This window comes from Xyrauchen texanus, chromosome 32, assembly GCF_025860055.1.
Source record: "Xyrauchen texanus isolate HMW12.3.18 chromosome 32, RBS_HiC_50CHRs, whole genome shotgun sequence".
NCBI classification, from domain to species: Eukaryota; Metazoa; Chordata; class Actinopteri; order Cypriniformes; family Catostomidae; genus Xyrauchen; species Xyrauchen texanus.
In genome coordinates, this window is record NC_068307.1 from 31,796,263 (window position 1) to 31,907,914 (window position 111,652).

At 38.0% G+C, this 111,652-nt stretch overlaps 1 protein-coding gene across 2 annotated transcripts; it reads left to right on the forward strand.

The window, feature by feature from the left end:
- Positions 1 to 2,739: 2,739 nt before the first annotated feature.
- Positions 2,740 to 102,528, forward strand: LOC127625795 (filamin-B-like). Of its 2 annotated transcripts, XM_052101149.1 has the most exons (45): positions 2,740 to 3,129; positions 39,144 to 39,392; positions 40,311 to 40,408; positions 44,006 to 44,153; positions 47,811 to 48,004; positions 48,186 to 48,348; positions 48,915 to 49,115; positions 53,602 to 53,739; positions 54,023 to 54,149; positions 58,221 to 58,357; positions 58,464 to 58,657; positions 58,942 to 59,055; positions 59,720 to 59,863; positions 62,505 to 62,628; positions 62,719 to 62,879; positions 62,961 to 63,051; positions 63,578 to 63,747; positions 63,864 to 63,981; positions 64,401 to 64,663; positions 64,758 to 65,355; positions 65,525 to 65,698; positions 66,462 to 66,624; positions 66,902 to 67,062; positions 69,028 to 69,195; positions 69,383 to 69,506; positions 69,605 to 69,758; positions 72,259 to 72,448; positions 73,688 to 73,935; positions 75,628 to 75,708; positions 77,443 to 77,545; positions 79,359 to 79,499; positions 81,896 to 82,024; positions 82,115 to 82,288; positions 83,575 to 83,733; positions 83,815 to 84,018; positions 85,009 to 85,161; positions 86,586 to 86,708; positions 92,881 to 93,147; positions 93,750 to 93,887; positions 93,990 to 94,105; positions 97,177 to 97,309; positions 97,474 to 97,650; positions 99,553 to 99,771; positions 99,879 to 100,082; positions 101,455 to 102,528. In XM_052101149.1, exons 1-45 carry the CDS (start codon positions 2,838 to 2,840, stop codon positions 101,640 to 101,642), a joined length of 7,815 nt encoding a protein of 2,604 aa, XP_051957109.1. In that variant the 5' UTR covers positions 2,740 to 2,837; the 3' UTR covers positions 101,643 to 102,528. The 2 variants fall into 2 exon arrangements, with proteins under 2 accessions (XP_051957109.1, XP_051957110.1); XM_052101150.1 differs by lacking the exon at positions 75,628 to 75,708.
- Positions 102,529 to 111,652: the final 9,124 nt, after the last annotated feature.

Consider the following 111,652-nt stretch of genomic DNA (forward strand, 5'->3'; position numbering starts at 1 on the left):
TGGTCCAATCACAGTCGTTTATGATTACTGGATGCGGATTTTAATAGTGCCTTTATAGATAATGCTAAGGTGGATTTCCATTGACTGGTATGAATCCTTGCTGTTATCAGTTTTATTAAAAGTTAAAAGCATGGAAGATTTGGTTTCAGAGCGTCAAGCGCCCCCTGCAGGAATAAAACTGTATTTCGCAAGACCCAATCAGTGGCTGACAACATGTGCAGTTTCGGTCTGAAGTTCTTTTACCCACAACTTTCAAATGAATTTAGAAAACTTAAAATATATCACATGTGGAGTCAGTAAACATGTTAAATGTGTCCATAGAAATGATCAGTTGTTATAATGCACACTGTAATGTGTTGAAATGAGCTCCCCAACCTCAAACAAAATCTTCGAGTGGAAACAATAAAATACTACAAATAAAGTAGTACAGAGAAGCCAAGAAATGTGTAATTCTTAAAAGTATGTTGATTGGCTAAGAAATGTCACTTGATGGCTAATTGCAATGTACTGTACAGCACTGTGCAAAAGTTTTAGGCACTGAAGATGTTTCACAAAAACATTGTCTTAAGATGGTTATTTATATCTGCTACTTTTGTGTTTAAATTGGAAATATGCATTTTAGACTCTCAAACATTCCTCTTGCAAATAGAATAGAATAGAAGAACAGGGAACATTGCAACAGATGACATAGCCCTCACAGTGATGCCAGAATCGGTTTGATCATCAAGACACATTACAGACAATGAGCTGGTCCATTCTTGCTGGGCTTGGTTTGGTGTAGCTCATTGGTTTTTCAAAGGAATATATGGCCAGACAGACAGAAGCAGACAGCATTCAGAGTCTGTAATCTGCGGCTGAGATGCATTACTCAGCACAGAAAGGTGGGACATTGTGATATTGTGATGAAAATCCCATTGCCTGTCATAACTGGCCTCCCAAGCCAATTTATGTGTCATCACAATCTCGGAGGTAGCTAGTTTTTTTTTTTTTAATCTCTATGGAGACATTAAAGAGTTTAGCTTTGTTTAGAACGGTTTTATTTTATGTTGCATACAAAATAGCCAAGGGACATGTGATATCACAGGTGTGTGTGTGTATGTGTGTCTTTTTGTTTCTAAGAGTTTCTGTGATGCAATGTTGATCCACCCCAATGATGACTAATGCAGATCATATACTGTATTGCATGACCAACATCCAGTACAGGAAAATATGGCAGTGTTACATGGAATAATAACTGCTGTTTATACTGGAGTAAATATTAAGACTCCTGTCAGCGAAGGTGGGAAGCTGTGCAGAATATGATGTCAAGAGGGAACGCACATGTATAAGTAGGTTTTCCCAGAATATACAAAGTCAGACTCCACATTATTGTTAAATGGTACTGACACCTTTCTAAAAACAAAGTCATTAGTGTGAACTTCAAGAGCTCGTTGTACTTGCCAAATGTGTGGGAAACATTTGTTTGGTGAATCATAAAAGATTGCGTCCATTACAGAAATGCATCTGAAATCTGTTAAACTGTCCTGTGCTGGTTTTAGCCAAAGAAACAAACAAGGTTTCCTTGTTTTTGTTTTCCTTAAGAGTTTATTGCACAGGATTACACTCTGGTCTAAATCACAACAAATATCTCACGAGAACATAAAAACCACACAAAAGAAAGTTCCGAGTGAATTTCAGAACATGTCAAAAATAAAACAAAATAATTTCAAATGACAGTAAAAAGTAAATGCAGTTTTTAGTTATTTATTTACAATTATATTAAAAATATAACTGCATCCATAGCAAAGTACAAATAAATGTTTAGGAGTTAAGCATGGTATTGGATCTACTTTGCATGTAAAACAGTAGCTCTAGATTTATTTATTATTTCATTGTTTATTATTTACTATTTTATCTTGTGTATTAATATTATTATTTGTCTTATTATAGATGACAACACAAGTGTTATTCCCAGAGTAAATAAAAGAATGCAGGTTATTATAATTATAATGCAAGCATTAAACACAAGCAACACCATAGCAAAATTCAGTTATAAATATTCTGTACGTTTCGTGTCAAATCAATTCATATTTATTTATTATGTACTATTTTGTTATCTTGTTTATCATCATTATTTGCTTTATTATAGTTGACAACTAAGGTTTTTATCTTAGACTTGAAAATAAAAGAATGACTGCAGATTATTATTATTATTATTATTATTTACACTTAAAATGAACACTTAAAGCAACATGCATAGCAAAGTACAGAGAAATGTATAGGAGTTAGAATATATATACATAAACTACTTATAATAAAAATATTTTAACATGCCTTATAATGTAGGTCTATTTATTTTGAAGCATTTATATGCTTTATTTGCTTGTATATACTTAATATAAAAATAAATAAAACGATATATTCATAATGTATATATATTGCTTAATATTTATTATTTGTTTTTTCTTTATTTTATAGATATTGCTCAAGTAATATTCATCTTATTTATTTTAAAGTACTTATTTTTTATATAAATAAATCAAACTATAAATACAAATTTCTTCATATTTAGCCTATTATTGTTTGTCTTTTCTCAATTGCTCTTTAATATTATTCTTGTAATTTTCCTCGTGTTATTTATTGACAGACTCAAAGTCTGCTGTTGAAACGCTCGTGCGATTTGCTGTTGCGCAGGTGGCGTCATTGCGCTCCATATAAAACAGCGCGCAGGCGCGTCCACAGGAAGGAAAGTCTCTGGGATACAGGAGAGCACTGACGCTGAGCACACACACCTCAACGGAGACGCACCAGACATATCGGGAGTTATTAGACACAGTATATCAGAGTATTAAAGCATCATGCCGGCCACAGAGAAAGACCTGGCGGAGGACGCGCCGTGGAAAAAGATCCAGCAAAACACCTTCACGCGCTGGTGTAACGAGCACCTGAAGAGCGCCAACAAACGCATCGCGGACCTGCAGCTGGACCTGAGCGACGGACTGCGCCTCATCTCACTGCTGGAGGTGCTCAGCCAGAAGAAGATGTACAGAAAATACCACCAGAGACCCACATTCAGACAGATGAAGCTGGAGAACGTGTCCGTGGCTCTGGAGTTTCTGGACAAAGAGAACATCAAGCTCGTCTCCATCGGTGAGTTTCACGACCTGCTTGTCTGTCATCTCATATACTTCGAGGGAAAGTTTATTAGTATCATGATCAAACTTTTCCCCACTTATAAACGGAGTGTAATGTGCTGGCATGCACCTGTAAACGCACTCTTACTTGTTATTAATACTCCATAGTATTTACAGGATACTTCCATGGACCTTTCACTTTCAAAATAATACATGGAGGTACCATGTTACAGTGCGATTGTGTAAAATGGTACACTTAAAAAAAGTTCAGTGGTAATACCATGGGGTTTTAGCATTCTTTGGAGTACCATGTAAATACCATTTTGTTCTGGACTGTGACATATCAATGTACCATCATGGTACTGCCACAGTACTTTTTATTGTCAGGTTTACTGCTGTAGTTCCAACAACTGTCATAGCAATGGTACTTTCCCCAAAAAACATAGTATTGTACCGTTATATCATGTTTATCTTCTAAAAAATAAAAACTGCTGTGGTGGGACAATGGTCCAGTTTTGGTGCTGAATGGTCAACATATGTATGTACCATTGTACTCCAATATAATGCATGGATGTATATGGTAGTACCATGATGCATTTTGGTATTTGAAGAAAGTTTCAAATTCTGAAATAAGAAAACCATGTTTGTATGTTGACAACTATCATAAATGGTCTATTTTTTTTTTCCATTTCCCACAATACCCCCTGAAACTTCTGGTGCCCATCAAGAGTACCAATCGAAGGTACCAACCCAAATGAAATTATCAAGGAGGAGCACCCCCGGGTCTGACAAAGCGATAAATAGTTGCCCTCCCTAAAAGTCAAAATATCACATCCTAGTTTCACCCCCGTTTGAATGTTTAAAGGAAAGTGTCTTTGGTCCTGTAACAATTTTTCACCATTTTAAACCTGTTTTGTGTTTTAATGGTCCTGCAATGTAACAAAGAAAAATCTGTTCTTCCACCATTTTTTTTTCCTTCACAATATCATCTTTATAGCTTGTTTGTGAAGTTGCAACATGAGTGTCTCTCTCATGTCAAACCTGAGAGAATGATGCATTCTCACCAGAGATAAGAGATAATGTCTTTTCATTGTCTGCTGAGTCTTGGATTCTTAGTCATCGTCTTATCTGTTAACATTTCAACATGACTTCTCATACCAGTCCAGATAAGGAAAATCTGTCCATTAATTTCTTTGTTATTAAGAATCCAAAGAATTCAGGATTCTGGTGGTTTATAATGGAAGTTTAGTTTCACAACTGTGTATTTGCTTCCAAACACTCTTTAATGGCTAACAACATTCTTGGAGCCAATCCATACTCATTAACCTGGATTGCTTGTGGCTTTCACTCAGTTTCTCACGCTGTTTTTCTGGTTTCTTTAAGCGGTAAGTATTGTGCAAACATTTTTAATTATTTGGATCCCAGGTACGGATTCTTCAGGGACGTTTATGCGATTAGAACTTCGAACAGGTGCTTATCTTCAGGTGATTGGGTCACAGGAAGACTGATAAATCGCCCCCATATTTGGAAATAGTTTACTCTGTGCAGCAAAACACAGGCAAACATTGCCTTGGCAACGCCCTATAGCACGCAACCCGATTTCCTTGGTGTGTTCACACCAGGTGACGTGTTTTCATGAGCAAATAAATTGCCTGGGATTGTAAATCTGTTGTTTCTGCAGAGGTGGGTAGAGAAGCCAAAAACTGCCCTCAAGTAGAAGTAAAAGTACTTCCATAAATAATAACTTGAGTAAGAATGTATCCAACTAAAAGAGTACTCATGTAGTGAGTAACTCATTACTTTCACAAATGATATAATGGACATTAACGCCCCTATATTCCAGTACATGATACACATTGAACATGTATTACAGAATTATTATTATTATTATTATTATTATTATTATTATTAATAATGTAAATTCTATCATCATTCACCATCGTGTTGTTCCAAACCCGTTTCTCTTTCTTTCTTCCATGCAACACAATGAGATATTAGACAGAATGTTAGCACGAGTCACCATTTACTTTCAGTGAATGTGTTTTTTTCTTAATAGTTTGAAAGTGAATGGTGACCAAGACTCTCAGTTCTTAACATTCTGTCGAACATCTTTTGTGTTCCACAGAATAGAGAAGGTCACATGGGTTTGAAACAACTAGAGGTTTGGGAAATTGTTTAGATGTATTGGGGCAGTGGTGGCTCAGTGGTTGAGGCTCCGTGTTTCTGACCAGAAGGTTCAAGCCCCAGCACCACCAAGATGCCACTGTTGGGCCCTTGAGAAAGGCCCTTAACTCTACCTGCTCCAGGGTGCCGTATCATTGTGTTACTACACACCTCTGTGTTTCTGATGAAGTTGAAGGTATGTTGGCTTATGCCAACTTCTGAGAATGTGTCGTTGTGGACTTCCTGATTGTGTATTTTTGTTTGTCATTGTCATTCTTCAGCCTCTCCCAGAAAGAGGACAAGCTTTGGGTTGTTTGTCTTCAGTTGCAAGGAGAGATTTTTTTTTTCCCATGCTTAACACCTTCCATGTAACGCTGCTTTTAAACCCTTTAACAACAGTGACCATTACTCGTATTAACACAGGAAGTGCATGTAGAACCTCTATAGTTTTGGATTTACACAGACACTTCCTTTATGATGGTATCTTCCTGTCCAGAAACCACCCATGGAGTGCTTCATTGGATCTAAATAGTGATATATATATATATATATATGAGAGCCTGGCTTGAAAATGGTGAATGTTATCATGACCGTCAGTGCCCAGACTTTCCACTCACCCAATGATATCATAGGACAGATGGGTGACAATTCATAGCTAAATAAACATGCAATGATCACACTGTCTGGTATTTTGAAAGTAAATCTCACAGGATTACTTTTGCAATAATAATAAAAAAAAAATTACATTTTTTCACTCTAGTGTAAAATATGAGGGAAATTATAAATGAAAAGGTAATTTGATGAACTTTATGGCTTGGTCAGTGGATGAAGTTTGTCTTGTATGTACATGGGCAGTTTGGCCTGAAGGTTGCAGTCATAAATAATGGCCGTTCTTATCGTTGACTGCCAACATTGCGTTCACTGACTGTCTAATCTACTGTTCCGATCTGATTGGCTGAATTCTGTGCAGCTTCCATGATTCAGGGTGGACTGGTTTATATCAGTCCCAATGGGCCAATGTGTGTTGTCATGTAAACGGGTTTCCTTTATCGGAGTAAGGTCATAAACAGTTTAAGCAAAAACTGATCGACAAAGGATGGATTTTTGCCCATTTCACCAATTTTACATTGCATGTCAACCCTTTTACCGACGTTCTTATCAGCTTATCCAATGTGTGCAAGTGTTGTGAGCCTTGCTGATTGCATTTTGACTTCAAAAGTAGGACTGCAACTAACGATATTGTTTTATAATCGACCAATCGAATGATTATTCGGGTGACGATTGCAACAATAATCATTAGCTATTAACCGACTAGTCAGCCTGTGCTTGACTTAACAGGTTCTATTAAATGTGCTTATTAACAATAAAGAGGACAAAATCATCTTTTAAAAACACTTCTAAATGACATTCAATTAATTAAATGTGGAAAAAATACTTTTAAGTTTCATTCAGTAAAACATTCATTGCAACAAATTAAAAAAAAAAAAATATATATATATATTATATATAGCTGATAAAAAATTTTGTTTAAAGAGTTTTATTTATTTATATTGGGAAAACAAGCCAAAACATATCATAAACGTATATTGTTGCCGTGTGTAAGTGGACAAAGACTACCGTCTCTCCCCTTTCTGTTCAGTTCAATCCATCTTTAACTCCCTAAAATACTCTCTGATCAATAAAGCTGCATATTGCCAAAAGGCACAGTGACATGTATTATGATTCAATAAGTCACGAGTCATCATGTTATAATCTAGCTGCAGCAAGTGCTCGAGGGATGAGTGTCCCGTGACGGAGTGCGCATCAGCCGGGTGCAGTTTCAATCTCTCCCCCTTAGAACGGGACATTCACACAACTCATAGAAGAGGTGCTGACTGCACAGAGAAATGCCAGTTTCGGAGTTTGTAGTTGTTTACATGTTCTGCTTCCTTATTATTTGAACTTTAGCGAAGCTATAACGCATTGAATATAACTGCATTTAAGATGTAACGTTGGGGTGTTCCCTTTAAAGACAATTGACATGCAAGTTTTGCTTCAGTGGAGTGGCAGATCCAGCTCCACTTATTCCACAACGAGTGTGCTTATGTATTCATTTACTTTGTATTATTCCCTCATACTTTGATCTACATCACCCGAAGCTGTGAAAGTTTAGAGTGCATCTGGAGTGTGATCTGTATAATTCTTCCTCAGTCGTGAACTGCTGTGCTGCTCTCACATGCCATCATTAGTTTCATATGATCTCATGTTACATTTGAATGAGATCAAACGTCTATTCGACAATGAAAATATTTGTTGACATTTTTGTTGTTGTTGACAGTCAACAACAGTCAATAACATCGACTAATCATTTGAGCCCTAGTCAAAAGCAATCTAATGATTTCAAATCTCATGTAAACCGTTTTCTTGCTCTATCAGACAACCTAGTTTTTGACAGTTATTGGGCGGACACTCACTGTTGTTTACAATGTACCAACAGGCACTCCTGAGGAAAAAATAGTTGCTATATAGCATTCGAGTATCGTACATAATGGTTATGCAAAGCGGCTTATGTTGAAGAATGCATGTTCTAATTTAAAAAGTCATTATTTTAAATGAATTAATTATCGCACATGTTTATCCAGCAAAAATTAACAACTGTTGCGTACATTTGTTTTTTGCTTGTATTGTCAACCCATATTGCTGCATCTGCCAAAGTTGGCCAGGTTAGGTAGCATAGAAGACTCAACATTTTTGCAGCACATCCACACAACTATATTTTCATTTAAAAATGCCTTTATTTTGCTACGTTTGCGCCTCTCATCTACCCTAGAATGCCATTTTCCTTTACTGAAAAGGGAACGTTTTGAGGACGCTCTTTAGTGATGCAAATCATACAATGACCGTCAGGAAACTAAAATGCATTATTTTGGGTGTGGCCTTGGTAGCACTTCAACTAGATATCCACAAGCAGAACTGTATGTTGTTCTTTGTTTTCTGAGTTAGATCTATGAAATGATTGATGCTCATCATCTTTATGTATAGAAATTAGTTTGAAGGCTACTCACGGTTCTACTATTTGTTTATCTGTACAATTGTACACAGACTGACGCTGCTGTAAAAAAAAAAAAAAAAAAAAAAAAAATATATATATATATATATATATATATATATATATTTTAATATTATTGTGCTGGTCTAATTATTATTTTCTAGTTTATTTGAGGTAAACCCACCCCTAAATGACAAACAAAAAATGTAAAACAATATGTGTTGCTTTTCTGGTCGGTCAGAATCTGTCTCCGCCACTAGCACCACCAAACGAATTTGCAATAATAAACATTGTTTTCAAAGCAGCTTTCTGAATACGCCCCCCTTCTGAAGTTGTTTGAACAAACCGATTGTCCCGGCCCCAATTCACGCCATTGGTCGAGTCAATGCTATTGTGTCTCTGAAGACTGGTCGCTCAAAGCAGAGAGGAATTTTCATAGGGCCAAAAATGCAGTGTTTACAGTTCAAGAACTTTTCCTATTAATGGCTTACTGTATGACTGTCTCTGCATATTAAGTTTTGATAGGTGAAAGTATTTTAACAACAAAAAGGTTTCATACCTCCGCTTTAAGGGTAGGGTATATATAGTTTTTCTGCGTGCTATTTCATCTTGGGAATAGTTGAGTCTTCAGCTTCTCAACGTTTACTCTTGAGCGCACCCACATACAAATGCATTTGCAAAAAAAACTTTGCTTCACTCGGACAGTCTGGTTGTTTTTTTACTGATGATGAAATTTGCGTCGAGCACACTGCTTGAGATGTAGCGGGAAAAACAAAGCATACATTTGCCTTAATGTCGTAGTTGCATGTTTGCACTAATTTCACAATCCATAGTCATTTCTAGCCAGTTGCCACATTTCAGTCTTCCCATGTGTCTTTTCCTTTCTCTCTTTAATTTCACTATTGCCCCCAAGTGTGGTTTTGATCGCTCCATATCAGTTTCGATCCAAAATATATGGCTTTGATTATGTGGTCTACAACCACCCCAGAAATAGTCACAGTGGTTCTATTGATGTTCTGAGGTTGGTTCCTGCTGAGTCACTGAATTAACTATGATTCCATCCTGACGTCTTGATTTTTCCACCGTTGCAAGGAAGTGATGCCCATTAGTGCTTGAAGACATACTTGCAGCCATGCAGATGGTGAATTAATGAGTCTTGAGTGATGTGCACTATTAGCTTTCTTTTAGAGACACATTACTGTTGCCATTCAGCTAAGTGAGGTGTGGGGAATACTTCAATCTTTAGTCTGATTTCAAATGGTTCTATGACGTCATATGACCTCACTAGGTGGCGTGCGCTGAAATATAAATGGCTAAAGTGGTCTTCGGTTTTCCACGTACCACTAAATCTGATGCTAATCTCGTTATCAACATTGTACGCTTTCAGCGCAGTTTTTGTAGACACAATTATGTGACTATTGCACATTGTCGCCACATGTACCTCAGGTTGTCCGTACCAAAGAGTATCACAAAGCAGTCGCAGTCTGCATGAGTTGAACGCATCCACATGGGCTTGCAGTCATACTTGTATGGGCAAACAGTATAGTTGGAAAAGCCGAGCACTCCAATGGTGTGAGATGAAATGGCACATGGGAAAATAAAGCTTTGTCATCAACCCATAAGATTGGAACTTAAGTTTGATTTAGTGTTTAAAGACAATGTGAAACAAATTTCGCAAATCATTTTACTCCTGCCTTTACAGCAGCGGGCTCCTCCGCCTCCTGGCAAACCGCTCCAGTACCACCAGATCATGTATCCTTGGCATTGCAATCCTCCGTCATCGGCGAGTGCTCATTGACTACACCTCTTCCTCCAATCCCGGGTTTCGGCACCACTGTGGCAGACAGAGGCTTCGTGTGTGTCTCTCTCTCTCTCCATCTCTGGTGTCTACTGCTCCTCATTATCTCTCTCTCCCGCTGATTGGGGCAACTCGGCGCCAGGCGTGCACCCTCATGGCCCGGCCATGCCCCCCTCTTCGTCTCAGTGCGCAATAAGACCAGGAGCGTGTGTTAAGATTGTAAATGTGGTTAATTTTCATGTTGACTTGGGTAAAACAAATTTCCATGTTTTCAACCAGCATGTTTTATGTCCGTCTTTAGAGACACCTCATAATCAACACTTCTAAAAACTGAATGTTAGCCGTCTAGAAATCAGCTCCCTGCTTGATCAAAACTATCATTCTCCTGCCAAACCTAGCAACTCAGCGATGGCTCGTTAGAGAAGCATGACCCTGGAAGATGTTGAAAGCATTCCCCTCTCCATGCATCTTCCCCTCTCAACCCAAACAAATAGGATTCTCCAGGCAGAGTGGTCATGCTCATTGAATTCACTGTTATTTAATATCCTTTAATCACAACAGAAACCACAAGCCACCCCGGGCCTCCCTCCGAAATCAACCCCACCAGACGCTGAGACGTTTCAGACTTGAATATCCATAGAAAAGCTCTATAGAGTGAGCGAAAGATGGATCACTTGTACTTTCTCAGTTTGCCGCGTTTTGGAACTCGTTTTGCTTTGTATTGTGATTGTATCTTAACACTTTTTCTGTGGGTTGATGTCAAATTTGCATAGATATTTTCGTGATGCTGTTGTAAACCATTTTTAAACCAATTTTCCCAATTTTACATTACAACTTTAAAGGTAATATCAAATAGACTTGTGGGGTGGGCTATTTTGACCAGTAAGTAACCACCTACAGGGCTGCCGTTAGGAATTCTTGGGCCGGAATTTTTTTTTTTTCAGAGCCACGTTGTCTTCAGAAAATATAGAAATGTAGTTGCGTCCATGTGTAATGTTTGTTTGTTTGTTGCCTGTAAGACTAGAGGATTTTTGGAGTGCATTTGTGAAGGACTTGGTCTCACATGAGCGGAGATCCAAAGCCAAAGTGGCTTGCGACATTTTCTCAAGATTTAAAACTTCCCTGCTGAGAAATTCAGAACAAATTAAGATGTCAAAAGTGTTACTAAAGCAAAGCCTGATGGGAAAATGTCTTCTTAAAAACCCAGTTTCGACTGTGGTCCTTGCGTACTCCAACTACACTAACCAGAAAGTTGAATAAAATTAGTTTGATCTCTTATGGAGTAGTGTTAAATTATGCTTTCGTTTCTTATTATGCATTTTCTTTGGCATATATGGCATAAGTATCATGGTAAACCCTTCAGTTTTTTTGTTAAATCCATTGTAGATCTAGAGAACAGACACCATGAAACATAATTAAGTCAGTTCTTGTGGTTGTATTGCCTCCATTGAAACGTCTGTTTCGTTCAAGTCCATATGTCTCTGAATGATCTTTTGGTTTTTGGACCGGCCAATGGAATAGCATCAGTTGTTTCTCTACGTGACTGCTGTGGTTACCATCTTGTCTGTATTTCCATTGGCTTCTCTTGCCCCTCCCATCTCTCCTGATGCCCAGAACAGATCACGCCTGTGATTCCTGTGGTCAGAGGTTTGCTGTCAGATGCCATATCTTCATGCTATGCAAACAGTAGCAAGAATCGTGCGGGTGAGCCAAAGGTTCTCAGATTTTCCTCGTTTATTTAAACAAGTGGCTCTAAATTGGTGGGTTACAATCCAAAAATGGTTCTTGCTAGTCTGTTTTGATATGGCCATTGTCGGCTTGAAAAATCCAATGCTAAATACAAATAATAAAATGCAACCAACCATATAATCTTGCATTGTTAGTATGGCAAAATAAAGCTTGGAGAGCTTTACATTTGACCTTGAATGACTTAAGGTTGCTATATAGTTTTATTTGCTTCTCCGTGTGAATATATCTAAGAATATGCCGCAAGTCTTCCTGCCTTTTTTAATGTGGATTAGCAGAAAATGGCATTGCCTAGTCTTGTTTTGCAACGCATCATTTAAGATGAATTTGACAGTAGACGCTGAATAACTGTTGTGTATCTTGGCTTTCATTGTGCTGAACGTAAGTGTTCATTCACCTCCTGTTCTTATTCCAAAGATTACGCAAGATTTCTCGAACATGCCGTAAAGCTGTTGAGTTTATGCAGTTCTGACTGACACGACTAAAATAAAAAGGATCAGGGGTTGAATTACTTTGAAAGGGTTTTAATTATAGTAAGAACCGGATGAATTGCAGCCATATCATTTAATTGTGCAACATGTATTTGTTTAGTTTACTATGTTAATGATAGTTCTCAGAGTTGTTCTGACAAGCAGTTATGAAAACACATCTACTGTAGTCGGCCTGTGAGCACGTTGTCAGGGTGTGGACGAGATCACATCAGTATTTGCTACAACAACAGTCAATTATGTCGCCCTAAAACTATTTTTTATTTTATCGTGATGCACTAATGTTTGCTCGTCTTTGCATTGGGTAACCGCACTAAGAAATGTCACCCATGTAAAACAGGTAACCTCACTCATCTACCCAAAGTTATCTGACCCGCTCTCAGACATGGCACTGATTTGTTCACAAAGCCAAATTCTCTGAACTTGTTGTACTGAATCGGTGTAGAGCTGCTGGTGGCCTTCGTTTGCCCTTTAACACACATGCATGCAGAGAGAGCTTTTTTTTTAATCCTTATTTTTGGCTTTATCCTTCGCCTAGGGCGGGTTGCAGTGAATCTCAAATCTCTGGTGTTCTCATTGAAATGTTACACACTTCAGATTCAGAGACTGTGTTTCTCTGAGAGGTTTATTGTGTCATGAGAAGTTGTATTAAATTGTACGAGATGGCAAAATGGTAAGAAATCGTATGACTTATGCAAAAAAAAATTTTTACATTTTTTTTTTTTATTTTTTTTTTTATTATTATTTGCTTTGAGACCAAGGAGTCCACAAAAAGATTTTCAAATCAAAATCAACACAGGCATCACGTTTTAGCTGGACTCAATACATATAAAAAAATAAATAAAAAAAATCTGTGAACAAATTTGGATACTCATTCCATATTTATGCAGAACCCTTCCGAATTACCTGCATTTATGTATACATTTGTCTTAAAGTCTGGTTTACAATGATAAACCAACTCAATCTATTTTAACTAATAACACACATTATTGTATTGTTCTTGTACACATTGGTTACATCATTAAAACATTTACAGGGTAGGTTTGAAAAAGTATGTGCACCCCTAGGCTAATGACTTCAACTATAGAAGCATCTGCTTTAGTGGACCATGCCTCGCAAAAAAAAGAGATCTTGAAAACCTACAATCAATTTGCTGATTTGTATTAAGCTGGAAAGGGGTACAGAGTTCTATAGAAGAGCTTAGATATTCATCAGCCCACAGTGATACAAATTGTCTATAAATGGAGATGTTTTAGTACTGTGGCTACTCTCCCTAGAAGTGGGCGTCTATACAAGATAACTCAAAGGGCACACAGCAGAATGTTCAAAGAGGTAAAAAAAGAACCCAAGAGTGACCGCTAAAGACTTGAAGGAATTGGTTAATTTCTGTGTTCATGAGTCTACTCTACGGTAAACATTTAACTGGTATGGTGTTCATGGCAGGAGACCACGAAGGAAGCCACGGTCTTGTGACTGATGAAGAAATCATATTTTAAGGCCAATTAATGCAGAAAACCAGCAAATTCCAAAGGGTTCACATACTTTTTCTTGCAACTGTATGTCAGTAACCTGCAATACGCCATCATCTCAGTCAGGTTTGGACTGGTCATCTGGCATATCAGGCATTTTCCCGGTGGGCAGACGCACTTAGGGGCCAATCTGGGGCGGACTGGCCATCGGGAGAACAGAACTGGCGGGTGGGTCGGCCGCAAAATGGGCTTAATGGGTCGCGATAAGCTAAAATGAGTCACCGCGATATGCAGAAAAGGACAGCGACTAGGAATTTTTAAAGTGTAAATTCATCCCGTTTAAACATTGCTGCGAAAAGACGCATACAATTGTAAAATGTAATAGGCAACCTCACTAAATGTCTAATCGGTTGTTTTGTTAAAAGTCGAGAGTCAACATCAGCAACACGTACAACGTTTTGTAGAAGTTGACCTTTTGATACATTTCTATGTCCATGTGGCATAGAGTTACAGACTTTATTTGATGCGATGAACATTTTTTGGGGCAAACTGACAAGCCACACCTGATTGGGTCTTTGACAGGATGTCCACACTGTTTGGGTGGAACTAAAGAAGGAAGCCCTCTTCAATATGAACCTGGAAATCTTTGCGTTGTTTTCAGACATTGCTAATTCTTTGAATGGATTTGTGTGGTGCATCGTTTAGTCCCGAAAGAGGAAAATGAAAACGAAAAGTGCAAAAAAGTTGAAATAAAGCAGATTGATATCTTCAACAGAGGCATATGCCATTTGATAAACTCAGAGCTCACGGTAAGTCTGTCTTTCAATGTTTATCATTTAAAAATCTATTTGCCTATGGAGAAAAATAATGGAATTTTTACTTTAAGAATCAGACTGTTGCGCTCAAATATTCACATCAGTGTCATGATGTGTTCAAAATTTCACAGGGTTTTCTGAAGTTGCCTTAGAAAACCACTTTCCTCTCTACCACCTGCTTCGGACGTCTGAACCGGTTTCTTCTGTGGTCTAAATTTTATCCATACTCATCGTTTACTTTTCCTTCCCCGGCCCTTTGCATTTGTTAATGTCTTCCATTACGTGAGGTCTGACCACATGCTCTGGTCAGATTTTGCCAGACTAGAGGGTTTTGTCCTCTGTTCCTGGCCTCGCAGAGTCTAAACCTGTCAGAAAGGCAAAGAGGAATGTTCTTAGGTCAACGCAGGAAATTCTTCCCCCGTTTGCATGGTAACAAAGGTCGGATTGCATTGTTTGCTAAGCACAGTGACCTTAGAGGGACTCGGACCAGCGCAACAAGCAGAGGAAACGGAAAAATGAAGTTGACGTCAGTCTGAAAGACTAAGCGGTTTCACTTGCTTAACAGCTAAACTGCATTTGGCCCAAGTCTTGAGACCGAACTATTTATCTGGATTAAATTAACACTTCTATCAACATATTGTTTTTCAAGGCTCCCTCATGTTCTCACACCCTGTTCTATCAGCATTTTTCTCCATATCAACAGAGTAATCCGTCCTGCTGTTCTTTTGACCCATTCAGTAGGTCAGAATGTGGTTTTAAAGTTAATGTTTTACTCTCCAAACATGCTGTCTGGGCTGAGACTGTGGCTGAGAAGTGTTGAGTGCATCCGATGACCTCATCGAGAATTAGTGCTTACACAATCCTGCTCCGCTGATGTTTGAACCTCTCCGCCATACATTCCTCAGATGTTTTGATTCTGATGCCAAAAAGGGCCTCATCTTTTTAACTCAAAACATTACTTCCATCCTCATACACCTGAAAGTTCTGATTTTGGTGCTATGCAGTTCTAATCTCTCTCTTTCAAAGACCTTGGTAGTTTTTATGTAATTGAGCAATGATCCGCTCAGGAATTCTGTTTAGGTAGTCAACTTGTTGAAAAGGTCAAAAGGGGGTAGCAAGACTTGACTTGGGCCTTGATTTAATGAGTAACGCAGGCCGTCTTTTATAATACAATGGCGATTGATGGTGCCTCACTTTAAAGCTTAAAAAAAGGACCCAAAATTTTCACTAATATAGTCCATGCGGCTTGTGTATCATATTATGAAGGCAACCTGAATTAAGTAATTATTAGTGAAAATATTGACTCTTGAGTCAAGCTTGCTTGAGAACTAACATGATTACACAAAATGTTTGCTTCTGAAAGTTCCCATTCCCTGATATCAACCCCGTTCTGTTGAATTAAGCATAAGCGCCATCCCCCATCAGACGTGATCCCTTTTCCCTGACAAGGGTGATACGGGTTCTGGTCTGGTGGCAACCAGGAAGTAATCCCGTTTACATAATGGTAATAATGAATTGCATTTTTCTTGACTGATGGTTAGGTTTAGGGTTGTGGTTTGGGTAATGGGGTAGAGTTGATTAAAACATTAACTGACTAGTTAATGTTTTTAATTAGTTGACTGTCAACATTTTCATGTCATTTCTTTTCATTTTAGTCAGTTTTATTCTGGTTTAGAATTTTAGTTGATTAAAAATAACATTTTAGTTCATGTGCAAAATGACAACTTATATCAAACATTATACGTTGTTACATGTTGGGGAGTGAATTATGACACACTTTAATTTTAGGGTGAATTATTTATTTAAAATGGATTGATTAAAACGTTCCGAGGAGTAAAATCACGCAGTACAATCCTTCAAAGCTTTGAGTCTCCACCCTTGGGCTGAAGCCAATGTTTCTGCGCTTATTCAGGGATCATATCCTAGCTCGGAATGCCTGTGGAAGGTAATAGAGCTGGTCTTTGATTTACAGTTCAGACGTGTCTGTCAGATTAGGGAGCGGTGGGGATTTTTATGAGAGCATATAAAATGCAAAACAAAGGATTTTATAGAAATGCAATCTGATTGTTTGGAAAGTTGACCAAAAGGGCAATCATTTTTTGTTGTTGTGTGTTTTCAGTGCTGTTTGTCACCAAGTAATAACTCAAACAATTTGTGAACAGTTAGAGATTTCCAGTCTACTGTGTTATTTACTTTGGCTAAGCTGAGATGACTTCACTTGTGTAAAAAAGCTTCAAAGGCTTTTTGTGTGCACAGAAGCAAGTTTAGACGTTGGGTTTTTACAAAGGATGTGTTCATTTGGACGTTATTGTATTAAGTCTTTTTCCTTTTTTACTCTTAAAGGAATAGACCGATATATTGGTTTTTCCAATATAGATGTATTTCAGTTGAAGTCAGAAGATAACATACTCCTTAGCCAAATACATTTAAACTCAGTATTTCACAATTCCTGACATTTAATAATAGAAATCATTCCATGTCTTAGGTCAGTTTGGATCTCTACTTTATTTTAAGAATGTGAAATGTCAGAATAATAGTAGAGAATGATTTATTTCAGCTTTTATTTCTTTCATCACATTCCCAGTGGGCCAGAAGTTTACATACACTTTGTTAGTATTTGTTATCATTGCCTTTAAATTGTTTAACTTGGGACAAATGTTTTGGGTATCCTTCCACAAGCTTCTCGCATTAAGTTGCTGGAATTTTGTCCCATTCCTCCAGACAGAACTGGTGTACCTGAGTCAGGTTTGTAGGCCTCCTTACTCGCACACGCTTTTTCAGTTCTTCCCACAAATTTGACTAAGGTCAAGGCTTTGTGATGGCCACTCCAATACATCGACTTTGTGATCCTTAATTTATTTTGCCACAACTTTGGAGGTATGTTTGGAGTCATTGTCCATTTGGAAGAGCCATTTGCGTTTAACTTCCTGGCTGATGTCTTGATGTTGCTTCAATATACCCACATACGTTTCCTTCCTCATGATGCCATCTATTTTGTGAAGTGCACCAGTCCCTCCTGCAGCAAAGTACCCCAACATGATGTTGCCACCCCCATGCTTCACGGTTGGGATGGTGTTCTTCACCTTGTAAGCCTCAACCTTTTTCCTCCAAACATAACGATGGTCATTTACTCATGGCCAAAAAGTTCAATTTTTGTTTCCTCAGACCAGAGGAAATTTCTCCAAAAGTAAGATCTTTGTCTCCATGTGCACTTGCAAATTGTAGTCTGTCTTTTTATGGCAGCTTTGGAGCAGTGACTTCTTCCTTACTGAGCAGCCTTTCAGGTTATGTCGAAATAGGACACATTTTGCTGTGGATATAGATACTTGTTTACCCATTCTCCTCCAGCATCTTCACAAGGTCCTTCACTGTTTTTCTGGGATTAAATTGCCCTTTTCGCACACCAAACTACAATCTCTAGGAGACAGAATGTGTCTCCTTCCTGAGAAGTATGATTGCTGCTTTGTCCAATGGTGTTTATACTTGCATACTATTGTTTGTTCAGATGAACGTGGTACCTTCAAGCATTTGGAAATTGCTCCCAAGGATGAACCAGACTCGTGGAGGTCCACAATTTTGGCTGATGTCCTTTTTATTTTCCCATTATATCAAGCAGAGAGGCATTGAGTTTAAAGGTAGTCCTTAAAATACATCCACAGGTACACCTCCAATTGATGTGGTACACCACATTTTCTGGAATTTTCTAAGCTCCTTTTAAGGCACAGTTAACTTGGTGTATGTAAACTTGTGACCCACTGGAACTGTGATTTTTATAGTCAATTAAAAAGTTTGTAAACAATTTTTGGAAACATTACTTTTATCGTGTACAAAGTAGATGTCCTAAACTTATATATCTCGGTCAGCCACCACATTAAAACCACCTGCCTAATATTGTGTAGGTCCCCCCTCATGCCACAAAAACAGGCCCAACCCTTCTCAGCAACATTGTACAGAGCGGTTATTTGAGTTACCGTAGACTTTGTCAATTTGAACCAGTCTGGCCATTCTCTGACCTCTCATCAAGACATTTCTGCACACAGAACTGCCGCTCACTGGATGTTTTTGGCACCATTCGGAGTAAATTCTAAACACTGTTGTGTGTGAAAATCCCAGAAATACTCAAACCAGCCCATCTGGTACCAACAAACATCCATGTGATTTATCTTATCAGCCAATCTTGTGGCAGCAGTGCATAAAATTGTGCAGTGCATAAAATCATTCAGATATGGGTCAGGAGCTTCAGTTAATGTTTACATTAACCATCAGAATGGGGAAAATACAATAAGTTATTTCAATCTTTGGGATTTTGGTTGCACAATAAACTGCTTTTGGGATTTGATTCATTTTGGACTTGTAGCCTCAACGTCTGTGCCCTTCCTAGTAAGGAAAGACGTAGACATTTTATTGCAAACCTTCGGACCATAACTGATTCCACAATGCCCTGGTTTTGAGTTATGTTTCTGATCTTCAGGTGAAAAAGACCCCTTTTATGGCAATGAGAAATGTCAGTCAATTGCTCACACAACCCTTTCTCAGAGTGTCATGGAGAGTTCTGCTCGTTTCTACCTCCTTGTCTTTTATTCCCTGCCCTCAGCTCCTACAAAAGGCACTTTCTGAGGTTACACTGGGCTTCATACATGAGCTATTGTGTCCCGCTCAAAGCAGTTAATCTGAGACCACACCCTGTTGGTTCTGCTTTTGCAGGCTCTCTTGTGCTGCTATTTGCATGGTGAGCCAATGGCCTGCTAGTATTAGACACTGAATGCTCCGTATGTTTACAGAGTCCAGAGAGTGTTTTAACTGGCTTCTTTGTCATGCAATTGTTTAGAAGTTATTGATCTTGAAGCTGACCTGAAAGGTGATTTCAGCTGAGATATCGAATTCCATTTTTCTTATTTATATGGAAGCAACCTTAAAAACATGTTTAAAAGTAGACATGATTGTGAAGTCTACATTTGAGAGGCTAAATGGGCGATTTTCTGCGGCCATAGACTGTCTAATTGGAAATACACGACTTACTGAGGCAACATTACCCACCGCAACTGCTGGCAATTTGACAACGTTGAACATAGTTACAGTTCATGCAAATGTGAAGCAATGCACATTGACGACTTCTATAGGAGTGCAGACGGTCATCCGCCTCCTGATAAAGTTGGGTACTGTAGTCGAGTTGGAACGGCTCATTTTGGCGAACAGACGGCTTGCTTCTTGAATGCTTGTAGTGATTTAATCGTACACACGTGTGGTTATAACGAGCCACAGTGGGTTTTGCATTAGTAAATCTGTCTGTCCAAGTGTTCGTGATGTAATACATACTCAAATATTTTAAGGAAGTACGTCAGCATGTAAATGCACATCACACGTCACTTCTGTCGAGCAACGCGTGCTATGAAACGCTGATCAACGGCAAGGCTGGTTGTGGTTAGATTAACTTTATTACACATGCTGGATGAAGTATGTTAGTCCGACTTTGCATAAATCAGACTGGTACCATTTTAATCTGGAATAAAGCATTAACATGACATTTAAAAAAAAAAACCAAATAAACAATTGGGTTAGTCCATCTGAGATCACACTTTTAAAGTGCATGTTAACATGCTGACTGTGAATGTACCTAGCCCCACCCAATGTAGATAAAGACGTTATTGAGTCTAGACAGGATTGATCACGACTTACAGGCTGCACTTTTCTCCACAAAACACTGCTATGATTTAATAAGAAGCCTCATAGACCATCTTTGGTCTTTATTAAATCCCTTTAATTATACGCCACTCTTATTAAACCACTGTTTATTGTGCAGTGCACAGCAGAGTACATTATATATCAGATACTAGCTTATAGTTTAGACTTGGTTTATCAAGTGACCTAGAAGTGCGCTTGTGATGTCTTGGGAATGGTTTTTGTTTTTGTAAGTTTATTTTCGAAGCAACTGTTACATTTTAAAAGTGTTTAATAGAGCAGTGTTTACTGTCTATTTCAAGTATTGTAGCTGTGCCATTGGCGTATTAATTAGATTTGGGTTGGCAGTAAAACAGGCTTGCAGGATGCACTGAGCAGAAGTCTATTGCTTTAACAGCCGAGTCTGCATGTCTTGAGTAGAATCACCAATTAAAGAGCATTTAGTGTCGGCTGTTATGTATCCCATCTGCGGTTACCTGTTAGAAGAAATGGTCAGTCAAGTTGCATTGTTGACCAGTTATTTCTGGTAGTCATTTGGGAAAATTGGATTTTCAAGAGAAAGTTTAAAATGGTACATTTTCTGCAAACAGTTTTTCTTGCCTTTCTATAGACCGGCTTCTCCTGTGCTTCCAATGGCCAGTGAATTAATATGTACAAGCCATAAATCTGTAGTTTGTATTCCGTATGACAATGATTCATGTTTTTGTGATCGGGTCATGAGCCTGTCTGTCACTCGTTGAAGTCATTATTTATTATACAGTATGTTATTCATTAGAATCTTTATTTTGTTCCTTAACAATTGTGTTTTGGTGGTTTAATGTGAGGAATATTCCACATATGTGCCGCCATATGGAGTCTGAAGGATTGTTTTCCACTTGAGGTTTAAGTTGCTGGTATACGCGCAAGTTGCGGCATTTAGTAAGCGGTTTGTATGTCTTTTGATTTGAGTCACTTTGTTCAATGACCTGCAATGAATGCTGCTTTTCCAAATAAAGTAATTGGCCTGGTGTGGAACAATTTCTCATTTCTTGCAAAACCTGTCAAGAAAATATACTGATTCTATTTTACTCCAAAATCAAAAGATACAAATTAGAAGTTATATTTTGCTTAGAGAAAAGCGTATTTTAGGGCAATTAGGATTGGTAATCCACTGGTGTATCTGATTTACCGATTTATCGGGTCAATAAATCTACTCTGATAGTTTCTGTTTTCTCCGTGGCCGGCACTGGATGGTCAGTCTGAACTCTAAGGTTCAAGAATATAACTGCGCCCTCTAGAGGTTAAATAAAAACTATCACATTTATAGAGACGGACGCTTCAAAAGTGGGTATAAAATATCGTTAGAGAACCAAGGTATGAATAAAATATTTATTATTATTATTATTGTCATGGTACAATAAATCAGTCATTTAAGACAACCAAAGGTGGGCTGATGATTAATTTAACTAATCACTGCACTGGAGAATTGCATTGCCGACAAGGTGGAGAGGATGCTAAATTTGAAGCTAACATTTGCTGTTTGAATTGTTGGAACATTGTTACAAGTCAAGATCAATACACTGTTTTGAATTTTAAAAAGTCACTTATGAATTTGTGCTGATCCTTTTTTTTTTTTTTTTTCTTTTTTTTTGAGGGGTGTCCAATATGTTCCAGCCAGGTTATAAACAGGAGTGCTCCGAAGACGTTTTGTTTCTAAGTGAATTTATAAGTTAACAATCAGTAGTAAATCATTAATTAATGGCAACCTTATATGAATTAATATTCTCATTAATTTCAGATGACAAACGCTTTGAAGAAGATATCCGTTTGGGAGAAATGTGTAAAGTATTGCCATTTGAAAGTGATGATTTCTAAAGATCAGCACTATTTTACATTGAGTGGAAAGTTTTCATTCATATTATACATGTTAAAAACTTTTGGCCAATTAATCGTCTATTGGCCTGTTTTCCCACCAAAGTTATCGTTATCGGCAAAACCCACTATCGGTTGACCTGTAACTACGATTATTTATATTTTCATGACAATTATGCTTATTCTACCCCCCAATTCTCATTACTGCAACATGAAAAATAAGTAAATTTTTAAATTGTGAAGTATTTATACATCGTAATACTACAGTAAACACATGACCATTACGGTGATGAGAATCATCATTTTAAAAGGAAAAAAAAAAAAGAGAGATAATGAGGATCATCATTAAAAACAAGGGGAATTGTGTAAATAAAAGGTCCAAATGTGTTACGGTAATGAGAATTGGGGAGTAAAAGGGCCTAATTTTCTTAATGGTCCTAATGTAAGCTGCTTTGTCTTTCTGCCAAGTATTATTTAATTTTTCTTTTTTTATTGATATGGGGTGAAACATGACCAGGGCACTGTAGAAATTTGATGAGAATCACCCAAGTGTTAACTTTGGATCCTGATTGTTATATTAAGAGAACCACTTAGAAGTCAATATGACATTGTTTTTAAAGATGTACTTCAAACCTACATCACAAGAGACTCCTGTTTGTATTTTGTTGGCTGCTTTTGGCCATGAACGAAATCCTCAAAGCACCTCCAGCAACCCTGCAAACGCAGTCTTCCTCTTTACGACCCCCTGCGCACTTGGGTTAGTGGGTGAGATTAAAACAATACATTGTATAAACCATATGCTCGCCTCGCAGCACTTAAGTACAAACATCATCTGCATGGCCTGTAGGAGGGTGAGCTCATGGCTTTGGAATAACTGTAATAAATGAGGGGTTCAAACTCCAGAGAGCCGCTCCGTAACCCTACACACGTGAAAAGGAAACTTGAGTGTTTCATGAATATGCAAGAAACGAGGGGCAGAATTATGAACGTGTGTGGGTGGTGGCCAGAGAATCCGGGCTGGCTGTCTGTTGTTTAAAATCTGTTGCTGTGTGTCCAGAATGTAAAACAGTTTTATTATTGTTGTGAAATCAATTTTTTTACATCTACATAGTACATCCATCTCTATTTCAAATAGAAAAACCTGTTTTTGTATTGCTGCGATTTTTTTTTTTTTTTTTTTTGGCTTTTTCTGTTTGTAGATTCCCAATCCCCTCATTTCAAATCCCCCACACTACAAAAACATGGTCATTTGAGATAAACGCTTTAACGTAGTGACTTAATTGCAGGTTATTTTATGCTGTTATTGAGTTCTGGTATTCCACACACTGTTGAACTATTTACTGATCGGTCCAGATCTCCGAGCTACACAGACCAGTCCCGCATAGTGTTTAATCATGTACCACAGACACAAACAGAGCCTTTTAAAGATGACATGAACACATTTTGCCCTGTTTACTTAATAAATGGTGCATCAGTGCATGTTACTCAAGAAAAAAACATGTTCATTTACCACTTTCTCCACCTCTGAAATGACCGGCTGAATCACAGAAAACCTGTCAGGAACACGTCCGGGTCATATTTCACCCCAAAATCAAAAGAAACAAAAATATAATTTACCTTAAAGAAAATATATATTTTTTTTTTGTAACTTCTCATTGTTATACTAAAAAAAGATCCTGTTTATTTTACTGTTAGGTATATATTACACGCACACACGCACACACACACACACACACTATTAAAACAATTCTTTTATTTATGGTTTTGTTTTATCTACACAAAAAAAAATCCTGTTCAATTTTGTTAAAAGAGAATATATCTACACTTAAAATGTGTTAGATTTATGGTAAATAATATTAGATTATTAAATATGCGATGGGTCATGCAGAGACTTCTGGGATGGCTCAATTATTGTTTTTCACCATAATTTTAACTGTATGCATTTTCACCATTAAATGTAAGGTAAAAAAAGTAAATCATACTTATTTCTAAAAGGGGTATTTTTTTTTTTTACTGAAAAATAACGTTGTCTTCGTTTTTCACGGTATATGGCAACTACCAGTTAAGTAACAATATTTTTTTTTATTTTTTTTTATTTACTAAAGCATTTACATAATTTCATTTTCCATTTGCTAACATCTTTTACAATGTACTTTATCAAGTATTATACTTCGTGGTAGTATTTGTTGTACTGAGACAAATTTTTGCTTTTTGCTTATGAAAAGTTAAAAAAAATCATTGTACAGTAATGAGAATTTTTCGGGACTGGGACAGGCTAATTTATGCTGATTTTATTACACATAATGAGAATAATTATTGAAAATCCATTTGGAAATAAAATTAGTTTCATGTCTTCCTTGAACTTCAGTCTGTTCCTGACCCAAAGTAATTGCATGATATCAGAAAACTTGGAAGATGGTGCATAAGTCATATGGATGATTTTATTTCATGTTTAAAGAGTTTGAAAGACCCAGAAAGCCAAAATTGTGTGGTTTTGGAACGACATGAGGCAGCATAAATAAAGTTTTAATTACTGCTATTCTTTTTAACAAGCCCCTTTAGCCACATTGATTTCCCCATATATATATATATATATATATTTTACCACTGTCAGTTTAGCTAAGCAAAAAACGGTTCATAATTTAGTGCACTTGTGCAAAGTCCTAATTTAATGCAGGACTTTAAGGGGCACCATTATGAAAGCCCATGACACAATAGTTGGTGAGGACTTGAGTAGTTTGGATGCAGTTCAGTGCTTTGGGTGACCTGACTGGATTGTTAATGGAGCGTCTGTGGTGGTTGGTCTTTGTATCCCTGCTATCTCTGATTGGCTGACCCCTCCAAGGGGATGGTCATGATCTCATGGGAATGGAATGCCCTCCTGTAGGTAAAGCCCCATGTGTCCCGTCACGGGCGTCTGCAGATGATGTCATTTCTAGGACACATGGTGACCGAGGGCAGAGATGCCGGACTGTTCGCTGCTTCCAGACTGAGAATTTTCGAGCTTATGTGGTTTTCACTTTATACTTTTTTATAGCAAAGAACACTGGTTAAAAAAGGCCCATTAGTGAAGTTTGCATAGGAAAGAAACTGAATTCAAGTTTTTCTCCTAAACATGACTAAAATGAATTCTATTCAAATTTTAAAGACTGAAATGTTTTCAAAGTTTTCTCCTAAGTCCTCAAAGCAGTACTCAAGCTTCAAAATACCAGCAGTACCAGTGTTTTTGATCATTACTGTTGTAGAAACGTTAGTAATATTCCCAGAGAGTAGTATTCAGTTGAACTCTGTTGTGATGCAGCATTTCGAGACCCACTTCTCGAACAGATTAGATGAAGCCGTTTGAGTCTCTTTCGTTAGCACACTCATTTACAGAAATGCTGGTTTTCTTAGAGACAGAACTGCTTTTTAACATGTATTCAACGAATCAATGTAAATACCTGTAAATGGCACAAATTATGTTATTTATACAATAAGCGTATAAATGCATTATATAATCCTAATGATTGATTGAAAGCATTGATTTGTATTTTTGCCATGACGCCTCAAATTGTGCAGATTGTTGAGGAGAGGTGTACAACTACTTTTCGAAGTAATCAAACTTGAAATGTTCACATGGCGAGTGATAAAAGAGGTGATCAAAAACTTGCATTGAAGCAGATAGTCAAGCCATAACTAGAAACCAGAATAATACAGAGACTTGGGTTTGACTCTTGACCACCTCAGCAACCATCCAGTACACCCTGGCACCCATGTAGCAATGGCCTGGCGATCACCCACAACATCCTAGAATTGAAGCACCGTATTTTGCCAGTGCAGTCGCCACACCTGTTTACTTCAGAAAGGGTAAAAATCCAGTGAGTTAATTTGTAGCTCATTTGTGATTTAAAGCAGAGACATTTTCACCCCAAATGAGTGCCTGGCTCAAACTAAATATTACAATCTGTGTAAAAGCACTAGGACTTTGCTCTGTCTAGTAAAGCAATAGTTGCGTTGCCTGTAAGATCCTGTTTCATGATGTTCTTGTATGTCAGCACTTTTAGATTAGAGTCCTGACTGCTTTTAACAAGCTTTTTGAAGACTGTGAGCATTATTTTGCAATATTTACTAGTTTTCTCATCTGTTCCTTTTCTGTCAATGCACTTGTTTACGAAAAATGGCATGTTATAAACATGAAGATGTAACACATGTGATGTCAAGCAATTATTATGCTTGCGTTGTGTAAAGAGGCCCACTGGTACAAGCATGTGTGCCATTTCCAACCAATGCATCATGATTATTACTGGGTCTGAACTAATTAATCTGTTTGTTTTTCCACTTTTATCAGTTCCTCACCCTCATGTCGTTCCAAACCCACTTGGGCTTTCTTCAAAACTTATTATTATTTGCTTCTTTTTTGGGGGGTTTGTAATGATATGAGGGTGAGTAAATTATGACCAAATTCTGGTTGAACTATCACCTTTAACTCCAACATTGTCCGCCTAATTGACCAATCATAGCACGTTTAGTGAAAGGATTGTAATACTTTCCAGAATAACATAAAATGATCATTTTGTGTATCGTATTTTGGGCTCTTTCCCATCTGTGGCTCATGACATCATCACCCATGAGGTAATGAGCAACAGCACAGGAAATGAGTAATCTTAATCTTCATGTAGATTGATAAAGCTCTGTTTTGGATCCAAATTAAGAACCGGAGTTGAGGCAGTCTTTCAGGTGTCTTTTGAGAAATGGTGTGTCCGCTATAAGCCACGGACAGTATTTTGCACATAATGAGCTTTTTTTTTTTTTTTGTGCCACCCCCATCCCCTCCTGCACCCCGTCGGAATCCAGCGACTGACAAAAGAAGCTGTCCGCTTTATTTATGGGTCTACTTTAAGAGTGCTGTGAAACAAGCGCGCCTCTGTTTCTAAAGTTGCCCCGTGGTGGCTCCGTGATAATACATTCAACACCCTCTGACAGAAAATCACACTGTTTTCGCAGTTTAGAAAACTCCCAGATTCCTGTGGACATGTTTATCTGGGGAGGTGGGGTGGAGGGATTGCTCGGGAGCTGGGCTTCTGTTGATGGACATTTTCATATCTAGAGACCAGAATATCATAGAGACTTGGGGGTGGAGGTGGATCAACACTCTTGACTCTTTCAGTCCTCTACATTCCAAGTAAATCACTCACATTTGCACTATGCCACTAAAAAATGTCTTATCAGCCACTGGCTAGTAAATATTTTGATATCACTCGCTAGTGATTGAGCTGTTTCTTAGAGAAGAACTTTGACCTTGGAATTTCCCTTATTTGGTCGTGATCATGCTGTCACCATAGCATTTGTTGAGCCATGTTATGCCAGTGTTAGTGTTACAGTTTCGTTGCATTTAACTGACATCAACTGATTTTGTGTTAACTTTATTTCCATGGACTGTTTTCACAACATTCCCTGCATCACAGCATGGCTACAGAGCAGTGAACCGCACCTGTTGGATGGTAAAAAGTGTTGCCAATCTCGAGGGCTTGTATATTTGAATTTGATAACTTGTTCAATAATCGTTATACATGCAAGTCAATACACATTCTGTGAGCAAAGTTCACTTTGACTCGCTCTGTGCAATCAATGCCCAAAGATGAGATCCACACATTCCAGTTTTATTTCATAATGTCTTAATATCCTCCCTGTTATTTACAATCAGTTGTTGGTCATGAAGTATTAAGATGAGTTCATTTAATTGTAATCACATATTGCACCAATGATGTAAAACAACTGTGCAACTTCTCTCATTAATGTGCAATGCACTGATTCATCCGTAAACACTTCCTCAACTGCTGGTACACTTTAAGAGATGATGTACCATTTTAACACTTGTTATATTGTAAATATCAATGTAAATATTTGTAGAAATTATGCTTGTATACAAACATGCAACAAAAAGTTGTAATGTATTAAGTTAATTTTATTTTCATTGAACGGTTCCAACCTTGTGAATATTGTTAAAAATGTTTATGAAATTTCAAACAGGGACAATAGCTTGTATCGTTATTATAAATGAAATTTCATGACTTCATATAAATTGATACAATGTGAAATTTGTTTTATTTTTAAAAGGCTAAAATGTGAATATAATGATAAAGCTAAATATGAAATAAAATATGTATTTTTGCATTCTACAGCATGTGAAGTCATATATTAATTCTATAAATATGTAAAGATGTACCCTTCCCAGTTTGCATTACGCATACGTGTCATCAAAAATTTACTAGCCAATGACGATTCGTTCTCCAGCGTGTCCATGGAGGGTTGTCTTTTGACTTTATGGTTTAATTTCCGTTTTATAGGTACAGTAGCTACACTTTCCATGCAAAAACAAACATAATTTGATTCAAAAACCTTGTGAATTGGAAACTCTAAAGAATACACCAACGCCGTTAGACATCAGGTGAAATCAGTTTTATTTTTTTTCCAAATTTTTTGGTTTCCATTTTATTTTCTCTGAATTCCAGGTTTTACAATTTATCATTTAAAAAAAAAACTGTCTAATCAAATTAATTAATAGAATTTTAATAAAATGAAAATGGAAAAATTGCTTTTAACACATTGCATTATTTTTATTAAACGAAGAGCATTTCTACTGATCTTTACAGCACAATCCAAAACCCAAATTCTTTTTTGTTGTTGTTGTCAAATACAGTGTCTCACAGTATTAATGAAAGCAGTGATGAAACTCTTAAGATATTGCTTAAATATGATGCTATTGTTGTTGTTGTTGTTGTTGTTATTATTATTACTACTACAACTACATTGCATATTACATTATACAGAAATAAAACATTTGTCACATTTATTCAATTTCACGGGTCTAGTTAAATGGAGCTTTTATTTTGGATGTTTTTGACGGCTTCTCACATCCAGAAAGCAGTACGCTAAATGGGCTAATGTGATTGTTAAACTGCAGAAGGCTATGATTTAATTATATAAATATATATGTGTAGTCTATATGTGGTCACATTGAATTGATCTGCTCTTTGTCATTAATACACACGTGATGTTGATCATGAGGTTAGTGTGTGTGCAGTGACTTCTCACATTCACTTTCTGTGGAAGCTAGTTGTTTTATTAAATCTCAGCCTTTTGTGGTTTAATCATCACTTTAGGACATATCATGATTTTAATTTGATTGTGCATTTATACATTAATTTCATTCCTAATGTGTCAAATTCCACGACATTCCGCATTTTGTTAATTCCGATTTCAATGGATTTTGCGATTCCGTCCCTGTTTTCATAGTCATAGGGCCCATGTTTTCCTTCTCTGACTCAAAGGTCAGTCATAATGTCTCCTTTTGTTTTAAACTTGGCAAAGTCATGAGTTACATCCTGTTTTTATTGTCCAGGTGCATTCAGGCCCACTTTACCACATATTTGACTTGTAAGACTGGTTTAAAACCTCAGAAAAAAAGAAAACGTATACAGTTGCCCAAAAAAGTATTTGGTCACTTTAGGCATATTTAAAAAAATATCTGAATGTAATTTCATCAAACTCATAACTAGTGGCACTTGCAAACAAATGCTTCTCATGCTTTTCTCAAAACAAACTTCGCTATTCTGAGCCATTTGTGCTCATTGAGTTTTAATCAACTGGTATCGAGGTGATGTTAGTAGATGTTAAGTGTATGATGTCAGTTCCTCTCAGCACTTAAGTATGGACATGTTCCATTAATGTTTGACAATAGTAACATTTTTGTATTTTTTTTTTTTTTTGTGTTTAAAAGCTAACAAACCTCCTTTTTATACTAAATGTTCTGCTAATATTTATTGAACATTTGATATTTAGTTAAATAATACAAAAAATGAAAATAAAAAATAACAAAATACGGCCTCTAATCATTCGTGTTGAAAATTAGCACCCCTAGAGGTAATGGGGTAGAAATATTTATATGAGAATAAAAATCTTTCACATTTACATTTACATTTATGCATTTGGCAGACTTTGCCAAAAAAAGATTTTCAAAAGTATCCCAAAAGTGAAATGCGGTGTCTGTAAATCATCAAATATAAACGTCTCTTTTATGCTCCGATCACTGCTGCTGTAAACCAAAGTAGAAAAGTAGTTTTTTTTTTTTTTTTTTTTAGCCACTTTCTACTCGTCTGTGAGCTTGTTTATTTGAATAATCAAATGTTAAATCTTAGATGTATAGAACAAAATATGCCATCCAGAAGGAAAAGCACGTTTGACTATTGATTCTAAAATGTTATACATCTAGATTGAGCTTGTAGTCCACTCAGAGGCCGAGATATTCAATGAAACAATGAGGGTGTTGCTTGCACTGAAAATTAGACTGAACGTCTATGGACGAGCACGTCTGTGAGGGCTAAAATGCGTTAGAGCGCCACCTACATTTCAGATCTGTATATTGTGATGGAATGTGATAGAGAGAGAATATATATTTCTAGTCATTGTTGCCATCTAGTGGAATAAAATGGCATCTCACTTTTCAAAGTTGGGTAGAGTGAACAGAACGAGTTACATGTCTACAAAGTTAGAATTCTTTTTTACTTTGTTTATCATAAGATTATAAATGCACAATATTATTTATGATTAATTGGAGTATTTTTTTATTTTGGGGGTTCTCTGTTTTTTTGCATTAGTCCACAGTATGTGTGGATGGTGATCTTTTAAATTTGATTGTATAAAATTGTGTGCGGCTGCCCAACAATGCACCAGTGTGTAAGGGGTGAAATACTTTCTTGATGTTTTGGTACAAAATTAACGGCTTTATTTCAGAATTAAGACTGCTTGGAAAATAAGTCATATTTAAATGAAAGAAATTCTCAAGTGATTTCAGTTGTGATTATGCTGAGAAGAAATGGAGGAGAATGTTTTGTGAGTATTTAGTTTCACTTTCTGAGGTATTTGATTACTCTCAGTTGTTATTTAACTTCATACTGGATCTACAGGCACCACATTTGTACACATGTTTTGGGGACATTTTTTTTTTTTAATGTTCTTCGGGTTTTCGGTTTGGCCATGTTCCACTTTATGCAATGCAAACTGCACGCTTTGTGCATGTAAAGATTGATGAGATGGTGAGATATTGCTTTATGTCCTGTTCTTAGAAGAAGAACGCTTTGGAGAATTTGTTCACCCACAAATAAAAAAATCTATCATCTACTGATGTCAAAAATACCCGTGTAATTTATTCAATTTCAGAGGGTCCATGACCTTGTGTTCTTTACTACATTGTTTTTTTCATCTTGGTTGAGTGACTGAGTTTATCATGACTGATTATTACTTGGTGTCTGTCTGGTAGTAAACGCAGTGTAATAACACACAACAGGTGCTTGTTCCTCTTGTTGAAATGCAAATGTCTCTTCCTTGGTTGTCTCATTCATGGTTATTCTCTTTGTGAAAAGTGTTTCATTCGGGTCCTGCGGCACAGGTGTGGCTCACTAGTTTCTGAAGGGGGCAGGAAAGCCCTGTAGGCACCGCTTTACAACACACAAATCCACTCTGATGTACTCCAAAAACATCCGGTGTCTTGAGAAATGGCAAACTTCAATGCTCAATTAAGCTGTACCAATGTAAAACAACAGATACATCATAGAATCAAGTCCTTATTTTTGCAGAATGTCATCAATAGGGCTGCATGTAGGCACATTATTAAACCTTCACAATAAATGCACGCAGAGACAGACAACAAAGTTGTTTATTTGAATAGTCAAATGTTACATCTTAGATGTCTAGAACAAAATTCTGGGATTTTCACACACAACAGTCTCTAGAATTTACTCCGAATGGTGCCAAAAACAAAAAACATCCATTTGAGGGGCAGTTCAGTGATTTGAAATGTCTTGTTGATGAGAGGTCAACAGAGAATGGCCAGACTGATTTGAACTGATAAAGTCTACAGTAACTAACTCAGATAACCGCTCTGTACAATTGATTTGGTGCACGAGGGGAATATACACAATATTAGGCGGTGGTTTTAATGTTGTGGCTGATTGGTGTCCTAATTTTTAGCTGTTTCCCAACCCTTTAGTTTGCAGTCAGTCGCCTCGTGGCCTTCAAGAGGTTTGCTGGTGTCGTAATCACGACTGCATGGTAATAAGAGACTAATTGTCTGGAAACCGGTCCTGCCTCCCTCCCTCTTCCTCAAGTATTGTTGTTTTTCTGTTTGCTTTGTCTCCATAGTGACCAGCATAAGCAATGAACTTTATTCCTGAATCATTTATCTCTATGAATATATTGCTGGATCTTGGTCAATGACTGCTACTTTCATTTTTACTTCAATACGAGTGATCATCTGGATTCCCGGTTAGATAACCGGTGCTTTTTAAACAAAAATGTATTACTTGTATTTTTAGTTTCACTGATACCAGCGTTTGATTGACAGACCGACACATACTTAAATACTCATGATTGTTACTTCATGATTTAATGTATTAAAAATGTCATTTTTCACTCCAAAATCAAAACAAAAGAACCAATTATATGTTGTATATTGACAAAGCACATTTTAGGACCAATATTTTTTTTAACTCTTATTTTCAAAGATGATTCTAATTTGATTCATTTGTCCTGTATTGTAGTAATAAAAATACTGTAATTTTGGCTGAATTAAATAATGGTTTTAAAGGCATTACAAAAAATAATACCATGAGGTACAAATGTTTTTCAACTAAAATATCATGAAACTACACATCACAATAATTATATACATGCATGCATGCATACATACAACAATCGTTTCTTTGGATTTGGGAGTGAAATATGACCTGGATTTCTTCGTGATGTGATTCACCCACCCCGCATATCTGCTTCAAAAGTAATTAATTTCTTTATCTGGATTGTTTTACTTTTCCCAAACATCTTTCTAATGATAAGTTTGGGCTGTGCAATAAATGGGTGCATTGAGGATACTGTACGACTGCTTTATGGGTGGGGTCTTTGTAGGTTACTCCACTCCTGCAGAAACACATTTCCAGATGGCGTTCTTGCATACATGCCTGTTGTCAAACAGCTTAACTCTGACAGGTTCAACTCATCTCATTCCTTTTCAAAGTTCCTTTTGGAACATAAATTTCCCGTTTTGGCCTGCAAGCTTGACTGTTCAATTTGGTCAGTAAAGCTTATTTTCATATACACTGGCAACAAAAAGTTTGGAATAATGTACAGATTTTGCTCTCAGTAAAAAGAAATCATGACTTATTCATTAACATGGAATTCAACTGATCACAATGTAAAGTCAGGACATAAATAACATGAAAAATGACTATTTGAAAAGATATGTTCAGAACTTCTTAAACTACTTCAAAGAGTTCTCATCAAAAAATCCAACACATGCAGCAATGACAGCTTTACAGATCCTTGTTATTCTAGTGGTCAGTTTGTCCAGATTCTCTGGTGACATTTCACCCCACACTTCCTGTAGCACTTGCCATAGATGTGACTGTCTTATCGGGTGCTTCTCACACACCTTACAGTCTAACTGATCCCACAAAAGCTCAATGGGGTTAAGATCCGTAACACTCTTTTCCAATTATCTGTTGTCCAATGTCTGTGTTTCTTTACCCACTCGAACATTTTCTTTTTGTTTTTCTGTTTCAAAAGTGTCTTTTTCTTTGCAGTTCTTCCCATAATGTAGGTGATCCTTTAATGCAAGCATTAAAATGTATAATTTTTCAAATGATGTGTTATAGTACAAGTGTTTCGATCATCATAACATGTGCTGGATTTATAATGCAATTTTAATAAGTGTTTAAGACAGAATCAGCCTGTAGTCGTGATTTGTTTGGTATTGAATAAAACGCTCCCGTGTTGCGCCTCTAGTGTTAATTTCACCAGGAAACTGCTGCAAAACGAAGAATGCCTCACGTACAACTGAGTTTGCAATAATGTTATTATAGTAACATTCATTCTATGAGAATAGTTTGTTTAAAATCTGCCTGGTCTCAAAATAGCATTGCTATACCCACATTTTTGCTACTCATTAGAAAGACGCTTGGTTACTGTTACGCTATAGTGCAGACTGTTTATTTAATTAAATTATAGGGTTTATGGTTTATAATCGCACTACATTATGATACAATTTCGATTTTATTTCGATTAATCGCTCAGCCCAATGCCATGCTATTTAAAATGTACTTTTAAGGTGAATTTTATCATTTCTTCATGACCACTTTCTCCAAACGGAACAGTTTTTAAATGAATTTATTGAAGTCTTCGCCTTGTCTTACATTGGTCGACAAAAAAGTTGGTACCGCCCCAATCTTGCGTTGTTGGTTGAACCACTGTTGGACTTGGTACTCAAACAATGTTTTGAAAACATGAGTGTTTACACTTTTCGTGAGCATTAACCTACAAATAACTTGTTTACCAAATAATTAGACTTCGTAGCGCCTCTACTTTTAGTTCTGGTTGCAGAACTAAACATTGATTCGTGAATGTTAAAAGTCCTTTTGTAGAGCTGGTGACATTTATATTTACCAGAACCTTCTGTCCACAGTATGGAAAGATTTGAGAAGGTAAATCTGCCAACTGGAGATCCCTGCAGCCCACATGCTCTCATGGTTTGTGGGTAAACCCCTATTATATCTCTCAGGCATGAGAAAGCTGTTGGTGTAATGCTCTGAGTTAAAGAGACCCGCCCTGAGAAAATTCTGCAGTCGTGCCTCTTTCACACCTAATCTCTTGACAGAGCCATGGGAGACACGCCAGTGAGGGGAAAGAATGAAATAATGGGGTAATTATTTACACCACATGGGTATGTTCCCACCTTATTAATGCTCTGCGGTTAGGATGATGTTAAGATGATACTTCCACCCATTTTATTTGTCTTTTTGAATCTTTAATCTTTTATTCACTCTCCTTTTTGTTCCAATCTTGAATGGCCTAGATTTCTTCTGAACATTTAGTTTAAGGAAGGTTTAAAGAACATTCAAGTTGCCCTTCCATGCAGTGAAGGCATACAGTGACTGGGGGCTGTCAAGCTTCAAAAGGACAAAAAGAAAGTCTAACAGGTTTGGAACATCTTGAGGATGGAGTAAATTATAGAATTGTAATTTTTGGGTGAACTATCGCTTTTAAAATAGTTGCTGTTAATTTTAACATTATCACACAGGAAATTGATGCTTTGCAGTTCATGTACCTTGAAAGCAATCCCATACTGCCAAAATACTGACAAGCGCCATCCACCATCAGACATTTTTGCATCGTTTCAACCTTGGGCACATAACGTGTTGCTCGAGCACTAGTTCTGGTCCTGTTGAGTGTTATTTGAAGGATTTTAATACACTGTTAGGTTTAGGGTTGAGATTTGGGTTAGGGAGTAGAATTAATCAAATATGCATTCCTGTTGACTGTATTACGGCATTTACAACTAAAAGTAAAACTCTTGCACCAACCTTTTGGACATTTCACCCAGAAAAAAAGGGGCGGTCGATCCAAACTGCCAGCAAAGATATAGGGATCCCCTAATCTAACCTAAGCTTACCTGTAGCTGAAAGTGACTCACCAATTCCAAATGGGGCGAACCCACTATTGGAGTTACTGCGCCCTCTTCTGGAGATTCTACCCCCATTTCGAGATCTCTGGCCTGCAGCTGTACCTACTTGTACACGTTCAACAACACTTCCAGATTCGGGCCACTGGGGGCAGTGATTCGAATTTTGGTAAACCGACCAACTTCAGCTGAAGAACATTTGAACCACTGTTGCACAGTATGGCCAGTGTGTTTAATTTGGCTTATTTGCCAATTTAAAACCATAATTTCAACATGTGCTGTGAAAGGGTCCGCTAATTGATTTTTTTTGGAGAATTTTGAAACGTAGAAAGCCAATTGAGGTTTTAAATGGCTATTAGTCTATTCTTTACCACTATTTGAGAACTAGAAAGTGTCACTGCGTGGCTTTTGGCTTTTATGGCCCATTCTGAATGCAGTAGATTGATTGAACACACAACTCATTTGATTCTCCGTCAACTGCAATGATTTTGATGTTCAGAATTGCATCATATTTGTTGGCCACCCTCCATGATGGCACGTAATGTTAGGGTGGAACAAGCTACAGCTGGTCAGATGATAACTGTTCAGTTTAATAAACATTTGTTGATCTATGTAGGGCCGTTCCCTAGGAGATATGAATATTAAAGCTACATGCACCAGGAGAATGAGAGCTCATGCATACTTCCGCAACCAAGACGACTGAAAAGTGGTTGAGCCCCAGGGATGGATTACCAACCGACTAACAGGGGGCCCTTGACTGCCTGGGGGTCTCTGGGCTTTAAGGTTGCACGATCTAGTTTGGTGATAACCCCCCACCCGCTCTAACCATTTTGGGCATAAACTACGAACATAAGGGGGCCCTTAATGTATTCTTTTTATTGAGCCAAGATGTCAATGTGTGTGTTTCGATCTTCTATTGGTCACATGTCTTTGCATCAATTTGCATGTCAGAGTTCACCAGATTTCACAAGACTGGAACTTTTGTGCACAATGGAATGCAAAATTCTTCACATGGGCGAGCATTTCCGGTCTCCCACGATAGAAAGGCATTCCATAGCTTATTTTGAGTTTGATTTTTGGTCAAATACAACACTGACCTAATGCAGAATACATTTCGGTTTCTCATACACTTGCTCCAAATCCCATTTCCAAAGATTACCGTTCAATATAATTAAGGCCATGTCCACGACAATAACGTTTTTGTTTGAAAATGCATCGATTTCAGTATGTTTAGGCCGCCTCTCATCCACTCTGGAAAGGCTTTGCGTTTCGAACTAAATTTCAAATTATTTGGTATACTGCTATATATAAGCAATTGTGAAATGAGCAATAGCTTGAAGTGTCAACCTCACCACCAAATCGGTCTCATCCTCCTCAACTTTTATAGTTTTTGGCTTTGCTTTTTACTAAACCCTCCCCATTTTTAGTTGCCACGTACTGACTCATTTTAGGGTGTTTTATGCCGCTGATCATTTGCATATTTTTTAGAATTGGATAATGGCAGTTTTTGGACGTCTTCGTAATCACTGTTTTAGATGTCTGTTTGGATTTATCCTCCCCTCCTGTGATATCATCCAGTTGGAATGTGTGTCTCTGATTTGGAGAATTTTCAACCGTTTTACTTTATTTTTCAACTTTCCTCCCTTCTTAGCAATGTTCTCTTAGCATAAACATTTAAACACAACCTTTGCGTGCATTGTATTTGCAACTTTCCAAAACTCGCTGGTATTTATCATTATTCATGAAGGTAGCCAGTTTGATTAAACTCCTGCTGTCAACCTTCATTCAGTAGTTCCTTGAATGTGAACAATCGGCGGTAGTGTTGTTCTATTGTAGAGCTGTTCCCCTCTCACAAGGGGCGTATGGAGATCTCATTAAATGGGATCCTCTGCTTTATCCCTAGAGTCCAATTCTAATGAATTATGCTCGGCCATGGCATGCAGTCCAGAGATTCACTAAACCATCCTGCCTTTTCCAAGCGCTGCCAGGACATTCCTCCCGTCTGGCTCGTTGAACCGATAAAGGCATCAGGCTGATAAGCATGACCCTGAAGAGAGTGTACCAGGGTCACTAGGTCAATTTTACATTTCAAGCACATACATTCAGCTTTTACTAAAGCTTACAAGTTAAAATTCGAACATGCTTCAAACTTAAGATAAATGCACATAGAAATGCTTAAACGAGCATTACAATTTTTGATATGTGCCAAGCATTGATGGTGACTTCCGTTCTTGGGCTAAAACATGCACAGTGCAACACATACAGTAGTAGGCGGATGTTTCGTGTCACTTTACATTTGTATTTTTTATTAACTTCTAAATTGACACGGCATCTAAAAAGGCATCCTTACTGCAAGAGATTCTGATAAAACAACACAAAGAAACCCATCTAGCGCATACTTGCATAGAAAAAGACGGATGCGTTCAGAGTGAGCGGCCACCAGAGGTGGCGGTCTTTGGTGGATGTCATGCTGCAGAAGCACTGGGTACGTACATACAATTATTTAATGAAAAACACTGATGCCGCCAGTATTATAAAGAAAGAGTGTATTGGAGTACTATGGCACCGGTATAGGCTACCGTGCAACATTAACATGGATCAGTCTATTAAAGTGCGTCTTTTCTCGTTTTACTTAATATTTGAGAATATAAACTGGCTAAATCTTTTGAATTTATCATTTGTTAAAAGCAAGATACAATTTGTTCTTTTGCAGTAAACAATCACTACAACACTAATAGGCTTATATTGATTTGTTACATACCCTCCCTTGGGTACGTAAGAGACCACGTCGATGTAAAAATCAGATGTCTTGTAGAACATCAACACTTCTAGCTCAAAATCTTGATTTTTCTTCATTACATTCTGGAATGTGTTATTAGCCAATTTCTTAATGCAAAACAAATATGCGTTCCATTCAAACTAACCATTTGTGTACAATACAATGATACAAAATAAGTGGCACTGCTTTGTCACGCTACACTGCTCCATGTTGGAAAAAATGGCTAGTTACTGGAAAAACTATGCTATTTTTAAAACCAGCAAGTCTGAGGCCACAATTGTACACTGTGAATGATATAAACCGAATTCAGGCATGTTAAGTCGTGTTTCGGTCATCTTCATCTGATTCTTGCAATGTGCTAAAGTTCATCTCGTATTATTGTTCTACTGTGAGCAGAGAGGGTGTTTGCAGAAGAGCGCTGATAGTATGGGACACTGAGCATGAGTGCGTTTGTCTAACGCACCCTCAAATACGCCTGCAGTTTTAAAAACTCAACCAGAGGGGCGAGGTCTGGACCGGCCGCTTACAGCTGTTTTGTGAACATGTTCCGTGACAGTGATGTCTCTCGTACTTTTAACAATCCCTAACAGCTGTGCAAACTCCTGGAAATATTTCAAGTGTACTAAACCAAATGCTCATTTATCTCATTTTCCTATTAAATGTAATCTTAAAGAGATAATTCACCCTAATTTCACACTCTTATTTAACTTCCTTGTATCCAACAGACAGCAAAGCCATTGTGGACGGCAATCTGAAGTTGATTCTGGGTCTGGTATGGACACTCATTCTCCATTACTCCATCTCCATGCCTGTATGGGAGGATGAAGATGACGAAGAAGCCAAGAAACAGACTCCCAAGCAGAGACTCCTGGGCTGGATCCAGAACAAAGTGCCTGACCTCCCCATCACCAACTTCAGTCAGGACTGGAGGAATGGCATGGTGTTGGGAGCTCTGGTGGACAGCTGTGCTCCAGGTGAGGGTTTGGAGGTGCTGGCGATTCAGTTACAGGTGAAAGTGTTGGGATGCAAACATCTGTGTTTTTTCAACAGCTAGGTTTGTTAGGTCCATTTTTGTGCAGAGAACCTTACACTGCAGAACTGTTTGAAACAACATTAAAGTATCATTGTTTCTGATTCAAATGTAATATTTGAGGATTGGCCCTAACAACCATTCAGAAGACCTAAGTAACCACTTAGCAATGCCTTACCAATGACCCAGAACACCATAGCAACTGTTTAGCAACTGCTTGGAACACCTTAGCAACCACATTGTTATACCCTAGCAACCATTTAGAAGTCCTTAGCAACCACTCAAGATCTAACAAACCACTTGGTTATGGCCTAGCATCTGCGTAGTTATGTCCTAGGAACAACCCTGAACACCTTAGCAACCATTCAGCGACTGCCTAGCAACCACTTAGCAATGGCTTCACAACAACCCCAAACACCATATCGACCACCTATAAAATAATCAGAACACATTAGCAACCACATTGTTATATCCTAGCAACCATGTAGAAGACCTTAGCAACAACTAAGACCTTAGCAACCACTTGGTAATGGCTTCACAACAACGCCCACTCAGACCATCTTAGCAACCGCATAGTTGTGCCCTAGCGACCATCCAGCATACCATAGCAAATGTCTAGTAACCACACAGAACACTTTGTCAACAAATACTGCCGACCACTCAAACTCAGACCTAGAAAATACTGGGAAAGTTGGTGACAATTATTCGATCTACAACATAATTACGGCACCCTCGTGAATGTATACTTCTATTATAAATGTATACTTGTTTAGTTATAAAATAACAGTTCCATTTTTGTCATTCTTTTGTTTATCTTTACGCATGAACTGTTCTGAAGTGTTTTGCCATTTGTGTTTTTAAGGCCTGTGTCCTGATTGGGAGATCTGGGACTCCCAGAAGCCCGTGGAAAACGCCACAGAGGCCATGCAGCTCGCTGACGACTGGCTCGGAATTCCACAGGTGAGCCAGAGATCTTTGACCCCCTCATTGGCCACGTTTACATGCAACCAAATAATCCATTTAGAATCCGACTTGTAGCTCAATTTTATTGAAAAGCCTTCATGTAAACACAAATGATCCGATTGAGCTCGATCCAAATAACATTTTCATCCGATTGAAGGGGGTAGTGTAGACCTAAAATAATCAGATTAAAATATTAGCCATGTAAACTTTTGAATCTGACTACATTCTCAATCGTATTCAAAATACCTTGCGCTCATGCGCAGAGATGTGGTGCATATGTATGTTTATACATGATATTCTTTGCATGAACCTACAAGGCAATGACAAAAGTCTGTCTGTGTCTGTGTCTGTGTCTGTGTCTGTGTCTGTGTCTGTGTCTGTGTCTGTGTCTGTGTGTCTGTGTGTCTGTGTGTCTGTGTCTGTGTCTGTGTCTGTGTCTGTGTGTCTGTCTGTGTGTCTGTGTGTCTGTGTCTGTGTCTGTGTCTGTGTCTGTGTCTGTGTCTGTGTCTGTGTCTGTGTGTCTGTGTGTCTGTGTGTCTGTGTGTCTGTGTGTCTGTGTGTCTGTGTGTCTGTGTGTCTGTGTGTCTGTGTGTCTGTGTGTCTGTGTGTCTGTGTGTCTGTGTGTCTGTGTGTCTGTGTGTCTGTGTGTCTGTGTCTCTGTGTGTCTGTCACTTTGTGGGGACCAAATGTCCCCATAAGGATAGTAAAACCTGAAATTTTTGACCTTGTGGGGACATTTTGTCAGTCCCCATGAGGAAAACAGCTTATAAATCATACTAAATTATGTTTATTGAAAATGTAAAAATGCAGAAAGTTTTCTGTGAGGGTTAGGGGATAGAATATAAAGTTTGTACAGTATAAAAACCATTATGTCTATGGAAAGTCCCCATTAAACATGGAAAGTGTGTGTGTGTCACTTTGTGGGGACCAAATGTCCCCATAAGGATAGTAAAACCCGAAATTTTTGACCTTGTGGGGACATTTTGTCGGTCCCCATGAGGAAAACAGCTTATAAATCATACTAAATTATGTTTATTGAAAATGTAAAAATGCAGAAGGTTTTCTGTGAGGGTTAGGGTTAGGGGATAGAATATAAAGTTTGTACAGTATAAAAACCATTATGTCTATGGAAAGTCCCCATAAAACATGGAAACACAACGTGTGTGTGTGTTTTAAAGTTCCTAGTATTTTGTTTTCATTCCACTGTAAAATCCTTTCAAGGACAACTCTCACCCACCTGTCTTTACTTCGTACTCTCATCCAGAGATGCCTGCGGTTAGATTGGAGGAGGAATGGGCATGAGGCAAATGCATGGTAAAGTCAGTATATGGTATATTAGATGCTGCTTCTAATTCTTCGTTTGACAAGTAGAGTGAGTAACATTAGAAGAAATCTTTTCTAATATTTAGATCTCTCAACAAAGCAAAAACACCTTTTACAGAAAGACGAAAATTTGCGCATGTAAACATTAGCATTAGGTTCCCATTAAACACCATATAGGCACCACAGATCTGTCAAGAGTGTTTAAAGGTTCCCCGTACACTTAAAGGGGTTTATGCCTTTTCCTTTTTTTCCCATTCATGCAAATATCAATGGTAGATAAGAATAAGGGTGGGATCTTTATGAAGTAATAATGTTAATGTGTTTATTGTCTGCTAGGTGTGGACTCTGTATGCACAGAGTGGGAAAATCTGCCAGTAAAGGCCACACTGTTTGCCAAAGAGGAGGTAGTCAAATTTCGAAAAGTTAATACAATACTCACCACACCTTAATCACTCCTCAGCAAACACACGTGTGTTCTGTCCCAATCAACAGAAATATAATCCGATTAATCTCCTGCATAGTTTTTCACAATTTAATCAAGCTCCGTTTGGACACCTGTGACTCAATAAATATATTTTAGTGTTAGATCTAAGTGAAGTAGATTCAAAGTCTAAACCTTCATGGGATTGTGGTTCCCATTATGCTTTTCTCTGAAATGTCAAATACTTTTTTGCTTCTAATCAAAGTTTTTAACTGTTGTTATTGGAAAAAGGGCACCTCCCTTTGGTATTCATGATCATTTTTGACCAGAAGGGTCAGACTTGTAACAGACATGCACATTTCTTCTTCCCTGAAGTAATAACAATAAAATTCTGCATTTCTTTTGGGATTTTATGCTATTTTGATCTTATTTACATGTACATTTCCATTACCATTCATTTGGAGAATAAATTCAGAACCTACACTTCAGGTTGAAACATGAAGAAAATATGAACATTTGACAAATTTGAGCGATTGCTGCTATCTGGTGAACAAAATATAAATAACATGACTTGAACACCATGCCAGGGACAGCCAGTAGATGACTGTAGCCACTTATTGTGCAGTCTGATGACTTGTAACATAATTTGATATTTTATCACAAGAAATGCATTTGGATACATATAGACATTTATCAAACTATTATTTGTCAAAGTTAAGCATTTTTAAATAGATTTTGAAGTGTCAGTTTTTGCAGTTAATGTCATTATGCTGCAATCAAACCTGACCATGGTGTTACAATGAGAAGACACAGAATAAGCATTTTTCTAGGAATAATTTATTTCAAACATTAATATTCAATATTAACTCAAAAGTAAATGCATATTAACATCAGGAACCCGAAAGTATAAATCAGAAGAACCAGAATAAACATTTGATTCTGAAAACAACATATGACTTGTAATGCCAACAATGACCAAAAGGTAGGTGGGTGTGTGTGTGAGATCGTCTCACACCTTCTTTTGTGTGTGTGTGTGTGTGTGTGTGTGTGTGTGTGTGTGTGTGTGTGTGTGTGTGTGTGTGTGTGTGTGTGTGTGTGTGTGTGTGTGTGTGTGTGTAAATGTAAAAAAAAGCTTTGTTTTATAGTCTCACCAGTAAAAAAAAAAAAACATTTGTGAGTGGGTGTGTATGTTTTGCACTGAGAATGTTTTAGAGTCTCACCCTGTAATTTCTCTTTTTTTTTTTTTTTTTTTTCCATTTGTGGCTGATTTATTGATTCTGTTCGAGAGATTTAAAACAAAAAATGCTTTTTTTGCAAATACTTTATTTATTAATTTTTTTTTTATGACCACTTGGACTTATCAAATCAAGCCCAATTGGCAAATGGAGGAAAAGTCACCAAGTCTTGCACTGTACAGATTAAAGAAACCATTTTTATTAAATGAGGAACATTTTAAAAAAAATTGGTAAAAAAAAACAGCCGAATACAATAGGAGGGTTAATGTTGTGATTCACCTTGCAGCTCGTTGGTTTGGTTCATGGCTAGAACTCCTGTACAAAGGTTTTTATGAAATATGAACGGGGGAAAATACTTCCAGAACCAAGGCACTGTTGTGCTCTATTACACAGCACTTCATTCTGATTGGTCGGTAGCAGAATTCTGCTGTGAATTATCTCTGAATAATGACCGTTGTCCTTGTCAACACTGTATAACTGTCCACTTATTCATACCATAGCTTTGATCTCTCCACTAAAAGCAAGCTAATAAAATAATGATTTAAAAAGTTATTTTCTGGGCTAGGCAGACTGCAGTTGTATGGAATCGCCATAACACATTGTCTCTCATTCTAGGTCATCGCTCCTGAGGAAATCATTGACCCCAGTGTGGATGAACAGTCTGTTATGACATATCTGTCACAGTTCCCCAAATCCAAACTGAAGCCTGGCGCACCACTAAAACCCAAACTCAACCCCAAGAAGGCTCGCGCCTACGGTCCAGGTGAGAGATGCTTTCTCTGCTTTCAGTGTCATCTTAATATGAGTTTTATAAAGGAATCTGTCACTTTCAGCGAAACTGATCAACAGTAACTGTGTACAGTAACTGTGTAGTCAAGTTGTTTGTTTACATGGAAACGAGACGATATCACACGAGACTTTTTTTTGAAGTGCCCTATCAATAAATCACTCAAATATTTGTGATTCACGACTCGTTGGAAGTGTCACTCTGGTTTCAGAATATCCTAATTCTCTTGAACCTTGTCTGATTTTTATCGTTTCGACAAAAGCAACTGGCCATAACAATCAGAGACTTTCTCTTTTACCTGACACGTGAAGGACATATGTGGGGCAGTGTTGTTATTGTAAAGGAAAACTAAATGCAAACATTTTTATGAACTGAAATAAAAGTAAAACTTAATTGGAAAAACTGAAACCAATTTGTGGTGACTTTATGAAATAAATAATGACCACAAATACATTTTAGGATTTGTTTTTAATACAAGATTTTTTAATAAAATTTGAAACCGCAACAGTTATTAATGTAAGTTGGATAAATGTGATTTACTGCATTAAATCTATCAGGATCAAACAAATCTGAATATCTCAGTTAACATTTAACTTTGATAGCTATAAAAATACGACTAATTACAACTCATTTGAAATATGTATAATATTTTGAAAAACTAAACTTAAACAAAAACTAACAATCACAGTGAATTGAACTAAAGGACACTAAACTAACTTGAAAGTGCTCATGATGTCTTCTGCTTTGTAGGAAGGGGCAAATGTACTCCAAATTAAACAATTAATAAATATTGAAACAAAACATTAAATGCATAATGAAATCATTAATGGCAGATTATTGGTTTGACCAATATTTTTAACTGATATTTACACTTCCCCACTGATAAGTTAGACACAAAAGACTTTACATTTTCAATATTAAGTGAGGGGCTTTGAACAAGTTTATATTTAAACTAGGGCTGTCGATTGAACAGGTTAATTCAGTGCGATTTATTATGTACAAATGAATGCGTTAAAAAAAAATGTACGCAATTAATCATAAGGAATATTCTTCCATCTGAGCAACTCTTGAATGGAGTACCACCTGATTTCTTTAGGGGGCAGTAAGCGAGACTCTATAGGAAATGCGCAATCCTATACAGACGGAGAACAAACCACACTTACCTACAACAGACAAATTCAGTTGCAAAATGGATTGCTGTGAACTGAAGGCCAATGATAGATTTATGTTCAATAATATGGAAATAAACAATATATTGCATTCTAAAGCCACTTTTTGTATTGTGTTCTTTAATGCATCACTTGTATGCCAAAATAATGTAATGCATTTTAATATCTGTATTTGTATTTTTGTAATGCTGTTTACTGTGTGTGTATATATACATTTTTATAATTAATTAAATATAACTATCCATAATTAATTGTTATTTGAGGGGCTTTCTCAGCAAATATTTATGCATGCGATTAATTGCGACAGCATACCACATAATTCGATTAAACATTTAATTGATTGACAGCCCTAATTTAAACTAAAACTAGTTCAATTAATTCTTTGTAGACTGTATGCAAAGTTAGTTTTGTTAAGCACTTCACTTTAGAGGTTAGTGACAAACGAGTATGTTGTTATTTAGCCTAAAAGCAAAAATAAAAGGAGTATTAAAAATCAGTAATACATATCGAGTATTGGACAAATAATCAGTATTCTATTGATCCTTAAAAAACAATATTGGTCCATCTCTAATTGTTAATCTATTAAAATCATTAAATCACTAAATGTACCATGTATTTAATTTTAGCATTCATTTTGCTCCCATTTTATTTTAGGATCATCAGAATTTCCCTAGGTTAAGGATTGATGTATGGTGTGAAAAATGTGTCTGTTACCTGTTATAAATTTGGCTAAACCAGTAAAACCATTAGCTATTGAGTTTATGACTCCCACTGCAGAAGTGACCTGTGCCAAATGTGCCATGACTAAATATTATAATTAACAGCAATGCCTGGTTGGATTGTGATGTCTGCCCTCTTTGGGAAATCTTCACCAGTGTTTTTAAACATCAAGGGTGCCAACTCTATAAAGCCGAAAGTCAGGGTAATTTATGGTTCAGAATAAAAGCGCCAAATTATGTTCCCATTTAAGGGATTATCTCCCCTCTTAAAGTACTATTTAAATTACAAAAAAAAATCACCCTTGTTTCCTCAATCATGTGCGTTCCTGATGTACTGTGTAGAGTTTTGTTTTCAGTAGCAAATTGAATAACTGGTTGGAAATAATGTGTTTTATGAGTCCGGAGGTTTGCATGTGGTTTTGTGGCTTGTTGTTTGTGGGTTTCTATGTGCATGTACAATTTGCCTCAGTTGTAGAACAAAGGGGAATGTCTTTCCACTGCTAGGTTTACCCAATTCCACATGCTTGTGCTGCTGTTCAGGTTACCTTGTTTTATGAAAATGCAATTTTGTGATGGCCACTTTAGTGATGACAGACGCCCTACTGTTGCATTTTGTTTTACCCTTAAGTTATCCAATCATGTTTGACCGATTGCTGATGCCATTATTTAGACCACAGGGTGGCTGATGGCCAGTGTATATATAATACAGTGGGGGTTAAAAGTCTGAATTCTGAAATTCAATCTTTAAATTAAACCTTGAAATAAAGATTTAGATTTAGAAAAATGTGATTTAAATTAGAAAATGAAACAAAAGCAAGCATTTTCACAAGTCAACTTAATTTTGTACCCCCACTACATACAATTGAATGTAACAAGAACACCAAAAGAAAAGACCCAAAAATTAAACTTTTATTAGCTGATAATCTTAACATGGCTAATGATCATCCGATTAATCTCTCTGACCAGTAAAATTAACATTCTACAAGATGAACTCTTGAGCACAGCCATCGTTGCTTTTCTGAGCGTTTTTCCTTGCTGGCAATGCTACGTTTTACCAGCGCTCTTGCGTGCAGCACTTAAAACAAGGGGCCCTTAAGTGGTGACCAAATTCGAGATTTATTGCTCAGTTTTTTAAGAGGCCGAAGTTGTTTGTTCAGTGCATGGAAAGGGATTGCTTCTTGCTTATAGTTTCCTGAGCTTAGTATTTATTTTATATATACTTGCCCTGTCCATAGCATACATCTAAAGTACTGCAATAAATACATAGTTTTACATCAGTCTTATAAACATTGGGTTTTTTTGAGTCTGGACGAGACACACAGATTTTGGAGGCAGAGTTTAAAAAAAATGTTGGCAATATTCTCAAGTCCATGGAGTCATTTTTTGTTTTAAAACCTGTCGGATCTGTTTGGGGCTAAAATTAAAACAATCCCATTTTTTACATGGGATACCTGTGACAACATACTGTACTTTTTAGTGTTACTGTGCAAAGTCTGACTTTAAATTTAGTGGGCTTTATTCTTAAAAATGAAAAAATATCTATATTGTTTAATAGTTTATATGTATACATGTTTAAGGATTTTTGGATATTTTTAATGGAAAATTAAACCCAAATGTGATTTTTATTTTTGTTGCTGTGCTGTCGGGGATTTACAATGGCCATGTTTCTTTAATCACATTCCAAGAGTTATGGAAAAGCAGTTTTCTGAGGCTGTTCTTTTATCTTTCATCCATCGTGTTTGCAGGTATTGAGCCAACGGGTAACCGAGTGAGGCGTCCCGCTGTGTTTACGGTGGACACCTTCAGTGCAGGTCAAGGGCAGGTCACAGTCTACGTTGAAGACCCTGAGGGTCTCAGAGAAGAGATCAAACCTGTGTTGAACGAAGGCAAGAAGACCTACAGCGTGACCTACATCCCTCAGGTCATGGGACCTCACAAGGTCAGGATGAATCCCTATCGGTCATTGGAACCTGAAATATACAGCATTTAATTATAATAGTCATATAAATGTAAATACGATGGGTGTATTATGTGTAAACCCAATAAGACTGTTTTTCCATGATTTTTTTATATATAATTTTTGAAATATAGGGTTATGGTGTTTTGTGTGCATTCTGCAGGTGACCATACTTTTTGCTGGACAACAAATCCCAAAGAGTCCATTTGAAGTGAATGTGGACAAAGCGCAGGGAGATCCCACTAAAGTCACAGCTAAAGGACCTGGACTGGAACCACTGGGCAACATTGCCAACAAACCAACCTTCTTTGACATCTACACAGCAGGTGTGAACCAATTTAAACACTCTCAAAGCTTGCCTGATTATAACAAGATGGTTTTGAAATCCATTGTTTCATAGTTTCTGATGTGTCTAAAAGTCCCCTAGAGTTTGAAGGACCCTCAAAGTTCTTCAAAGGCCCATATTTTTTAAGGTCCCCAGAGTTTGAAGGACCCCAAAGTGTCTTGAAGACCCCCATTGGTTTTTAAGGTCCCCAGAGTTTTGAAAGCCCCTAAAGTCTCAAATTCCTCAAGTGTCTCAAAGATTCCCCAAAGTTTCTTAAATTCCCCCGAATGTTTTGATGGCTCCCCAAAGTGTCTCAAAGTTTCAAAGGTCCACAGAGTCTCAAAGTCCCCCATTTCTAAGGCCTCTAAAATCTCAATGGCCCAAAGTGTCCTGAAGGCCCCCATTTTTTATTTTTTTTAAAGGCCCCCAAAGTGTCTCAAAGGCTTTTTAAAGTGTCTCAAATTCCCCTAGTGTTTTGAAGGCTCCCCAAAGTGTCTCAAAGTTTCGAAGTCCCCCAGAGTTTTGAAGGCCTCAAGTTTTGAAATTTCTTCACTCTTCATTATACAGGAGCTGGAGTGGGTGAAGTGACGGCCGTCATTAAAGACCCTCAGGGTAAGAACAACACTGTAGAGGTCATCATTGAGGATAAGGGGGAAAACGTCTACCATTGCACCTACAAACCTGTGCAGGCAGGTCCCCACAACATCAACATAATGTTTGGAGGAATTGCCATACCCAAGAGCCCCTTCACCGTCAACATCGGCCCAGGTACCTAACCCAATGAAATTTAGAATGTTCTCATTAATAAGAGTCCTCTTTCTAAGCTTGCAATTAGATAAATTAGTTGTGGCGGCTGTAACTCAGGTGGTAGAATGGGTTGTCCAGTAATCACAGGGTTGGTGGTTGGCTTCCCGGCCCACACGACTCCACATGCCAAAGTCTCCTTGGGCAAGATACTGAACCCCAAGTTGCTCCCAATGGCAGGCTAGCGCCTTGCATGGAAGCTCTGCCGTCATTGGTGTGTGAATGTGACAGTGTAAAGGTTAAAAAGGCGCTATATAAGTGCAGACCATTTACTATTTAAATGTAGAATTAGTAGCAGTAAATGGAACACTTTATCAAGTCTTTGTTTTGTCTTGATTAATGTGCTCTGGTTAGAATTGGAACTATCAACATGAAAATGCAACATTACCAAAAAAATACAAATAAAACCCCACAAAAAATTGGGATATCCCTAATTGGAAAGTTATTTAATTATTGTGTTAAGTCAGCAGATTTGATCAGAGAATGGACAGCCGCTTGTGTGTGGATTGCCTCATACAACTGGATTGTTATTTTTCTTTGTGGACTAAGAGAAAGACTTCGGTAATTGCATGTAGTTATTGGGTCTGCAGTGCTTTTACACTTGCTATAAAAGCTGTGCAAATGTAGCCACTGTTCGCCAGCATGCTCGGTTGTGGCATGTGTGGTGCTGCCAGCTCCTTTAAATCTGGCCTGTGGTATCATTAAGGTCAGGCTTCCCCCTATTTTCTAATCCTGTTAAATCTGCCATTTGTGTTTGGTGCACGTGAATGGCACGAAGCTCAACTAACACTCAAATGAAGGGTTTTTATACACCGAATGTATCTTGTTTGCTTTTGTGTTTTGGTAAGAGAGGAGTTGTATGGTAGTTGAAATGGATTAAAAAATTCTAGTTCTCATTCTGATTCATGTTCCACCTAATGATTCTTTTTACACTTTTGAAGTACTAGAATTGATCATTTAGAGTTGGAAATTTACTCTGATTCAAACCAATAAGTTCATGATTTAGACTGTTTTTGTGTACGACCAATTTATTAATGGTGCAACCAGCGAGGACAATACAATTGAAAGAGAACCCATTGAGTCCTTGCGTGTGTGCGCGTGCGTGAACGTGTTGTACCACTGAACAGATTTAAAAAAAAAAAAAAAAAAGCTTGTAAAACACCAAATTCCTTTTCTGTGATGCAACTTTCCCCAACCAGGTAGCATGCAACAATTCTGTTTTAACATTTGGAATTGAATTTATTTTCCTGTGTAGTCAAACACATGCTGGTAATTTTAACAGGTTTGCTTTTACAATCTGACGTATTTTTACTGTTCAAAATGAAAAGGTGAACATTGATTAATCTTCTGAACTGGATTACATCATTTTTCCCAGTGGTTTAAAACTAACTACATGATTTGCATTGACACACGGTCTCCTGCATTTTAAATAAATGCATGCGAGTAGTCCTAGATGGAAAATGATCTCAACCGAAAAGGTATTGGGGCGAGTACTGGAGTCATGCGATTTCATAGCGACAACTTGCCCCATCACACTGTATGTTGACACACAAAGTATCTTTCTTTCCTGGTCCGTAACAGTGAAGAGGTTTAATAGCTTTTTTTGTATTGAAGACTTAAGTCTATACGGAGATTGACTTGTAAAAATGAATCTACACTGAGAACTTTTCACTGGAATAAAAAGTGTGACAACTAGCCCCAGTCGCCTCATATAAATTTCTTCTTTCCTCTTAAACTAACAGGTTGTGGTTTGTAAGGCCAGTAGTTTTAGTGCTCACATTGGATTCATATTTATCACCATTGCTGTTCATTTTTTATTTTTAAAGCAAATATGGTGGGTAAGTTTTGATGAGCGCAACCTCAGAAATCAACCACATGTGCCATTAAACCAGAATGAGACCCAAAGGAAAACGACTTATGCGTTTTAACTGCTATTTTTAACTTTTACAGCATGAAGTAGATTTATGTCAGGACGTTTCACAAACAAAGAGCTTCATAAATCGTTATATCTTTTAAATAAAGATATTTCCTCAAAAATGGCATTCAGAATTTGCAAGTGCTCCTACACGTTGAGCTGCGGTGCTCATCAGAAGAGACAAGTTCGAATCCGGCTCACAATATTTTCCAATCTTTTAGAACTCAACTGTGCTCAAGGGGGTAAAAAGGCCCAAAATAAAATTGAAATACAAAAACTAGGCACCAAGGTAGATGCATCTTTTGCAGCGTCTTTGGAAGAACAATTCTGTCCTACTTTTTCAGTTAATTTGAACAAATGGCTATTGATCCCCACTTGCGTGTATTTTTAGAGTTTGGTGTGTGATGTCATCATACAGGAGGTTATATTTGTGTCTCAGACGGTTCATTTGATGGAAAGTCATTCTGTTAATATTCCAGGCATTTCGTTATGCTCCAGGTGAATGAAGTTCTGTGTGCTGAATGGCGCAGGGCCACAAAACTCCACCCTGATGGGCCCCGCACTTCTGAACCTAATGAGAGTTCCTCTCTGTCAGGGATGCTATTACGTTAGATGTGGGTTTTGGCTTGTGCACTGTGGACATAATTCTGATGTTCTTGAAATATTGGAGCCCTCTGTAGCATAATAGTAGGACAATAATAGAGCGTTTAATTGCAGGTGTGGTGTTTGTAATGAAAATTACACATTTGAGGGAGGATTTTATTTGGTTAAACCACACCATTGTTAAATTCTTAATTCCGATTGACTGACAGATTTGAAGAGTTACATTTATTTATTCGGCAGATGACTGATGCAAGGTGTTTGATTCGTTGTCTGTTACTTCACAGCTATGAACTAGTTCTAGGTTTGTTGGCTGCATTACATGTCATTTCAACATGTTCTAGTAATGCCAGTGTAGGCTATTTTTATTTACTGTAATCCATGGTTTTAGAAAGTATTTCTAAAAACTAAAGATTTCTTTGAATAAAAACACTGTATACATGTACATGTGTAACACTGTAAAAGCAGAATTTTAGCCGTGTTTCCACTATCGGGCCAAATGAGGGCGTGCTAGTACGTGCCAGGGCCAGTTGCGTTCTAATGGCGCTCTTCCACTGCACGTAATGGTTCGACTCAACTCGACTCTTTCTGCGCTTGCATTTCCTCTGCAGTTTAGTGCCCCTCAACGTGGGTGGGATTATAGGCTGATTGTCATAGTTGCGCCGCCTCTACTGCCGTGACATCATCTTAAACACGACACAAACTGACCAAAACAATAACACGACCGTCAACTGTTAGCTACTAGCTCATTGTGCTGCATAAAGCTGTTGTTGTATGGTGATTTTTACACATTTGTAACAGTTAAATTGGCCAAGATTCCAGTAGCTGGTCTACTAAATAAAGTGAAGCTTGAAAACGTACCATCCTCCATCGTGGCTGAGTCCACGGCACTCTCCCTCCCATTGCTCGCTGGTTTAGATGGTGTCCGTTTGGTCGAATCCACTTTTCCTTGATGGTTCTGTAGTCACTTTCCCTACACTGTTGGTAGGTCCGGTGGTAGCCATGTGCGGCCAACAGCTGAGACACTTCCTGAGAGACTTTTTCGTTCATTGCTAACGAGTGGACCATTTGCACCTCGTTTATTGACCGTGGCATGGTTTTGCGCACAGCCATTTCTTTGTTCACAATTTGAAAGTTGAACAAATTTGTTCACGTGAACAAATTATACTGTTATCTCTGTTGCTAACATTAAAACTAGCAGGTAGATATCGTGTGTCGGAAATCCAGTGACGCTGGTAGTGACGATTCTCCCTGACCAATCAGTGATCTGCAGGATTTTGACGTCACATTTAGTATCAGCTCGGCTCGCTTGGAACCTCGACGGAGGTGGTACTAAAAAAAGTATCAGGTTCCAGGTACTATCCACAGTGGAATACCCCCCAAAAAGCAAGCAGAGTTGAGTCGAGTTGTACTGTGCAGTGGAAAGGCCCATAAGGCTTCAACATACCATTCTGGGGCTTTCTCTGGGCCAATGGCCTTTGGCCCACCGATTACCCTTGGGCCAAATAAGGACAACTGGGGAGTGAGGTGCAGTCAAGATGGAGTTTCGCCGAACTTGCCAGTTTGTGTATCCAGCGGTACCGCTGTATAAATGAGAATTAACATACTCTTTAGCTCCTATTTAGTTTTGACATTATGCTTCTGATAATGGACATGTTCTCACCATGGGAACCAGAAACAAGTTTTAAGACTGAAAATGGATATGTACTTTCCCTTTTGTCACATGAGCAGCTGAATATTACTCATGTCAATGGATGCTTTCACTCTTAGTACATTTTGCCTTGTCTGCGAATAGCGCATTTTTACAATGACCTCTAACTTCTGTTTTTGGGTGATGCTGCAACACAGCAAAATGTAATTTATGCGCATGATTTGCATTAATTGTCAATGAATCAATAATGTCTTACTGTGTGTGTTTGTGTGTGTGTATTTCAGCATCTGTGCCCAGTGCATGTCGTGCCACTGGACGAGGTTTGCAGCCCAAAGGCGTTAGGGTACAACAGGTGGCTGATTTTAAAGTTGACACTCGTAATGCTGGCAGTGGCGATCTAAAGGTCACAGTTAAGGGACCCAGTAAGTAACTTTAAACCAAATAAGGCAAAAAACTCACTTCATTTAACACACACATTCTCTCCTGTTATACTGAAGCACTTGCTAACATCTACAAAGCCATAAAACATACATTTTCCTCTTTTGGAAACTTTCCAGATGTCTCGTTTTCCTAAACCATAGAAGCCCTCTTCACTGTAATTCTGTGCAGACTTTCCTTTTAAAAGAAGTGCAGTGGTGGTACTTCAATTATACAATGATAAATTCATTTAAAAGCAGTTTCTCTTGAAACTTTTCTCACTTGTAGAAGGTCTAGAGGAGCCTATAAAACAGAAGGACATGTCAGACGGTGTGTATTCTTATGAGTACTATCCACACACACCTGGAAAGTACACAGTCACCATCACCTGGGGCGGTCAGCACATTCCCAAGAGGTGAGTTTCCTCAATCACATCTCTCAGATCGTCCCAAACTCTGTAAAAAATGATGAACTTTTATCCAAATCAGAGGTCGACCGATTGTGCATTTTACCGATAATCAAGGTGGTGGAAAATGCAGATAACTATTAAATCGGCTGATAGTTGTAATTTATAGAGTGATAAAACATTTCTTAGTCTTTCCTTACTGTGACAGGCACAGACATTGAGGCTACAAGAGTCCAAAATGAATAGAATCCCAGATGCAGTTTATTGTGCTTCCAAAATCTGAATAGCGTGGGATTTTTAGCTATAAATAAGCCCCAAATACACTGGGGACTTGGCTCCGTTACAATACTCTATATATAAAGTATTTACCAAATTAAGCTTTTTATAGCCTATATATTCACCAGATGAAAAGTGTTGTATATCGGTAGATAACCGATAGTTCCAAAAAGCAGCTATCGGCACCGATTAATCTGTAAAACCGATATATTGGTCTACCCGTTAGTCCAAACCAGGGTTATAATAGTTTTATCGGTTTCATTTAGTTTCAAATTTTGTTTTAATAGATTTTAATCATTAATCATAAATATTTATTTTGTTAGTGTGGACGTAGCCTAAAATTAATTAATAAAACTATATATACACACAAAGATGTTTTCTTTTGGAAACTCATTGTGTTTGCTGTGTTTACGCCTCTCATCCACACTGGAGTGCATTTTCCTCTAACGAAACTGGAGTGTTTTGAAAACTCCTTTACTGCACTCTTTGGAAAATGATGACGTTAGGGAATGAGAGTGGATGTGGCGTTAGTTTTTCCTCCATTTATAACTCTTGTTCATCGATGGTGCATGCTTCTGTTGATGCCTTCAGTCTGCACTATTTCAACTTCATGTTTAATAGTGGAGTTCCTGATGAAGAACTACATTTCCTATGATCCTGGAGAGAAACTAACCTCCAATCAGAGCAGTGCAAAAAGTGCACCAAAAGAGCTCTGCGGCGAACGCCCACTCGAATGACGCAAACTGCTTGAATATTTGTGTATGACTGAATGTTATAAACATGTATTATTTCTATAGTTATAATCAGCAACTTGAAATCAATATTTTAATAGATTTCCATCTTTTTTTTTTTCCATCTTTTTTTTTAAGTACCGACTTTTCGTCATCGCAATAGTTTTTGTTAACAACAATAACTTTGATCCAAACAAATTTGTTCTAGTGCTACCAATAATGGCGTGCAGGTTGAAACAAATCTTCTGTTTATCACTTCCAGATGTGTTTTCCCTTCATCAATGTTCAGTATTTTGGATTTCAGGACTGCCAGAGATATACATTTGGTCCGGATTTGTTTTGGTACAACAGCTTAGTCAAATGTAAACAGGCCAGGCATGCAAATTTACACCAATCCTCTAGATCAGATCGTGTTGTAGATGCTGCGATTGAATAATACAGTGTTGAAAAGCTTGCGTTTATTGTATTCAGTTTGTTCGCCACCATTAAGAATCATGTCCAGAATTTAGCTGATTGGAAAAGCTTATTTGTCCATCTGAAACTGTTTAACGTCAAGGATGATACAGTATGTAGGTCGTTTCCACTGCCAAGCAGACTCAATAGAGTTCAACCCTTTACATGGAAAGTAACATGACATCATGCGCTCTGGTCAGAACGTTTGGAGGAGTTCTGGAATCGCATCGCAACCCAGGACCACCAGGAAACAGACGTAGCGTGCATTAATCCATGTACACATTCAATTAAATTCACAAGTGACCTGATGGATGTGAACACCGTTGGATAAACATCTAATTTAATGGACTGCAGAACGGAAACGACTGCTGTGTTTTCGTTTTGATTCGTTTTCTCGTAGCGTGTGGAACTGCAGTCATGCAGAAATGCTCTCAATGCAATTAAAAAATAAAAATTCTATCATTTCAAACCTGTATGATTTGCTTTCTTCTGTGGAACACAAAAGGAGATGTCAGGCAGAATGTTGACGCTGCTCTTTTCCATACAATGAAATTGAATGGTGACTAGTGGCTATTAGGCCCCAAAAATGACAAAAGCACAATAAAATTACCATAAGAGTAGTCCATACACTATATTCCAAGTCTTCTGAAGTCATATGATAGCTTTCAATGCTAGTCATAATTTACTAAAAATCTTGCGCATTTTCAAATTTTGTGCATCATGAATTGTTACAAGAAACGCGCTAACTCAAATGAGATTTGAGAGTTGTGGTACAAAAAAAGAGAGAGAGAGCGAGAGATTGTGTGTGTGTGCCCCCCTGGTTACCTTACTCTTACATTGTACAGAAAAGAGCAGCATGGACATTCTGCTTTTAAGTTCCATGTAAGAAAGACAATCATACAGGTTTGGAATGGAATTAGGGTGAGTAAATGAAGTTGGAATTTTCATGTAAACTAATTCGTTTTATACCAAAGAAACTCTCCTCACATTGCCTTTTTTATACATCAAGGTGTTTTTTGCATTTCTTCGAAGTTTTGATAAGATGGCGTGGTGTGTGGCCTGAGGCTGCATGCTGGTATTAATGTGCATACAGACCAGTTTCTGGTCATCACATGCATGGTGGAGCATCAGCCAATCAGATTGCTGCTCTGAAGGAAACGAAGCGCTTGAATGAAAGAGACAAGCCTGAGTTAACACAATCGTCCTCCTGTTCACCTGGAAAATAGGCGCACACACACACAGGAAAACTGAGCCGTGACCCCTATTAAAGTCAAATATTCACCCGCTGTGGTTTCTCCTATTAACACAAACTCTATTAGATGGGAGATTTCCTTTAACGTAGAGTCCGAGCCGAGAGTTCTGACACTTAGAATGTTAGAAATGGAACATTCTGACAAACTAGAGCGGGCAGCGCTGTAGGAGGTGCTTAAGCTGCCAGTTCAGAGACATTTCTATAGTTTAGCAGTGCACTTATTTGACACGCAGTGGACATTTTGAGATTTAAAATTTCAAATAAATTATTTTAAAGAAATTGTTTTTTTAATTAATTTTTTTTTATAAATTCAAAATAATGCATTATTTAATAATTTCATATATAACTAAGATTTGTGAAAGTGTGTGTGTGTGTGTGTGTGTGTGTGTGTGTGTGTGTGTGTGTGTGTGTGTGTGTGTGTGTGTGTGTGTGTGTGTGTGTGTGTGTGTGTGTGTGTGTGTGTGTGTGTGTACACATATACGGACATTTACAGTGTCCTTATTATACATAGTACATGTATTGACTAATAATACATTATGTATAATTACAAGCAGCTAAGCCTATATTAAATTAATGTTAATATTACTACCGTATTTACTGTAAATTAAAACAAATTCTCTAAATGTCCTTTTTTTCACATTTAACAGTAATGAGATGATTATTTTGCATCAATTATATTTCATTTTGGGTTGAAAATTACTTAATTGTTATAATAATGCAAAAAATATAATGATATAATATCTTATGTCTTTTGATTTGGGCCTAAAATATGACCTAGATATGTTCTTGACAGGTTTCATGAGAATATTTTTTTGTATAATATATCAAATGGTATTTATAATGAATTGTCTGATTATTTAATAATTTAAGATTTAACACTAATCCTTAGCAGTTGTCAGGGTGAATCTTATAAAAACATGTCCTGGTCATATTTCACCCCAAATTCAAATGGAAATTATATTTGGCATAAATTAAAGCCTATTTTTTGACCATTATGATTTGACAATTTAAAATTTTTCCTCACCAGTTTCAACTGATTTGTTCACATTCTCCCCCATATGATTTATCATTTTTTATATATATATATATATATATATATATATATATATATATATATATATATATATATATATATATATATATATAGTTTTTTTACATTACAGTTGTTGTATTACAATAATATTTAATTCTGTGGTGGAATGTGCTTAATTGTCATTAAAAAAATATTGTCACTATGCAAAACATCTGAATCGTGAAAACAACAAGCTTTATTTCCTTTATACAAAATGTAATTTTGTTTTGAAATATGAAATACCCAAAATGAACTGTACAGATATCTGACATTTAGTGTCGTTTTCTCGTGGTCAGTCCTTTCGAGGTTCAGGTGGGCTCTGAAGCAGGAGCGCAGAAGATCCGAGCATGGGGTCCTGGTCTTGAGGGAGGCGTAGTGGGCAAGTCTGCAGACTTTGTGGCCGAATCCATCGGGACTGATGTTGGCGTTCTTGGTAAGATCACATGCTTGGTGGAACCGTAGTTTAGAGAGTTAATGCCACTGACTAACTAATCTCTCAATACATTATTATAAGTGCATGTTTTTTGATGGTACTGTAGGCTTCGCGATCGAGGGTCCGTCTCAGGCCCGGATTGAGTGTGAGGATCAGAATGACGGCTCGTGTAACGTGAGGTACTGGCCCACAGAATCGGGCGAGTACGCAGTCCACGTCATGTGTGACGATGAGGATATTGAAGACAGTCCCTTCATGGCGTACATCATCCCTGACAACAAATCCAACAACCCCAACCAGGTAAACTCCGCAGAAATGACCCTCAAATACTTTCATTTAATTCTTGGTTGATCCTAATAGGTCTCCAAAAATGTAAATGCTGTCATCATTTACTCACCTTCATGTTGTTCCAAACCTCTATGACTTTCTATCTTTCTAACACAGAAGGATGTTTAATGAAATCGTGGTTTGAGACTCACTTTAAAGCTTGAAAGGAGTCTGAAAGTATCATAAAAGTTGTAGATGTTAATGTTAATTAATACCACGTTTAAACGGGGGTTAAATATATTTGACTGGTTTTGCAGGTCAAGGCGTATGGGCCAGGATTGGAGAAGACTGGCTGCATCATAAACAAACCTGCCGAATTCACCATTGAGGCCAAAGACGCTGGAAATGGGCCTCTGAAAATCATCGCACAGGTTTGATTTAACATCAAACTAAATATAACAAAGTTAATTTTTAACATCACTCCATCTTTGAGCTATGAATTTTCTCTTCGTTTTCTAACTTAGCAGCGCAAGATCTGTTCAAAATTTAGCGAGCTGCCGACAGAATCGTAAGGCATCATAGGTGTGAAGATTTTTCACAAACTAACATTTTTAGAAGAATTTTTCAGCTCTGTAGGTCCATACAATGCAAGTGAATGGTGACCAGAAATTTGAAACTCCAAAAATCACATAAAAGAACATTACAAGTAATCCATAAGACTCCTGTGGTTTAATCCATGTCTTCAGAAGTGATATGATAGGTGTGGGTGAGGACAATCAATATTTAAGTTCTTTTTTTACTCTAAAGTGTCCTCCGTGCCCAGTAGCTGGCGATATGTGTGAAGAATGTGAATCGCCAATAACAAAAGAACTCAAGAGTGCTTAGAAGGGGTGTTTTTTTTATTTGAGATGTATTTGTATTTATTGTTTAATACTTGTGAGAACAAAAAGCTTTTATTTTATTGTCAGTTTTTTTTGCCTTGCACCTGATTAGGACACGTTAGAAGGCAGCTGCCTATGTAGACATCGAGGCAGCTCACTAGGTTTTTGGAACAGAGCCATGTTCTATTTAAATTCATCATGTCTGTTTTCTCAGGATGCTAATGGCGTCCCTATTGACGTGAAAGTGAAGAACAAAGGAGATGACGTCTATTCCTGCTCGTACACGCCGACCTCAGCCATCAAACACACACTGGCTGTGACCTGGGGAGGGGTCAGTGTGCCGAACAGCCCCTTCAGGGTAAGACCAACAGAGTCAGGGGTCATAACTGTTCAAACAAACATACAGGAGACTTCTGCAGTCCGTACTAATACAGTAAAGTCACAGGTGAACGAGGAACTAATCACACTAACTAAAGCTGATAGTCTTAACACTGACAACACTCCAAAATATAAAGCCATCATTATAGTGATCACAAACACTCTGGAGCGCCGCTGCTCTTCTGTGAAGTAATTACAGGAGTTGAGTTTGATAGAAATGCTTTGTGCCATGCAAAAAAATACAGTAAGAATGGCGCTCATCTCATTGCAGTTTTTTTTATTCTAAAGCCGATCAACATATAATCAAATGATTTATGCTGTTTTACAATGTTTATTGTTGTTGATTTACTTTGATTTTGTAATCATCATATTTCTTAGCATTAGAAGGATGATAAAGCACTTTTTTTAATCATGATAATATCATTGTATGTTTTTGTAATCAGTCATTCAGATCAAATGATTTTATATGCCTTTTTTGTTTTTATATTTTGGAAAATTATTTTGGCTATTAATTTAATTGATTTTGTTCTGCTGTATGTCTTATTTATAAATTGATCCTTCCTTTCTTGACAAACTATTTCAACAAACTAGTCAATATTTAAAAAAAAAAAAAATCTGATGATTCAATTTATTTCAAATGTAAAATGAAACATTTTGAATATAAAAAATACTATAAAAAAAAAAAAAAAAAAAAAAAAAAATGCTATTCACATAAAAACAATTACTTGAACACACCCAGAGATTATTTATCAGAGATGGGCCAACCAATAATCTCGGAGCACCCAACGGTCAATGGATGTAGAAAGGAAGTCCCGCCTTACATGTAAAAGAGCCAATCACCTTTTAGAATCAACTCGAAAGTGTGAATGCGAGAGCCTGACTTGCTAGAAAGACTGATACACCTAAAATATTTTTTAATACACCTTGAATACTATGATGAGCATTTTTTCCATTTCGGAGTTCAAAGTTATTAGATATTTTTTTTCTGTGTTAAAGTAAGTGTTATAACCGTCCAGAGACGAAAAAAAGAAACCATAAAAGTTTTGACATAACTAGTTTGGAATAATCTTTTATTATTATTTCTTAAAAGAAAAAGTGAAGAAAAAAAAAAATATTAATATTTGAAAAACTTTTGTCTGGCAAATCTAATTCAGGTGGTGTAACCAACATGCATGTAACCATTCTGTTGGCATTTGACTTAAAAGGTCTAAAGGGGTCCTCTTTTATTTGTTTTTATATGAGTTGTAAAAAACAAATCTGGTATTTTCACCTTTTGAATGAATAGGCACATTTATTTTGGGTCAAATGGAGTAACCCAAAGCAAACTTCTTAATATTTGTGACTCAAAAATTCATGGTATTTGTAAAAAATACCTTTTACCTTGAAAATTACGTTTGAATTTCTTTTTTAAATTAACGATTATGTTGTGAAAACTAAAATGTATTCAAGGTGCAAGGGAAGTATTGTAATACCTTTTTACTTGGTTGAACCACTTGATATTTTCATTAAGTCATTTAGATTTTCTTTCTTCTAGAAAGTGCTGTTTTTCAAAAAACAATTATTAAATGCAACATGGACACAAATATTACACTTCTATGAACAAATGTGTTTTACACTAGATTTCCATTTATTTATTTGATTTACAACCTTATGTCAATGATCCATACAGTCCATCAGCCACCTTGACATGTCAAGGTATCAACATTAGCCATTTAAATAGTGCATCAGCTGACGACTATGGGTTGTATCTCAAAGCACTAAACAGTCAGAGGCCATGTTGTATATCATCACTTTTGATGTCAGAAGTAAGAACTTGGTCATTTTGCACAGTATGAAATTGTATAAAATGCCGGATTATGGTGGCAGTTACTATTTTCCAGAATGAAGCTGAAAAGTGTCCTGCTTGATTGAATATTAATATATCATTTATTATTTGTATTACCGGTATTACAAAAATCAAGCTTGATGTACATGCGTAGATATCATATGTTCAAAAATCAAAGAAACACATGTCTAATACCATTTAAATATAAAAATATGGTCCTACAAAGATGTATTTCTGTTTTCTGAGTCCATTTCACAGTGCAAAGACACTTAATTGTCTCAAAGAATGTAACTGTCTTTTACTTGACTGAACGTTCAAACTTTATATTTTACAATGTTAGCTATTACAATGCTACAATGCAGTTTTCTGAACAATGACCCATTCAAACATGTTTACATTTGAAAAATGAAGAGATTTGAAATGCATTTCAATGTCATGACTGAATAAATACAGTATGTTATTTTAAAATGTCACATTCAATAAATTCTAATAAGTTGTATGTTTTTAATGCTTGTCATTGTGTGATTTGTGTGTTCGCGTCTGTTTTTGTATGCTATGCTATATGTTGGAATATTCCCTGTCGAATGAAGTGGAAACATTTTAACTACTAATTTACTAATATTAATACTAATTATTTCACCTTTCAAATGCATCCGATGTTCCAAATTTTGAAATGTAATGTGATTCATTTTTATCTCACAATGTAAAATGAAGTTATTTTAGTTAGTTTGAAGAGTGTTTTCAATTTCTCATAATACTATTCTAATTAACATTCAAGAGACCTTTTTCCTTTTAGGTGAATGTTGGAAAGGGAAGCCACCCACACAAAGTGAAAGTGTTTGGTCCAGGAGTAGAGAAATCTGGACTGAAAGCTCATGAGCCCACACACTTCACCGTCGACTGCACAGAGGCTGGAGAAGGTAGAACATGTAACTTGGTTATTTATGTCATTCACCAACATTGAGTTAAAATGACTTTTTTAAAACTGGGTTTTGTTTTTGGTCACTAAGGTGATATCAGTGTTGGAATCAAGTGTGATGCAAATGTCATCAGTGAACAGGAAGAGGATGTTGATTTTGACATAATTACCAATGCCAACGACACCATCACCGTCAAATATATTCCCCCCGGAGCTGGACGGCTCACCATTAAAGTGCTTTTCGCTGATCAAGTGAGTGACTAAAGGGATTGTAGATAGTGTCTGTTAATTTCTCAGTCCTTATTATGGGGGTATAACTTGAAATCCTTTCAGGAAATTCCAGTGAGTCCATTCCGTGTTAAAGTGGATCCATCACATGACTCCTCCAAAGTCAAAGCGGAGGGACCAGGGCTCGCTCGAGCAGGTTTGTGGTCAGGATCTACTTGGTTTTAATGACTAAGGGTTTGATTCAGGATTGAATTGAATGACCAGCCTAAACTGGTTTGCTGGTCTTAGATGGTCTCTAAACCTGTCCAAGTGTGTCTGTTTGCTGGTTTGAGGGGTTTTGGGCAGTTGTCCACTGGTCAGGCTGGAAATCCAGCTGGAGACCACCTTGGTCAGGCAAGGAGACCATCTGAAACCAGCTAAAACCAGTAAACCAGCCTAGGCTGGTTTAAGATGGGTTTTTTCAGAAGGGGAGGACAAAAGACATTTCCATTAAACCCCAAATCCATCTTAAGACTGCCTAAGCTGGTTTGCTGGGGTGGGCTTGTTTGGGGCACTTATCAGCTGGTCAGGGTGAGGGACCAGCTAAAAAAACAGTCTTGCCAGGCTGGGAGACCAGCTTGAACCAGCTACAAACCCAGCAACCCTTATTAAAGGCTACATTGAGCTGTTGTTTTTAGCGTTGTCATTTTTCACTTTCACATTTGATAACTTTGTATCTTCAGGCGTGGAGAGTGGAAAGCCAACTCACTTCACCATTTACACCAAAGGAGCCGGCAAGGCACCTATAGATGTGCAGTTTTCCGGGCCTAATAAAGGACAACCTGTCCAAGACTTTGAGATCATTGACAACTATGACTATTCCTACACTGTCAAATATATACCAGTCCAACAGGTAGGGTTTTACTGGGTTGTATGGAGTTGCTACGATTTGAAAATGCCTTCAAGCTGTTGAAATCTTTTAGCATTTATCTTCTGGTCTTATGTTTCTGGTTGGCTGTACCAATGTAGGGAGAGATGGTGATAATGGTGACCTTTGGTGGTGACCCCATTTCTAAAAGTCCCTTCGCTGTGGGTGTTGCGGCTCCATTGGACCTCAGCAAGATCCAAGTGGATGGCTTGGAATGTCGTAAGTCCTCTTGCAATTGAAGAGCTCCACAAATTTATGGGATGTACTTGTCTATGGTGCTGTTCACACCAAAAATGTCTGCACTGTTTTTTTTAAATGGTTTTCTATGTTAAAATGTGCCAGATGGACATCTCTTACCGGCAGCGTCTTGCATAGCAGTGCCGTGATTTTAAGACTCCAATTTATATTTTTTATCTTTTAAAAAGGCATCTCAAACACCTGCTTTCTGTCCTGTGTTGTGATGCTTCTAGCCTTTTGAGTTTAATCTGAGAATGCTTTCAATCTGAATAGCCCCTTATAGAGCATCAGATTGCCATTTTAACTTTTAAACCTCATTGTCCCATATAGCTGTTTTTGATGATATTCTAAAGTTTATAGGTTGCCAGGACCTAATGAAGCCTAATTTTACTCTGCTGTAGGAGTGCAAGTAGGTGAAGACCAGGAGTTTGCCATTGGTACAAAAGGAGCTGGTGGTCAAGGTAAACTAGAAGTCAAGATCACCAGTCCATCAGGCAAGTCCGTGCCTTGTGTTGTGGAACCTCAATCAGGTAAAGGAGACAGCCTTGTGAAGTACATCCCCAAAGAAGAAGGCATTTACGTTGTGGAGGTTGTCTATGATGGCAGCCCGGTGCCAGGAAGCCCATTCAATGTTGAAGCCATGTTGCCCCCTGATCCAAGCAAGGTGTGTTTTGATTGCTCCGTATGTGAAAAACCTTGTTACAACAACTTCCTCTTTACTAAAGCAAGTGTAACAAGTGCCAACCTTTTCTCTTCAGGTCAAAGCCTTTGGCCCAGGTTTGAAGGGGGGCCTAGTAGCGAGCCCTGGAGAATTCACCATCGACACTAAAGGTGCTGGCACCGGTGGGCTCGGCCTTACCGTTGAGGGTCCCACTGAAGCCAAAATTGAGTGTTCTGACAATGGTGATGGCACCTGTTCCGTGTCGTACCTCCCCACTGAGCCTGGAGAGTACCTGATCAACATTCTCTTCGAGGACGTCCATATTCCTGGTTCCCCCTTCCATGCCGACATCCAGTATCCATTTGATCCCACCAAGGTAGTTGCATCTGGCTCTGGGTTGAAGAAGGGTAAGGTAGGTGAGACAAGCGTAGTTAACGTTGACTGCGCCAAAGCTGGACCAGGAAAATTGACACTGGAAGCGGAGTCTGATTCTGGAGCTAAAGCAAGAACAGAAGTTCTAGACAACAAGGATGGTACCTACACGGTCACCTACATCCCGTTGACTGCGGGCATGTACACTCTACTACTGAAGTATGGAGGGAAGACCGTTCCCAACTTCCCTGCCAAAGTAAATGTGGATCCAGCTGTTGACACCAGCAAAGTGAAAGTGTTCGGACCAGGAGTGGTTGGAAAAGGTACTGATGTCTTAAACTGCAGGGTTTCATATACTTCGGTCAACATGAAATCAAAGTGGACCTTATTTAATTACTTTAAGTGATATATTTTTTGTTTTTTTGTTTGAACTCTTACTCTTCTTTTTTTAAGTGAACAATCCCTTAAAGTCCTCTGTTCTCTGGTCTGCAGGAGTTTTTAGGGAAGCCACGACTAACTTCACCGTGGATGCACAAGCTTTGACTAAAGTTGGTGGGAAACATATTAAAGCGCTTGTGACGAATCCATCAGGTGCTGCTACAGACTGCGTCATCAATGACAATGCAGATGGAACTTACAACGTGGAATACACACCATTTGAGAATGGTATGTCACTGCCCCCTTTGGTACCCGTCCTTAGGATTTTCACGCATCGAAATTTGGAAGATTTTCCAGATGATTATGGAAATAAAACAGGATTTAAAAATTTTATTTTCCAATATAAATTGGGCTGCTTGTTACACAATAATGCTCAGCGTCAACATTCTGAAATGCCATGGATCGCAACTTGCAAAGTTTTCCATTTAAATTCAACACAAATCATTATCCAAGGACAAAGATTATTTACTCTAGCCATCACTGGATGATCTATTGTGAACATGTGTCTTTCATATAGCCTACACAATGAATTTTCAGCTACAAGTATTTCGTTTTATGGTTTGACAGTTTGAATGAAAGACCTATTTAAGGCTATAAACTGAGAATTTGCATAACAAACGTGGCCATTTCTAATCGTTCAGTTTGTGCAGTTACACCAGTTACATACACTAATTGCAAACTCATCAACGTCACTTCATTCTTGAAGTACCTAAACGTTTGTATCTTTGGACTATCAGCTCGTCCTGTGTGTGTGCTTCAGTAAATGGTATATCGCCTTCTTGTGGTCTCCCAACGCTATTACGCCAGATTGTTATTCAGAGTCGAACGGAGGGAATAGGAAAGCACGCAAATTGGGCTTCTAATTTAAATGTCGGCTAATTTTAACATCGATGCCTCAAAGATTGAATTCATTTACAAAGACCTAATGTATATTATGTATTCACTTTCTTGGAAGATGATTGGCATGATTTTGTCTCTCCGCTAAATGTAGGAGTCCACAGTGTGGCGATTCTGTACGATGAGACTCCAGTTCCAAAGAGTCCGTTCCAGGTTGGGGTGGGTGAGGGTTATGACCCCTCACGAGTTAAGGCCAAAGGCCCTGGTCTAGAAGAAGCTCTGACCAACAAACCCAACAAGTTCTCAATTATCACCAGGTGACAAATTTGAGCCATTCAATGAAAAAATTACCATTAGTGACCACAACATCCAGTTCAAAATATCCCAACATGTTCATTTTTATTCATTTAGCTTGAGACAATGCAATTGCTTAGCATTTAAAGACATTCTTTTCCCGAGAGGTTTAAAATTTGATAGAAAATGTACTTTGAATAAAATGACTTGAACCATAATATTTCTATAGATCTTATTCTGTAACTTAACATAGAATAAAATGGTAGAACTTTACCAACTAAACTCTTTTGGTCTGGACAGAGGAGCTGGTATTGGTGGTTTGGGTATCACTGTAGAAGGTCCATCAGAGTCCAAAATGTCCTGTAAAGACAACAAGGATGGTAGCTGTAATGTGGAGTACACCCCATATGTGCCCGGTCTATATGACGTCAACATCACATATGGAGGAGAACACATTCCAGGTACAAATCTGCTTTTTTTTTTTCTTGTGCCACCTTTGGAACCAAAGTGTGGAGTATTTTGTGTGCTGTAGAATTGTTTTCTCTTACAAATCCACTTGAATTATTCCACACATATATTTTCATTAGCATTACATGTGGTAAATTAGATTTATCCTGTATCTTAGGAAAAGCAGGCTACCACGTTCTCCACAGTAGACATTATGGACTCATATTTCATTGAAAACATTTCACCACGCCAAGACCACATAGTTTAATTCTCCCACATAAGAAGCTGTTTCCAGCTTGTTTAAGTCATGCATCCAGAACTTCATACTAAAGAGCAATATTTTACAAGACAACAGGGACAATTGTCAGAAAGTTGATCTGAGTTTTGTCTAATAACCTATTCGTGGTCTAACCAGGCAAGTCTTATTTCGTGTGGTACGGTGTATCATTTCCATCATCTCAAATTCTGTATCGTGTTTAATAGAATTCTGTGATTTGAAATGACACTGATGGAAATTACTTTTTGTAACATTTTGATAAAAAAATGTAAGACTAAGTAGTCTTACTAAGGCTAATTTCATAGATATTTTATGTATCCTGTATACACACAATTACTGTAAACAATATTTTTACACTTTTGGCAAAATTACTGCTTGATTGGAAATAAAGACCAATAAAAATATTCTGCTCACAAGTGAAATTTACCTTAAATACTCTGTTTTCTTCAAACATCACTTGTCTCATATTTCATCTCACGCATTCTCTTCACTGACACTTTTTTTCCAATTATATAACCCTTTAAGCACACATAATGTGCTATCTGGCTAAAAACACGTTAGCTTTCCTGAATCAGATGACTATCGGAAACTATGTAGTACATTGTCCAACGTCATGGAACGCTTAACCAGTTTAATTAGTATTCAGATCGCTGCAACAAGAGGTGGAAGTCATCCAAATATGGGCAGTGAGGATCATTCAATTACATATGGCCACCAGGAGATGGTGCCAATGACATGAGGCAGACTGAATGATGACTCAAATGACACAGAATGGAACTGAATGAGATCTCGTTACTCATACTTGCATGCTTTGGAGAGAGAGAGAGCATACCTTTAGTCATTGTTGTGTAATTAGTTCTTATGTACAATTATTATGTTTTATGTACAATTATTATGTTTATTTGTTTGTAAATGTTTTTGGACACTAATTATAAATTAATTATTTTATGCTATAACTTTTTTGATTGCTTTGTCAAATTAACACAAAAGTGTACTTTGTTTCAGGTGACATGATTGGGAAAACATAAGCAGTTTTTTGGAGCTACCTTATTTACAGCCTGAGATATAATATTAATAAAATTTTCATATTAATGAAAATAAAAAGGTTTTTTTTTTTCTTCAATTTTTTAGGCTGAGAGTCTCAGAATGCATCTAAAAATCGGAAACTTTTTCTTTAAAACGATACCACTAATAATAACTATATGATATTAATGATAACACTTGACCCTCCTTGTTTTGTTGTCATCATAACACAAGTTATGTCTTTTAATTTTGTGTATGCCACTGAAATAAAAACACCCTCAGAGCTTAAAGGGTTAACAACAAGTGCACCAACTTAAAAAAAAAAAAAAAAAAAAAAACTTTATTAGGGGCAAAATTATTTGATATGATGGAAATTATGCCACAACTGTGGTAAAGTTTATTGAAATAATTTTCTCCCAATGAATGGTGAAATGGTGTGTTTTTACTCATCATAAACATGTCGTCATTTTTATGTTTTTTTAATTTTATATTGAAAGTGTGGCTAAAAGGATAAAACAATGAATCTATACATAAGGCAATTGAAAAGGACCAAAAATAATTTATGAAAGCCTGGTTTAAAATGTTTTGTTAATTTGACCTTTATATAACAAAAAGAAAAAAGTTGTAATCTGTTGAAATGAAATGAATTTGAAGAAACACCCTTTTGTTTGCTCTGCAGGAAGCCCATTTAAGGTACCAGTGAAGGATGTTGTGGACTCCAGTAAGGTGAAGATCTCTGGACCAGGTGTTGGTTCTTCAGTTCGGGCTAAAATTCCTCAGAACTTCACAGTGGACTGCAGTAAATCTGGAGTCGCTTCTCTCTCTGTGTCTGTGACAGGACCCAAAGGTACAAACTCTGTAAACATTTACTCATATGATGCTTGGACAATTTAGACATTTTGGAAATGTCTACTAGTCAACTGCGTATTTATTTGTGTACAGTGCATACTACAAACTGTACTAGTAGTATAGAGGTATGCCATTCTTAACATACCCTTTGAAGGCCGTGAATGACCACAAATGGGTTGTTGCAGGGGTGGCCGAAACAGTTGACATCAAAGACAATGGAGATGGCACACACACTGTTGCCTACACCCCATCTGTTGAGGGTCCTTATTCTGTCGCAGTCAAGTACGCAGATGAGGAAATTCCACGCAGGTATTCAAAAAAATCCTGATTCTGAGATTTACTCACTTGATTTTTCACTCTGTGTGACTGCTACTGTTACTCCCTAATTCTTAAAATATATTTTTCAGTCCATTCAAACTTCGTGTTCTGCCCACTCACGATGCCAGTAAAGTGCGTGCCAGCGGCCCAGGGCTGACCACAGGCGTCCCCGCCAGTTTTCCAGTGGAGTTCACCATCGATGCCAAGGATGCTGGCGAGGGCCAATTGTCAGTGCAGATTACCGTGAGTACTGTTAAACATTGAATGTTGTCTTTTCCTTGTGGACTGAAGACTAGGATTAATGTTTGAATGTTTCCGATAGTTATAAATGTGTTTTTTTGAGGTTGTATTAAAGTGAAAGTGAATCGGAATATGGTTTCGATTAGGCTACGGACTATAAATCACTTTGGGTTTGATCTGACAGTCATGGGCTTAGAATGGAAAAGATGGATAAATATCCACTAGTATCACATAGAGCATATTGCAAAATGTGTCTTTGCACATCCGCTTTCCTGGATACAGCATGTTTTTTTTTTTTTACATTTGAGTAATTTCTGCTCTAGTTATCCAAGTTTAGCTCAAGATCCAACATAGCCTTTTTTTTTACTCAAACTACAAAAACATACATCAAGATCAACAATAAGGATTTTCATGCTTGTTCAATATAGTAGTTAACGTTTTGGGTAACACTTTACAATACGGGTGCAATAATAAGCATTAATTCATGCTTAACTAATGCACCGATAATATTATAATAAATAGAGTTAATGTATGACTCATGATTAACTAAGCCATTCATTGCCACATCAGCAACTAATAAAGAGTCTGTCTGATTAATATATTAAGTCATATATGAATTGTTAATATATGTATGAATAAATGTTATTAAATAACGTATTATATGAACTAATAGTGTTAATTAATGTGTTGATTTCCACAATGAACTGAAGCCATGTATTTGAACTTCCCAATACAGACATGCTTAATGCATTATTACTGCAAATTCTGTGTTTATTACAACAATTACTTATTGAGGTACATGACTATTAACTCAATAAGTAAAGTCATAACATGATGATATCTTAGAAACCATGAAGTTTAATAATTCATTAAAACAAATGCAGATACAGCCAAAGTATTGCCTAAAATGTCATGACTTGAGAACTCATTTATCATTAATGACCATCATTGGACTTTATAAAAGCTGTTTATTTAATATCGGTTTCCAAAGAAATAGTCTCACTACAGAAAAAAATGAATGCAGAGATAGAGATATACAAAATATCACATATACATATGTATATCTCATTTTTGTAATTAACACATGTATTTGCAGTAATTAAGCATGTATTAATGCATATTAGTGCACCGTATTGGGTGAAAGTTCAAATACATGGCTTCAGCTCATTGTGGTAATTAACACATTAATTAACACTATTAGCTCATATAATAAGTTAGGGAATGAATCCATGATGACACATTTAATTAATAGGAATTCATATATGACTTAATATATTAATCAGACAGACTTTATTATTTGCTGATGTGGCAATGAATGGCTTTGTTAATACATGACTCATGTATTAACACATTAGTTAAGCATGAATTAATGCTTATTAATGCACCTGTATTGCAAAAGTGTTTCCAAGCTTTGTACGTGTCCCACCACAAAAACAAAAATAATTATTTGAGTAGAAGTAATCTACGGAGCTTCTACCTGAAATTAGTTTAGCATTCTTTCGTAATAGCTTTATCCATTGCTTATCAAAATTACAATTTGTTTTACTACAGTAGCTATAGTTGAACTATTGCATTTGTTGTTAAATCATAACTACACAATTTACCATAGTTTTAATAAATACTTATTTTAGTGATTTATATTTGTATTAAAACCATTGTAATGATACATGGGGGAAAACTATGATGGTGAATATCATAATAAATAAATAAAAACACACCCTTTTATTAAATTAACCATGGTTTTACTATAGTAAAACTGCAGTAACCTTGACTGTATTAACCATGTTTCTTCTGGTCAGGAACCATGGTTTTGAAAACAAAAATGTGCCACAGTTTTATTGTAGTAAAACTTCAGTATAATTTTACTATAGTAAAATGGAGGTAACCATCTAATTTACATTTTTTTAGTAGAATGATTGATTTTATTACCAGTTTTGGTTTTCTTGTATTAAATTATTAATATTATACATTTTCTTGTTATGATTTACTAAAAATACCATTATGAATGTTTACAGTAGTAAAACATGGTTCATTTTCATTACAAATCTATTGCATGGGAACACAAACCTTATTTTGATGGAACACAAATATTGTGTGAGAATGCAAATATATTTCATAACATTAATTCACTCTCTGTCCACTAAGGGGCTCCATAATAATTTCAACTAAAGAGCTTTTTTTGGGGGGGGGGGTTGTTTTCGTTTGTTTGTTTTACAAAAAAAGCTGAGAGGTATCTTTTTGTTATAAGCTATAATTAAATAATTTCTTTGCTGAAAAAACTATTCAAATGTAATCCCGTCACATTGCTGGTAGTTTATCATTTTCTATCCCAATATAACTGATGCTTTCTGTCACAAATCATTCTTGAAATTTCACAAAAACAGCAATTTAGCTGCTCGATAACATCAGAAAATAAAGTTTGTCACAGTGTCTTCAACAGCGCGGCCTGTCACTTTTTCAGGTCACTCGAGAGTTGCGCTATTTGATTTTTCATGTTTTTCAGGACCAGGACGGTAAACCCAAGAAACCCAACATTCATGATAATCGGGATGGAACCTACAAAGTGTCTTATGTGCCCGACAAGGTGGGCCGTTACACTATTGTCATCAAATATGGCGGTGATGAGATTCCAACTTCTCCGTATCGGGTGCGAGCGACCTCTACAGGCGACGCCAGCAAGTGTACAGTCACTGGTATGTACAGATGTTAACAGTGCAGAATGGCCATTTTACTATCTCTGTAAATATGCTCTTCCTGCTTTAAACTCGTAAGTGGCGCTAAAAACAAGATATAACCATTTCTATAGGCAAGAGCTGAATTTTGTTGCATTATTTGCAACTTAACTATGCTAATGTTAAATTCATGCGCTATAACTTGAATGCTGATTTGATTTTACAAATAAATGTAAAAATTATAACAATGTTTATAATAGTATCAACTCTCACCAGGGTTTGATTGTTAACCTGACGCACTTTGGGGTCCGATCAGGGGCGGACTGGCCATCGGGAGCACCGGGCCGATTTCTCTTCCCAGTCCACCCCTGACTCTCACTTTCTTCACACTTAACAAACATGCAAAACATCTTCCATCGCACCACCTGGCAGTGATTTTGAGCAGTGCGATTAAAATGTAAAGTGTTACTGCGGTGGTAATATTGGTCTGGTACCTACTGTAGAAACGTACTTTAAAACCTAATTTAAATTCAACATAAAAACCAAATTTCCCACAGTTTACTTGCGTAAAAACTGACACAATATTTAATAAAACTTTAAAGCTATGAAATTACTTTTCGGCTGACGTCTATTTAGACATTGTTTTATATTTTAAAATGGTACTGCAGCCATTTTAAGACTTGCCACAGTCATTTAATATTGGCTATTGTTTATGTAATAAATGTTGCGGCAAGAATAGAAAATAATGATTCATTAAAGAAAATTGATCATCCACAATCGACTGCAAACTCGAATTCAGGTCTGGTTTTGTTCTGGATGAGCAGCTTTTCATAATCCAATAAAGTCCCAGTGGATAAAGTTCTGTCCCACATATTCTTTTAGAATATTGTTTCACTGAAATGCGTCACATTACGGAAGTAAAATGGTTGCTAATACAGTTTCACACTGAATTTAAAGGCTTATTAAATGAGAACTTATTTCCATTTGGCAGGAAAGTACTTTTGGAAGTTCGGTCTAAATAAAAACCAAAATGGTTCATATTACTAGCTTGTTTTTAAAAATGGGCCAACACAAACATAACTGACTTTTAACATTTGAGATTGTTACGGTGTCAAAGTTGTACTTTTTAAAAGTTAAGCAAAAACACACCAAGGGAAAATTATGTTGTGTGGGGGTGAAAAGATCTCCAAAATGAAATCCCCTTGACAAATTTTCACCAATCCATTCATCATAGACAAACATCTGATCCATGTTCTCCAGGTCCTGGCATCGGGCCGACCATCGGCATCGGAGAGGAGGTCGGATTCGTGGTGAACACAAAAGGTGCAGGCAAAGGAAAAGTCTCCTGTATCGTGGTCACTCCCGACGGAACTGAAGTGGAAGCTGATGTCATAGAGAACGAAGACGGGACCTTTGACATCTTCTACACGGCACCTAAACCTGGGACATACGTTATTTACGTGCGGTTTGGAGGAGAGAACATTCCCAAGAGTCCTTTCAAAGTCACGGTGAGAAGCAGACGGTGATAACGTCATCTCTGTTGTTAGTGAAGAGGAAACCCTTCCTCAAAACGTGGATTTTTAAAGGTTCAGCACTTTGTGTCATCAGATCTTTATTTGGAGTTCATTTAACGAGCTCTTAGGGGATCTGACTGGATTAAGCCTTCATTTCTTTGCATTATCAAGACAAATGATGGCATTGTTTTCCAGAACATATTATGTTAATGTTTTCATATCATGTAACATTGTGGATATGGGTTTGATTTAGGCCCGAAGCATACTCTGTACAAGTACACAAGCACGATTTTGCAAGCTGTTGCATTCCAAAATGTGTTTCAGATCAACTGTTGTCGTCATGGGGGAGCTGCTTATAGAGAATCGTATATCGCTAGCTACATCAGTAACACACCTCCCTAAAATACAAGTATCAATATATTCGTGCATAGTTAAGCCGTGTACACTGTTTAAAGTTTTCTATCTAATCTAAGACAAGTTTTAGGCATAAAGATCTCTTCGTAGAGCAAAATTGTCAGTCTTTGATCGCTTGTCATCAACGTTGACCGATAAATTGCCTTTACAATGAAAATTATGTCCCTCCTCCTACGAAGACTGAATGAGATGAAACACCCAGTCAATGCTGTCAATCGGGACCAAAGTCTATGGCTACGATGTGAATCGTAAAGTTGCGCCCTGGCTTTTACCCGAGATATCGCGGTGATCATATCGTACAGTCTGAGATGCGACAATTGTACAAGATGATAAAATCGTTCAGTGCGTGCACGACTTTAGAATAGCAAAGTAAATGTTCTTATCAACTTTTGTTTCATTTGTTTCTTTTTGTATACTAAACTATTTTGGCAATGTTGCGTCACAACTTCCGATATAAGACCTGGATGCCTAGGGCTGGATATCGAAACGGATTTCCTGATTTGGCTCTGATTCACAAGCTCTCTGTACTAATTGGTTCAAATTTCGATTGGATTATAATTAATTGGGGTATATTTAAGTTAGAGTATAATGTCCATTTGCTTGCATACGAAAGCAGTTGGATGATTCTCAATACCAATTTGAGTAAACATTGTTTCATGTTCTCAAGTAATTATCCAAGACTAGTAAACAATCAGTCTTGAAATAAGAACAAAGAAACCATTTAAAACAAGAGATCAAAGATATACATTAAGAAAACAGTGCTGGATGTTTTTAACAACCGTATGAAGTATTCGTTCAGATAGTAATGAAATGTAGCATAAAACTACTTGCATTACTAGTCCTCATTGCATGATTATAATACATGAATACTTTTAAAGCTGTTCATGTTATCCAGCCAAGAGCTGCGAGTGGTTTTCTCATTAATGTTGTTTTATATTAACGACATACTAGTCAGCGGCAGGTCCATTTAAGCTGCATTTACACTTCAAGTCTGATACATTCACTTTAGACATAAATGACTGTGCTTGCATAAATATCTCACCAAGATGGGAATTTTCACAGAATTTTGAAGTTTATTTTACTGTTCAACCAGTCTGGTCAAGTGTAATTGACATAATAAACACTCATGGGAAAGGTCACGAAATGCAGATCATGATTTTATTCCCATTCAGCCCTACTGAAGCCAAACCAGTTGAAAATCACAGGTGTAGAGCATGTTTCTGGCCTGATTGTTCTTCTTAAATGTCATTTTCATACATATGATTTCCCCAGGCAACAGATGAAGTTCCCATGGTGCAACAGTCGTCAGTGCAACAGACAAAGACAGCACCAGGCGTCGGCTTCCAGCCCTGGGTACAAACTTACATGTCTCGTCCCTCTTTCTCATAGTGGACACCCAGTCACTCCACCGCCGTCAACACTCACACTTTTTTTTTTTCAGCCTTTGCATTGAGCTACGGCATCCTGACCGCAAACACGCATCACCTGTCATCTCTTTGTCCTTTCATTTGTGTTGGTCACTCATTTTCACCCTCTTCTCTCTTGTCTGATAGTGTAAGGGATTTCCATTGGGTTCTGCCTCGTTTGGAACAATCAAGCATTGTTCTGTGTAGGAAGTGGTTGGGATGGATAGCCATGGTGTCGCTCTCTCTCGCGCTCTCTCTCGCGCTCTCTCTCGCGCTCTCTCTCGCGCTCTCTCTCGCGCTCTGTCTCGCTGTGAATTTAGACTATTTTATTGATGAAAGAAACTGAGGTGATACCCAAGGGATTTTTCCCAACGCTATATTTTGTTTCCAACCTCATGTCGAAGAATGTCAAAAAAAAAAAGATTTGTAAATAAATCAGTAAATGTTATATATTTAAATGTACTACAATATAATATGTCAATAATTAGAAACAGTATTTAAAATGAATAAGGAGCTGTAAATAAATACTAATACAATAAATTGGAAAAATTTACATTTATTCAATAAATATATTTTATTATCAGATGTATTTTGTGTTGAAACTTGGCATGCCAGTGATACAGAGCAACTCACAAGCCGCTAAGATGTCAGTTTTTCACACATTGCTTTCTGTCATAAATTAAAGTCTTTTAAAAATTGATGTAATTTATTCCTACTGCCATCATTTGTTGATTTGAATACAGTCGCTAGCATGTCGTACACCGATCAGCCACAGCATTAAAACCTCCTGCCTAATATTGTGCAGGTCCCCTTCGTGCCACCAAAACATCATCAACCATCATCTCAGAACAGCATTCTGACATTATATTCTTCTCAGCACAATTGTACAGAGTGGTTATCTGAGTTACTGTAGACTTTATCAGTTCAAATCAGCCCGTCTGGCAGCAACAATCATCCATGTGATTTATCTAATCAGCCAATCATGTGGCAGCAGTGCGGAGCATAAAATCATGCAGATACGAGTCTGGAGCTTCAGTTAACGTTCACATTAACCATCAGAATGGGGAAAAATTGTATCTCTGTGATTGAGCCTGGCCTGATTGTTGGTGCCAGATGGGCTGGTTTGAACTGACAAAGTCTACGGTAACTCGGATAACCGCTCTGTACGATTGTAGTGAGAAGAACATCATTTCTGAATACTATTCTGAGATCTTTCTGCGCACGAGGGGGATCTACACAATATTAGGCAGGTGGTTTTAATGTTGTGGCTGATCAGTGTGCATTACTATCCATCTATTTACAGAATGCTCAAATTAGAAGATGTCAGAACATGTTTTGTTTTATAATCTTTATCATTTCTGTTTTTCTCAGGTGTCTTATGGTTTGAGGTGTTTTTCTACATCATTCTCTTTTCCAGAATGTCAGATAACAGAACTCATAACTTTGCTTTGTCAGGTCTGCTGTGGGCGATCACGGTTTATCACAGTCTTCCTGTCCTGTCTGTTCTCCTGGTCTAACGCACATTTGCGCTGTGGCTGAATCACTATGATCTAAACCGCTTTTCTCCTCTTCAGCTTTGTTGCTTTCAGGATCACACAGAAAAAAGTGAAAATGTTTGCAGATTTTATGGGAACATTTTGTACCGTCTCAATTATTCAAATTTCTATTGGCTGCCTCACAGGTTACGGATGGTGCATATATTCCTGCGAACAGTGTGAATGGAACGGGATACAGACCTTTTGATATGGTGATTCCATTTACGTTGAGCAAGGGTGAAATCACAGGTGAGATATTTCAAGAGGACTGGTTAAGAAAACATTGCAATGTTCGGTTTTTGTTACACTAGTTCTGCAGATCTATCTATTTATTTGTTTATTTAAGGGTACTGTATTTGACATTTTAATTTAAATAAAATTCAAATTTTTATATTATATCAATATAAGACATTTAATATTGGCCATATTTCATCCTAATTAGTTTAAATAATAAAACAAATTCACATTTTATTATTTTATATTTCAAAATGTATCACTGCTAATTTTAATACTAACAAAAAATGTGTTCAGACAGGATGATTTTCATTACTTAAAAAAAAATCATAATGATCCTAAAGGTGCTATATGTAATATTTTTACTTTACTAAATCATAAAATGACCATATGTCATTCGAGTATTAGGAAACATGCTAAGGTTTATTCTCCGATAATAATGCTTCAGCCAGTTTATTCTACTTTGAAGTTTCCATTCCGGGCCGGAATTTCTGTTCATTTTTGCCTGTGTGATCCCGTCCACTGCCCACTCACCAATAGTATTTCGACACTGCCGGGTTGCCAGATTTGAACAAGTTTGCAGGCAAACAATACTGGATCAGAGATAACAGATTCCACCTGACCTAAAAAGCCTCGCCATCTGTCTAAAAACCATCATGACCAGAGGGGCAGTAAAACTAGGATAAATATTGGAGATGTGTTTGGAAGATGGAGATGACTTTAAGCCCAGAAATCCTTTAAAAAGGATGCGGAGTTGGCTAATTTGCATGCCAACATTCTGGCTTCGAGTCTGGGGCGGGGCAGACAACTCTCCAAAAGTTTGAATTTGGACTGCAGTACCCATTTCAAACACTTATTGTCAATCTTACATATAGCATCTTAAAATAGGGTTATTTATATAATATAATAATAGGCTAAAATAGACCCATATTTGATATAATAATATAATACATTATATTATATATTACGGTCCATATTTCACCTCCAAAGTCAGCCCAAAAAAAAAGAAAAGAAATCATGTTTTGCAAAATAAAATACAATTTTTACATTATTAAAAAAAATTAACAACTGGATATTTGGCTTGTTTTGATAGATTTGCAGCACAAGTAAATGTATTTTATTTAAGGGTAGTACTGGATTTAATTTTATTATTATTGTTTTTTAATATAAAGGAAAATGAATGGAAAAACAATGCTGATATTGTAATAAAAAAACGACTCGTTACTATAATAGATTTTCATTACGGTATTACAAAAATAATGTCACTGTGTGAAAAGTCATAATGATCCTTATTAATAATAATAATAATAAAAATAAACTGGTTAAAAAAGGCCCATATTCTATATAATAATAATAATAATAATAATAATAATAATAATAATAATAATAAAACCAATACATATTATTTTACATGGTGTATTTCAGCCAAAAATCACCCCCCCCATAAAAGAACAAAAATGACAGGTTTTGTAACACTAGTGATGCAAATCTTTCATTTTTTTCTATTTATTTGTTTTTGGGATGAAATATGACCCGGACATGTTCTTGACATGCTTCATGTGATTCGCACATAAAGTATAATAAAATTGTTAACCTGTTCATCTTCAGTAATACTTACAGTAGATAAACCTTTTAAATCAGGTGGTATTATGAACAAAAGTTTAGTTTTTTATTATTGTTATTAACCAAGATTAATAAATGCTGAATATTATTGTTCATTGTTCGTTCATGCTGCCTAATGCATTTACTGATGTTAACAAATAGATCCTTTATTGTAAAGTTTTACTGATGCTTCATTAAAACCTGACCCATAATATTTATTTTTCAGGAGAAGTTCACATGCCATCAGGTAAGACAGCCCAGCCCGAGATCATCGACAACAAAGACGGAACCGTGACCGTGAAATACTCTCCAACAGAAGCCGGACTTCACGAGATGCACATCAAATATAACGGCACACACATTCCAGGTCCGAGTCTAAAACCCTTCACACGATCTGATCTGCTTAAAGATTTCTATATCTGTTTTACACACAAATGTATTGACTTCCACTGAATGAAGAAAATCATACAGGATTGGGATGAGGTGCGAGTAAATGAGTAAATGATGACAGAATTTTTATTTTTGGGAGAACTATTTCTTTAAAGCCACTGGAACATGGTATATCAACTCTCCCCTGCTTAAGTGAGTCATCTTAATGATAAATTGCCTGTCAGGAGTTTTTTTGTTTGGTTTTGTCCCAGAGTTGTAGACCATTGGAGAGATTCACCTTTGAATAGATTTGTAAGTTAACTGAGGGCGGACACACAAAATCACTTGGGCTGATTTATGTCTGGTGGTGAAAGAGATCTCTTGGGTGACATCAGCTCTGTGGAATCTGTGTTCCTCACAGTCATGTTTGGGGCTGTTGTGTTGGGTTCAGATCCTCATGTAGGTGCTTGTTTTATGGCTGGAGTTTCATGTTTTCCAGTTGCTGGTTTAGTGCCATTATAAACTCTGTAAATATAACACTAGTGTGATAGTCAAGCCTCATCCAATGGCTTTATTTGTCTATAGAAAAGGAGGAATGGGTTATGTAGTCGAGGAGTGTTCACTGGCTCATGAGGATATCCTGTTAACAATAATTAAAATGCATTGTTTCCAGACGTGATGATTTAATACTGTATTACAAAAATAATCACAATGCAAAAATAGTCATAATGATTCTAAATTAGGCGCTTTCTTTACTGTATGTATGCATGTATGGTGGTGGCCAAAAATATTTGCACCCTTGGTAAATATGAGCAAAGAAGGCTGTGAAAAATGTCTTTTATTGTTTATCCTCCTGATCTTTCATTTCAAAATATTCACAAACATATATCCTCTAATGATATCAAACAATAGCAAATACAACAAGTTCTCTCAAACTTTTTTTCAAATATATGTGTGGGACAATTTTTGGCACCGCTAGAAATTCATGAGAGTAAAATGTATCTGAAGTGTGTTCCCATTCATATTTTACATTTATTTAGTGCACTTGGGTGACTTGGAACGATTTTCAGCCATAACTTCCTGTTTCACAGATATATCAATATGAGGTAACACACAAGCCAAATTCCCTTAATCATCAATCACAGTGGGTAAGACCAAAGAATATTAGTTCTGAAGTTGTTGAGCTGCACAAAATGGGAAGTGGCTATAAGAAAATGGCTAAATCATTGAAGATGCCCATTTCCACCATCAGAGCAATAATTAACATGTTCCAATCGACTTGGAAGAGGAAGTGTGTCTATATTGTTTCCAAACACTGTGATTGGTTTGAGTGGCCAAAAATTCTCCTAGGATCGCAGCTGGAGAATTTTAAAAATGTGTTGGGTCTTGGGGTCAGAAAGTCTCCAAATCTACAATCACAGACATAATCTATATCATCGCAAGTTGTTTGGGAGGGTTTCAAGAAAAAAGCCTCTGCTGTCATCCAACAACAATCTCAAGCATCTTCAGTTTTCCAGACACTACTAGAGCTTCAAATGGGACCGGGTTCTGTGGTCAGATAAAACAGAAATGGAGGTTTTTGCAGTAAATGCCAGAGATGAGTTTGGCGCTCACGGAGAGGTAGCTATATGAAAAGTACCTCATGGCCACGGTTCAATATGGTGGTGGATCTTTAACGCTGTGGGGCTATTTTTATGCCAAAGGTCAATTACATAAACCTACAGTCCATACCCCATAATGACACAAAATAACAATGGTGGACAACCATTTTCAGGTCTCTCCAGAGATGTTTGGATTGGGTTCAAGTCCCGGCTCTGGCTGGGCCACTCAAGGACTTTCACAGGGTTGTCCCGAAGCCACTCTTGCGTTCTCTTGGCTGTGTGCTTAGGGTCATTGTCCTGTTGGAAGATGAACCTTTGGCCCAGTCTGAGGTCCTAAGCGCTCTGGACCAGGTTTTCATTAAGGATATCTCTGCGTTTATCTTTCCTTCAACCCTGACCAGTCCCCTGGTCCCTGGCGCTAAAAAACACCCCCACAGCATGATGCCACCACCACCATGCTTCACCGTTGGGATGGTATTGTGCAGGCGATGAGCAGTGCCTGATTTCCTCCAGACATAATCCTTGGAGGCCAATTGGGGCCAAACAGTTCAATCTTCGTTTCATCAGACCAGAGAATCTTGTTTCTCACAGTCTGCACCAATAGAAAAAATATATATATATATACTGTACACACACACTCGCAGCTCTAGACAAACAACCTCTTTGAAGAATTGAAGTTCTCAAAACATTCATGTTTGGCATGCTGCTTCTCCCTCATTATCATTGTATTTTTCTCTATGGTACGCAGGCTACATTGTATGTATTTTCAGTCTGTCATTTGTTTTCCTACCAGAGAGTCCTCTGCAATTCTACGTCAACAATGCAAATAGCCCCAACGTGACCGCTTATGGACCGGGTCTTGTGTACGGCATCGCCAATAAAACTGCCATGTTCACCATCTACACTGAAGATGCGTCTGAAGGTCTGTACTGTCGGTTTGGTATTTAGCTGCACAACTTTTCACGCAAGTTTGTAAAGTGAATTGAATGCAAACTGCTTGTTGTCATTTCAGGTGGTCTTGACTTGGCCATTGAAGGTCCGTCTAAAGCCGAGATCAGTTGTGTCGACAACAAAGATGGAACTTGCACCGTTACATACCTGCCCACACTTTCTGGAGACTACAAGATACTCGTCCGATACAATGAGAAACATATCTCAGGAAGTCCCTTCACAGCCAGAATCACAGGTAAGACTTGAACACACTGTGGTCCAGATTACGCGGGCCTTATCTTTACAAAATAACTCACGTTGCCTCGGCCAAATAATACTATTGATTGCTCTAGTTAATCCTAAATCGTATGTTTCTTCAGCTATTGGCACTTTTTTGACACTAAATATCCTACAATGGATGTACTGTACATGCATCCCAACATTTGTAATAAAAGAAAGACATCTCCGTCACATGTCATAATAATGTATTTAGTTTGTATTCTGTGAAAATAACATTCCAAAACATGCTTTGTTCTCCAAATACACACACATGTGATATTTTCACTTATGTTTCTCATGATCTTTAAAAACTTCTGGTAAAGTTTAGGATTAAAGATTTCACATTTGTTTTGTAGAAAATATATATATAAAATAAGAACGAGATATTGTTTTTCTTATTGATTTTTTTTTCTTATATATTTTACATTTAAAAAAATAAATAAATAAATTGTATTAAATGGCGTCAACTTTGTCTTGCTGAGGTAAATATTTAAGCTAGCATGTTATGAGCCCTAAATGCAAACAAATATTTTAACTTTTTTATTTGCATATGACATTAAATGTAAAATATTGTACTTTCAAGTGATATTTGCCTTGATTTCTTGAATTTGCAATTTAATTTTTCAATCAGTCTGAGATTTATTATAAGGGCTCGTTTAAGGACGCGTCAATGTACACCTGCGTCAGACGGATGCTTTTGGAGCATCTCAATTTGTCACACTTTGCGTCACAAGCATAAAATGTTTAGGTCCTGTCTCGGGTTAAACATAATTTAATAGTTTAGAAGTTGGTTTGTTCTCTGTAAAAGCTGCATGTTGCCTATACCGCTGGTTTCGATTCCTGCCCCCTGGAGAAAACAGGTGGTACCTCAAGTTAAATTGCTTGGGATTCTTCCTTATTCCGGTCCAGGGACATGATTAATTGCGTAACATTTTTTTCAACAAGTAATTTTTTTATATAATTAATCGCACTGAATAAACACGTTAAATCGACCTAATTTTAATGATGGATTTTCTAGTTTTAAGATTGAAAGAGTCTCAAACAAGGATACAATCCTTAATAAAATGCAAATCTAATAAAATGGCTTTGAATATATACATTTGAACAGTAGAAAAAATTGAATATGAATGGTAAAATGTTTTCAAAACTTTAAAAGTAGAAATCTGTTTTTCTAAAAATCACCCCATGGGACAAACATTTTTCTAGTTGAAGAAACACCTTTTACATATGCATTTTGTGTTGGTTTGATTTTGGTTTTTGCAGAAGATAACAAGAGAAAGTCTCAGGTAAAACTCGGCTCAGCTGCAGATTTCTCTCTGGACATCAACGAGACGGACCTCAGTCTTCTCACAGCAAGTATCAAAGCCCCTTCAGGCCACGATGAACCCTGTCTGCTCAAGAGACAACCCAACAACCACATCGGTACGTTTGAATCTTACAATCTCTACACTAATTCAATCAACCATGAACTCTTTTGATCATGCATGGTTTCCATCTCTTCAGGCATCTCTTTCATCCCGAGAGAGGTTGGAGAGCACCTGGTGAGCATCAAGAAGAATGGTCGTCATGTTGTAAACAGTCCCATCACCATCATGGTGGTCCAGTCAGAGATTGGAGACGCCAGCAGGGTGAAGGTCTTCGGTCAAGGACTGGTGGAGGGACGCACGTTTGAGATGTCGGACTTTGTAGTGGACACGAGGGAAGCTGGTGAGAGACACATTCCTTGTGTTTTCGTTGAGTTTCATTAATTATTTCTTATATCAGCTGTCTTCCTTGTGCTAAATAGGTGACATGATGCTAGAAACATCTATTGCTATTACACATTAACATCATGACGGCGAGCTTTGCAAGGGCACACGCCACTCACATTTTAAGATGTTTTTAAGTCCATATCTGTAGCCTTGATCTTAGTAAGGAACTCCAGATGGCAATCAAACTAGGCCTTGTTTTTCATACTAACATAAACTAAACTTGATTGATTTCCAAAAAACAGGTTATAGAGAAGTTTCCCACAAATATAAAAGCTTCAAACGTGAGATCAGGTAGTTCCCCGTCATTCCTCAACAATGAGGCAAGCTTTCTCATGTAAACGTTGCAATCAACATTGCACGTTTGAATGTGGGTGGCACTTCTATTCTTTCTAGTTGACAAAGATCAACACAATAGATGGAGAAGATAACTTCTCACTCTCCAGATTCCTTTTTTGCAGCATTTCTAAGGCACACACGTTTCATTATTTTGAACTGCATAAGCACTAAAGTAACCCTTACTGCCAAACGTCTGTTCCTTAATGATGTTTTCAAATTGATTTAATTGGCTCGTAAGAAACCCAAACAAGTTTTGAAGAGTGGCTCAAGGGTAGAAATGAGAATGAAAATGGACTTTAATTGGTACCAAAGCATTTCTCAAACACGTTAACAATTTCACAATTACCTGAGGAACATCAAATACTCTCACAATTAGTCCTAATAAGTACCACAGATCCACCTTTTTCAACTTTACATGGTAAGCCATGTACATTTAAAAAAATTAGGTTTTGATTTTATTTATTTTTAAATACACCTATACATTACAAGTCAAATGTTTGACACGCTAAACTGAATTTTCTGTTTCTCATGATCTTAAACCTTTTTATCTATAGGCTAATGAGGTCTAAAGGCTTGAAATGAGATTTGTTGACATAGGTTATGTTCGTAGGTTATGGCGGCTTGGCGTTGTCCATCGAGGGTCCCAGTAAAGTGGACATACAGACAGAAGACATGGAAGACAGCACCTGTGGTGTCTCGTATTGTCCTACTGAACCAGGAACCTACATGGTGTCCATCAGATTTGCGGAGGAGCATGTTCCAGGTATGATCCAATACATGAAACCGGTTACTTGCCTGTTCGTAGCACATAACCTGCTTTACACTGATGAGCCAAAACATTATGACCACTCACAGGTGAAGTGAATAATGTTGATCATCTCTTAACAAGGTCACATGTCAAGGTTTGGATAGATTAGATGGTAAGCAAACAATCAGTTCTGGTAGTTAACGTGTTGAATGCAGGAGAATTGGGCCGGAGTAAAGACCTGAGTGACTTTGACCAAGTCGTCTGGCCATAACAATTTGGCCCTTGTCAGAGAATCTCTGAAATGGCGAGGCTTGTGGGGTGCTCCCGGTCAGCAGTGGTGAGTACCTACTGACAGTAATGATGACCCATGGTGACCCCTTTCCACCGTCGAAAGCGCCGAAAATGGGCATGCGTACATCGGAACTGGACCTAGGAGCAGTGGAAGAAGGTCCTATGAGTCCCTTTTTCTTTTACATCACATGGACAGCCGTGTATGTGTACTTCGGGAAGTGATGTCATCAGGATGCACTGTGGGAATGCAACGTTCTGCTGAGAAACCCTGGGTCTGGCAATATGACACATGCCACCTACCTAAACATCGTTGCAGACCAGGTACACCCCCTTCATGGCAATGGTATTCCCTGATGGCAGTGGCCTCTTTCAGCAGGATAATGTGCCTTGCCACACTGCACACATTGTTTGGAAATGGTTCGAGGAACATGATGAGTTCAAGGTGTTCCCTGTCCTCCAAATTCCCCAGATCTCACTCCGATTGAGCATCTGTGGGATGTGCTGGACCAACAAGTCCGATCCACGACAGTTCCAAATTCGCAATTTACAGGACTTGAAGAATCTACTGCTAATATCTTTGTACCAGATACCACAGGACACCTTCAGGGGTCTTGTAGAGTCCAAGCCTCGGCGGGTCGGCACTCTTTTGGCGACACGCGGAGGACTAACAGCATATTAGGGAGGTGGTCATAATGTTTTGGCACATCATCAGTGTATGTTCCAAATGTGTTCCAAAGTTTTGACCTCTTCAAAACAGATTTAAACACTTCAGCACATACAGTACTGTATGCAGTTTTAAAATATACTATGTGTAACAGTCTATTATGCATCAGTAAACATTTGAAAGGGTAGTATGCTTCATTGTTTTCTTGTAACTTGTTCAACCTGGTCTCATTGAATCACACAACTATACCACAATTTTAACGTGGTTTAATTTTTCGAAATTAGGTTATTATCACTTACTGCCGTGTTATGTTTAATGAACCTCATTTATAAAAATGTTGTCACGTAATTTTCATGAGATCCTGTCAAGTCCTGTCTAGTTACCAATTATCAACATTTGTGTAAAAATGTCTTGACTGTTAGCTGTCTGATCATATAATAAGTCTTGAAAGAGATTTCACTATTTCATGTGTTTGTGTTCACAGGAAGTCCGTTCAGTGTGAAGGTGACCGGAGAAGGTCGTATCCGTGAGAGCATCACTCGTCGTCAGAAAGCAGCTTCTGTTGCCAGTGTTGGAAGTGTTTGCGATCTGAACCTGAAGATACCAGGTAAGCTGAGAATGTTAATGATGAGAACTGAAATCTCTCTGATTTTTAACCCTTGAATGCAGTTCCGGATCAATTTGACCCATTTAACTTTTAACACTGATTTACATCAACTTAACTTCATGACATTCTCCACACATGTGATTTGGATCTGACAATGTTAAAATTATTAAATTAATGTATTTATTAACGATGCTATAAAATGCTAAGAAATAAGCTGTTACGGATAAGTTTGACTCGGTTCATATAAAGACTTAAGAGATAGCCGTAATATGCTTTAAAACTTGTATTTTAAAATTATGTCCATTTCAAAACGTGATCAACATGACACCAAAGCCTAGAACTATTGGAAAAAATTAGAAACCAATATCAGTAGGTAAATATACAGTATTTGTTCAACCATGATAGAAACAAATGTGTGTAACACACCCCAACACCCAAAACACACATGCACAAGCTAACACGCATACAGTGGCAAGAAAGTATTTTAACTCTGAAATTATCTGCATTTATGTATACATTTGTCTTAAAATCTGGTTTGATGATCATCTAAGTTAGTTATAAACAAACGCAATCAGTTTGCTATAATAACACAAAAATTATATAATGGTTCTTGTACACATTGAATGCATCGTTCAAAATTTCACAGTGTAGGTTGGAAAAAGTATGTGAACCCCTAGACTAATTAATTCATCAAAAGCTAATTAGATATCAGAGTTGGCAAACCTGACATCCAATTAATGATACAAGATTGGAGGTGTGAGTTAGAGCTACTTTGACTTATAAAAAGCACTCAAACATTCTGAGTTTGCTATTCACAAGAAGCATCTTCTGACGAGGACCATGCATTGCATAAAGACCTCAGAAGACCTACAATCAAGGATTGTTGCTTTGCATAAAGCTAAAGTGTTACAAAGTTATTTTAAAGAGCCGAGATATTCGTCTGTCCACAGTTAGACAAATTGTCTATAAATGGATTTGATTTAGTACTGTGGCTACTCTCCCTAGAAGTGGCCGTCTAGACCAGATGATTCAAAGGGCACACAGCAGAATACTCAATGAGGTAAAAATAACCCAGGAGTGACCGCTAAAGACTTGAAGGAATCTTTGGAACTGCTTAACATCTGTTTATGACTCTTACTATAATGAAAACATTAAACATGCATGGTGTCCATGAGATCATAAACAGTTGTAGGGGGAAATGTGCAAATTGTGACTGTTGAACTGCCATTTAATGAACCGGGTCACTAAGTGCTACAGTGTTACTTAATTGCCAACAGCACGGAAGGGCTAACAGTCTTCATATCAGGTGGCGTTCACACAGGACATGTTCTTGCAATTTTAAGCTGAGACAGCCGAGAGAGCTCTGGTTGTATGTAGGAGTTCATAGTAGACATCTAGAGAAATATGAGCTCATGTTTGAAATTCTATGAGATAGTATCAGCCAGGAATGAAAAAATCAGTGTGAGATAATTTAACGAAACAGAGTTTACTTCTAAACGCATGACTGAAATTCTGTATTCCCCTCGTATGCAGGATGAATGTGAAATTATCCAGATGTAACATTGTGCCGACTCGCTGTCAGATAACAACTATTCTGAGAAGAACTCTTTATTTAACACACAGGTGAATTCCCAAAATGTATTTCACATTTCTGGGGAATGCAGAAGTAAACTATAGCAGGAAAAGACACAATTTGCTCCAACAGCAAAATAAAAAATCCGCTCTTACTTACTAGTTTTTTTTTAAATGAATCCCAGAGTAGAGTAACACAAAGAATAATGTTAAAAAAATTGACCATAAATTATAAAACATTTTAAAATATCAAAGTTTGCTAGATTTACACTGCTAAATTATTTAATCAATTGTTGATAGATAAAACTAAGTTGAATATGCTATTTCACTCAAATGCATCACATTACAAAAGTAAAATGGGTTTTATTTCACTATGTCTTTTAGCTGTAAACCTTCATAAACACAGTGTGTAAGTATATTCATCTTAATATGCCTGACTGCAGCTTTGAATCTGCATTCAGGGCTGAACATTTTGAACTTGGATGCTAAAACGGTTTAGCATCATCTCTGCTTTGATTTCCCCACTGAGCGTTAGAGACCACCACAGCTGTTGCTGTAGAGTCAGCAGGCATGACCTGCATGATGCTAGCACACGTCTTGCGCTACAGCTGTGCCTTGGGGGAAACACTGCAGCGATTTGCTCAGGATAAAGATTTTTAGTTCTCTGCTTACCATATGGCTCATAGTCGTGTGCAAAATTTGTCCATTGGATTTTATTTTCACGTTTACCTTTTGTGAGTTATTAAGCATATACATTATATTGTGTGTTATCCTTTAATGTCAAATACATCAATTAAATCAGGTTTTTTACATAATGCCTCAATCTGAATCATAAATTAATAAAAAAAATATATATGTAATAATTCAGATCATTCAAATACATTACATCATATACATACTGTATATTGAGGCAGCAGATAAGCATATAAACAGTACAACAAGTTGACCGAACAAGTTGATTTAAGTCATAATATTGTTTGTTTTATTTCCATATAATTGAAAATAACATTATTGGCCTACTTCCATTTGAGCTATTTTTAATTGTTGATCTATATACTCATGTGTCAGACGAATGCTTTTGGAGCGTCTTATTTTGGTTCTCGTGTTTTACTAGTTTTCAGCATCTCTTGTTATAAGCGCTGTGGGTTTTTTAGCATGCGGTGTTAAACTTAGTTTAAAACTTTGAAAAAAGTTTAGGACAGTCGTGCTCTGTCCAGCAGTCCGTGGAAGGATGTGACTCTCGCATGCTGGTTCAACGATGTGACGCTTGTTGCCTGTACAGCTGGAGTTGCGCTGACTGCCCCCTACTGCTACTTATTTGTAAAATCATTAGATTGGTACATGAAGCTTAATGTTCAGATGGTAGGAACATTGCTTATTACCGAACTTATGTACGGATCGGAGGCATGATTAATTGTTTGAATTTTTACGTGTTACTTTTAATATTTAATTGCACTAAATTAACACAATAAATCGATAGCACTACTATTATTATTAATAATGTTATCACACCATTATACACTGTTTTTCATACTATTTTTCCTCCATATTTCTGTTGCTAGATAATGACGTATGTGTTACACTTTAGTGATATTTGTGTTTTGCACTGAAGTATGAAATGGCCACGCTGTATTTCATTCAGGTTTGCAAACTTTTCTTAGACTTTTTTTTTTTGTTTTTTGTCTGCCATTCACTTAGCTTTGTCGCCTCACTCTTGGTTTGAATAGGTTTAGATCTAAAGGGGATCACATGGACGGCATCCATATGTGATTTGCCGTGAGAATGTGTCCTTGTTAATGAGACGGTGTAATGGAAGGTTTGAAGTGAGTAATGAGTGTGTGATTTAACACAGACCACACAGAGTTTCACTCCTCCTGTATGAGCTCATTCACACGCGCTGTGAGGTCAGATACAGTCACACGGTACAGACCGAGAGATGAGTTCTGATGGAGTCTTGATCTTTCAATGAGCCAAATGTGGAATTCTGTTTTTATTGCAATGTTTATTTTGCAACCAATCACAATGATCCGAGTGTCCTCAAATGAGATTTAACACAAGTGCGTCTCTGTTACTGCACGTGTAATGGGTGATTTTTACAGTAAAACATTTGAAGTTCCCATGAAGCTTTGAAAAAAGGGACCAGACTAGAACATTTCTGGGTTATATTTCAAAATAAATTAATACAATTATATAATTTGTTTTTTTATTTTATTTATTTTTTTATTAGATTTTTTTAGGAAACTATATTTTGCTTAGTAAAAATGTCACAATGCCAAAAACATAAATTAGAAACATTAAATAGGCTTTATTTTCTTCAAGCACATTTTCCAAAAAAATTCTTTAAATTTAGTCATTTAGCAGATGCTTTCGATAGGTTAAGTGCTCGTGGAACGGTGTGTATTTTTGGCTGGATCTTCCTGGTTCTTTACGGTGGAAAAAAAACATTCTCATCATTGTAAATAAAATGTCTTTTGTTAATGACATTTTAAAGTATGCATACATCATGGCAGTATTTGTTGTACTGCTTTAATTTTATATAAAAAAAATTATTGTATTACAGTATATTTTTACAGTTATACATTAAAAAATATCTATTTCAAGTAATGATAAATATGATTGGATGAATTAGTGATTAGAATTTGGAGGGGAAATGTGAATCATTTTCATGAAAATTGCACAAAAAAAAATAATCCCCCCCAAAAACGTGTTTTTCTGTATGCAAAATATTTATTTTGAATTGAAAAATTACCCAGACACTGTTTTTGGCAGATGCTGTGATTTAAAGTGCCTTCAAGCTATACATTTAATCAGTACGTGCAGGAGTAAAAACTGGCGTGATATTGCCGTTGCGAGCACCATGCTTTTCCAATTGAACCACAGGAAATAACCATGCATAAGTGACGAAAGATCATACGTTAAATTTGCTCAAGTTCTTGCTTTTTCTGTTTTGTCTTTTTCCCACTTTGCTGTGTTTCTCTCTCTCGATGCACTTCCTGTTCTGTCTCTCCTCACGTGATTTCGTGTCTTCTCTGCATCTGTCTCTTCAGTCACCTGGTTTCTTCTGGCTCTTGCTCGTGAGATGCTCTCTCGTGGCGTCTATCGCTCACACTGCTCAATTTGGATCGGAGTCAAAGGTCAGACCCCTCTGGGTCACCGCGACCCTCGAGGTCGATGTGCTTCACTGTGGGCAGAGTGAGGGTCACCAGGATTTGCGCCGCGCCCCTGAGAGCGCCCTCTGGTGGGCTGGATGGTGCGTTTTAAATGCTGCGCATGTGGACGACAAGGTTGGCAGAACGTGCTTGCTCTTGATTCCCGCGTGTGCGTTTGTGTGTTTGCATGAAAGATGCATTACATCTCCCTTTAAAGTAATAGTTTACCAAATATCTAAAAAAAAAAATTTAAACCCATTTGACTTTCTTCTATGAAACAGGAAAGTTTTGTAGTATGTCCAGTCTGCTCTATTCCATACAATCAAAACATACAGTGACCAGAAATTTTCAAGCACCAAAAAGACACCATAAATGTATCGTTAAAAACAGTAAATATGTCTTGTATGCTTGTCTTGCAAGTCTTCTAAAGGCGCAAAGGTTTGCATGCGGAACAGCCTGAAATTTAAGCCTTTTATTCACTGAAAATCTCAACTCTCTCAACGCTATCGTATGGCTTCAGAAAACTTGGAATATACCACACAACATTTAAAGAACTACTTTTTGGTTCTTTTTTGTCTCTTTTGGAGCTTGACAGCCTCTAAAAATTCATAGAAATATCTTATTTTGTGTTCCACCCCAAAAAGAAAGTCATATGGGTTTGTAATGACATGAAGGTGAGTAAATGCTGACAGAATTTTCATTTTTTCCTATTCCTTTAATAAATCCCATGTGCATTTGGTGTCATCACTCGGATATGTTGTGGTCTGTTGCTTGCAAAACAACATCCCCGAAATGACAGTTTGTGAGAGAACTCAGACATCAGAACAGCTGAGAGACCCATCACATCCCTGTACCTTCACAATCACTCATCAAAGCAGAGGTTGTGCTGAATGAATATTGTAATTCAACAGATAAAAAAATAGTGCTTATTTTACTCATTTAGAAACATTCTTGCAGTAAGAAGTGAGAAAAAGGGGAGAAAAAAAAAGAGAGAATGAGGATTTGGCAAGAGAAACAAGACAATCCAAGTGTTGTCAAGTGGAATAATTAATGACATCGTGAGACAGAAGTGTCTTTTGTCTTTATCACATTTCGAGAGCAGAATAAAATCAAAAGTGCACTCAAGGACGCATTGATTTATACTTTTGTAATGATTGATATCTTGCCATTAAACTTTAAAACATTAAAAATGTTTTATTGATCAGTTCTATCGAACTTGTGCTTGTCATGATATTTGGCTTCAAATTGATCCCATGCTGTTCTAGACCTAAATGCTGTTTAATGTTCAGGAAAATGAAAACTATGTATAAAATTGATTATGATGGAAAATCCACAGCTCAGTTCATCAAAGTGATGGATAATGTTTTTGTTGCGCAACCTCTGCTCCAACCACATCTGCCTCTATCGGCTCTCACAAGAGTTCTTGCCATAATTGCCTTCTGTTTCCCCAGGAATCGACATCCACGACGTCTCCTCTCAGGTCACGAGTCCTTCAGGAACCACAGAGGAGGCGGAGATCGTGGCCGTTGGCAACCACACCTACTGCGTCCGCTTCGTGCCCCATGAGATGGGTGTACACACGGTCAGTGTAAAGTACCGTGGGCAGCATGTGCCAGGCAGCCCCTTCCAGTTCACCGTTGGGCCACTGGGTGAAGGAGGGTCCCATAAGGTGCGAGCAGGAGGTCCTGGTCTGCACAAAGCCGAGGCAGGTGTGCCAGGTACGGACAGGCGTTCTTATGAGGCTTGCTTGGTAAAACAACAATAAAGGGATAGTTCACCCAAAAATCTATTCTATAATCATTAATCATTAAATCACCCTCATGCCATCCCCAAATCACCCTCATGCCATCCCAGATATGTATGACTTTCTTCTTGCTAAACACAAACTAAGATTTTTAGAATAATATTTCAGCTCTGTAGGTCTATACAATGCAAGTGAATGGTGGCCAGAACTTTGAAGCTCCAAAAATCACAAAGGCAGCATAAAATAAATCAATGGGACTCCAGTGGTTAAATCCATGTCTTCTGAAGAGATGCCATCACTTTGGGAGAGAAATATATTTATATTTCCATAATTTTTTACTATAATTCTCCACTTTAACTTTCAGAATCCATTTTTGCAGGCTGAAATTTTAGAAGTAATTCATTTAGAAGTATCATTTTAGCAGCGAAAATTACGTTTTAGATATGTATCATTCATGCACATGATTAAACATTACACACACACATTTTGTTATCTAATGCAACAACATTCACATAGTTAAGCGCAACTTCAGTGTCCACACAATGTTCGACTCAACTCTGTATTTTCTCTGTGTAGCGGAGTTTAATATCTGGACACGAGAGGCAGGTGCTGGGGGTCTGTCCATCGCTGTCGAGGGTCCCAGTCGAGCAGAAATCTCATTTGAGGACAGAAAGGATGGATCGTGTGGCGTCTCCTATATAGCTCAAGAACCTGGTAAATTTAGATGCATCTAAACATATCCAGTATGCTTTCTGACTACACCGTTGCCTCATTTCTACATGAATCCATAACTTCACTTGCAATCTGTGTTTGTAGGCGACTATGAAGTGTCTATAAAGTTCAACGAAGAGCACATTCCTGACAGCCCGTACCTGGTGCCCGTGTGTGCTCCTGTAGACGATGCCCGCCGGCTTACTGTTACCAGTCTTCAGGTGAGACGCATGGAAACATCTCCACACGTTGTGCTTGTCCACAGCTGTCAAAGTAGAACTCGTAACACTGACCGAGTCTGTAACTACGCTCTCAGACTAGAAAGATCATTCATTTGGAAAGAGTAAGGATGGGAATTAAATGATTCCATAAATTATTTCTTTAGAGCTGAAATACTTCCCAAGAAGCTCAACCACATCCCCACTCCCTAATAACTGGTCCTCAAATAGCTACATTTACCACACTAAGATACTAAATAAAAAGTATGCTATCATGTCAGGAATGCACTCACAAGGTTGTGGAACGGAACTTCTGTGTTGAGCTAGTGATCGCATGTGGCTTTGAGTAGCTGTGGACATCAGTAATGTTTGTGTGGATCTTCTGATGTTTCCCTTGTGTTTCATTTAAAGGCTTTTAACAGAATCAACACTGTTTAAGCTCACAGAAGCATCAGTTAAAGCAGAGAGAGGTGGACGGCACAGAAACCGTATTATTCCTCTCTGAACATTCATCTCTGTAGTTTAGCAAACCTTGTAGTTCTCATTTTCCAAAAGTTGTCAAACGTGTGCCATCTCTCTCCGTTTTAGCTGATCTTGTACGAGTTCAGGTAAGATTGTGAACATCTAAACATTACATTTGTTCAATTAAATCTATTTTTAGTGAAACTCATATTTCACCCCAAAATGGCACTGTCATAAGGAACTCTCATTGTCATGACAATTTAAATAATGTGTCATTATTTATGGTAAAGTATTTAGATATCATGATATGATGTCTTGCACTGCCTTTAAATTATTCTGATTTTAATCAAAGTAAAAAGTTGTTTCCAGAGGATTTTTGTAGCCGTATAACAGTTTGAGATTCTAGTCAGAATCATGATTGAGTATTTAAGAAAACACAAAATAAAACAACCATGCATTTCTTATTAATGAGAATTGGGATGGAAAATGCAACCAATTGCTATATACATTAAATAACGTCACAATGCAAAATGGTACAAAAATAGGCAGCCTTTAGCATATATATGTCTATAAATGTATTTTTGTTTTTCAATTTGTTTAAAAAATGTATATATATATATATATTAAAAAATCATTACGTTTTTATTCATATATTAGGGCTGACTAATTTTACGTTAATTTATGCAATTCATGTTTAAGGATTGTTTAATGCGTTCCAAAAAAATTATGCAATGCAGTATCTTTTTTTTTTTTTTTTTTTTCTTTTTGCACTTCTGAAAACTTCACTAATGTTTTTCCCCACTTCCTGTGGCTAAAATTGGCAAATATATATTTTTCCATGAGGCACATGCTCTACTCGACTGCACATGCTAGCACATAAACTGATTGTGTGGAGCAGTGCAGCTTATTGATTATGTGTGATGCGTGTCCTGGGGATGATAAACACGGGAGCAGATTTACTGTACGGAAAAATGGAGACTTCACCTGCAAGTGGTGAGCCAAGTGTGGGTATCGCCCAAAAATGCTCACTATCATCTAAACCAGTCAAAACATTAAACCTTGTGATAAAGACGAAACGGCAGCAAGAGAAAATAATAGTTTTGAGTTTAAGTTTCAGTAAATTAATCTTCAGCATTCGATTTGTTTTATAAATGTTTTATGTTTAGTGTCTAATAATGCATTGGCAATGTACACAAAATTGTCTTGCCAATTAAGTTTGATATGAATTGAATATGAACATAGATCCCATTATTAAAGTCCCACTGGAAAATGGCAACAGATTTTGCCCAACTTTTAATTACAGCATGTCCACTGTTTTTATGGCCGAATTGTTTAGCAAGTACATGCACTGCCTGGCCAAAACAGAAAGTCGCCGTTTGGATTTAAATAAGCAGATTAAGAGTTTACGATTGGATCATTGTTGCAGTGATAAATTTGTTTTAGATGACAATAATTCTTTAAATCCTACCTGATGCTGTTTCAAAGAACCGTCACACCTAAATAGTTTTTTCGGGAATCGGACCAATACCGTAAGCAGTGTCTGTTTTGTGCTGTAGATTTAACAGAGCCGGCTCATAGGAGTCATTTGTTTGTGTGTTGTATGGTTTTGACCCAGTAGAGGGCAGCGCTGCTGCAGAAATGCACTACTGGAAACATTGTCAGAGTATTTCAGGACTGTGTTCCAGTCGCATCAGCGGAAAATTCACGCAGGGGAACCGTTAACGGAACCGAAAGTCACGATGACCATCTGATTCTGATATTTCGTAAAGAATGGAACCAGTTCTGAACAAGAACCGGTTCTCAGTTCCCTACCCTAGTTATGTGGCAGTAAAATGACCTCTGGTGATCAGCTGACTAAATGAATGTACTGAATGACCAGGTTATCCCGTCAATGGATTTTGTCTTACCTGACAGCACGGGCATATTCCAGGACTCAGATTGTGAAAGAGTGGTTCAGGGAGCATGAGGAATCATTTTCACACACGAATTGGCCACCACAGAGTCCTTAACCCCATTGAAAGTCTTTGGGATGTGCTGGAGAAGACTATACAGAGTAGTTTTACTCTTCCGGCATCAATACAAGATCTCCGCCTAAATGTAATGGAACTCTGGATGGAGATAAATCTTGTGATGTTGCAGAAGTTTGTCGAAAAAATGCCACAATGAAAGCATGCCATAATCAAAGCTAAAGGCGGTCCAATGAAATTATGAGTATGCAACTTTTTTTGGCCAGGCAGTGTACATAAATAAAATAAAGAATTTCTTGCCAGTTCTTTTAGTGTGTGTGTGTGTGTGTGTGTGTGTGTGTGTGTGTGTGTGTGTGTGTGTGTGTGTGTGTGTGTGTGTGTGTGTGTGTGTGTGTGTGTGTGTGTGTGTGTGTGTGTGTGTGTGTGTGTGTGTGTGTGTGTGTGTGTGTGTGTGTGTGTGTGTGTGTGTTCTCTTGTGACCGAAATATGATGTAAACCTGTTTTCATGACATTTACCAATTTGACAAATCCATATATATTGTAAAGTACACAAGGTTTATACATTTATATTTTTATGCTCATCAACAACTCCACCCAGAATACTCTGCCTCCATAAACTGATAAACTTGTTATTCACTAATCTAGGAGTCTGGTCTGAAGGTGAACCAGCCCACCTCGTTTGCAGTGCGTTTGAACGGGGCAAAGGGCAACATCGATGCCAAAGTTCACAGCCCATCGGGAGCTCTGGAAGAGTGTGTCGTGTCTGAACTAGAGCAAGGTGTGATTCTGTAATATTGACAAATTGATGCATCATATGGGAACCGCATCCTTTTGGTTTGTTTTCTTATCAAATGTGTGTTTAAGAACCAAGTCACTGATTGCCGTTCATTTTGTCATGTGTTTGTTTTGGCTCTCTTTGTTAATAAACTTCTAATTTTCCAGACAAATACGCCATTCGCTTTATCCCGCGAGAGAACGGCGTCCACGTCATCGACGTGAAGTTCAACGGAACACACATTCCCGGCAGTCCGTTCCAGGTGCGCGTAGGAGAGCCGGGACAGAGCGGAGACGCCGGACTCGTCACTGCTTATGGACCTGGTCTGGAAAGAGGAACCACAGGTAACGTCTTTGCACCTGAAAACGTTAATCACGTTGCATTTGTTGTTGCATACGAACCCTTATGCAAAAATTAAAGCTTGCGCACACACTTCACGCTAATGCCATCAATGTGTTTTCCACTTTCAAAGGTTATGTTTATCATTTTTGAAATGTTTGAATCATTTCATGTCAAGCGTGATTTTATTTATATATATATAAAAATAGCATGTTATAACAATTAATACAAGCATGTCCTTTTACTGCAAATATTGATATAGGAATGGATTAAAGGAATATTCCGGGCTCAATACAAGTTAAGCTCAGTTGACCGCATTTGTGGCATAATAATGATTACCACAAACATTAATTGACTTTTCTTTCAAATAAAAGGAGTAAAAATCAATGTTAGTGAAACACTTACAATGGAAATGAAGGGGGACGGTTTTTAGAAGGTTTAATGGCCGAAATGAGAAGCTAATAATTTTCTAAAAACACTTGCATTTATTCTTCTGTGTATTATTTGAGCTGTTGTTAAACCATCATTTGAAGTTGTAAAATTGGCTATAACTTTACACAGATAAGGTAAGTGAGTGATTTTATCACATTAAAATCATGTTAACAGACACATCAGTTATGTCTTGTGGCTTTACTTTTGAAATGGTGAGTATTTTAACGTTTAAAGATTGGTCCCCATTCACTTGTATTGTAAGTGTCTCACTGGAACCCAGACTTTTTTATTTATATTTAATAAAGGAGGGACGAGTCAAAATTAGCTTAACTTAATGAACTTGTTTTAATTGATTCGCACCCCTTGTTGAAATGCTTCATATCCCAGTTTAATATGCTGAGACCAATATAAGTAAGCCATTTGTGTAGGATGATGACCCTAAAAAATGTATCACTGTGACTCTGTGGTGCTACCAAAAACATTGCTCTGATTGTTTGAGCATCCCAACCTGCAACATATTCCAAACCCAAAGATTTCTTTTTTTAATCCTCTTTTGAACCTTTTTGTGTTTTTGGAAATGGTGTTTTTCCATCATTACAGCTCCAGTCCCCATTCATTTTAAATGTATGGAAAAGAGCAACCAGCACATTTTACTAAATGTCTTCTATTGTGCCTCAAATGGCATGAGGGATATTATAATGTTTGAATTAATTTTTTTCCCCCTCTTAATATTCTTGCAGTGTATTTTTGAACTTTGCATACAGAGAGGAAGTCAGACTGTTAAACTCTCATGTATGAACGCACCTCATTATTTCAATAAAATGATTTTGAAAGATTACCTAACCTGTTTCTCATGGATCCCTTCCAGAACAAGTTTCCAACAGACCGAGACACATCGATCGGCAACAAAAGGCAGTCGTGTCCATTTGCTTTTGTGTTGACCTTTAGACGCGGTGTATGTAGACAGAATGGAAATATTCTGGGAGAAATGTATTTGCGGTTAGCTGCATAACAGCGCAAGTGCGGGGGGAAAGCCATGCGGTTTACTTGGAGGAAAGAATACATTTAGTTTTACCATGTCCTGTTACTAGTAAGTGTCAAAAGTCACTCCATTCTTCCAGCTGAGCCGGTCTGATAGTGTTAGTTTTGGATTTATGTTTAGAGGAAAAGACGTTTGCTCGCTGTTTATTGTCTTAAACAGGTCTGTAGGAATGGGATCTGACATACTGCCGATTTAATTCAGTTTACAGTGTAGTGCATACTATTTAAAAAAAATTATATTGCGTACACATTTTGCTGTAAACGTACCAAACAAAAGCAATTTACATTGTCACGTGACCTCATTGTGTTGCATATTATACCCTGATTTCACAATGCATGTAAATTTGTTTTACAGCTTTCGTACTGGCTCTTGCATTGTGTGAAGTGTTGTGCAGAGAACAATCTATTCATAATAATATCATCATCTCTGACAGGTAACCAGGCCGAGTTTACCATCAATAACACTAAAGCTGGCATCGGCTCTCTGGCCGTCACTATCGACGGCCCTTCAAAGGTGAAGATGGAGTGTCAGGAGGTTCCTGAAGGGTTCAAAGTTCATTACACACCAATGGCCCCCGGGAACTACATCATCACGATTAAATACGGAGGACCCAACCACATCACTGGAAGCCCATTTAAGGCCAAAGTTACAGGTGCGTGCTCATCGACTTCAGTACATTTAATTAAATTCACTCTCTGATCATCCTTACCAAGTTGGATCCGTTTTAAACTGCTAGTAAAAGTATCAAACTCTCTGCAGGTCAGCGGCTGGTGAACGTGACTAATGCCAGCGAGACGTCCACTCTGATGGTGGAGTCCGTGACCAGATCAAACGGCACAAACTATCTCAGAACATCTCCCAGAGCTTCATCTGATGCCAGTAAAGTTCTCAGTCGAGGTCCTGGTCTCAGTAAAGCCTTCGTTGGGCAGAAAGCATCTTTCACTGTAGACTGCAGTAAAGCAGGTGAGAAATCATTTCAACCAAAAGCTTTTTGCACTTTAATTAGATATTGCCTGAAGTATGTTGAATTGCACTTAAAAAAAATGTACCATGGTAATACAAGGTTTTTTGGACATGATGCAAAATCATACTATGAAAATACCATGCTTATCTTTTACATGTACCATGGTATTTATTTTTTGACCTGGCGCCATAATAATACCATGTTTTTTGGAAATGGTACTTTGGTATTGTCTCCAAAAACATGGTATTTCCATAGTATTACTGTGTTTTTTTTACATAGCACCATAATAATGCCATGTTTTCGGAAATACCACAGTCATACAATGTGTTTTTTACATGTACTGTGGTTTTACTGTGTTTTTTGGCATGGTACCAGAGTCATACAATGATACTTTGATATGTATCATGGTATTACCATTTTTTTTTTTTACATGCTGCCATATTAATACCATGTTTTTTGGACATGATACTTGGTAATATCATGGTACATGTAAAAAAACATGGTGTTTTCAGTGTTTTTTGGCATGGTACCATAGTCATACAATGTGTTTTTTTTACATGTGCCCTGGTATTACTGTTTTTCTTTTTCTTTTTTTACATGGCATTACCATGTTTTTGACATGGCACCATAATAATACCATGTTTTCAGAAATAATACCATTAGTCATACAATGAGTTTTGGACATGATACTTTAAGTACCATGGGATTACTGTTTTTTGGCATGGTACAATAGTAATACAATGTGTTTTTTACATGTCTCATGGTATTACAATTTTTTTTTTTTTTTACATATTCCATGGTATTACGGTGTTTTTTTGCCATGGTATCATGGTACAATCATGGTATTTTATGAAACACCCTGTAGTAGCATGCAAATGCCATAGTATATAAATATGGCAATCACTCAGTAGCATGGAATCTACAAAAGTATCATGATATGACCAGGGTTGGACTGGGAAGAGAAATCGGCCCTGGATTTTACATGGCAAATGGCCAAAAGTTGGGCGGGGGGGGGGGGGGTTCAGGGTGGTTGTTCGCTGTCCTTTTCTGCATATCGCGGCGGCTCATTTTTACACACCACCTGCCCGCTCAGTTCTCCCACTGGACAGTCCATCCATGATCAGCACCAAAGTGTGTCGGCCCACCGGAAAATTGCCCGGTATGCCTAATTGCCAGTCCAGCCCTGGATGTTACCATTTCATACAATCACTGCACCATGGTTCTTTTTTGAGTGTATATCTGTATTTAACGACTAGATCATTTTATGTGTTTCTAAACGCACCACACTTAACTGCACTCATTTATAAAGTGCTACAAGAAACGTGCATGTTAATTCCAAAATACTGCATCCTTGTGTTTGTCATTTACCAGGGAAGAACATGCTCCTGGTCGGCGTTCTTGGTCCTCAGACGCCCTGTGAGGAGATCATGGTGAAACACACGGGAAACATGCAGTACAACGTCAGCTACATCTTAAAGGAGCAGGGCAGCTACGTACTGGCTGTGAAATGGGGAGATGAGCACGTCCCAGGGTCCCCGTTCCACGTCACTGTCCCGTAATTCCCTCCAATAAACCCAAAACCCACTTTAGACACTGTAAAACAAATTATGGAAGGCAACAGTGGACAAATCATTCAGAACTCCTTAATTCTGTTGAACTTTGCACTCTATCATGTTTTTTGAAGCATCATGACGTTGATGTCGGCATGTTATGATGCATGAATTGTACAATTTTGATTTGTTGGTTTTGGTTCAGAATTGCAAAATTTTAAGGTTCCTCTTTAGCTTCAGTGCTGGTCAGAAATCAGAATCGACCATGTATGAACAAACTGATTGGGGTTTTCACACCCAAACATTTATTTACTACTGACACCGTCTTTAATCGTTTGTCTTTACTCACATATTACAATGTTTCCATATCTATGTGTTTGATTCTCACTGCATAAACTGAACTGTGACTTATTTGCTCTTACATCAAAACAGGACTGTCACTAATTCCTCGCTACACTTCAAATTTAAAACGTATTGCTGTACTTGTCTTAACTGGCTTCACTGCTACACGTTGAGTCGTTTACAGATAAAGGAGAAAGTAAATCAAACGTGCTGTACAGGATTTCCTTTACTGTATAGGAGTGCCCTCATGACCAAAAGATCCAGTATTCTCAGATGCTAGCTGATTATCAGACATATCCTAACATCTCATCACAGTGAAAGATTTATGCAGATATTTGCATTTTTCCGACCTTTGTCTCAAATTGTCTTAATGATAGTTTTGATATTCCAGTGGGGAAGAATTTTGTAAGTGTTTTAAAGGCAAGGGGAGAAATGTAATTGTATTTTGTATTTGGCCATTGGTGCCTTATTGTGAAACACACAAATAGATTTGATGTACATTTGCTTGTTAAAACTGGAATAAAGAATTTGAAAATGATGTCTTGTTATTTGTAAAAAAAAAAAAAATGCACCATGTGGTGATGATATCAGTGGCCCTCAAATTAATTTGAACACACTGTACACTTCAAACACATCTTGTTTTATACTTGAAAACCTAAAAAAAAAAAATGTTTGTTAAAAGTGCCATATTTCTTTCAAATCCATGCCATTGGTTTAATATTTTGCTGTATAATACAGTTTATTTGTTTTTGTTATAAGTGTCTAAATACTTTTTGGGGCTACTGTTATACAGTGTTACTGAATTATCACCATATACAAACATTCACAAACCATGGTATTAACATAGTACTTCAAAGAAGACCTGGCACATGTTGGAGAAAAAAAATAATATTTTTGTAATTTTTAAATGCATGTGTAATATCATGAGCACTTTCATTAAAATGAAGACTCCAGTCATATCAGTAACCTTATTAAAGCGGTTTTATTTTACATGGAGAAGGCGGCCATATTAGAATCACATGACCAGCTGAGTACTACCTGAGACGTTTTAGCAGAGACGGGCCACTTCTGTTCAAATGAATGGGAGAAATCGGAACGCCCAACGACGGGCAATAGATGTAGAACCGAAGGCCCACCTTACAGGTAAGAGCCAATCAGCTTTTGATACAGACATCGCCTGTCAATCAACTCGCCAACGCGCATGCGCATTATATATTATATATTATAAGATGAGAATTTAGTGTTTTAGCGTAATCTGAGGTAAAGCAGCACAAAATATGATGTCAGAGTTTACTGATGATTTGAAATATGTCCTTTGATCGTAGTCTTGACCAACTATTTTTGAGATTTTGGTCTTTCTCCATTCAAGTAGATAGGAGCTGCATTATCATGACTGGAAATCGCCTCCCGAGAGCACTCCAAAGATCACAGACAGTGGACTGACTTGCTAGAAAGACTTAACTACTCGCTTAAAGGTGCTGTAAGCCGTTTTATCGTTCTGAATCTTTCAAGTGACTGAACTGTTGAATTAGCCACGCCCCTCATTCCAAAAACCCCGCCCTTCAAAGATTATTTTGAGACCAAACCCGAGCAAAAGAGCAGCGTTGATTGTTCCTGTGGCTGTCAAATTCAACAGTGGCACAATAGCGCCCTCAACTGACAAACATTATGAAGTAGTCTCAATGATCCACTTCAAACGCAACACTTTAAGAACGAGCAAAATGATTGACAGTTGAAAAGAGTCACATTTTTGTTTGCTGTTTATAGTCCTAGAGCACCTGCAATCTCCGTAACCGTCCTGTTATTAGACACTCTCAATCAGGAATAAAATGTATCTTGGCTGACAGGGAATCGTAAATTTCTACAATGGCATCGACAACTGAAAACTATTGCATTTGAATAATGCTGTATCCAAGCAGCTAGGTGCCAAAAATGACTGAGTACACCTTTAAGAATATTTAGCTCTAGGTAGTTTTACAAATATTGTTTCTTATAAAGGCCACTTTGATCAGAATGTCCCACTGTCACCATAGAAACGACCTCAAATGGAGTATCACATGAATGTGTTTCAAGCTAAACATACTTTGAGGAAAGTTATTTTGATTACTTGCCAAGCCCTTGAGCGTGGTGGTATATTTACAAGTATTCGTCCTGTGTTTTGTTCTATTTTAACCCTTATATGACCTCAGGGACATTTTTGTCTTTTTCATTTTTGTTTTTTCGATCATTTTGGCTGTGTTGACGCCAACGGCATACATTTGGCCAAAGGTGTGTATTTTTGCGGGCATGTTGATATTTCAACCTCAGATCCTATAATACATCTATAATACACTTTGTACACAAAATAGTTACACTCAGGACCTTCAGGACAAAAATGTCTCCATTGAAAAGCATAAAAATTGCAATATATGATCCCAGTGCCATTAAAGCATAAACTCATGAATTCTATGATATTATGTTTTCATTCCGGAACCCTGGCTTCAAATTAAAAAAATAATATTTTCCACCAGATGGCGCCAATTTTCTCATGTTTCGCCAATGGAGCAAATACATACTTTTTTCCTATTTTCTGTTTGCTGTGATATAGAGCACTCCAGGCCACTTGAATAAATTATGCAGCTAAAATTGTGTGGGTGTGTTGATATGGATGTCAGAGTGTGTTTTGTATTCATGTATTGAGAAGTGTGTGTGTGTGTGTGTGTGTGTGTGTGTGTGTGTGTGTGTATGTGAAAAAACAACAGTATTATGAGAACAAACTGGCATTTAAAGGGTTAAAATCCCAAAAATGAATGAATATTTGGTAGTTATGATCATGACTGATGTTGCTTAAATCTAAGTCAGTGAAAGTGGCAAATAATATTAATATATTTATTTTATTTTGATGCTGACATTTTTGTCCTTTAAGGACCTCTGAGTAATTTTTTTTTTATTGACGCACAAGGGTTAAAGCATCTGTCCAAATTATGATCTCAAAATGAGTGTCACATGAATGAAGTTCTTTTATGAGTGTAAAGCAGGGAAATGTGCTTTGTGTCTCTGCAGTTGTTTGGAATTTGTAGGATTGCTCATGAAGGTTTCTTCTGCCACCTTCAGGACAGATGTGAGAATGACGGCTTTGAAACGTCTGAAAAACGGGCTACTTTTGTAGCTTTAAGTTTCATCATTAAAGGTACATGTTAAAAATTATATAAATCATACAAGTTAAGCTAAATAACATAATTGTATGTCTCTTTAGTTAGGTAGGCTCAAAAACATATTTGTGAACTTTTTGTGAAATGTAATATCTTTGTTGGAGAGCGATTCGGCGCGAATGTTCGCTGCAGTTGAGAATGGCTCGTTAGGAATCAATTGTTTCGATTCAAAATGTTGATATAAATAGCGCCATAGGTTTTGGTGAGGAAACAACCCGCAAAGAAAGTAGTTTTTTTGTGTGTGTGAAAATCTTGACATACGATGCACGTTCATGAGCACTATGAGAGAAGCTCGTGCACAGTGGCAAGCTTTCAAGCAATTGTCATTTCTGGGTGAAGCAGTCTCGCCAGTTAAACACACAAAAAAGGAAGCCGTTTAATTTTGCAATAGTTACTCTCTGTGTAAGATTTAAAAATAATAATAATTAGGAAAAAAGTGTAGCATGAAAACCGGTTGGTTTGTTTAAATGTACTTTGTTCGCTTTGGGACAATCCCAGGGGCTTTTGTAAATTCCTGCAAATGGTCTCTAGACAGACCTGGAACTGGTCATCACAGTCGTTTTACTCCCTAACACAGGTATCATAGCATCGATCATGCTGATTACAGCATTTGGCCATAGATGGGATCCCAATTTCAAACAGCAGTCAATAATGTTTTAAGAAAATGACAGAATTATTACCTCTTCCACTAAAAATTAGTTAAAGCCACAATACAGTGACAGAAATAATAGCTTATCGTCCCTCCTCGCCTGAAATCCAAACATTGGGGAGCCATAGCCATTTGGTGGAGGCAGGGGCGAAAATTTCATCAAAATGTTGGGGGGACAATAAACGTAACAATTATCAAGAGCAATTTTTCAAGGTGACACCAAGGGTTTTTTTGTTGTTGCTCCGTTTGCATTTGTATTATTTTATTTCTTAAACAATTATTTTAAGAAAATATCATTATATTATTTACAATACACATATTTTAATGACCTCTCCGGGAACCAGCACCTTGTCGTGGTGGAGAGGTTTGTGTGCCCTTATGATCCTGAGGGTTGTGTTGTCTGGAGCCATGTGCTCCTGGTAGGGTCTCCCAAGGCAAAGTGGTCTCAGGTGAGGGGCCAGACTAAGAATGGTTCAAAAATGACTCATGGATAAAATGGCAAGAGGAGGAGTTACCCTGCCCGGAGGAAGCCCGGGGCCCCTGTCTGGAGCCAGGCCCAGATGGAGGGCTCGTCGGCGAGCGCCTGGTGGCCAGGCTTGTCACGGAGCCCGGCTGGGCACAGCTCGAAGAAGCAACGTGGAACCCCCCTCTACATCCCTTGGGCCCACCACCCATTGGAGGAACCGCAGGAGTCGGGTGCGCTGCCATATGGGCGGCAGTGAAGGCCGTGGGCCTCGACGGACCAGACCCGGGCAGCAAAGGCTTGCTCTGGGGACGTGGAATGTCACCTCACTGGGGGGGAAGGAGCCGGAACTAGTGAGGGAGGTGGAGCATTACCAGTTGGATCTGGTGGGGCTTACATCGACGCTACAGTTTTGGCTCTGGATCCGTACTCCTGGATAGGGATGGACTCTATTCTTCTCTGGAGTTTCCCAGGGTGTGAGGCGACGGGCGGTGTGGGGATACTCACGAGTCCCGGCTGACGCCACTACGTTGGAGTTTACCCGGTGGACGAGAGGGTCAGCCTCCCTACGCCTCACGGGTTGTGGGGAAAACTCTGACTGTTGTCTGTGCATATGCACCGAACAGCAGTTCAGAGTATTCGGCCTTCTTGGAGACCCTGAATGGAGTCCTGAATAGGGCCCCAGTAGGGGACTCCATAGTGATGCTGGGTGACTTCAACGCACACGTGGGCAATGACAGGGACACCTGGAAAGGCGTGATTGGGAGGAACGGCCTCCTGATCTGAACTCAAGTGGATGTTTGTTATTAGATTTCTGTGCTAGTCATGGATTATCTATAACAAACACCATGTTCGAACATAAGGATGCTCATAAGTGTGCGTGGTACCAGAGCACCCTAGGCCGAAGGTCGATGATCGATTTTGTAATCGTGTCGTCGGATCTGAGGCCATATGTTTTGGACACTCGGGTAAAGAGAGGGCAGAGCTGTCAACCGATCACCATCTGGTGGTGAGTTGGGTCAGGGGTGGGGAAAGACTCTGGACAGACCTGGGAAGCCCAAGCGAGTAGTGCGGGTGAACTGGGAACGTTTGGAGGAGGTCCCTGTCCGTGAGATCTTCAACTCACACCTCCGGCGGAGCTTTTCAGGCATCCCTGCGGAGGTTGGGAACATTGAACCGAGTGGGCAATGTTCAAAGCTTCCATTGCCGAGCCGCGGTGGAGAGCTGCGGCCTCAAGGTTTTAGGTGCTGCAAGGGGTGGTAACCCTCGAACACCGTGGTGGACACTGGTGGTCAGGAAGCCGTCCGACTGAAGAAAGAGGCCTTCCGGATTTGTTGTCCCGGAGGTCTCCGGAGGCAGTTGCAAGGTACCGACAGGCCCGAAGGGCTGCGGCCTCGGCCGTGAGGGAGGCAAAGCAGTGGGTGTGGGAAAAGTTCGGAGAAGCCATGGAGAAGGACTTTCGGTCCGCACCAAAGTGCTTCTGGAAAACCGTCCACCACCTTAGGAGGGGGAAACAGGGAACCATTCAAGCTGTATACAGCAAAGATGGGACGCTGTTGACCTCAACCGAGGAGGATATTGGGCGATGGAAGGAACACTTTGAAGAACTCCTAAATCCCAACACGCCCTCTATGGTAGAGGCAGAGCCGGAGGATGATGGGGGATCAGATTCTATTTCCCTGGGGGAGGTCACTGAGGTAGTCAAACAACTCCGCAGTGGCAAAGCCCCGGGGATTGATGAGATCCGACCAGAAATGCTGAAAGCTCTGGATGTGGAGGGGTGTCATGGATGACACGCCTCTTCAACATTGCATGGAAATCTGGGACAGTGCCTAAGGAGTGGCAGAACGGGGTGGTGGTTCCCTCTTCAAAAGGGGGATCAGAGAGTGAGTGCCAACTACAGGGGTATCACACTTCTCAGCCTCCCTGGTAAAGTTTACTCCAAGGTGCTGGAGAGGAGGGTTCGGCCGATTGTCGAACCTCAGATTGAAGAGGAACAATGCGGTTTTCGTCCTGGCCGTGGAGCGACGGACCAGATCTTTACTCTCGCAAGGATCCTGGAGGGGGCCTGGGAGTATGCCCATCCGGTCTACATGTGTTTTGTGGATCTGGAGAAGGCGTATGACCAGGTCCCCGGAGAGACTGTGGGAGGTGCTGCGGAGTACGGGGTGGGGGTCCTTCTTAGGGCTGATCCAATCCCTGTACGTCCAAAGCGAGGGCTGTGTCCGGGTCCTCGGCACAAAGTCGAGTTCATTCCATGTGGGGTTGGTCTCCGCCAAGGCTGCGCTTTGTCACCAATCCTGTTTGTGATATTCATGGACAGGATATCGAGGTGTAGTCGGGTGGGGAAGGTGTGCGGTTCGGTGGGCTGGGGATCTCATTGCTGCTTTTGCAGATGATGTTGTCTTCATGTCATCATCGGTCCATGACCTTCAGCTCTCACTGGATCAGCTGGCAGTCGAGTGTGAAGCAGCTGGGATGAGGATTAGCACCTCTAAATCTGAGGCCATGGTTCTCAGCAGGAAACCGATGGAGTGCGTACTCCAGGTAGGGAATGAGGTTTTGCCCCAAGTGAAGGAGTTCAAGTACCTCGGGGTCTTGTTCACGAGTGAGGGGACAATGGAGTGGGAGGTTGGCCGGAGCAGGGGCGGTATTGCACTCGCTCTATCGCACCGTTGTCACGAAAAGAGAGCTGAGCCGAAAAGCAAAGCTCTCGATCTACCGGTCAATTTTTGTTCCTACCCTCACCTATGGTCATGAAGGTTGGGTCATGACCGAAAGAACTAGGTCGCGAGTACAAGCGGCCGAAATGGGCTTCCTCAGAAGGGTGGCGGGCTTCTCCCTTAGAGATAGGGTGAGGACCTCAGTCATCCGTGAGGAGCTCGGAGTAGAGCCGCTGCTCCTTTGCATTGAAAGGAGTCAGTTGAGGTGGTTTAGGCATCTGGTAAGGATGCCCCTGGCCGCCTCCCTAGGGAGGTGTTTCAGGCACGTCCAGCTGGGAGGAGGCCTCGGGAAGACCCAGGACTAGGTGGAGAGATTACATCTCCACACTGGCCTGGGAACGCCTGGGGTCAGCCCAGTCAGAGCTGGTTAATGTGGCTCGGGATAGGGAAGTTTGGGGCCCCCTGCTGGAGCAGCTGCCCCCGCGACCCGACTTCGGATAAGCGGTTGAAGATGGATGGATGGATGGATATTTTAATGATATTTTAGGGGGGGACAACCCTCAGATACACCCCGCGATTTCCGCCAATGGGTGGAGGTGATTTGTACTAGGACGAGGAACTGGTGTGTACCCTATAAAGAGTAAAATCTCAACATCAAATAAACTGATTTTTTATTTTTTTTATTTGAATCGCCTAAAACATTTAATTGTGGCTGACCAGCACTTATTATCCAAATAGTATGAAGTGTGAGAATTAAGAAAATCCAACATTGTGAAGAAAAGTAAATATGAAAGTCCATATATTACAGTATAGACCTTATTCACAGAAGGATACACTTACAGTCTTATCAATTACACCCATTCAGTGTCGGACTGGCCATAGGGAGAACGGGACTTTTCCCGGTGGGCCGGTCCTAAAACTGGGCCAAATGGGTGGCGATAAGCTGAAACCGGACGCTGCGTTATGCCGAAGGGGACCGTGATTGTCTACTGAAATTTCTTGGGAAGATATTTTTCAATGTTTCATCAGCGGAACGATCCAGAAACACTTTAAACATCTGTAAATCACATTGAAGAGGCTTTCTCCCTCAGAGCTTCATTGTCATTCTCTTTTAAAAACAAAGATGACGCTGCTGTGAATAAGTCTTTAATGTGTAGTAATCTGTTCTAATTCATAATCTCCTCGGAAGTATTTAGCTTTGTAATCATGACCGACCATCAGTACACTAGTAACAACACTGTCCATCTGAATCTCCGATCAGGTCCAAAGACACATTAAGTCATGTCTTTCTCCAGTCTGGTGTCTCTGGGTCCAGTTCATCATTCAATCCAACAGACAACAACAGCGCTACGACAGAGGTGGTGACATGAAAGGACATAGTCCAACAACAAATGACACCTTGAGTCTGTTAAGAGTCTTGTTTTATTTGTGTTTCCAAGAGATAAAACCAATGTATAGAACGATCTGCCAAAATTCGTATATACTAATAGTTCCAGTTGCCTAGTAGCTACGTATAAATCGACTACAACTCGGCAAGAGAGTCCTGGCTACAGGCTGTCAAGCCTGTCACAATAAAAGTGATAGTGCATATTATGGCACTTTTCCACTGCTCGTAACTGTTCGACTCGACTCGCCTCAACTCTACTCGCTTTACTTTTCTGAGCTTGCTTTTCTGTATAGTGCCGCCTCAAGGTGGGTGGGATTATAGTCTGATCATCATAGTTGCGCCGCCTCTACTGCCGTGACATCATCTTAAACGCAACACAAATTGACCAAAACATTAACACAACCGCTAACTGTTAGCTACTAGCTCATTGTGCTGCATAAAGCAGTTGTTGCATGGTGATTTTACACAAGTGTAACAGTTAAATTGGTCTGGTTGTTTTAGAAGCTTCCAGTAGCTGGTCAACTGGTTCTGTAGTCACTTTTAATTATTTATTCTTTTTACTTTCCCTACACTGTTGGTAGGTCCGGTGGTAGTCGTGTACGGCCATCAGCTGAGACACTTCCTGAAAGACTTTTTTGTTTCCCTCATTGCTAACGAGTGGACCGTCTGCACCTCGTTTATTGATCACGGCGTGGTTTTGCACACAGCCATTTCTTTGTTCACAATTCGAAAGTCACGTGAACAAATTATGCTGTTATCGCTGTTGCTAACATTAAAACTAGCAGGTTGATGATGTCGCATGTCGGAAATCTAGTGACTCTGGTAGTGACGATTCAACCTGTTCAATCAGTGATCTGCAGGATTTTGACGTCACATTTAGTATCGGCTCGGGTTGCTTGGAACCTCCAGCAAGGTGGTACTAAAAAAAAGTACCAGGTACTATCCACAGTGGAAAACACCCCAAAAGCTAGCTGAGTCCAGTCGAGTTGTACTGTGCAGTGGAAAAGTCCCTTAATCTGTAAGCAACGACAAGACAGACAGTTCTGACTCAGCAAAAGAACCCGTCAAAACGTTCATCGGGCGTATATTCAGCCAATCATATTTGCCGATTCATATGGGGGGCGTGACATTAAGTAAAACGATAACGCTAACTCACGAGCGCTGTGCGAAACATATACAAAATTTGTGAAAATACTGACTGCATCAGCGCCAAATCTTGATGGTCTTTACTGATGTTGGCTATTTGTCCATAAAATATATTACATTGATGCATTTTAATCTCAGATACTTCTTTAAATCATGATATCAGATCATTTTAATTTAG

Bases quoted from the DNA above. Each gene is read 5' to 3' on its own strand.
- LOC127625795 (XM_052101149.1), top strand. From the start codon at position 2,838: ATGCCGGCCACAGAGAAAGACCTGGCGGAGGACGCGCCGTGGAAAAAG. The intron at 59,056-59,719 runs GTTTGATTTAAC...CTGTTTTCTCAG, and splicing joins CTCTGAAAATCATCGCACAG to GATGCTAATGGCGTCCCTAT. The intron at 64,664-64,757 runs GTGTGTTTTGAT...TTTTCTCTTCAG, and splicing joins TGCCCCCTGATCCAAGCAAG to GTCAAAGCCTTTGGCCCAGG.